This window comes from Molothrus ater, chromosome Z, assembly GCF_012460135.2.
Source record: "Molothrus ater isolate BHLD 08-10-18 breed brown headed cowbird chromosome Z, BPBGC_Mater_1.1, whole genome shotgun sequence".
Taxonomy (NCBI): domain Eukaryota; kingdom Metazoa; phylum Chordata; class Aves; order Passeriformes; family Icteridae; genus Molothrus; species Molothrus ater.
Window position 1 is genome coordinate 46,266,674 of NC_050511.2, and position 144,179 is coordinate 46,410,852.

Sequence of the window (144,179 nt, forward strand, 5' to 3'; positions counted from 1 at the left end):
TGCTCTGCAATTTCCTTTCCCTGCTCTGTTTCCTTAAATCTGTTCTTGCTGGCACCAAGATGCAATGGTATACAGAGGAAGATGAAAAGCAGTTTGCAGTAACTAGTTTTTAAATTTAGCCTGGCTCTTCAGAAGGAAAAGACATAGCAAAATGCCATAAGACCAAGCAAAATTAAATCATACAGGCCCAAAGTGCTCCTGGCCCTGCAGGTTGAACTAGATCTGGGTAGAAAGGAAGAGTATGTTTCAACCGAGAAGAAATAACCTCTGTACACAGAAGGGATAGTCTATGATCAACAGCAGGTCAGTAAATTGCAGAGCAAGAGCAAGCTGAGAGAGAACCAATACTTCAGATATTGCAAAAAACATGTGTTTTAGCAGCACCAGCATGCATAAGTACTTCTTTCAATTAGCACAATTGTTTCATTAATTTTTACAGAAATATTTCCTAATTACTATGCAAAACTATCACAGCTACTCGCTAAGGATTTTTTTTGAAGATGGTAGACCATATAAATGTTATGGTCTATGTACCTCATTTCATTACTAGTCTGTTGCACATGAAAAAAAGATTTCCATTCCTTGTTTTGACTACAGTTTTGTCTCATTTCTCTTGCTGAACTTACAGATTTATCTTCAGTTTTTAAATAAGACTATATGACGGCCCAAGCTCCTAGTACTCAAAGGAGCTGTGAATTGCTTCTTAACTTCTCTCTCCATATTCTTTCCTTAATCGCCTCTCAAAAATCATAAACATTCTTCAAACCCTGGTAAACATGGTGTGGTGAAAATGATTCTCCTGCACACACAAATCTATGGGAAGAAACAGTGAGACAGAGGAACTTGGTGGGGTATCTCCCAGGACATTTATCATGGAGGACTTGCTGGCTTGGGCATCTGCACAGCTGTTAACTTTAGACTCTTCTACTGATGCCAGGATGAGCCTTTCCAAGATATCCATATCAAAATGAAGATTTGCTGAATTTTATTCTAAGTGCTAGAAGTCTGATGGTACTGGAGTTCTTTCACAACTGGAAATTGCACTTTGAGACACAGTGATGTGTTAAGTGGCACAGTGCAATCCACTGCAAAGGCCAGTGTGTGAGACTGTGCTAGGCAGAACAGGCATTTCAGAACTGATGGCTCTCAAATAGAATATTTGTGTGTTTGAAAAAGCACAGAGCTTTGCGGATGCAGTAATTCACAAACTTATAGAATATGCTCAGTTGGAAGGGATCGGGATCATTCTGTCCAGCTCCTGGCCCTGCACACCACCATCCCCAGGAGAATTGTCCAAACCTTTCTTGAACTCTGTCAGGCTTGGTGCTGTGACCACTCCCAGGGGAGCCCTCTAGGTTCCAGTGCCCTCTAGGTGAAGAGCCTTTTCTGATAATGCAACCTAAATCTCTCCTGACTCAGCTTCATGCCATTTCCTCATGTCCTGTCACTGGTCATGAGAGTCAAGAGATCAGTGCTGGCCCCTTCACTTTGAGGATATTGAAAATCACCATGAGGTCTCCCCTCAGTCTCCTGCAGGCTGAACAGAACAAGTGACCTCCCACTGCTCCACCTCCAGACCCTTCACCAGTTTCATTACCACCCTTTGAGCATTCTACAAAAGCTCAATGTCTTTTTTGTATTATGTCACCCAGAACAGCCCCCAGCACTTGAGGTGAGGCTGCCCCAGAGCAGAGCAGAGCAGGACAATCCCCTCCCCTCCCTTGCCTGGCTGTGATGCTGTGCCTGATGCACCCCAGGACATGGGGGGCCCTTCTGGCTGCCAGGGCACTGCTGACTCAAAATTCAGGTCCCTTTCCATGGAGCTACTCTCCAGCCTCTAATTCCAACAGGGTTACCATGTCTCAGGCACAGAATCAGGCACTTTCCCTCACTGAACTTCATACAGAGGATGCCTGTCCAGCCCTCTCATTTGTCCAGGTTTCTCCGCAAAGCCTCTGAGGGAGTAGACGGCTTTCCCAATTCAGTGTTTGTTTTTGTTGCAGTTCATGTTTGTTTTAGTTTATTGTTCAATGGTTTGTTCTGTTGTACCTCTATGTTCTCCCCAAAGTTGGTTCACCCCTTATTTGTACCCTCCCTCAAAGTTGTCCCTCATGCCTTTCTCCACACTTTGTTTCCAGCTTCTTCCCTTGCCTGTCAAGGCAACCCAGTCCCTTTTTCCGGAACCTTCTTTGTCACTCTCCCCTTGGGCCAATCCCTGATCGTGACACCCCTTTGGATATCCCCTAAACCCCATTAGCCTACGTGACCTACCCTCTCCTCCCATCAGTCCTGATGGGTCCCAAACCAGTGATGTATTCCCCTCACTCAGCCCCTGAAGATTCCCCGTTGGATGATTGTTTGTAACCACCCCCTAAATCGAGACTGATTAAAACCCCGTGCGGAATGGTGCTTGGGGCTCTCTTACCTTACTCCCTTCACTGGTAATAAACTCTTCCCTGTGGAACCTCAAGAGAAGAGCCTCCTCCTTTCTCCTCCACCTGCTCCCTGTCACTGTCTCTGTCTGGACTGGAGAGCAAGTGGCTCTTCAGGTTCACCTCTGGGCAGACCCCAAGCCCTGGCTGTTCCCCACTCCCGGTGCAGTGCCAGAGCTCTTAGAGCTAGTCCAGGCTCCAGTGGGCTGCGTGAAGTGTTGTTGGCAAACTTACTTAGTATCCCTTCCAGTCTTGTGTCCAGGTCATTTATGAAGCTGTTGAAGAGCACAGGGCTGAGGATGGAGCCCTGTGGAACCCCACCAGTGACAGGTCACCAGTCTGATGTCACCCCATTCACTGACCCATGAGCCAGTTGCTCACACATCATGTGATGTGTTCATCCAGGTGTGGGCTGGATGTTTTGTCCAGAAGGACACTGTGAGAGCCAGTATGGAAAGCTTTACTGGAACCCAAAAAGATTACATTACCTGGCTTCCCTTGGTCAGCTAGGTGGGCTATGTTGCTGTAGAAGGAAATCACGTTGAACAAGCCGGACTTTCCCCTCATGAAGCTGTGCTGGCTGTGACTGATGACTGGGTCATCCTCTAAGTGTTTTTCAGTACTCCCAGAATAATCTTTTCTACAATTTTACCTGGCAGTGAAGTGAAACTTCACTGTAGTTTTCGGAGGTTCCTTCTTTTCCTTCTTGAAAACCAGGATAATGTTCACCAGCTTCCAATCATCTGGACCTCTCCAAATTCCCAAGACTACTAAAAATCCATGGAGAGAGGCTCTGTGATGACATCAACTAGCTCTCTGAGGATTCCTGGATGAAACCCATCAGGCCCCATAGATCTGCAGGGATCCAGATGGAAAAGATCCTGCACAAGTTCAGGGCCAAAAGGAAATTGATCTTTCTCACAGTCATGGTCCTCCAGCTTGGGGGTCCATCATCCCTGGCCCATTATCTCTGTTAAAGGACAGAGGCCAAGAATGCATTTAACACCTCTGTCTTGCTCCTGTCCCTGTTTGTGAGGTGACCTTGCTCATCCTGTAAAAGGCTGATGTTACTTCAACACTACCTTTTGCAATTAATATATTTGAAAAGACTGTTTTTATTGTCCTCATTTCTGGCCAGCTTCCACTCCAGTTGAGCTTTGGCTGCATAAATTTTCTCACTACAATGATAAGCAGCATCTCTGCATTCTCCCCATGTTACCTGACCTTACTTCCACTGGGCATATACCTTACTTTTTGCCGTATTTCCGAGAGAAGATGCCTGCTCAGCCAAGCTGGCCTCCTGCCTCACCTGCCTGACTTCCAACGTTTAGGAATTGCCTGTTACTGTGCCCCTAGGTGATGTTTAGAAAGTGACCAGCATTGATGGACCCCAGCATCTGCCCAAGCATTTTCCCAGAGGATTTTACTTTCTAGTTCCCTGAACAGTCTGCTCTCCTCATGTCCAGAGCTGAGGTTTTGCTGGGATTTTCTCTCACATCAACAAAGATTTTAACCACTTTGTGGTCACTGTGGCCAAGATGGAGCCAATCTCCACGCATGAGATCCTCTCTGTTGACAAACAGTAGGTCAAGGAGGGAATCTTTCCCAGCTGGCTCCCTTCGCTTCTGTGAAGCTGTCACCAAGGTTTTTAAGAATGTCATGACCTGGGTTGTACTAGCTGTGTGATGTCTCTCAGTGTATTTCTGGCAAGTTGAACTCCCCTATAAGGACAAGGGCAGTTGATCTGGAAGCGTACCCTAGTTCCTCAAAGCACCATAGATAAGGAAAGATCCTTATGCTGTTAAATAAATACATCTACACCTACCAATGTTAGTAAAGGCTAGATTTAGACAAAAGCTGCAGCAATGCCACTGCTCCTGAAAAGCCAAGCCTGTCTATTGCACATGTAAGACTAAATAAGAAATTAGGAACTCCATCTTTTCTTAAGCATGCTGTCATTCCTGAATCAGTTGATAAGCACTGTGGGCATGCAAATCACAAATTTGCAAGGCAAATCAGTTGCAAGGAAATACCACATCTAAAAGTCAGATGGTTATGTGCACCACAGTGTGAGAAGGAGGGTTACCGCAGACACATCAGATAGAGAAACTAGAGCTGTAGGCAGTAGTTGAAAGCAAAAAAGGAAAACAGAAGCACAAAAGAGTACACAGGATGCAGTATCTGGTGGCAGAGATATGATTTACTAGAAGTTAGCAACAGAAATTGTCAGGTAATTAATGAGAATGCCAGGAGACTCCCAAGGAGTGGTAACACAGGGTTCTGAGCAAAGACAGACACTGCACAGGCTGAGGAAGAGACTGAAATGCTGTGACACAAAGGTGGGGAGCAGAGACCAGATCAGGAGAGAGAAGCAGGGCAATTCTGCTCTTCAGGCTAGGACTGGTCATGGCCAAACTACTGATGACACTGGAAGCTTGCTGTGCAATATACTCATGTGCAAAAAATGTGACTTTGCAAGTATCTGAGCTCACAGATTGATACCTTTCTCTTTTCCAACATCTCCCAAATCCAAAAGGTATGTATGTGAACCTGCATAAGGATTCTCAAAAGTATGAATTAATCTTCAAATATGTCTGAGTACCAAGAACACCTGCTATAGATGCAGCTATTAAATGTCCTATGTAAATGTAAACCTCTTAAAAAACTACATCTGTCAACTTAGTTTACATTATCTTAAAACCAAAATCACACAACTCCTTTTTTTTTTCTTTCTTTTTGGTTTTGTTTTACTACCAGTTTCTTGTGTGACCCTGGCTAATGAAACCATTATAATTCTACCATCCTATTATAATAGGATCTATCACCTACTACTGTTAGGGCACTGCAAAAGTGTAACACATCTCTTCTGCTGATTCACAGTGCAAAGAGTATGCCTAAGAAGCACCATCATCCCTGCAAAGTTTCTTCTGGCTAAGTAAGTAAGATCTTTAGAGCACAGGGCTTTGAGTAAGTTCAATTCTCACGCTCTCAGAAATATGGTACAGCATTTCAGATCAGTTTCTGAGGCTCTCTCAACATAAGAATAAAGAAAAAGTCGTGTGCTACAGTTAGGGTGGCAAAACACCTACAACACAAGTGTCTGTTGCCAGTAATATTTCAATTTGCATGATGATGCACAGAAATATGCCCAGTAATAAAAGAAAACCATACACTCCTCAAAGAAAGAACAGGACAAAACTGTGTAAGTGTACATCATACATTTATTACCGAACAACTCTCTCAACTCCAAAATTGGGCACAGGGATTAAAAATAAAAATTCATTGCACTACCTAGTAAAGCATTACTAGTAACTCTCATAAAAAATGTACAAATTTTGTTAAAAATTTATCAAGCCTTCAAATGATTTGGTTACAGATATTTATAATACATTTAAAACTACATGTTAAATGATACAATAGCATATGATTTAAAGAAAACACTTAACAAAATATGATTCCAACAAAAACCATAAGCTTTCATAATAATTAGCAAGTCTGAAACACAAGTAGCAAAATGAGGTAACAATGTACCAAAGGAAAAAACCACAGCTTTTACAAAGGCCCAAAGATAACTCAGTTGAAACTGTTTTCTACAATTAAAATTAAAACAGTTGGTAAATCTCATCCCAAGCATTATGCATTGTATTAAGAGCTGTGAAGTCACATTCAAGAGCCTCTACAAAATGATGTACAATACATGGCCTTACTTCTTTTTCTAAAGAAAGCCAAAAAATGAGACACTGGAATTATCTGTAGGCCTTGATATCCACCAAAATGTCAAATTAAATTGACAGCTTATGCAAAAAAACACAGCAGTGCCAATATGATAAAGCAAATATATTGGAGGTTGTATATTTTTGTTTTTTTGGAGAAGAAAAGAGTAACTGGATGGCAGAAAGGCAATGAACATAAAAGAAGTGTTGCTGAATTCAGGTGCTGTCAGGCACCATGGCAGCTGTGCATAATACATGGCAGTTAAGAGCTGAACATAAATCCCCTGCCCTTGACAGCCACCACAAAAGATGTGGTTGTAGCCTGTCTGAGCTGATTCAAAACATTAAGCATGTGTGTTCTTTGTACACACTGACCACGAGAAGCAAGTCCCCATTCATCCAAGCAAACTGAAGAACCATTCCAGAAGAGATGAGCCATAAGAGTGCAACAATTAATTGCAGGATTTTACCAACTTAGACCCTCCATCTCCTAGACCTCCCACTGTCTCACTGAATTTTAGTGGGGGAAAAGGGACATTTCTCCAGTTCCAGAAAGAGAACTACTTTCCCTTAGCTTCAGAAGTATGTGTCTTGTTCACTTGTATCAAGTTTAGAAAAAGTACCCTCTTTCCATGCTTTGAACTGAATACTAAACACAGAAATATTAGTCATGTTTAAATCTGTACATGGATTATTTTTCTTTTGCAGTTATATAAAAGAGGCTAAGTTTTGTAAGACATACGTGGCATATGCTTTTTAAACATGATTTTATTTGTTAAAAAAATAAATTTTATTACATGTAATTTAACCTGCTAGGTGCTGTTGTGAAAAGCCTATTCTTTAACTCCACTGGAAGAGAGGAAAAAGAAATTATAGTATTTTGAAGTGGAAATAACAACATTTTTGTTTATTTAGTTTCCTAACTAAGGACAGGTACAGAAAGGATCACTGTTTTTGAGAACTACCTGCATAACTAAACACAGGGAAAAACATTTGAAACGGGGCAAAATTGTGCTTTTATTTAGCTGCACCAAGAGCTGTGACTGGTCTGTAAAATCTTCAAAGAGGAAAACCAGCATGGAGAACCTCTAACACTGTTTGAAATTTTAACTGATACTAAAGCATAGCAGCATACAAAAGCATCAGAAATTATAAAGAATAAACTTAAAGCTGAGACTGGCAGCAGGTTGAAGCAATACTGGTAATTGTGCTGCTACTGCAACCAAAGAAATGACACCGAATTGATGAGAAGAATTTCCTTGCAAAAAGTGCATCCTTTTAATAATTGTGGCATATGCAGACCTAAGTATTTTGCTAGAACACATCACAGACATTAACAGTGTGAGCATTACAAAAAAAGTTCATTTTTTTTCATAGCCCAAATAAAATATTATTCAGAGCACTTGAATAGACATTATCCCCTTTTTTCACAGCACTGTTCTGGAAAGTATTCCAAATTTCTCCTCTAGTGGAGCACTCTGGAAACTTGATTGCAAAAACATAGGAGTTCCTTCTTCCTATTACACTCATCATGAAGTAAGGAAGGGAAAGAAGCAGCATCAGGGCAACTGAGTTCTGCAGGTTATGACCAAAACCTACCTCCTCTTGTGATAGGGTGAAAGAAATATGAAATTCTACTTCTCTGAGAAAACGCTAAAAATGCATTTTATTCATGAAGTCGCAGGAATAAAATTGTAACTTTTTACAAGTTATTTTAGTTACATACCAACTTCCTTGCAGATGACAAAGAACGAAAAGCCAGTGTTTATAAGCTAAAAGATTATGTCCTTAGCAAGTACAATGGGCAAAAGTTAAGAGCTTTTCCACAAGACCAGGACACCCTCAGTGTACTTCCTGCTTCCTTTCATGGAAGAAACACATAACTGGTAAACCCAGCTAGAAAAATTTAAAAGGAAAACGGAAAAACATTGATATATTTCAGCAACTGAAAACATTAATATTGCTAAATGTGATATTGTGACTCTAAATTGATAAAATAACTTGTAAATCAGCCATTTAAAAATCCAGACTTTGTAACATATGATAAAACCCCCAAGGTTACTCATGTATGAAGAATCAATGCATTCTTTAGTGGTACACACTTAAAGCCTCCAGTGAAGGGGAAGCATAACAGCTGTTTGAATAGTAGTAGGTAGAAAGGTCTTTACACCTGTAAGTACGTTGGGGACAAAATACTAAATGTCTGTAATTGCTGCACCCATTGCATTCAGTGTGCAACTGCAAACACAAGGGAAGGAACCAGTGTACAGTACTAGTACTGTTTAAATAACACACAAGATTATACATTGCAGCATAATTATTACTACACACATACGTTCTCAGTACATGCTGGTATATAGGTTCTCAAACAGGCAGGCACACCCAGTCACAAGCACACTTCACTCACCCTCTCTCAGGCAAACACACTCATACCATTCATCCCCACTCACAGTATCTGAAGGCTCTATATAAGGTAGATTGCTATATTGTTTGGAGCTACCACTTTTTTTTTTCTTTTCTTTTATATAAAAGCACATGCGAAAAGATCACATCCACAGTAATCTCGCAGCAATACTTGGAATGATCACACAAAACCCAGGGAATGTTAGTGCACACACAAAATTAAGCTAAAAAAAAATCTTTGGAGTTCCAATCACACTTGTTAGTATAACAATCCTGTAACTGTGAAGACTAGTTATAAGCTTTATAATTGATTAAGTCACACAGTGCAAAGTAAGGTCCATTGACCCTTTTGTGAAAAGGGTAGGCTGGAAGCCACATGGGTAGGTAAGCTCAATAGAGAGTTCATATATACACGTGACCAGAAACACCCAAACCAGATTTGTGCTCTTAGATTGGTCATTCTGAATCACGATGCACTTCTGAAGCATCAGCTCTACAAATTGGGCAGGTGCGATTTGCCTGTAAAACCAGAAAAACAAAACAGGGTTAACCAGACTGACAAATACATTGTTAAAGTAATGTGTATGTGACACTGACATCTGTGACTGCTGAACAGCAATTCAAGAGAAGACAGAATGTGCTTATGTCTTCTTGTTTTGTTATGTTTGAATGGTGTGGTGAGTTTGCAAATTCAAAATTACATTTACAAAAAAATAATTGTGCCTTTTACCTTTAAAGCTGAAGTAAGACAACAAATAAGGCTCTAGCTAAGTGATGGTGGTTTCATTAATGCAGATTCACAATTAGAGAGTATTGCAGTCAGATGGATGTAACTAACAGCCTGTACTGTATGACAAAGAGAAAACCACCAAAACAAACTGAGACACCTTCGGCTCAAATAAACATTTTGTGTGAGGATGTCATATTGTCACAAACTGTACTGATCAGGAATGACACCGTACTTTGTTTATTTGGTTATCATCACAGAAAAACATCAGATAGACTTGGTCAAAGCTGAAAGCAAACAGGGGGAAAAGGGAGGGGCTTTTAGTAAAGGGGAAAGGGAATAAAATAAAGAAAGAAAAGATGACCCGACCAAGCAGATATTCAAATAACACACCCCAGCAGGCCTATATTTAGCTCTTTAGTAAAGCACATATTGAAAATATGTCCTGTGACTCATTTATTTTTCTAGCTTCCTTAAAAAGTAAGGCAGATAAGAAGTAATATTCCTTAAGCTACTGGGAAAGTATTTCTGCCTTCTCATTCCCCTTTTCAAATACCGGCTAATTTCATTTTAGCAAATAATGAGAAAAAGGCCCAGAAAAATATATAACATCCATGAGTCAATACTTCCCTTGCAAAGGGAAGAGTGAAGAGAGCTCTTCCCTGTCATAAATTTCTATTTCATAGTTACCAAAACTGCAAGATCAACCACTGTACTCCAAGTCTTCTAAGGCAACCAGATTTTTCAATGAAAATAATACAAGTGAAGAGCATCAAGAAGTATGACTATGTAGGCCACAATTCAGAATTCTTTGTCAAATATTTTAAATCCAAAAAATAACCAATCCTATGAAAATACTATGTCATTTTTTACTGAAAAACATTATTCAGTAATGGAAATTAAATTTACAGTATATTTTTCCTGTCATTTTTCCTGCTGTCAACTGTTAGCACTGTCCATAAATTTTATTGCTTTGTAGTTTTTGTAAATCAGGGATTGGACTATCAATTAAACTTATATTTCTTGCTCTTTCACTAGCAGTTTCAAAATGTCCTTAGTCGGTCATTTAATTTCATTTCATGTGCCTGATTCTAAATATAGCCTGACTGATATAATGTTTAAAATAAAAAGGCATGTTCTTAAACATGGAATTCAGTGGATTAATAAATCAAAACCTATTTGCTTAAGTTGGTACTGAAGTAACAACCACTTGCACTACAGACAGCATTCAGTAGGAGTAATTTCCTGACAGGAATTCCAGACATAGACCTACTGTGCCAGGATAAAATGAATACTCAGGGACACCAAAGCACTGCTTTTAAAGTAACTTTTCATGATTCTACATGAACATCTGCTTTAAATTTAGTTGCATTCTTGTGTCTTTGATTAAATGAATTTCCCCCTCCTGGCATTTTATATGACTCTTTGACACCAAAACAGGAGTGAGTAGGACATAATATTGTAATATGATCTTCTAACTTGCCACTCCTTCAGGAAGAATTAATTTTGTGCTGTAACTACAGAGTGCTGCACAATTAATCGATTAAAAAAAATATTTTCTAGAAATTTATAGTTAAAGTGAGCTGCATTTAGAATAATGAAACTATAGGTCTACTAGAATCCTCTAAAAACCACTGCACTGCTTTGGGGTTAGTCTATCAGAAGTAAGTTGAAGTATAGTTACAGTTTGTCTTTTCTTATATATAATACAGCATTTCCTAGTAGGTTAAATATAAGGGCAGGTTGTCCTCTTAACATTGTTCTCAACCCTCAAGGTGAAGACAGGTCATGGTGTCAAGTACTCTTTTGGAATTATGATTTTTATCGTATAGAAGAACACATTTCTCATGTGTTCATACATGACTAGAGGATTTAGGGTAAGAAGGAGCCAAATACTGTGAAACATGGGAACTAGGTATACTACAAAAAGTGAAAGGATAACCTCTCTCCTTTTAATGATATTGTTTCCTCCACTGTATTATATCTTCTCTTGTTAAGTCTTTAAGTTTGCTTACGTAGGAAAGTATTTTAGCTCAAGTGGGCAACTTAATGCACTGGTATAGAACATGTCCTCTTACTTGCTCACCACCTAAAAAGATAGTGTTGTCACATACAAGACACTATCTAAAAATGTTTTTAGATAGTTTTTTTACTTTGCCATCATCACCAAGAGGCAACCCAAGCAGAGTATTTTTAAAGTACTCAGATTGAATCACTAACCTTTTACTTATATCTTTCACTGAAGTGACATATGATGGAACTTAAAAAAAAAAAATTTGACTCCACAGTTCTAGAAATAGTCCTAGATAACAAATACACTCTTCAAAGAAATGAAATTAAATCAGTAAAAAATAGTGACTAACCAATAATATTTTTCTTTGTCTACTTCATGGAATAACATTACAAGTATTGAAAGATAGAATTTTAACTTTCCCTTGTAGAATTTATGATGTTGGCTGGATGATATGAATTAGGTAGATGTGAACATAATTATACAATCAAGATATATTAAAAAAGCTCTCAAATTCATAAACAAATGGACAGAAGCAAAACTAAAGCACAAAATATTTTCCAGTTATTATCACTTCCAGATATTAGCTTCTTAACTGTAACCAAGTTTAGACAGAGGCAGTAACTAAAACAGACTGGTGTTACAGGTAATTTGTTACAGCTTCCAAAGCAAAATAGTCTTTATTTGCAAATATCATCTTCGTACCACTGTAACTAAGCCCACATGGTGTATAAGCATTGTCTTAGTGAACTTACACTAAAATGGTTTAAAGTTCTCTATCTTATTTTGCACTCAGCTCTGCAAGTTCTGCTAGGTTTAACTGCACCCCTCTACATTTTGATTGCATATCTTGCACCTAATTCTAAGGACAACCTTTAGAAAATACTACAGGTGAAGATCTGTTAGAAAATGCAGATTCTTTGATGGGACAGGAACATCAGCAAAACTATTTCACTACTAGAACAGTACACTATGATTATGAAAACAGACTAAACTAAATCTGTTTTTTTCACTTTGCAGTTCCAAATTCTATTGCCATGTTCAATTGAAAGGACTAACTCTTTAACTTTTAAAGTAACACACTGAGTCCAAAAGAGACTAGCTTAACATGTCTGACTCCAGAGTGGGATGTCAGGTAAGAAAAGAGCAGTAAGATAAAGATAAACGTGCATGATACTTTCCTGACATGTTCCTTGTAACTTTCAGGAGTCTGCAGATCAGGGGTTCTATGAATCAGAGGTATATTTTTTTTTGCATTAACAGCCTGGAATGAACTGTCTTTAAAAAAATCCACATAATAAACCTATAGCATCCACTATCTCACAGGCTATGTCAAATGACTTTTTTTTTTTTCTTTCTTTCCATAAAGTGGAGAGAATACTATCCCTGGATTCTCACTGTCCATACCACAACTGACTTAGAGAGTTTCATGCAATGAAAGTTTGACACACAGTGTGGATGCTGATTGAGAAGAGAAGGGGAACACTGAAGAACACCACTTTGATACATACAGACTCTAGTCTTAATTTGTAGTAAGTGAACAAAACTTCATACGTCTAGCAGAGGAAAACTGATAATATTATGTGGAGTGTGTGCATGTGGCTTCTTAGTATGACAAAAAAACAACCAGGTTTCGATTACTCTTGCTCATTTTTGAGCATGTTTGTGAATTCAGACACTTTTGGACCATTTCTACCAAAAATTAAGAGCATTAGAGTTACACTGGCCCTAGATTTTGTAGGAGCTTTAGACTTAGACTAGTATGTGTTGCAGTGTGACGCCGTTTCCTGTTTCACCTATCCCAACCCCCCAGCTGTGCCAACCTCTCCTTTCCTCTCCCCCTTTGCCCTCCTGCTGAGAGCTGTCCATCAATCTTAACATTCCAGCAAGGGCGTTGTGTGGTTGGCAGAAGTTCAAAAGATGCCCCTCAGGTCCGGGCTCATTGACCTGTCCAAGTGTCTGTATCCCTTGAGCCTTCCCCTCCTCACACCTGGTTGGTGCCTCACCTGTCCCTTCCCCTCCCCCTGTCCCCGGGCTTAAAAGGAGACGGGACCATGCGGTCGGCATTCGATTCGGAGCTGTTACAAGATTCAGAGGTCTGTCATGCTGGAATAAAACTCTGGATTAAAACTCTACAGCAGAATCCTCTCCTTTTTCTCTTCACCATCGCCTGAACCTTTTCCACCAGAGGTAAACTGAGTTCCTACTATGCCTGGATTTGTTCCAAGTGCCGAGCTGCAGCACCCAGCCAGCCAAAGGTATCTCTGAGGTGAAACACCACAGCTGCTGCCTTTGGCCCAGCAGCAAGGGTCAGACGGGGCCAGGCACATCCCACCTGGTAATATTTGGATTAATATTCCTTAACTATGGGTATTGTAGCCAAATGGCAATTTGACATCCCATTTTTTCAAATCCTTCTCATTATTCTTGGTATCTTCTTAGGAAAAAAAATACTGTCAATATTGACTTTCCACTGCATATTTTAGCACTTGCCTAAGATATGATGCCATATTTATGATGCCATAAAGGCAAGGGAGTTTTATTTCTTTTTCCAAAACAACAAACACCATCTGTAATTTTCTAGGGACCATATCAACAGAGGATCACTGCAGTTTCCAATGTTCCACATGACAGACTAAATCGATTAAAGCTGAATAGAATAAAGTAGTCGAAAAACTGAAGCAAGATGGGAATCAATACCTTGCTAGCAGTAGATCTGGCTCAATGTAGCCTGTAGAAATGTCTGCCATAATCTACTTGTATTTCTTGTTCTTCTCACCTTCTGCACAGCTGCTATTTAATAAGTGCTCTTCCTGGGTGGTCCTGACGCTTGAGCCTTTCTGTTTTGCTCAAATCCTCTTGGATGGGTAAATTATTTTGTAAAACTGTACTTTCTATTTGTATATATTACATTTCTTTATATATGCATACACATAAATGTACATGTGTAATCCACTTTATTTGCCTCAGAAACCAACATTAACAGCAAAGTGGGGAAGGAAATCTGTTGGTACTCATTCTGCTAGGCAAGCTATGTAAAATAGTTGAAGCCACCATCATCACCAAACTCTGTATCATACCTCCTATATTATTTACTTTTACTCAAGTCTTCTTTAATGTTGTGTAATAGTCAAATGCACAGTTACTGTTTTAAGCAAATGGAAGAGAGTAAGAGCTGTCAATGAAAACAACTGCATTCATATTAATTTTCCATTGTGCCAAATATTATGAAGAAACAGTCTTCATCAATTATTAGAATAATATAATACCTAGGCAGTGATTCCATTCTGCTGCCTTTTTGAGTATCAGAAACACAAAACAAGATGAAATGAAGCATAACAGCAAAATATCCCCACCCTCTCCTAACAAAACTACATAATCAATTTCATCCAAGATAGGATTACATTTTCTTACCTTCAGCCATTTATCAACACACTTGGCATGGAACTCGTGGTTACAGGGTAAGACTCTAAGTAGCTGCCTTGACTCAAAATCACACATGCACACCACACATCTAAAAAAGACAATGAAGTTCAAATGTATCTTGTATGTAAGAACAACAAATATGCATTCCATACAAAACCTTAGAGGTATGAATGCAACACAGTGGCTATTTTACTCCTTCAGTAGCTACAGTGATCTACATCTGACAATGGAAACTGAGAACTGACTGTGGGATTCTATGGGTGTTTTCTTTTTTTATTTACTGTGCTTTCACATCACAAATCAGGTATTCTTGCTCTTCTACCTTGCTGTGACTGCAAGCTAAAGAAATTAAAATCAAGCCAACCTAAATTATGGATACTTGAAAGAGACCACTGTATACTTACAATGTCTGCTCTGACTGGTGATTGTTTGGATTGAATCTGTAGGATGGAAGCTGCTCAATGTCAGCTTTTGTTAATCCCCGTGGTTTGGCTTCTCCCAGACGTTCTGCCAAATTCAGCAGTGCCTGCAAAACATGGAAACCAGACATATAAAAATTCACTGATCAAACAGGCTCTGTTTCCATTAGTGTTGGCACTACCATCAGATCTCACTATACCAGCTGCTAGCACAAAACACCCTTCTATCAATAAATGTTTAGAACCTTAGTCCTCCCACACAATACAAGCTCCTTAGAAAGTCTTTCAGAGCTTAACCATCTTTGTAATGATGTAAGATATTTTCTCTGGGATTTCAAAACCCACCTCCCAAGAGGACATGGGTTTTGAAATCCCATCCCAGAGGGATTGGGATCCATCCAAGTACCCAATTTCCAATTAGTCCTGTGACTGAATAACTAATTCACTTCTGAGGGATCACCTCACCCTGCTATGCAATTAACAGTGCTGGTAATTGTCAGAAAGAAATTGTCAACTAATTTCCTTTGTTAGAATATGTGCATTTGGTCTTGTGAGAGAAACCATAAATTTAATGGGACAGTTTATGATTCCCATTCTGTGTCTTGGGCTAGTTGAATTAAAATATAGAGACTTTAGCCTCAGTCTGGAAAACAAATACATATCATCAAACGTTAGGCGCTTTTTTGGCTGCTTATTTTTATGTTAATTTTCTGTAAGCCAATGATTGCAACTAAAATCCTTTCATGTATATAATTTGCAATCTGTCATGTATTTAACTCACACTCCTTCATGAGGGGCATAGGAAACAACATCAGTGTGATAGACAATCAATGGAGAGAAAAGATACTGTGAAAGCTGCAAATGGTATTGATTTCTTACACTACTGAACCTAGGGCCCAAATTCTCAGAAGGCAATGCTGTTTCTGAATCACCACAGAAGTTATTAAAGAAGCACTCATTGTTAAACTGAAGATGTGCAACTACACAAGTATCTTAATGAGAGCACAGGCAAAGAGATGCAGAAGTCAGGGTAAATGATGACTAACTCAAGAGAAATCAAATGGAATCCATTAGCTTCAGAACCAGCAAAGAAACAACAGTTGGAACAGCCCCATAATTATCTAGGATATTGAAGAGGGTTCTGCATCTCTAGATGTGAACTACCATCCCCTCCAGAGGGCAAGATGAAAAGGCAGTAAGGTAATTTTATAAATATGTTTAGATTAATTAATCCTATGATATTAAAACTATTCTGAAAGTTACACCCATAAAACCAGTAACTTACCCTTTTCTTTTGAAAGTGCTTCACTTCTGTTTGGTATTTAAAATCAATTAAATTTTGAAAGGAGAAGAGTAGCATGGAGAACATAAAAGTTGAACAATTTAATGATTACTAGCCTGGAAAGGGGAATTCTGAGAGCAATAGACAAGAAAGAAAGCTAAACACTTCTAATATTCAGTATTACAAAAAATCTGAAAGGACCAGTTTTGGATTCGGTCTTCATAGTCACATTTATTTGAAAAGCAAAACCAGGATTAAAAGCAAAATATAATAAAATTTTATCTATTGCTTGAGCTAACATCTGTTCTTTAAAGATAGTTGTAGTTCACACACCAACCTCATAGTTTTCTACCTCTCCATCTTCCACATCCAACTCAAAGCTGAAAGCTGGTCCAACTGCTGGTGGCACTGGGAGCATTGATCTACCATGAGAGCAAACAAGGATAAAGTTCAGCATCTTGCTGAAGGAAAGCACAGAAACATCTGGCAGAGGTAAAGTAACCTTTCTGATGCCTCTCAAATCAACATGTTCTCAGAACTGGCAAAAATGTTGTGTTTGAAGTCAAGAACAGATATTTGAAGTGAAAGAGTCACAGAAAAATGCTTTTTCTGCTAACTTTCTGATATTGGGAGTGCTGACCTTTTAACTGCATGTGTGCTTCGCTTGACGCTTTTAACCAAGCTCAGCTTTATTACAAAAACCAATCTCTTAATTATCACAGAATATGGAGACCTAAAACTGACCAAAAAATTGACATTCTGCTTTTAAATATGCTTTATTTCCTTAAGTGGATAAAAGACCATCAAAGAGGAATACAAAGTCCATTTAGATCTCCAACATAAAAGTCTTGCAACTTCTGCAAGCCTAAACCACAAAAGTGAAGATAAATAGGATTTGTACCAGACAAACCCATCCTGAAGGCAAGCACAAATTCACTTTCTCATGTACTGTGATGTTGGTAAAAGCAGAATCCCTTCAGACTGAGAGATCAGAGAGATGTTTTTCTGGTTGTACATTCAGTAAATCTTTTTACCCCCCCTCAAGGTAGTACAATGGGTCAAAACTTCATCCACAGACATGGAAATCACAAATTCAAAGCACTAGTACAGTGGAATCAGGAATTACTGTGCTACATCATGTCCTCAATGAATAGGCAAGAAGCTATGACACTACTCTCAAATTGCAAGACGAAAAGTTGAACAACTTCGCTGAATCAGATTTCTGGTGCCATTTTCATGCCACGTCTGACGTTGCACAGAGAGAATCTACAGATCTGGTGTCAGTACTTGATTATTTCCTTGTCAGTGTCACCTCTGCCACCAGAAACTTAATCTTTTTTTTCCAAACATTTAATTCTTACTTCTAGTACAGAACACAGAAGACTAATACATGTCATAGACCCAAACTCTCTTCCAGAGAGTCTACCATAACACACTACAGACAGTTCCTAAATGTTAATTGTCTCACATCTTTTCCAGAAACAGCTACTCAGAGGCAGAACAGAAATGTGACAGCTGTGACAGAGTAGCACTTAAGCCAATAAAGAGTAACACATCACAGAAGTCCCCACTCTTGTGTTTTACAATTAAGAACCAAACCAAATTTATTCCATAAATGAAGACTCTTATAACTTGATACTACAGTGTAACTATGCCTCTGTAAGAGTATCATAGAACTATGATTTAAAATCTGTTGAAGATTTTACCAAGAGTTCAGAAACAAGAGGCTACTGTGCCTCAAAATACCTACAAAACTATACTGGACGAAACTGTTCACTTAAATCTTTTCTTGCTCAGTGGTGTTGATTATTAAAAGTAGGCTGAAAAGTTTACACATAAATCAAAGTTTTCCTCTGAGACAGGTGAAATATGCCTGGTCTCTGGTAGAGTCCAACCACAAAAAGTGCCAAGATGCTTTCTGACTTCTTAATAGCCTACATGGAAGCAAATGTACTTTTCACTTACAGCACATAAGGTAATAGGCTGGGATGGTAAGGGTGTGGTGGTATTGGCTGCTGTGATCGGTATCTGCTGCGCCCTGTGAGTCTTCGAGGCATAAAAGGTGGGTAAGGCTGCAAGAAAGAAGAAAATAAGCTTCAACTCAAACTTGCAGAACTGGAACTTGTGTCCAGTTCTGGGCTTCCCAGCACAAGACAGACCTGGACATACTGGGGAGAGTCCAACAAAGGGTCACTAAGATGGGACTGAAGCATTTCATGTGTGCAAGAATGCTGAAACAGCTGAGCCTGTTCAGCCTGGAGAAGAGAGGGCTTGGGGGGATCCTGTCAATATATCTAAATACCTGAAGGGAGGGCACAAAGAAGGCAGAGCCAGGCTCTTTTCAGCGGTGCCCAGTGGCAGGACCAGAGACACTGGGCACAGACTGAAACACAGGAGGCTCCATCTGAACATCAGGAAACACTTCTTTACTCTGAGGGTGACTGAGCACTGACACAGGTTGCTTAGGGAGATGGTGGGAGTCTGCCTTCCTGGAGATGCTCAAAAGCTGGCTGGACATAGTCCTGGACACCCAGTTTAGGAGGCCCTGCTTGACCAGATGACCTCCCTTCCAACCCTATCCAGTCTGTAAGCCCATCATTCTACATTTTCTATTCTTAATTAATAATGAAATAATGACATTCACTTTCAATAAAGCATTATTTAAAAAATTTTGCCTCTGCTAAAATCCAACAGAATCTCAGCCTCAATTTGAAATTACTATTCCCATCTATTATATACAATCATACCGATTAATGTGAAAAAGTGGTAATATACAACAGAAATCCCTACAAGTTCTTGTGTGTTTAGTCTACAGTCAGTACAGTTTGGGAAACAGGACATGAATTGCTGAACCTCTTCTAAATATAAAAGGCTCAGGCGCTCTTATGCAGGCCTGTGGATAAGCAGTTGAGTAAAGAAGCCCTTAAAAAACTCTTTAAAAATGAGAATTAAAAAAAAATCTCTTTTAAAAATACCTAACTTTTAAGCAGTGGTATATACTTTTATTTAGGCTTAAAGGCTTGAAGCTTTTGAGGTGTATGTAGAAGGTTTAATCAGTACAACTTCTGCAGCTGAACCATACATAGAGAGACACTCAAGCCCAAAGTTTCCATGCATTCATTCTATGGATAAATCAGGGCACTTTTTGTCATCTTTTACTAAAATCGTTTACTAAAAGCTGGTTTTGTATTTTCTACAATTAATGTTTTTGAATTTTTTCAAAATTCATGTATCTCTATTAAATTCATATCTGAGGGCCTTAAGACTTTTTTTTTGAAACAAAGAACACTCCAAGCCTTTACTAACACATTTTTCTTCATACATGTTTGAAATTTGAAAGCACAAGAGCCCAACACTCCCAATGATTAACCTAAAATCCCCTAATTTTACAACAGAAACAATATAATTAGGTAGCCACAGTCATACATAAAATTAACATATGAATATGAACATATGAATATAAGAACAATACAAAAGAGCCAGGTTCCTTTTGGTTGAAGTCTCAAACTAGACATATGAAATCTTAATTTTACTGCTTTGTGAATTCTACAATCCGAAAACATAATTAGAAACTGTTGTGTTCACTGAATGAAAAAGAATCAGAAATGCATTTATTCCATTCTAATGTTAATGCAAATGAAGCTTTGTAAAAATTTAGTATTACTTTATAAAAGGCCACATGGTTACTTGTAATATGTCTCTATTCTACTCCTTAGCAATAAACAACACAGAGTTGAAGCATCAGTGAGGACAAATGCTACGATCTGCACAAAATGGTAACTATGTTCCCTATCTGCTTTAACAACCAAACTTAAAAATTAAAAGGTCTGACTCCAAGCAAAACATGTATGATTAGATTAATTCATCTAACAAGCATACTGAATAAAATACAGTTTATAGAAGCTTTCAAGTGTCCTGGACTCCAGAGTGTCTCATAGTGCCTGAAGACTTCATTGAAAATCTATACACCTTTAGATTAGGAGTAAGTAGATCACTTTTTGAAATGGTGGACATTTACGAAAACTGCAAGCAACCATTTGATTAGGCTCTGTGATTTCAAGAAGAATAATTAAAGACAAAGTATCTGTCGATTCTGCAGCTGCAGGGCCTAAAATTTAATTATTAGTTAAAATTTAAATAACAATATGGCCCATAAACCACTGACAACTTGATGTACATGTCAGACAATAAAAATTTCAGCACCTGAACTTGGGATCTATCTATTTCTCCCAGCATCACACTGGCAGGAGAGGGGGTATTTTGGTTTTTTTAAAGAAGTGACCCACACAAAACCACAACAACAAAACCACAACACATCTCAAGACTAGTATGATTACAAATTGAAGCACAAGACAAAGATCCTAGAAGTAGCACCAGTGGACACACCACAGAAGTACATGATTCAGCAAAATTCAACACAGACTTTATCCTGCACCCCTTTTAATTTTATTTTGTGCTGCTGCAGTTGAACTGCCTGTTGATCCCCTGAAAGCTGAGTTAAATCAAGCTTTATAAGATGGCTATCTTTATAATATATGGTGTAGTCTGAATTATGGAAGCACTCTACAACTGCTTAAAAAGAACTGTTTTTAACGCATTCTGGCTTTCCTGACCTGTGGAAACTCGACATATGATGAAGAATTAACTAAAAGTGGTAACAGTTTTTCTGAACTGTACTAACCCATACCTGCAGTAGAAATCCTGGACTATGTGAAGACATGGAAAGTTTTTTAAGTAAATGCTGCTGCACTCTGCAGATAATGTTACTGGAAATAATTTGCTGGTGTCATTAAATTACTCTTAACTTGATTAACTTAGGCTTAAAGAAAATACCAAAATATACAGCTATTCCAATAATGGAATATGATTGCAAAAGCACGACTTTTCAACAATATGTACTACAGAATAAAGATCAATAATGTCAATGCAGTGTGAAAGAGAATATAGCATAGAAAACAATACTTACTACCCCAAATGACACCTCCTGGTGTAATGGATCATGGGCTAAGAATTGAAGAGGAGCTGAGGGAGGCAACGTTGGTGGATGGGCTGAGGGAGGGTATGTAAAACCTCCTACAGGAAGATGTTCTCCAAGCAATTCTACATCATTTTCTATCCTTTGAAGTGGCTACAAAAAAAAACCAGAGATAGTCTTTGTTGCAATAACTCCCCAATAAAGAACTGCAGTCCCAGCTGTGCTGCCATGATCAATTTTATAGTAACTCTGTGAGCAATTCCTAGGTCATTAACACTACCCAAAAGAGCAAAGACAACACTACACATTTGATATAAATTCACCTTTTCCAGCTAGCCATGCTTATAGGCCAGGAATTTATGCGATCTAGCAAATATAGGAGTGGCTGTAATTTCCTGTATCTTGCATTTTTCAGGACAAATATTTGTTCTCCTTCTTGCCAGGCTGCTCTCACTGTATAACTATGCGAGAGAAAAAAATAAACAACCATAGACAAGAACTGAAATTGTGCCAGAAAAATTGAAAAGTGGAGGGGAATCATGGTGGTTCCAGCAGATGAAACTGATAATGATATCCAGAAAGCAAGCAGATGCTTTCCTAGAAGGGTCATGCAAGCAGTGCTAACAAGCAGTCCTGAGGTTTCAGAAGCATGGGATTCCAGATTGGTTTTGTTGCTTGTGAAATCTAGTTAAAATGCCCAAGAAACAACAAGGAATTCTTAGTGTTTCACAAATACACCCTTCTGTTATTGATACTGAATTTCACCATTTCAAGAAATTCAGCTAAGAAAGCCACCTTGTGGAACCAAAGGAATTTACTATTTTTCTGTTATACACAACAAAATATTCTTAAATCACTATGATGCAAGCTTTTTGGCAAAGCTGAAAGCAGACAGGCAAGCCTAGTTAAAAATCTAAGTAAGCAACTCAAGGTAAAACCTGAGTTTTTCTAAATTTTCTAAATTTTCTAAAGCTAAGTCTCGCAAAGATTTCTACCACAAAGAACCACTTTGTTAGGATGATGGAAACTGTTCTCCCATCATTGCAATGAGGTGATTACAATCCTATCCACACCAGAGACATGGCATGAAGGAGTCTCAGCAATGTTTGCAATAATAAAGCTATATCCTATTTCTGTGTTACTGAAATATCTGCATCTTCTACGCACCAGGGCAAACAAGTACTCAGATAACCACACAGAAAGAGTGGTAGGCCAGAACTGCAAACCTGATTTCCCTCTAAATCCAAAACAGGGTCACATTTTTCCATGTCTGCATGGCCCATTTCACTAACCCAAATCTGCTTAAGCAACATCAGTAATTTTCATAAGTGTAAAGAAAATGTCCTAGGGAAAGGACTGGTTATTTAAAAATTAATGAAGAATTAATACAAAATAAACTAAAATAAAAGCAACATTGTGCTTTTTTCTCCGCTAAGCTTTTCTCTGAGATGCCTACTACGCTCTCACAACCTCCTCTGGATTCTATTCTACTTCCTGGGAAAGAAATAACTGATGGTGAAGGAAATACCCATCTTTCTGAGAGAAGTAAAAGCGTATGGACAAACACCACAGGCAATGACGAAACCTGAAGTGAAACTCTGAACTTCGGAAGCATTTTTTCATCTTCATACCAAGTGGCTACAATTTGAAAGAAAATCCTTGTTTCCTCAATGAGGTATCAGTACTATGTGCCCATCCAGCCCACCAGTTCTACTGAGAGTGGGGTAAGAAGCATTACTTACCGACCGTGACTGTTGTGCTTGGAAAGGAACAAATTGTCCTGGAGGAGGTAAGTGAGGAGGGTGGTGTGTAGAGATATGAGGAGGATGCAAAAGGAATGGGTCACTAGAAATGAGGGGTGGAAATGCTGCATATGGGACAGGTAGGTGCTGGACTGAGCACGCCTGAAGCATCTGAAATACAATGAAAACAATACATTTTTGTAGCACAAACATTCCTTACACAATGTTCCATATTCTACGTATTTATTACAGAAAGATATAATTTGTAAGAGAACAGTTCTTTACCCTTGTTGAAAAAGCCTCCAAAATACACATAAAAAAGATTTCATTCAAATACCCAAGGAACAGCGATTACTACAGAATAGGCTCTAGGAAGTAGCATAGTATGATATCTGCCAGGTGCTCATGGGGTCATCAGGAGACTGGATTTTCCATACTCCAGGACCAGACAAGCTCCTAAGTGATGAACAGATACAACTATCCTAGTAATTTTATTTTTCCCCCATATCATTATCAAAACAACATGCCAAAGCAATGATCTTGCAAGCACTATAAGCTCTAGATGGCAGATGAGGGAGTCAGCTGTCAGACTGTGCCTAAAGACCTCTGTTGCCTCATATACAATGAATAATTCATATAGTCTGCTTTTTTTTGCACTTTTGGGAGAATCCTATGCTCTAAAAGCAGCTCCCTAGTGACAGATACTACAGAAAATAGCTCTTTTTCTCTCCTCCTTTAAATACCTGACAAAAAAGCAACTTTCAGCACTAATGTTTGAACAATAAAATGCTGAAAGCACTGCAGGGGAACAGGAATGTACTTTGTGACATTGTTCAGTTTTACTTCCAACTTTATATATGGAGGAGCAAGGAACCTGCAATCTCCTTTTTGTTGCACTTTGAACTGTTATGAGAATGTCAGGCATTTCTTTTACACTTTTAACAATTACAAGAGCATTTAATTAAGATATTCATTATCAAATCTTGAAAAGTAAGATCACCCAGTTTTGATCTTTTACTTTTTTTTTAAATTATCATATCACACAGCATACATTTACATATTGACTATAATAGCATAAAATGGTAAAAGGAATGAATTTAAAATTAGATTTCAGTAGTGGAGGTGAAACTATCATCTCAATTTGCTATGATCATGACCAAACATAAACCTCCAAATGCACCAGAATACTAGTAGATTAATTTGATCCAACTACTATTTTTAATTTAAATGCTGACTATACTTTTCCCTCAGTTACTACATAATTTTTCTAAAAAATAAATACCATAAACAAGTGTTTCTATGCTTATAATACCTTTTTATTGTATTTTACTAAATTGAAAACTGTCCTCTGAAATAGCTGAAGATAAATTTACAGATAGAACATCTCCCAGTCTTCTTCAAAATATGAGATTCTTTGGGAAACACTGAAATAGGATTCTACATGATAGAGATTACCATAGCTCCTATATAGGTTTGCAAATGTTTGATTTGTGCTATTCCCATGTCACTTTTTAAAGCTAGAGCAAATGAGGTGACACTAACTTCAAAGCAGAAAGAAATGAAAATTACCTATTTATTCACTCAAGCTTTAGAAAAGTTCTTCAGCTTGAACAAATCGTAGAATGACCTGGGTTGGAAGGCACCTTAAAGATCATTTTGTTCCAAACCCCCTGCCATGGGCAGGGACACCTTTCACTAGACCCAGTTGCTCAGAGCTTCATCCAACCTGGCCTTGAACACTTTCAGGTATGTGGCATCCATAACTTTTCTGGGCAACCTGTTCCAGTGGCTTACCATCCTCACAGTAAAGAACTTTTTTTTCCTAACATATAATTTAAACCTACTCTTTTTCAGTTTAAAGCCATTCCACATCTTGTTCTGTTACTACATGCCTTTGTAAGAAGTCTCAGTCCACCATTTTTTTAGGTTCCCTTCAAGTATCTGAATTAAGATACCCCAAAGCCTTCTCTTTTCCAGGCTGAACAAACCCAATTCTCTCAGCCTTTCCCCATAGGAGAGGTGCTCCATCCCTCTGATCATCTTGGTGCCCCTCCTCTGGACTCACTCCAACATGTCCATGTCCTCCCTATGCTGGGACCCCAGAGCTGGATGCAGGGCTCCAGGTGGGCTCTCCCCAGAGCAGAGCAGAGGGGCAGAATCCCCTCCCTCCCCTGCTGCCCACGCTGCTCTGGATGCAGCCCAGGACACGTTTGGCTCTCTGGGCTGGGAGTGCCCATGGCTGGGTCATGTCCAGCCTCTCACCCACCAGCACCCCCCAGTCCTGCTCACAGGGCTGCTCTCCATCTGCTCATCCCCAGCCTGTGCTGGTACAACCCAGGTGCAGCACTTTGTGTTTGGTCTTGTTACACCCCATGAGATTTCATATAGGCCCATTTCTCAAGTTTGTCCATGTCCCTCTAGACCCATCTTGGTCTCTGAAGAACTTTTAAAACTGATAAAGGTGTTTAATAAATGGCATTTGTTTATTTCATAGCTACATGTGCAGTGAGATAGACAAAGATTGTGAAAATGACCTGGGAAAAGGAAACTGGGAAATTCACAGATGTAGCTGGGGAGCAAAGTGACATGCTAGAGGGCACGTGCTACCTTGAGATATATTTTTATAGGCTGGAGAAATTGGCTGACAGGAACTATTTAAAGTTCCAAGGTAAATGTGAAGTCTGGCAGTGGAAAAGAGTAACTCATGGATCAGGACACTCTGAGACTAATTGGTTGCAGTCAGATTTGCAGCAAAAAAAGTGAGGTTATGGTGGACACATACGTAGTACCCATAGTGTTCTTAGCCAAAAAGGCCTATGGCATGCATGGCTAAGAAAGCAACTGGTGAAACTAGTAAAGTGATTTTGCTCCTCCATTCAGAAACTGTAACATTTATCTCAATTCCTGGGCCCAGTTTTGGGCATGCAAGTGCCAAACACAGACAATGACAACATGATAATCAAGTCTTGGTGAAAGTCATGATGGCCAGTGACTTGGAGAGAACTGCATAAAAGAGGTGGCAGAACTAGACTTGTTCTTCTTTAAAAAGAGAAAAGTAAGCAAATACCTTACCCCTGTGTCTAACTACTTCCTAAGAGTGGACAGGAAGAATACAAGACCTCCTCAAGAAGCAAAGTTGAAAGAGCACAAGACCAATGGGACCAAGATGCAACAAAGAAAACTCAACCAGACATCCAGAGGAAGTTCTTCATCACAAGGACAGTCAAACACTGAAGCAGAAACTTACAGGTGCTGTGAAATCTCCATACTTGGAAGCTGGTACTGCAGCAGGTGACCACCAGACAATCTCCAGAGTCCTCTTTTAACTTAAAACTATTCCTCAATTTTATGCTTTAACAGAAAAAAGCATAAAATCTGCCTGCTGATGCTACAGAAACCAAATTGTTTGGATCTATTGTTGGATCTATTCTCTCAACACACTTGATTAACTGTTGTACATTGAAAACAAAAACCAGAGCTTTACTCCTATATGTATTAAAAGGAAAACTGCATTGTTGAATTAAAAAACCTTTTATGAATTGCACAGATAATACACCTATTCAAAGCATAGGGTAAGATTATTAGTATGCGTTGGATGGATTTCCCTAAGCCCCAATGCAGTTTCAGCTTTTTCTCTGTTGTTTCTTAGGATATGTTCCTTCTTTCCTTGCTGAATTTACTACTAATTGTTCCAGTCTCTGGGTACTTATTCTGAGATTGCTTTGTTCCACTACCACCACCACTAAACAGAAGAAAAAGCCTGTCTCTCATGCTGCCTCAGGGATACACATCAGCTCATGTAACAGAGTTTCACCAATTTGACAGGAAAGGAACTGATTCTAAAAAATAATCCAGACTTGCCAGTATCATGCTGCAGACCTTGCTGCCTCTCATGGGGATAAATGGTACCTGGGCATGATAAACACAAACTACCCTTACTCTTCAATGGGCAGCCTAAAGAAATAGATGGGTCATATCAAGGGTTTTGTTTCAGTGCCACACAGGCTTACTCATTTCACAGAAAGCACCACAGGAAAAGCAAAGTTACACACTGCTGGCAGAGACCAACATTATACCAACATCAGAAGTGTACACTAGACGCTGTATATTGTACTGCATATGACATTTTAGATTTGTACTAGAAAACCAGATTGAAGCTGGTGTAGTTAGAGAGACCTACTTACTGGGGGAGGCACACTGCAAACTGGAAGGTGCTGGCCACTGAAAACCACTGAGCACCCTGGGACCTGCTGCGTGCTGCAGGCTGGAATGTGCTGGCCTGTGCAAAGTGGTATCCCATGTGGAGCCACGGTTGTCACTGTGTATGAAACAGGAACTGTGCCCTGATGGATCTGCAGCAAAAGGAAAAGAAAACGTATTTAATAACTTACTGTAAAGTCTTAACTCTCTTGTACAGCACAGTAAGACACTAAGCTTTTATTTACACATCAGAAAAATAATATATTCATAAAGGAAGTGTAATAGGAGGTACATGGCTGTAATTTCTGTTCATTAAAATGTTTTAATCAATGGAATGCTATTTATTGATAAAATTCAGAATTTCTGGGCAAGAGGGACCTCCCAGCTTAACATGTTAAAACTTCAGTGGCACCTTAGTCACTCAGAAGCATGTCAGACTATTAATCCTGCCTTCTCTCCGCAAGTTAATTATGAAATTATTATTTTACGTGGTAACTCCCACATAAAAAGCTAATCTACAAGCAGCTCAAGAATTTTCTCAGTTCTGAAGGGACTGATTCAGTACTAATTCAAGAGACTTGTATCTTTAAACAACAAAAAAATTTTCCAGATTTTCTTTCTTCCTAAGAGACCACTCTCTTGATTCACTTTCAAGCCAGCATTTAAGCTGAATTCCTAACTTAACTAACAGAACAGCTAACTAGAAAGCCGAAAAGGAAAAGTTAACATGACTAAGAGGCAGCAGACCCTAACTGTCCAGACTCATATTAGGAAACCATGTAAAGGAATTTTCTAACTAGTGGCAATCCGTAAAACTTAATCATCAAACCAAGATCCAAAGGTATTCTGCACCTAGAAACCACATGGGATGTTTGTTTGTTTGAAATTTTGTTGTTGGTTTTGTTGGATTCTTTTAACACTGAACGATCTTTTAACATTTTCATGCTCTAATAAAACTGAAAAGGTTTAAGATTCAGGAAGCACAGATTAATTGAAAGTAATTATTTCAAAGCACTCTCTTCTTTCATGATCAGCCAAAATAGAACCTTCTTATTTAAAACAGAACAAGAACAGCACCTCATGAAGGTGAGAATGAGCAAAGAGCGCTAAACTACCAAGTGGTAGTGTACAGCCAAATGAAGAAACCAAAATAGAACACAGATCACTGAACACAGGTTAAAATCCCAAACATCAATAATGACAGAAACCAGGTTCAGGAAAGACACAGAACTTGAACCAGTTCTGGCTCTGCTACAAAAAGCTGGGCGTAAGTGCAATGCTATATGTGATCCTGGAATGTTTGTTGCTCATAATAATAATAATAATAAAAAAGAAATGACTTCTCAAAATGTTAATGCCCCTGAATTGGAAAGTAGCACCATGGAAGACCTCAGTAAGTCTGGAAATACATCTAATCACAGACAGTGTTTGACAGTGGAATGGAAAACTGTTCAGCCAGACTTGTAATGAGCTTACAACATAAAGCAAGAGCATTTTCAGACCTCCAGCAGAAGAACTCCTAAAAATGTAAGTTTGTGAGATGCTACAATGGCACTGGCTTCTATCCTTTCACTTGGTCCCAAATGCAAATAATTCCCTGCTGAGAAGTGCTCTGCACACATAGTATGACACACTAGTGCTACGCATCTGCACTGAATGCCAACCAGCTTTTAAGCACAGATGTTACAGCAGCATTCTGTGCGTGTGCAGCTCCCAATGTGCACATCTACAATCTACTTGCAGCTATGTAGCAAGCAGTGTACTTGTGCTATGGCCTGTTAATTTAGTAGACAACAAAGGTTACCTCAACAGGATCACAGAATCATTTAGGCTGGAAAAGACCACTAAGCTCATCAAATCCAACCATTAACCCAGCACTGCCACCCCTAAATCATGTCTGTAATTGCCACACCTATGTGTCTTTTAAATTCCACCAGGCATGGTGCTCCACACCTCCCTGAGAAGCCAGATCCAATGCTCCATCCTTTCAGTAATTTTTCGTACTATCCAGTCTACACTACCATTGTACAATTTCCTCCTGTCCTGTCACTTGTTACTTGGGAAACCAATGCCCAGGTTACAACCTCCTTTCAGGTACTTTTAGAGATTGGTAAAGTCTTCCCAGAGCCCCCTTTTCTCCAGGGTAAACACACGCAGCTCCCTCAGCCACTCCTCATATGATCCGTGCTCCAGATCCTTCACCAGTTCCACTGCTCTTCCAAGGACGTGCTCCATCAATGCAATGTCCTTCTTGTAGTGAGAGGCCCACAACTTCTTTTAGAGGTTCTCAGTTACAGAATTCTATACAAAGCGCTGTCACAGAGAGGAATTATTTACTTTCTGGACCAACTTGAATATAATTTTTTCATATAATTTAAGGAGGAATTGATTAGGCTTGGAGAGTTGATTTAGTTATGTAACAAAACTATTGTGATTCCTGCTGCTATGCAGACAACCAACTATAGGCATTGTAATTCTACCTCTAAATAATACATTTTAACTATTTTGTGACTCCTAAGCTAAGGTGAAGCATTTAATGTGAAATAGAATACATAATTAATAGTACCATATTACATCTTTATTGCAAGAAACTAATTACAAAAGCAAAATAACTGCATTTCAAAGGTTTGAGACAGAGACATAGAGAAATATGCCAATTTATGCACTGACAAATTGTTAAGTATGAATTGTTAAGTATCAATCGTCTTTATTAAAAGTGTGAATGTTTGGGTTTTTTTTTTTTACTGCCTACTGCAGTGCTTCATACACATAATATTCGACAATAACCACCACTCTGCAAGAAGTCAAATAGAAATTAGTGCTCTGTGACTTTCATTGTCAATCATGAGATGAGATTATTTGGTGAGGAAAGGGATCTTGAAGGTGGTGGGAAAACCCCCCAAAACCAAACACCACCTCTCAAACAGCCTTCTCATTGTGCTGTAAAAATTTTACCTGATCATGAATGTCAACCATCACTGCATTCTGCTGTGGTGGGTGAGCAGCTGGGTGCAACATCCGAGGAGATACATTCGGTGGGCGAAAGGCTCGAGGCTCTTCTATTGCTTGCTGCTGTCCATAGGAGAGATGGTGATAGTTTTCATCCTGGCTAATAGAATTATGTCTAGACAAACGATCTCTCCTTGTTCTCTGACGTCGAACGGGAGGACTGGAAATGCATTAAAAAAATTAGAGGTTATGTAAATGACATAAATCCTTCTTACTAACTAAAATGTCAAGAGAATCAACTATCAAGGAATCTTTTAAACTGGAAAATTTTACTAGAACAATTTTAGTAGATTGGAATAAAATTTTTTTACTGACAGAACTGCTAGAATCCTTATAAATGACACTTTTTTCAGTATGGAAATGCTTAGCAGAGCATAACTTAATGCTGTTAGGGAAACCAAGAGGAGAACTGCAATGTAAATATTACCTTGTCAAAAAAATAACACTTGGATTGCCACAGTAGTGCTCAAAAGTCAGGACAGCAATCTTCATGATATTCCCATGCCTTTATTATATCTACGTAAAAATCCTTCATTAAATGATCAGAGATTTACCCAGGGTCTTTGTTTCAACCATACCACAGATTGCTTGCTTAGTAAAAGCAGACAAAGCAGTAGACTTCTTTGGAGAAACAAATTAATTTTTCAGCTCTCACATGTTCACTGCATAACTGAGCGCATTCTAAAATTCTCTCCAGGAGAAGAGAGCTCTCCCAGGAAATTATGATTCTGGCATTGTTTCTTTTCCAGAGTGGAGAACTTCTGTAGACAGACTTAGACCACAGCATATATCTGTTAGAGCAACTGATCTACAGGTGTAGGATTTCATTATGTATTCTTATATAATTGTGTGCAAGTTCTGAGTAGAGCTGCAACTATCTTGAGCTAAAAGTTCTAGAAATCGGAAACCACTGGCTCAGGTTCAGCACCCAGAAAATGATGCACACAGATGCGATAAACTCACTATGAGAAGTTTTGAACAAGTCTTTTCTCATTTATTTGGAAAGGGAAAGCACTGAGAGCACAAAATGATCTTGCAGTACTTTCAGCACATGCTTTCCAATCTCCACCACACACTCAAGTTACAGGTCCCAGAAGCAACAGCATATTAAAGCTACATGGGGTGAAATGGTTTCCCATTTATGAAACAGGCTAAAGGATCTAAACTGCAGAGAAGAGACAAAAAGAATCTGTGACCATTACTAGAACATGTCCTCTCCAACTGCATGGAATTTCTGCTATTATCAAATGAAAATCATATAAACCTGCAACCTGTTGGCAAATCCCAGATACTTCCCAGGCTGAGCCAACTTTTCTGCTGCATGAAACAGACATACTCGGGGAAAGCGAGACCACGTCACCAGCTACCCAGATGCAACTGTAAGCATTCGATACAATGTCTCAAGCGACTATTTTCCTACCCTACCTCACAAAGATTTTTGACACTATTGCCTCTCAGAACTGAAACAAATGGTAATTCTCAACCGGTCAGACAGAAGGCATAAGGTCAGGCTGTAATACAGCAAAGAAAAACCCAAACAAATTTTAAAATGCATAGCCACCTTTATTTTTATAAACAACCATGGCAAAACATACAAACTGTGTTTTCTTCTAACCACTGAGAAACCTAAATTTTAGTTCTTACTAGTGTATTTTAAACCCAGTTTTCTTTTCTGAAGTGTTTGCTGCATGCTGCATTGCTTTATTACTAATACGGTATAACTGCTACATTCTCCTTAGGTAAAACTGGCATATATAATTTCTAATCATGGAACTAGTAATGCAGAAGATGTTCTACTGTTTGGAGTACTCAGTTGTTTTAAATTTGCTATTTCCTGCTATGAAACAGAAATGGTCTGAATAATTTAACATAAAAATACCTATGTGAGGATTTTTCTTTGGAAAAGCTCCAAAAATAGAGAAAAGTTACAAAAGACAGTACCACTGCTTCAGAAGAACAGAAATTCTCTTAACTGCCAGCAGCACTTAGACAAGGTGGCTTCTTAGACAAGGTAGTAGTTCTCATAAAACTAGTCTTGCCTCTGTCTTAGTTAAAAGGCCTGGTTTTACTTTTCCATGAACCAAGAATTATGAAAAAGCCAACAAAGGCTGGCAAAAATTCTGGAGTATCTTCTAAAATGAATGAATAAGTATCATTCTCTGGAAAAAAGCAAAGCTGTATTTTTTCCTGTGCAGAATTATAAATACAGTATACTTTCAGTCAGCAAAAGTCAGAATATCTGGATACATAGCTTTATTAGCTTCTGAATTATTGGAAATTACTTCAGAATAATTGTCAAGACATGGGTCTAAACTATTATTAAACTTCAGTAATGAATCTGTGCTTGAAGTCTTTAAAAACAGCCACAAAAAATCCTCTGTTACTACATGCACACTAAAAACATGGCAAATGCCAGGTTAAAACAAAGAGACAGGATGAAAGTGGTGAAAAAGTTGCAGGAATTCCTACCCTCAGGTAAGAACAGCCATCAGAAGGTATCCATAACTGCAGAGTTAGTACGTGCAGATCTTAGTATTTCTAACAAGGGTGATTTCTTTGCACTAAGACATTCTTGAATCCCTTCAGTTCAGAATTACATTCAAGACAAGGAGAAAAGGAAGCACAGATGAAAGGTAAGGTACAGCAATGGTACAGATCCCCCCATTTCACAATGACTGATAAATTGGAATGGCCTTCTCTGTTTCACATAGGCGTGGCATTATGCTTCTACATTCATAATTTATCTGTACTATATATAAGTATCTAGACAAAAATAATCTTTCTGCAAATTCACACCAGAAGGCTATCTTTCTTAATGCAGTATTTGTTTGCTTACAATGAATCAGAATAAAAAACCACAATAAATCCGGGCACTCTTGTGTTAGACATAGTACAAAATCATTGATACCAAGAGGAAAGGTCAAAATAGTAAGGTAGGTAATTAAAAAAAAAAAAATCCAGGTAATAAAAATACCCAAGACAGACTGTCCTGACCAACAGGAGTCAACTGGTAGGATGAAGGAGTTAATGCTGATGACACTAGGGCAGTGATGTCCACACTAGACACACTTCAAAGGTTTTGCCTGCACTTGCCCTAGCCTGCTTCCTTGAGCTCAGTGACCATTTGCTGCTGGAGTTCACCTTTCATCTTATCTCAAACCTGAAAGCCTGCTAAACTCTGAAACCATTCTGCAATGAGAAGAGAAAACAAAGCAGGGAAAACAAAAAAATTTGCTTCAAAAGCATAAGCATAACCTCACCTAAAGCATTAATAACAGATGCACTCATAGTGATCTTAAGGACTCAAGCTTTTGATCTATGAGAATGGCTATTAGCTCTGGTATGACTCCACAGCACTCTTAAGACTCAGAAAGACTCCTGCAAAACAAGAACATTGTTCTCCCTAAAAACACTGGTTCTAGAAGAAAATAGGTGCAATGTTATTGTGGAACTGAACTGGAGCTAGCTCAAATGCAACACTGCACCCAAGCTAAAAAATGCACTGACTCAAGTGCAGGGAAACAAAGTACTGATACATTCAGGTGTCTCTGATTAGAGCAAAATCTTGTGTTATTACCCAGAAGCAGGTGAGCTCCCTCTAGAAAGAGTAATGTTTGTGTTCATAAAGCTGCAGCCAACCTAACAGTTCCGGTCAGACTGAAGATGGCCTGGCAATGAGGTGTCTCTCTCTTTGCAATGACTTACTTACCAAAAGCCACAGGCTACTACTTCATTAGCACTTGACTGCATCTGAACAGCAAGACACTTGTCCCGAGCACATTCAGCCCTTACACATTTCCACTCTTATTCTCCATTCCACAGTATATCCAAACTGTCTAGATTCTGCTGTTGAGCATTTAGCTAGACAACTAGACAGATAGTCAGTTAAGCACGCTGTTTAACTCTGCAGATGTTGATGAACACTGCAAAGAAATTTGTGTAAGCTGACTGGACACCAAACAAAAATGACTGAATGCACATAAGCTAGGCATCTCAGTTCAAAACATTTGAGGTCAAGATCATTTTGTGGGCCAAATGCCCCTAACAGAGCATCCTTGTACCAAACTATATGAAAGGTCTGATCATCTGTCTTCACAACAACCCTTTTAAGTTCACAATTTAATCTCTTTCCTAAGTCTGACAAGCTGCATTGAGAGCTGCACATTTTACATGCCACTGACTGAAGACTTTCAAATTCATGAAGTTGAAGCAAAGATACCAAAATAGCATGCTTTAAGCTCTCTTGCTGCAAAACTACTGGGGGACCATTGTTGACAAATTTGATTTGTGGAATCTGAAGAAAACTAGCTAAATAGATCTTAAACCTAAATTTCATATTAATGAAAAAGGGCAGACATGGGTTTTTTTTTTAGCATAAACCAAGCTAAAACATTTCTTAGAAGCAAACAGAGACAGTGTATTTTAGCTTGCATAAGATGACTCAGTATATTTGAGGCAGAATATGAGGCAATGAAAGCTTCTGTTTTGGATAATTGGTTTAACAAGAATAGCAAAAAAAATCTGTGAGTTCATGTTTTGCTAGAGTATCATCCATCCAGGCCCCAGTTCCAATTTCTCTCTTCCATAACCATTAGAACTTATTCCAAAATCTCTGCTTTGAGAAGTTAATGAGCCACAAGCTAAAACCAACATGAAAATCTAATTACCACTACACGTGAATCACCCACATCAGCAAACATGTGACACTATGCTAACCTTCTCATCTCCAGCTGGTGTCTCTCATCTTTATTTTGATTGGTTTTAAGTACAATAATAATTGTGACTGTAGTGAAAATGATGGTATTACACAAGTAATTCTTAACACCTTTAAAAGTACCGTGATGAGAAAGATTTTTCCTTGCACTTTTCTACATGTTTTTTACCTCAGCACAGAGTAATAGAGAATTACATCCATAATAAAAAACGTTTGGAGCACTCTTTTCTCAAGCTGACTTTTCAGATAAATCCCAAGATGATGCACAAGCCTGAAATACTTCCAGGAGCCTTTTAATCACAACTGCATTATATTACAGCTCAAAGGAAATGTTAACATGTTTACCATGTGTAATCTAATCAGTGCTACCGAAAACACACTTTCCTTGAGCTAAAATCAGAAAGAATAAGAACTTGTTTCCCAAGCTACCGAGCTTGCTTACCTCCTCCTGTTTCGTGCAGGTGTGTTGCATCGTTCCCCTGAGAAGTGGTGTTGGTTGGGTCGAGCCAAAGGAGGTTGCCTGTTTGATGTCATCTCCCATGGTCGCATTGGTGGTGATGGGGCTGGTGATGCTGCTGTGTAGTCAAAGACGGAATGGGAAAGGCGTTGTCGCTTGGGACTAGGACTGTCTTCACTCTACACCAGTGCAAAGAAAACAAAAACAAAACTAAAACAAAACCAACCTCCAGATGAGTGAATTGCAAACCATACTTCAGTATTGCTTTGCACCTAGCATTACAAGTGACTCACTGAAAATTGAAAACATCATGAAATTTAGCACCTACAAGTATTCACCTTTATATTTTGTTTATAAACACTGATTTTTTTATGGTTCCCTAACCTCTAGAAAAATTACTACTTAAATTACATTTTAGCAGCACTAAAATATTAAATTCCAACATCCATGCAAAATCAAAACTCTATCAGAAAAGAGTAACATGAAGAGAGTAACCTATCACCTATTTTACATTCCTCCTGCCATAGCACTTACAGGCTACAGAAGCAGATGTATAAACACATCTTCACAGCAATGGAATCAGTACTAGTCAGTAAGCAGCTGGTACATTGAGCTTGCTCTCTGCATTGGACCCCCTTCCTATCAGATCTGTACCTAGCTAATCTGCATTTGCTTTGTACTGCAGCCTATTTTAATTCTGCTAACTTAGCACAGAGATGCTTCATCCTTCTAGTTATTCATGTAATCATAACCATTCATACACATAACCTGAAAAAAAAGTATCAATCTCCAGTTAAAACTTAAACTTAACTCCACAAGGCCTACTCCTTCATAGTGCCTGAAATTTCCAGTGCTGATGCAAAGTTCATTCACTTCCAAGCAATGTTTTCCCAGCTGGCTACGAACACAACTTCCACTGTGTGTCCATGCTATCAAATAGAGCTGTCATTCTTTTCAGAAGCTCCCACCAATGCCTATGAAGCCAGCATAAAATGCAATAAACATCCCTCCTTTCTACCCCACTTTTCTGCCAAAATTAAAATACATCATGCTGTTAATAGACACGACAACTGAAAATACAGAAAAATACACATCAAACTGCAGAGATCAGCAACTGAACAAAAAACTAAAACCACATGAACTACCACTGGAACTATCCTTGAGTCCAAGCATCACGTGAACTTCTCTGACAGAATTCCTAGTGCAAGCAAACTTCTAGTATTTAGTTGGCCTCCAGCTTGTCCAGTCACTCCACCACTCCTGTTTCAGTCCATCACTGCACTATTTCAATCACGTTTGCATGTAATTGCAGATAGCCGAAGTAGAGAAAACAACTTGTCTGCAATGGCTTTGTGTTCCAGAACTGCCCCCTTGCCCTAGATTGTTAGAGGTCTCACTTCAGACTTATCTGTAGACTGGACTCTGGACCTCTCCTGTCTCTTAGCTTTACAGGAGCATTTTATTTTCTGAACAGTATTTAGTTGCTTCTTGGTAGGTTTCCATCAACATATAGTTTGTACTCCAGCATTCTTTGCAGTGCAAGGACATTCCTTTAAGAACGAGAGGTTTTGTTCAGGTGTTCAAGAGACAAAAGGTTTTTCCTCTCTATGACTTGTGGCCATTTTTTACAAAATTTTAGAGCTTTTCAGTCTCTTGTCTTCAAATACTTTAACACAGATTGTAGTCTTCCCCTACTGTATCTTATCTAAAACAGTCATCTTCCTTAGAGAACCATCCTGATAATCCATGCATCTGCTTGTTGCTCAATCTCTTTTGAACTCCTTAACCAACTGCACTTTAATTTTTTAGAGAAAAATAGGTTAAAAGGCAGGTATGCACCTGATGGTTCATGACAGTAGATGTCCAGGTAAAGCGTGACTCTTCCAGAAGGCTGCTAGCCCTGAGCAGCTCAACACCAAAAAGAAACAACTGGAAGAGATACCCCGTAAGTGCCTTGAGAGCACAGCTTCTGTGAAAACACATATTTTATCAGATTTCAGAGAACACTGCCAAAGGACAAATCTTAAAGCAACTGTGCTACAAGAGTGAGAGAAGGATGATTTGTGGCCCAACTTCTTACACCATGATGACTAAGCCTATTCAAAGTGAAAGACAGGTAATAAAAGTGCTGGTAAATTAGGTATGCTGGGATTTTGTGAGTGCAAAAGAAAATGGGAAATGGAGGAAGAAAAAAAGTGGATTTAGTGAAGCTGGCAGAAAACAAAATCTTGAAAGAATACAATAACCACTTCTATCCTAATACAATCTATACCTGTGGCTGGGGATCTCCCACTGGTACTGCCCTAATTTAAATGTGACACCCTTCCCAAGCATTAACACTAATAGACCCTGCCCCATAGAAACCAGTCAACTTTGCAAAAACAGCTCCTCTATTATTATTTATTTTTCCTTTTGCATCAGGAGTGCACCACTTCAAAGACTGTGGAGATGTAAGCTGCTAAGCAGTTTGCCTTCATCACCACTCCAGATTACTAACTCTCACAGATATTTCAAACTCTGTAAGTGCTAACTGCCCTCTGCAGTAAGCAACAGTAATTTTACTCAAAATTGTTTCCCACTGGAACAAAAATAAAGGTAAAATAATTTTTTGGAACTACATGTACAGAGATTTAAGATGTAATTGTGTCTTTTTCTGTACTGAAAAAGAAGTAACCTGAAGCTAAGCTCAACTTATTTGCAAACAGACTCTATAAAAACTGCAATATAAACCTAATTAATTGAAGACCTCATGTTTTGTCTTAGTTTTTATTAAGAAACCAATTCTCATGTGGTAATTGTACCAAGATAATACTAGCATGCAGGAAAGTACAAGGAGCTAATAAGAGACACATATCCTGTATAATTTTGTTTTCATGTTATTTTCAATCAGCGTGTGGAATAACTATATACTGACAGTATTTTAGACAGTTGTTTCAGCCTACCTTATTATTATTCGCCCCTAAGTTCAGTAGTTTATTTGTGGAATATACGATAATTTCCAAAATGACAAGTTTCCAAATCCCAAATGGCTCTTACTGTTTCTTGTTAGTACTCAAAATATTTTCTGGCACTATTCCTAATTTTTTCAACCATACACTATGTATTTTTCTCATGTCCAACATGCAACAAGAACAGACTGATGGCAGTTATCAAGAACACTCTACCTAGCATTTAACTAACAAGATAAACTCACTGCCCTTCTTTAAAATACACTGAACCAAAAGAGCACAAAGAACAGAAATATAGATTACTTCGTATTTAAAGAAAGCAGTACCAGAACAAAGTCATCAGACTTTTACTAGTAAAAGAAGCAGCATATGTCAGGCCACTAAAATATAAAATCTCATCCCTAAAAGTGGGCATTCCACTGACATTCCCAAAAGTTATCATTTCACTGACATACGTAGCACAGCTGTCTCATACTCATCCGTGCATCCCATAAACTCTCATTATTGTAATGGTAATAAATCGAATACAGAGTCTGCCCGTTTGTAAAACACTGTTTAAAAGTGTTTGTTCTATTTCTGTATAGGTTTCTTGCAGTAATGTTTTATCTGAAAGCTTTTCCATTTTATTTGGGAAAAACAAGGTATTTTCACCAAGACAACACCCTTTGAGGTGTGTTTTTGCCACTGTCCTTTTCCAGTAAAATTATAAATACTGCAGCCACACACTGATTATTAACCATCACAGAATGGAATTAATAGCAAAGCCATTACTGCAAATATCTGAAAATCATTTTCCTCTCCAACTCCCTATATATTTCCACGTAATGGTCCTGCGAAACACAAGAAACTACTCCATACCCTCCATCTATCCTGTAGCCCACAAAAAACCTGTATTTTAAAAGCAAACTAGTACTTCAGGAGTATTCTCATGCATAGCCCATAGAAGGCTTTACATGAAGATAATCTGATGGGCATGCCCTATAAAACCCTACCACAGGCTGACCAGAAATCATCAGCTGCATGTTTGTTCTTCACGACTGCATACTGAAAAGGAAAGTATTTTTCCCCATGACACTGAAGCCCTAAGTTTTAGCTTTATTATTTTTCAGATTCTGTACTGCCTAGGTGTGTAGTTCTGAGCTTCATATTAAGTGTTGGTAAGCTCTCTTCACAGAGTAGGTAGACAAAACAATTCTTTTTCTAGCTTGGGACCAAAGACAACCATTAACAAGTTTAAGGTCCAAGAGCATAAACAAGGGTGAACTGTAGAGAGAAAACAGGAAGAATGGGACTTCATAATCTGAAGGTGTAATTGGACAATAAACCCCAATATGCAAATAGACCAAAATTAAGGAAGTATGGGACCTCGTAACCAGTCATCCATTTGGTGACCAGTCTGGGTTTATCCTGGGTGTAGCCCTGGCCAGGCTCTTACACTGCCCAAGGTGTATTCTTTTTAACTTTTAACATATACCTATTTAATTCTTTAACTCTGTCTAGCCTCTGTTCTAGGTCAGCTTTCTCAAGGCATCAATACAAGTTGGTAAACATCAACATTTATAAGCATTTTCAAATTTAACTACAGGCATCTAGTAAACTGAGTATTCTGCACATCCTATCTGCTCCAACAATTCTAACAATTGTAATATGAATTACATTTCAACATTTCTGTCAGTCTGACTGTACCTACAATAACAGTAAGTTCTTGGGCTGAACAGACAGTTACATCCAAATGCAGTGGCTTGTTCATTATCCAAGACCAAACTAATCCTAAGTACATTTTTTGGCCAAGGTCGAATAAGCTCTGCCCACAACCCTAAAACCAAGGCAAGGGAAATCACTTAAGGCCAGATGGCTTTGTAAGCATTACTGTCTTCTTCCATCTCTTCCACAGAAACCAGAAGCTGCAGAAGTTTAACTTTGGTGTGGCATTACAATGCAGAGTTTACAAGCTCACGCAACTCCCCTGTAGCTGTCACTATAGATAAAAATTCTGTAGGAAACCAACAAAATAATTCAGATAGCTACATCCCCTCCAGCTCCTGCCACCAAGAACCTCACTCACTTCTACCACTGGCAATGCAGACCTGGCTGTTGCCAACATCTCCAGAGTGACTCCAGCTGCTGGCGTAGTTTCTTCTCAAGCTGGTCTCACCTAGCCCCTGCAGCACTCACACACATGGTACAGACAGTGAAATTACATATAGAGGGAGTTAAGAAAAGATCTAATAAAACAAGACAGACTGCAGAGATCAGGCACAGGGCTCAGCCAAACAAGGGTAAAGACTAGCCACAGTTCACCTGCATCAGTCCTTTTTCTGTCTGGCCTCATTTTGTCCCTTTTCCAACTCCCTCCCCTTGCAAATCACCTTCTCAGATGGCATAGTCTCACTGACCTGCCCCAACATCCTAGACTCTCAGGTTTGCATACTGATCAATCATAGAACCCTTGTTTGTGTGCACATTTTCAATAGCTCATCAGTTACTGTGACAGACCAGGTTTTGTTTCTTGTCTTTGTCTCCTTTAAGTTTGCTTGGCAGGTTTGTGTCTCTCTCCATACCTTGTTTATGGCTCTCTCCTTTCTCTCATAATGCCATGCAATGAGGTCTACAATCAAATAATCTCACTGAATTTAACATTGCTACCTTCCACATACCCTCTTCAATTAGTGACTGATCCGGTTTGGTCCTTTTATCTACCTCCCTTATTTTCTGGTTCAACAGATTTGTGCCTTAAAATGTTCCTATTTATTACTCCTTTTCTTTTTATCCCCTTACGGCATTCAAATGTTCCTTGACCAGACACAACTTTACACGAGCTGACGGTGTCTCCTTTCACGTTCCCTTACAGATCACAAAACTCTTTCACGAACAATACAGAGCACAACTGTAATCACTTGGTCAGTCCAGAAAGAGTGAAATGAAGATTACTTCTGAAAACAGTAAAAACTAAGAAGAATATGGGAATAAACAACAGCCCTTCACCCTTACCCTAAACAGGAATATTTAATGAAAATCAAAGGGTTGGTGTAGGGGATGAGGTGAATTTGTTATGGTAAACCAGGAAAGTTTGTCTCTCCCATCCAGGTGTGCAACGTCCAAAGGACATTTTATCTTTTTGCCATGATAACCCAGGATAGTTCACACACCCCCATCTGTATGTACTTTAGTACACATGACAGATGCCAGCTGCAGATCTTGGAATTCAGACAGCAGCACCTGCACTCATCAGCCAGTTCCCTAACGAGCAAAACAGGACACTGCATATACATTGTGTACTAATAAGCACAGGTTTTATCATCCTGCCCTGCTGTGCTTTCCCTTGAGCTTCACTCCCAATCAGGTCCCCATTTGATCAGCACTGGTGTCCCAGGGCTCCCACAGTGGTAACTCAACTTTCATGAAAGCCAAAGCTTTCACATGCTCATTTTCCTGCCTTATTCCTGAGGAATCCACATCTACAATTTGTATAACAGTGAGGGGGGGGGAAAAAAGAATAGGATGAAAAGAATATTAACTTGTAAGATGGCAGATTAAAAGCTCTTGGGGACCATGAAGTTTGACATTTCCTTTAATATATTCTTAAAATTCTAGCCTTAAATAAAACCAGAAAGGAGCAACTATAAGAAGCAACAATGGGGCAGTAAATTAAAAGCCCTGTGCCACAAAACTGGTGAAAAGTAACAGATTTTATGAAAAAGTGGACTACTTCCAAGCCTAACTGGTGTGCTCTTTTCAAGACAAAATAAACAAGGATTATCCAGTTGGACTCAAAGCTGCACGACAAAGGACCTATCCATGTATAAAGATTTGCCGACAGAATCATACTGTAATGACATACATCTTTCACTGTCAAAAGCTCTTTAGAGGAACTTCAGTTGACAAAATAAACACCAGGAATAAGAATCTTTTGCTAGTATAATTGGATTTGCCCAAAGAATTTTGCTGGCCTAGCTGCATTGGCCAACACAGTGATATTTTTCATCCTGCCAACTGTGTGCCAGTCCAATTAGAGCATGTAACATTGCTCGTTCAACTTCTGCAGGGTAGTAGGCTTCAGAACCCTTGCTTCAACTCACCAAGATTCACATAACCATTATACCTCTTTTCATGAATAAGAGAACATCTGCAACAGATGCAGTGACTTCTCTAGTAAGAACTGCAAACTGTTACAGCTGTTGACGATGAGCACAATCTTGGTATAACATAGTTATGAAGTCAAGGTTAATGGGTATATGGTGAGAAAATAAAAATTCTAATACTGATGTCCATGCATCTAATACTGACACCCTGCATCCGCCAGGCACTAGACAGAAATCCTAGAATGTAAATAATGCTTCATGTGTTTTGCTTTTTTTAACTAATTCAAATTTTACCTAAAAACCTCATTATCAGTAATATTCAGAGCCATTTTTTTCTAGTCAAGCTTTTATTTCAGAGTTGTGACCAGGATAAAACTTGGAAACTTGACTGTCTGGGCACATGCTAGACAACTTCCTGATGAAGGATCAGTAAGGGAAATCTGAATTTGGTCTAATAAAAAGTTGGCAAAGAAATGCAGACCTTCCCAAATCTGCAAACGGTTTCAATAAAAGCAGGTGACTGAAAGGAAGGCCAAAATGAGCCAACTCTTGCAAAAGTCCTAGGAGACAGCATCTGGAGGACTGTGTGCAGTTTTGGGCTCCCCACCACAAGAGAAACACTGACATACTGGAGACTCCAATAAAGGGTCACAGAGATGATGAAGCACCTAGAGCACCTCTTGGGCAAAAAAAGGCTGAGACTGCCTCGGACTGACTGATCAGCTTAGAAAAGAGAAGGCTCAGGGCTATCTCATCAGAGAGACATCGCAGGCTCCATGTGAACATGAGTAACTTGACTGAGTACCAGCACAGGTTTCATGGAGGCTGTGGAGTCTCTCTCCCTGGATAATCTCAAAAGCCATGGTCCTTGGCACTTAGCTCTACCTAGACCTGCTTCAGTAGAAGAGCTGGACCAGATGACCTCCAGAAGTCCTTTCCAACTCCAGCCGCTGTGATTCTGCAGATGCTAAACACAAGGCTTTTGGAAGCCTTTTTCCTGTGAAAGAAGCAAAGTGCAACTCATATAGGACTTCAGGGTACTTCAAGATGTACCCTTGAGGTGTGAAGTATCCCTGCATCCACAGTTCCTCACTGCACACTAGATACATCTGAGTATTCAAAAAGGAAGATAATTTCTTTCTGCACTTCAGAACTTTTTTCTTAATTTTTTGCTTTAATTCTCACACTCTCAAGAATTAAGAAAATGAATCTGTAACTAGCACTTGGGATGAAAATTCCACAGAGAACAAAAAACACTAAGCATGACACTGTTTCCTATAACCACAGCAAAATCTAAAACAAAAAAGGCAATTAAAAAACTTCATGCTCCTGGTGATATCTCTGTTGATTTATGAAGAAAGTATATCAATTCAGACAGAATAGTGCTTAGCAAGGCACATCATTCTGAAAAGCCTACAATATTTTCTTTAACTTGCTTCTGATTATGTGGTAAGAAAAAAAACTAGCCACTACATCTTAAAATGGAAACCAAAGTTTCAATAGCTATGTGTCAGGCTGCTTGTACAAAATCTTCTGTAGCAGCTTTATATATATGTCAGGTTTCTAAGTAATTTTTCTGAATTAAAGATCCCTTCTGAGTGTGGAACAGCAGAAAACTTTCCACAATATTTAGTAAAAGGAACACAATTTGTGAAACAAGAGCAACATTACCAGACATGGTAAAAAGAAGTGCAAGTTCATCTCTTTTTTTTGTTCAATGCTGTGATGGTATATATGAATGACGTGGTATGTATAAATTATAGCTGTAACAACTGTACCAAGAACATGCCTCAGTAATCTCTGGCCATCCATAATTCATTTCTGGCTAACAGGATTAATTCATTATTTACTGACAGTGGGCACAAAAGCCAATTTCTTCTTCAGCAATCAGAACTGACAACGAATACTTCATGCAAAGTTTATCTGTGAAGATCTGAGGCATGCAATAGCAAACCACATAGCAATCTACAGAACTGTTTCAAAAAAAACCAGGTGACTGAAAGAAAGGCCAAAATGAGAGAATTCTTGCAAAAGTCCTAGGAGATAGCATCTGGAGTACTGTGTGCAGTTCTGGGCTACTACAAAAAAAAACAAACACTGACATACAGGACAGTCCAATGAAGACTTGCTTTATTTATGGTCAAAACACCATTAATAAGCTGAATTTTTGATTTGTTGCTTATTCTACATCAGACTGACACTTCTGTGTTTTTCCAGTGTTTTCTCCATATCAGTTTCTTCTCTGAAATGCATTTCTCACTTAAGTGAATATTAAGGATATACAAAAAACAACATTAAGAGACAACTACACCTGAACTGCTGAAGTTTCACCCAGTAAGTACTTGAAACAGCCCTAAGAATTTGATTATTAGATACCAAATTTTCATTCCAAACACTGGAATATTACTTTGCTGCACATGAATTTAAAACACACAAAGGCATTAGAAAAATGTAAAAATATTAGCATCATTTTTAGCACTACAGAACTCAATAGCATTAAAAAAAGGAGGAAAGTGTTTTAATAAGACAACATGTTTCTCATTTTCAATCTCTCTTGCTCATACAAAATGGACAGTAAAATCCATATATCACAACTGTAGCACCTCCTTTTCTAACAGTGAAGCAGGTTTAAGGACTGAGGCAGCACATAACCATCTCAAAGTTCTTCAAATATTAAATTTAATTAGTATTTGCAACTGCTTGCAGTACTTGCTGCATGCAAACAATCCTTTGAAATATGAAAAGGTTTTGCCATCATCTTTTGCAGGAATGAATCAAAGCACTTTCAATACTCCAAACTCACAAAGATGTTAGCAAGTATTTATTTTTGTATCACATAATCGTATTTCTTCTGAATGGGAATCTTTAACTCTCAATCCAAAAATACCAACCAAACATCAATATGGGAAGGGACCTCAGCTATACCTCCCTATTTTAAAAAATCCACTTGCTGGAAGAATATTAATTTTACCTTAAAATCCCAATTTATGGTCGCAGTTTTCAACTTTGTCAGTGGTATGTGTGATAGAAAATGGAAAAAAATGTTGTGCTATTTCTGCAGATGTTCCATGCAATTAGTATGTACTATGATAGCAAACATTTCAAGCTTTCTTAAAACTGAAAATTGAAAGAGTTATGCAACAAACAGTACTGGTATCCAAAAAGAATTTAAAAAAATATTTTCCATTGATAATTTCTATCAGTCCATCTCCAAAATGCCTACTAAGATCTGAGGTAAAGTGTCCATGTTTTGACATCTGCACCATCTTACACAATACAGAAAGTGTCATTTCAGGTGATGATGTTAAAAGCTATCTCTGGGCCTCCACAGAGTCCTGATCCCCTCTTTCATATGTAAGCAGAAGATAAATTTTATACTACAGAATTACACATCATTATCATCATCATCATTTTCCTATATATAAAGCTGAAACACATAAAACTTTGCACATGTATTAAAATGTATTCATTACTGTAAAAAAATTCTTTAAATGTCATAAAATGTGCTGAAATTGACATACTTAAAATAATGCCAGGGCAAGAGTGAAGTGGGGAAATCAAGACAAGGTTTTATACCTGTGCGTTCAGGTACACGCACATCTGAAAAAGATCACCTTTTCAATTTTAAACATAATTCTGCTCTTCCTGCTTTGATGGGACCAGGGATCTGAAGAGAATCTGGCTCAAAATTGCTTAATAGGAAAGTCTACTTTATACATGGTTTGCATATTCAGTGTGTATTCACTAATGATTTTGCCATTTAGACGTGTGAAATTAACAATAGGTACCTCAGTGGAGACAGGTTAATTAGGACATTCATTACAAGTAAAAAACCAAAATCACACTCTTTCTACTTTAAGATTTTTTCCCTATATTAAACTACGCATATATAGATGCACACTGGTATGCACACACATATATGAAACACAACATATGTAAATGAACAAGCTATCACTTGAGCACTGAAGACTGAACTCTTTTATTTGTTTTAATGGATGTTATGCTGACCATATTTGTTGACATAGTATCAAGAGAACATCCAAACATTTACACCAATGAAAACATTACTCACACTACTATAACTGATATTTGCAATAGGCACAAGGACAAGTCAGCATTTGAAATCTGTTCGTAGTGAGAGGACTAATAGCATAATAACTCAACCTCTATTGTGGTAACACGTATTTACACTTGGCTGCCTTCACTGTTGCTTGTCATCACAATACTGACCTGCATTACAGGAAGATGGAAGTATCTGGTCAGCACACCATACTGTTAAACATTTCTGTGTGTAATGTAGTTTACGTGTTCTCAGTCCATACCACAATTTTCTCTCTAGATTGCTTCAGTCTCTCTGTATTGTTAGAAATTTGAAGCCCCAACAAATACTCTCCATCTGTTTTAGAAACTACACAATGAATCCACAAAAACCTACCTACCTAATCAGTACAACCGAACTGTCACGTTAACAACAGAACACTCTTCAATATACTCACACTGGTATTAGTCGGGGGGAAAAAAAAAAAAACCAAGAGAAGCAATTCTTAAAGGATACAGCTTACAAGAGTTTTATTTAAACACAGGCTTGAAAATTCAAAGGTCAAGATACTTAATTCTAAGAATAAGGCATGCTAAGTTCAACCTTCCTCAAATTCCTTTCTCTATGGGGAGATGTGACTGAGCAAGGGAGAAAACACATCCCAAATGGCACAATGTACAACTGCAACCCTTGTCCTTAACGGTCACAGCAACCTTCAACACCAAACTTCTCACCCTGTGCACCACTTCACTTAATAAATTAAGCATCATAAATAGGCATCCTTCTATTTATGATGCTTAATTTATTATTTCCTTATTCTACAGAATTTTACATACAAAAGCAAATTTTCACAGGTGAAATCAATACCAAGTCTTAACTCTGCCCTTCACACAGTTTAGGACAAGTAAACTCTTCATCACCTATGGCTGGACACAGTGGGTCACCAAGCACAATATGATGATTAATATTTTGTTAAACTTTTTTAAAAAGTTTTAAAAACTTTTAAAAAAACTTTTTAAAAAAGTTTTAAAATTTATTTACACTACAGAATGTTGATACACTGCAGAGACAGCCTCAACGACAGCACAATCTAGGACTCCGGGTCATGGCAGCTCATGACTTAGAGAGATGTCCTTTTTCCTTGGTAAAGAACGGGCTGAATGGCCCGGCCTAGAAAATTGTGGTGAATGGATTTATATCCAGCTGGTGTCCGGTGACAAGTGGTGCTCCATAGGACTCAGTACTGGGGCCAGCCCTGCATAACATCTCTATCAAGAAACTGGACAAGGCGATCAAATGACTCCTCAGTGAGTTTGCAGAGGACATTCAGTTGGGCAGAAGTTGACCTGCTGGAGGGTAAGAAGGCTCTGCAGATGTATCTGGAGAGGATGTACCAAAGGTTAAAGGATGCACTGAGGTCAAAGTTCACAAGGTCAATTGGTGGGTCCTGCCATTGCATCACAACAACCCCATGCAGTGCCTAAGGTTGGGGCAGTGTCTGGAAAGTGCGCAGTAAAAAGGATCTGGGGCTGCTGGCTGACAACCACTGAACACAAGCCAGGAGTGTGCCCAGGTGGCCAAGAAAGCCAGTGGCACCTAGCCTGTGTCATCAATAGTGTGGCCAGCAGGACTTGGCACTGGTGAGGGCACATCTTGAGTGCTGTGTCCAGTTCTGAGCCCCTCACAACAAGAGGGTTCCTTCCAGCACCTCAGTGCTGGAACATGGTGGGTCTGGAGCAGAAGTCTTACAAGGATCGTCTGAAGAGGCTGGGGTTGTTTAACCTGGAGGAAAGGAGACTCAGGGGAGACCTTGTCTCTCTCCACAGCTACCTGAAAAAACAGGCAGCAGCAAGGTGGCAGTTGATCAAATGTTTTCCAAGTGACAGACAAGAACAAATGACCTCAGTTTGCAACAGAAATGGTTTAAATCAGGTATTAGGAAAATTTTCCTTACAAAAAGGATTGTCAAGTATTGGAACAGGCAAGGGAAGCAGCTGAGTCACCATCTCTGGAGGTGACATAGGAAGGTCATTTAGTGCTAGACTTGACAGTACGAGGTTAATGGCTGGACTTGATCATCTTATGGGTCCTTTTCAATCTAAATGATTCTTTTACTCTTTTCAAAGCTCATCCGATTTAGATGATGTGCTACATAATAGAGACTACTTGATTTAAATATATACATATAATTTAGTTTTTATTAACAGCTTGGATAAATTAGTAATGGTTGCTTTAAAAAGCTTAGGGGGAAAAAATGTTCTTCTCTAGAGCTGGGATTTATACACACCTTTTACCCTTAGTAGCTTCCTTTTTTACATGTGTCAGACCCAGTAAAGGCCCTGGAAACATATTAACTACTACAGCAGTGGCTGGTTCCTCTGCCTCTGCAAAACACACATGTTGGGAGGCTGTCATCAAACAGGTCATGTAATGGGTAAAGAACTCACTCCTCAATGTAAGCGACAAATTATTTGAGAAATAGAGAAAGAATTGGCATTTTCTGCTAAGTTAACAAGGAACACAGGAGGAAACACTGCAGGTTCTCAACTTCAAAAAACAGCTCCTACTTGTGTAGATCTTTCCATTTACTTTAGAAAACAAGATTATTCTCACACTAAGTCAAAGGAAGGTCAATAAAAAACAAACGACGATACACACTAGATGATAGGCAAAAGAACATCAGCCTTGCTCCCCAAACACACTCAAATAAGCATGGTTTGCTGACTCACTTCTTAAACCTTGTGCCACACCTTTTAAAAGGAGGAAAAAACAGGCATTAAAAACTTAAAACCATGAAGAAATTTGGTGAGATGTGTCCTTTTTTAAAACACTCTCAAGTCCTGCCCAATGGTGAACAAAACAGATTCACATCAATATATTCACATATAGAAAGCAGATCCAAAGAATACAAACACCATACTAGGTCTCTGTATTTGAATTTGAGAAAAAGTACTCTGGCTGTTCTCTGATACAGTAAGGAAATTAAAGAGGAAGAAAGCGTCACAAGTGATCTGTAACCTATGCTCAGCAGAGCTTCACGTACGAAATGACTAAATGCCTATTGGTCTTACCAGGTCCTTTGTGCCCGTATCTGAATGTTTTTCTCAAAGCCATAGTCATCCACTTGGAACTCACTTGTCTTCACAAATGCTTCCAAAATGCTATTTTAAATGAATTTTCTAGTCTTTTATGTCTTCTATCTCTTCATTTCCCATCTTGTTTATATTCAGTTCTGATGTTTTACCAAGACACAAACACAGAAGACAGATCAAAAATGCCCTCCCTCAGTACTTGCGAACAAAACAGTCTTGCAAGAGATTAATTTCCAAGAATTAGATTTTCAAAATGAGGTTTATCAAAAATATTCATCACACCACAAATTTTTTAATGAACAGTCCCAACAGGTCATCTAATAAGGTCACCTGAATAAGGAAGAAAAGTCCCAAATTTTTGTCTAGAAAGTCATCTCCTAAAGCTTTCATGAAGACTGACAGACAGAGCATCTGCTCAGCAGCACCATAAATTGTGCCTTGAATGTTCCCATCCCTTCTCACACAATTTACAGTTACTGCAGTGTGACAAAAAGAAAAAAAATAGCCACTTCCGTCAGAAATTAACAAAGCTGGCAAAGACAGACCACGAGGCTAAAGTAAGAGGTTTTGTAGAGAGAATGTGGCTGACTTAATGCAATTTCTGAATTTTTCTAGAACAGAGGTGTTCACAGATTTTGCAAAGGAACAAAACTGCAAGACGGATGAGATGACAGAGCTACTTAAACAGAAAGTAAGCAAAGTACAGCCTATGTAGTGGTGCTCACATGAAGCACTGGTTATTTTTTGCAGTAACTAAGGTACCAGTGGGAAATACAAAAAAAGCAAAGTTATTGAAAATAAACAACAAGATAAAAAATTCTGAGACAGCAAACCTGGAATGTATTTACTGAGAACCAGGAACTGCATACATTAAAGGAAGAATGTCCCTATTTTCCTGAGAGGAGAAAAGCAAAGGAATCAGTCTTTCTACTGCTACAATGCCAACAGAAGACAGTAGCAAGTCAGGTGTCTGCTGCTTACCTACTTTTCTACCAGGTGAGGTACAGTTCCAAACGCAATCAGGTTGGAACGCAAACAGCAAAATACTCAAGGTATAAAAGGGCTTCTTTTCTCTTTTTCCCCTTCCCACTGCTTTTAAAGGGCAGCTGTTGCTAGCATTCAGTGCTATTAAAGGTCAAAACCAGCACCAGTTTTCAATGTTCTGACAAACACGCATCAGTAGAGGGCACCAAAAAGCAAAACAAGTTACCTTATCTTTAAAGAGCTTAGTAAAAGAGGAATCTATCCACTCCCATGCGAAGCTGAAGAGTAAAAAATATTAAAACCATCCTGTTAAATCACAGACGTCATCAAGTTCTGCCCACAGCAGAATTTAAATATTCTGTATTAGATAATTTAACTTGACATAAATTCTTATATAGAAAAGGAAACCACAAGTTCTACCTCCATATGAACTGATTAATTCAAGCCTGTATCTTCCACAAGTTTTAAGAATCACTCTTCCACAGGCGAAACAACTTTCTGACTAAAATTAGGAAAAAAGAAGTTCTGTATCTTTCCTCTACCCTTATTTCCACCTTTCCCATCCTTCTGAAGCAAGGTGGGGATGGTAAAACAACACAAAGACTACCTGAGAACTTTGTAACTCAAAGACCTGCTCTGTACAAATTCTCATTAGATCCCCAGCAATTCAGACCTTGTAGTCTCTACAAACAAACACGTATGACATATTTGACTTATGACAACACCAGTTTCATAGTACAAGACTACAATTCAACAGCAGGTAGATCTGAAGAAGTAACTTCCCTCCCTCACCACACAAATTTTATATTTTAGGAAGATGTTACATAAAAACCATCACAACTCTTAAAGACTTTTTTTAGCAAAAAGTTGAAAAAATAACTTGACTTCCTCAACAGTCCACTTTAAATCATAAAAATTATCTCTTATTATAATGTCAGTAAGCCATATTAGAAAAACATATTTAGAACAGCTGATACATAAACTTGACAAATCACAGCAGTAACTGATTCAACTAATGTAAGCTTCTGAGCCAAATCCCTTGTACTTCAGAAGACAATTATATACTGTTACTTCAACACCAGCGTAGGTACAAAGCAAGGCCTTAACAACATGCAACTTCAATTCACTATTTATTATACTTTGGTTAATTATAAAAACCCCACTAAGTGAACCAGATAAGAATCAAATGAAGTTCAACCTACTCTGTGTCCATGAGATAACAAAGTAAGATTCACAAAGGAGATCACGAAATCTTTACTTTTTAAGACCCTTTTAATTACATACAATTTTTCACAATTGACACTTTTCACAAGTAGTATAACTCCAAGTAACAATTCCCTGAGAACTTTCTTTACACGTTACTCTATGTATGCATATAATTCATTTTTGCCCAGAGATTTGGTGAGTAAGGAAGATCAAAAACATTATGAACTATCACTAGCCATGAAACCTGCCACAAAACCTATCTGCTCTTCCATCTCAGACTTAATAGTCTAATGCCTGCACCTTCCTTTCTCTTACTTCACACATTAGTATCCAAAAGGAGTTTTTTCTTCTCTCAGAGCAATGAGTCTCTAATACCACAGCCACAATACCCCTTTGAAGGTAAGAAAGGTAATGTAATATAATGCTGCAAAGCAGTTAAGGAGTCTGTTGGGTCAGCAGACAGCAAGATCCCCAGGATGTGGATAAATAGCATAAATTTCGCAAATGAAACCAAAGCAGTTGCTTCAGTGAATTAAATTTAAGAACAAGGACATCATCAGCAACACCGAATTAAATTGTAATGTAATTCAGTACTTGAATATGGAAGACTTCTATTAATCCTGTTCATCTTACCATTCCACTTGCCACTCTACATGTGAAGAACTTATCAGAAAATGCAGGTCTGCTTCAAATACCACCCTCAAAAATCTCTTTCAAAATGCAAATACTATAATTCAAAAACATCATCATGACTTCCAGTTCAATGAACTTCTGTGTAAATAATAACTCAGCTACATTCTCTAAACAGTTACAATTTGAAATGGGTGTCCCCTCTTCAGATCTCAATGCACTGGACGTTTCAAAACACACTTCGTAAGGATAAAAGATGTAATTTTACAGTTCAAGCATAAAAAAAAGAAATCCCGTTTGTGCTCTTTAGGAATTAAGTCACGTGCACTAAAAAATACCAAATGCCCTAACAGTTATGCTTGCTAAATCGGTGTTTCCTTAAACAGTTGTTCTTTCGACTAATTTAAGGGGATTACAGACACCTAGAGACGTCATTTTACTATACGGATGGGAGGGCGTTCAGTGCTTCAGAAACACTTGCTACCGCCTTGCACATTAACCTGCCTCTCCTGAAGACAGCACACAGCAATTCAGTCCAGGAAAGCCTGATAATTTTCAGGTTCCAGTTCTGCCTTTTGCCAAAACAGATAAAGCAGCTTTAACAACGTCAACTACATCCCCTTCCCCAGCTCTCGTCCACCTCGCGGGCGGCCCACGTGGAAGGAGCTCGGGCTCCCCGTCGGCCCAGGCCACACGGCCTCCTTCGCCCTCTACCTGTACGGGGGGCGGCCGGCGCCGTCGGGACATCGCGCCTTCCCCTGCCCGGCTGACGAGTCGCGGGCACCGGGCGGCGCGGCCCCGCCCCCCGCCGCTCCCCGCACCGGTACCTGCGGCCCCGCCGCGGCTCCCGCGGGGCTGCCCCGCCTCAACCTCGGGGCCGCCGCGGCCACCCCGGGCCGGGCCCGACCCTTCCGCCAGCGCTTCCGGGAGCGCGGCCCCCGCCCCCCGGGCTGGTGACATCATTCCCCGCTGGCCGATGACGTCACACCACGCCCGGCGCGAGGCGTTCTTTGTCTGCGCCCGGCTGCGGCCGCGGGCCCAACGCGCCTGCGCGCCGCGGTGACGGCGCGCGCCCCCCCCCCCCCCCCCCCCCCCCCGGCCCCGTTTTAGTTTCGGTTTCACAGGATCGAGAGGGGAGAGCGCCGGGAGAGACCTCCGAGATCAGCCTGGGGCCGATCTTCATCTTGTCACCCAGACCGTGGCACTGGGTGTCACAACCGCTGAAGAAATCCTTCCTCACGTCCAGCCCGAGGCCTTGAGCTTGAGGCCACGTCCTCTGGTTCTGTCGATTGAGGAGACCGACCCTCACCTGGCTCTAACCCCCTTTGGAGAGTCACTGGATAAACAGGATTTGCTGACGGTGCCACACGGGTACCGGCTCGGGATGCAGCCCTGATCAGCAAAGGCAGCAAACGGAGCCTCACTGAACTGATTTACTCGAGCTGTTCCCCTCAAATAAGATACTACCGCCTTACTTTTCACCTTTCCAACCTCCCTGCACTCTCTACCTCAGCGTAATTAAAAGTTTTTTCCCAACTCTAAACCAGGAAAACAAACATCTGCTGTAGGTATAAAGAACTAAGGTTCTAAAGGAGATGACTCACTAGGCATGAAAGTGGTTGAAAATTGGTAAATGACATCCTTGCAGCTGCCAAAAGTGAAATGAAAAAGGCATAAAGCTGCTCAATAAACACAGACAGAATGAACTGGGACTACGAGTGTGTGGGCATGCAGATGTGACAACAATACACGACATGAAGAATAAATCTGACCTGTCCTAATTGGACAAGAAAAATTTTCCAGTTTTGAAATTGGAGGGGACAAAAGAAATTCCTCTTGATATTCCCATTTTTCTATGTACTGCCCCTCACACATACCCCACAAGAGTTGCATGTGGGCCTATATAATACATCATGTACAAATAAATGTGATGGGTCCTTCAAATACCTGAATTCGTTAATCACTTTTTGTTCATCATGTGAATTTCGTAGGCTTATGCTACCAGATGCTGCACCATCCAAAGTGGAACAGAAGGCTGATAATTTTTACTTTAGGATTAGAACTTAAAAATGCTTCCCTTCTTGTGAAAACATCTTTTTAATGAGTTGACAGGCCTCTGTATTACAGACTGAGTACATGACGTCCATGACAGTTTCGTTAAGACAGGCAAATGAGAGGAAGTCCACAGAAGCACAGAATTGCTAGGGTTAGAAGGGACCTCTGGAGATCATCCTATCCAATTCCCCTCTCAAGGCAGGGTGACCTCGAGCAGGTGACACAAAATGTGTGTGGAAGATGTACCACCTATAGCTGGGAAATTTAAAGGTTAGAAATAGTAAAATAAATTATGTAGCTATGTATTTCAGTCATAAGTATCAAAAAGAAAAAAAAATCTTTACATACTGTGAAAGTAAAATAAATTACAATAAGCTAAAAAGGAGAAAAGCAAAGTATAATTACCAACCCCTTAGTACTAGAAAAAAAAATTCCAGGGGATTTTTTCCCAGAAATTTCCCTGGAAAAAATTCCAATGATTTTTTTTTTTTTGGTCATTACTACTAGGTGGCCAATCTGGTTTTTAACTGTATGGAATAGGTAACTTGATGAGATCTGTGAAAAGGGATGTTGCAAGAGTAGTTAAGGGTTGTATCTTTGGACTTTCTTTTCAAGATGAGTCAGCATTCTTTAACAGAAGCACACCACTGGTGAAACAACCACTCAAGGGACAAAAAAGTATTTTAAAAGCTAAATAAACTTGGTATGATTGAAAGCCTGTGCAGGATGATATACTTGCAGAGTATAAAGAGATATATTTCTAACCCTAGTAGGAATCCACTGCTTGAGCATTAAAGTGATATACTAAGGAATACCAGTTCCTTCTTACAAGTATCTTTCCCTAAATGCTGTGCTCAATAAAGAGACTTATTCAGTTTTTATTTAATATTTCTACTTTAAAGCAAAAATCAAAGAAATTAAAAACATGAAAAAACAGTGCCCTGACTCATGCCCTGAGGTTTAAAAGCTCACACCACCAAAGTAACAATTATTTTTAAATAAATTTTAATTCTATTCACTTTACTACACCAAATAAAATGGGAAATGTATTTTATACCTATGCTATATTAGATTTCTCTGTAATACAAGAAGCACTGCTTTTGATGCTACAAAATTAGACAAGTTCACTTAATGCAGTGAGTCCACACATGAAAAATCTTACACTTTGGTTTTTTGCTGATGTCACTGAACATGAATTCAAGATTCTCATGTGCCAAGTCAACAAAATCAAGTAATTGGACTGGAAGCCTGGGAATTGTTTTCATTAAGATTGCAACATTCCTTTAGCATGTGTGGTGTGGAACTTTTCTCATGCTGTTGTACAGAAAATGACATCTGGGCCTGTGGAGAAACTGCTGTAAAATATATGTGGATTGCCAGTCAAATACTAACCTTTCCATTTCTTCTAAAATGCAAAAACCAGTTCTGCACAATCAGGCAAAAAGTAGTAAATTACTTTGCTGAAATATGCCTGTTGACTAATCAAAGGTATGTCAAACTATTTTAAATGCAAAAGGTATGTCAAACTATTTTAAATGCATGCTTTTCATAAAGTTTCCAGAATGAATATGAAAAGGCCCAACAACTAATAAATTTGTAGGTAAATCTATTAAATCCAGCATTTACTATCATTTAAATTATATTCATACCAAAATGAACAGGCGGTATCTCTCAGTAATAGCAGAATAAATCAGAACCTGATTTTCAAAGTAGTTCACAGTGGAAACTGTGACCAAAACTAACACAAGAATAGAGGCATATGTGAATACAAGCAAGGAGTGAGAGGGGATTGCAACTGTACCCTAGCACAGGCTACTTTAAGGAAGCATTACTTATGATTTAAAAAAAGTCTATCCATATACACAAATCCTTTGGAAAAAAACCAACAAACCCCAATCAGTGGGCATACAGAGGGCAGTGGCCAAAAGCTCAGAGTCCCAATGGAGATCAGTGACAAGTTATGTCCCACAGGGATCTGTATCAGGACCAGTGTTATTCAATACTTTTATTAGTGAAACTGATGAAAGGATCGAGTGCACCCTGATCAAATTTAGGGATGACACCAAGCTGATGTGGTTGACACTCCTGAAGGACAGGATGCCATCCAGAGTGACCTGGACAAGAGGACGGTTCATTGTTTTTCCAAACAAGTGACTATTTTAATCAAGGAATAAACTAGAATTTCCTACAAAATCCATGTCAGACAGCTTCATGTATTCTTACAGAAAAATCAAAACCCTTACCAAATAAACCTGACACCTGAGGGAAAAACGTGTCTCTTAAACAGACCCAAAACCACATTCTTTCTGCTTTTTATACTAATTCTACTTAACTAAAATTTACAGTTGGAAGTTCTTTCTCAATTGGTGCAGAATCAACCCTAAGGATTCTGTTTTCTTCCACCATCTCTAAATATGCAAAAAATAACATTTGGCCTAATTCCTCTATTAATATGGAGGCAGGTGGTGTGACAAACAACCACTCTCCTGAAATTTATACCAGGCAAGCTGCTACACCCTTTCCTACTCCCCTGCCCCCAAACCAGTGAAGCACCTAACAAACAGATTTTCCAACAAGATTTAAACAAGTTTTAATTGCCTTGATATGAAATAAAACTAAGGAAAGGCAATCAGTATAACACAAGAAATGGTATTCCATGTAATGACTCACAAAAGGAAAATGGTTAGGTTGGTGCACTAGGATGGCTCTAAAATGAAATTTCCCCTACCCATTCCTCATCCAAGAATCTTCAGTGCAGAGTATACAAGGCCCAAAAAACAAAGCACTAAATACTGTGGAATATAGCTAACCAGATTATCAAGTGGAAATTTAAAATAATGTTAGCCATGCTCTAGATAGCATGTTTGATCAGTATCTGTAGGATGAACCAGTAACCAAATCTAGGGTGGTACCTAAAAATAAAATTAAACTTAAACACTAAACCATACAAAAAAAAAAAAACCTCAAAAAAAAACCCAACCAAAAACCTACCAAAAAAAACAACCCAACAAGAAACAAATACACACACACTAAATAAAAAAAATTTAAAAAAAACAAACAAAACCCTGAACAAACAAACAAACCCCTAAAACACCCACAAACAAAACAAAGAAACAAACAAAACACTCCCTATAAAACTAGAGGAAGGAGAGTGAGAGAAAAAAAAGATAGTAAGGCAGTAGAACAGAAAAAGAAGCTCTTTCTGAAAACAACTCTACCTCTAGGATAAGCTGAAACAACTATAAAATTAACTTCTTCCAGAGTTTCAAAGCACAACTGTTAGTGTACTTATTAAGGCAGCACCCCACAGGTTGCATTTCATTTCCCAAGAAAAATGATTTAGAATTTGACCAATACCCACCACTTCCCAGACATGTCAAGCCCAGAAGTTAGTTTACTATGACATGTCATATGTGCATACAATGTAAGACACATTACATATTGAACTAAAGTTGATCAATTTGCAGACAATAAAGCTTAAGGTAAAACCATCAACAGCCAGTCTCACAAGGAGTTCAATGTCAAAACTACTCTTTTCTGCATGCTACAATTACAGTAGTGATCCAAGTATCACTGAACATTTAATACACAGTACTCTACTGACCCGCAAGCAAACTAATCTGCAAATATGCCAAAAAAAGGGTTAGGGAAACACATGCACACGACTAGACAGGCTGCTATTTTGAAGATGCACGACAGAACAAGAAGTCCTAACATGTAAAAGCTTCAATTCCCAATTCAAAAACAGAAAAATAAGGCTACTGTGAAAAAAAAAAAAGTCAAAAAAATGCTTTGAACACTTAGCTAGACTCTAACCTCTAAAGTCAGAAGAAACAAGACATCCTACCTTATCTAGAAATTGGCAAAGCCATTGCTGTTATTTATTAACTGAGGGTGTCAATATGGCAAAGGAATACAAGCAAAAATAAAAATACAGTACACTAAAGACAAATTTCTCATTAACTGTCTAAAAGATTATCATTGTAAGATATATTTTTTTTTTCTCCAGACAGAGACAGTTGAAAAAGTAACTCTGAAAGCTGACTGCTATATCTGCAAAACAATACATGTTTGTTTAGTAAAAACAATATATAAAAACCCTGCAATGCATATTCATCTTGTGAATGAAACATTCACATAAATCTCACCTTGTCACTGTCATCAGTACAAATGTGATCTTGATGGATTGTGTGGCATTGAAACGCTGTACCAATACTACCTGGAAAACAAGGAGGGAAGGGAGAAAAAAAAATAACTAAAATGAAAACCCAAATTCTGTGAACACTAAAAATAAAGGTAAATTTAGCAAACTTTCTTTTCTCAAGATTTAGTTGCCAAACAGCAACAAACAGCAAGTTTGATAACAGAACAAGCATCAGAGAGACATTTTATAAGTGTGCCAATGTCTTCACATATTTTTTTTAAGAATTTTAAACAGAATTAAATTATAGCTAGTTCATCAATCCAAAACAAACAAATGTACTGAAGTACATATGGGCATATAAAAACAAAGAGAAGCTACGCAATTCAAGTTCATATACTGTACTACAGAACATTTTCAGCACCCTGGGTAACCACAAACCAGCAGCCTCATTCCAGCAATACATTAAGACTAAAAGAGGAAAATTACAAGGTCAAAATTTTAATTTTCTTGTAGTGGAATTTCTGCCTGCTTAATGTTTCTATACAAGTTTCTTTAAGCCTAGGAACAAAAGGGACAGTACACCCCTACAAAGGCTTACCCCAGTCCTGAGACTTCTGTCCAAAGAATGTATGAAAATATTTTACAAAGCTTCTTTCTGACTTACCACTTCAGAAAAAATATTATTTTGCAATAGGAGTCATTGTACTGGCTTGAACAACAGTAACGCATGATCATACTGTGTATTTTTTGTAGGAAGAGAAGGCAAAGAAGAAATCACTATACAGTTGAAGTTTCACGGTGAAAAGGGGAAAAAAGAACTAGTTTTAAACTGTTTGAAATATGCAGTGCTCCCCTCCCACTTGATTTAGGCTTAAGCAAACTCCAAGTGTTTCACTATAAGCACTCCACATGTTTACTTGAACTGGAATCAGTTCAAGCTCAAAAGCAAGCTACAAAACTTAGGAGAACACAGTGTTAAAGGTAAAGCTTGATAACTTTCTGACCATTACACCAGAGGCAGAATTGATGTAAAACACAACCTTTTGAATTGGTCTAAAATAAGGAAATAGGCAACAAAAAATAGGTAAATTCAGCCAAATTACAAAAAATACACATAAACTTGTTTCAGGCATCCACACATGTGGATAATGAAAAGAATTTCAAAAGGTTAAATTCCTAAGACTTACTCCCTAACAAAATTCATGAATGTGGACCTTGCATTACAGGCTATATTATGTACTTTACAGATAGGCTTTTCACAAACCGTGATCACATGCACCATCACGACAATAAGCTGACTTTGTTCTAGCTATAACAGATACCAGCAGAAGCAACATAGCTCCAGTAGCAGAGCTTCCAGTTAGTTAATGCAACATAATACACCAGGGCAGCTCATCAGTTTTCATGATGCTATACCTTAAATTCTAACAATATCCACATTACCAAAAAAAAAATTCTAGCTTGGGTTTTATCTACATATTTCAGTCAAACTCAACTGTTTTGCAGTTAGCAGAGAACCTGCTAAGCAGCCAATCTGTTCTGCAGTTAGCAGAGAATATGTCAGTGTTTTCCTTTAAATTCTTTTTTTTCCTCTTAACAGGATTTCATGGCCTTTATGACATATTTGTTTCATTTGCAGTCAACTAATACCCTACAGTACAATAACAAGATATAAGACACAATCCTTAACTGAGAGAAGTGAAGGCATTACACACATCCTGGCTGCTTTGCACCAGGGAGCTGGCTGACCTCACCAACAGCCTCACCAAAAGCTGCCTTTGGAAAAGGGTTTACATCAAAGACAGCATTGAGTACAGTCCCTGGAATGGGCCAGCAGAGGTAACAGATCTGAAGACACTGACAGAGCAGACTACCAGCTAAAGGCTCTGCTTCATGACAGTGCAATCTATAATGTTGAGTTCAATGATCAGGAAAGTCCTGTAGGACTTCTCTGATCTTAAAAATATTTTTTACATTTATACACATAAAATATAAAAGCAGTTTTTAATAACTGAGTTATGTTTTTAAAGCATTGTCTTTCTGACAGATTGCACTGAGACAAACCTGAAGACAGGTTAATCACATTTCACCTACCTGCAAGGAAGATCAGAGTCAGAATCTCAAAAGATGACCTCAGCAGCTCTCTAGTCTGTGCCAAAGACTTTTCAATTGTTGTTTAACCGTTAAAGATGCCCGAGGACTGAAAGGAACAAAAGCCAATTTGCATTGCACCAGCTGCAGGGAGTAAATACAAACTCAGTTCAACTGCCTTCATATGCCCAAATTGACAGGAATTTCAGACCAACTGAAGACCAACTGCACTCCAGGGCTAGCTTACCCTAGGGCTACTACAATCAAAGCTTTAATTCTGACTGAAGAATTATCTCTGCAAAGCTGACTGAGAGTGGGGAAAATGCCATGAAGACTCCTACAAGGAGCAGAACACAGCACATAGGCCACTGCCCACAGCACCTTCCCAAATGCATTTCCTTGCTACTGTGTTCAGGAGATGCAACTGTGAGGTCTAATGCCCATCATTTTCTCAAGCCTAATCCTCTCTCCCACAAAGCAATTTCCATGCTGTGCAAGTAACAGGGCACTTTGTAACAGCTGGTTTTCTCACTCACAGCTTCCAATACATAGGTGACAAAAGAGTAGCCTCAATTTATGCTGAGACACCACTAAAACACAGCAGGCATACGTGAAACATCAGATCAGGTATCCCTTCACCATTACCAGTATCAGACAGGGTAGAGAGTAATGCGCGTCAATTGATGCACTATGTGTGTGTGTATATATATATATATATGACCTCTTTAAACACAGTTAAATTCTTTTGCATACCCTTCTTCAAATAAAGTGAGACACCAGCTTAATATTATGACTTGCACTCCAGGAAAAATATCCATTCTTTTGGAACAGGTGAGAAAGAAAGACTGCTACACCTCCCAGTTACCTTGGGAAGGGGCTATTTTTTTTTCTAGACCCTCACATTAAACTGAACAGCAATCTTCAGAATTTCATGGATTCTGTCTAACTTCTGCATTGTAATAAAGAGAATCAGTATCAGGTTTGAAAGGCCAGTGTCATGCTTGCCAATTTAAACCATCCAAACACACACAATGCTGGTCCAAGGGAAAAAGAGGTGTGAATTCAAATCTTTTAATTCAGAAACTTCAGAGCTACTGGAAGTATCTCACTGCTTAAGTGAATGATGCTGATTAATACATTCACTGACTCTCCAGCACCAGTCTCATAGGAAATACCTATACTATTAAACCTACTTTATCTAGAGGGAATCTATTCAGTCTTACTAACTTGCATCAATCAGACAAGTTCTGGGCTGTTTGATTTGCAGACTAGAGTTTGGAAAGTAAGAAATACATGGAAACAAAGTCTCAATTGGATCAACCTTAGACTCTTAATTAACTCCTCCCTTTAAAAAACCTGTGAGTTGAACGGCATATATCTGGTGAGATATAGCCATAGATGGCTAGTCTATTTGAAAAGATACAAGGAAGAGAGATTAAGTTATCTGTGATCTTCCTCAACTTCCAACAAAATAGTGCAAACCACTCCTGCAGATTATTATAATGTACTAGTCAACAATGTTCCTGTACCTGTGGCATATTATTTAGATTTTAGAGGCACCTTCTAAATCAAGAACCTTTCAAACTGCAGTGAAGAACTTACTCAATGGGGTAAACAGAATACTTTGCTGTTACGACAGAAAAGTTAGAGGTGAGTTCAATAAAAGATACAGCTACTCAGGTTGGTCAAGTAAGAACAAGGCTGCAAATTAAGTATATAATACTTAAACTTTTTTCTCGATGTGTGCAAATCTGACCACAAAGAAGAAACATGATACATTTATGCTAGCTGCATAGAATTCATACTAGGATCATACTAGGATTGCCATTCTTCTCTTCTTCCTTCCACTCCTTCTTTTATAAACTCCAACAAATTGAAATTCCCATGGATTTTCATCCACTTAAGTTGATGAAAGAATTTATTACACTCTAGGAAGAGCTAATATTTTCAGTTGCATGGTATGGGACACAACACTGATAATTTAAAGCAACTCCTCAGCATAGAGTATACCTATCTGAGGCATTGTGATAAAACTCTGGAACACATTCTAGCCAGGAAGCAGCCTAAAGCCACTAAAGCAGAAAAAAAAAGGTTAAATGCCTTCTGAACTTCTCTCCTTCCTTTCCGCCTGCTTCTTCTACTTGTCAAGAAATCCATGTTTTTGTCAAACTGTAACCAGCATAGGTTTGCTGGTATTTTCTGAGTTCTGGTGTCCCCTTCCATATCCTGACCGAGTCAACCTTACTGGTTTCCCCACCGTAATGCTCAGCCAAGGAGTGCTGTCCTTAATTCCACACACCCAGTGAAAACTTAAGATATCTAGTAATCATCAGGAAGCACGGTAACACTCTGCAAGAAAAGCTCTCTCAGCTTTTCTTTTTTTCTGCAGCTACCAGAGAAACACACAGCATGCTTACTAACCAGCAAGAAAATGGGATGAAAATGACAAAACTGAGAGTTCAAAACAAAATCTGGGCCTACATTAATTGCATATAAATTAAGTGTATCTTCCAGTCTGACTGTATGACACCTCCAAGACACTTCTAGAGAAAAGGAGAGCAACCTAAAGGGTTCTTTATATTTTAAAAGTCTTGAAATCTGACATATTTTAACAATATCAGAGATTAAAAAAAGAACAGACAAATTTACTTTAGTACAGCAAAAAGCCTGAATATGAGGCAGGCCTCAGCTTCATAAACAAAACTCATCTAAAAATCAGAACTGAAGAAAACTCATCTATAAATCAAAACTGAAGAAAGATCTTTTTACCTTAAGTTTCTGCTGTGTCTCTACAAGACTGCATAAACACTTTTACTTCAAGGAACATCTAATTTAAATTTACAGGTACAAACTGGACAGCTTACTCCAGGAACTGTCCACAAAATGGCCCTTATAGCAGCCATCTGAATATAACCCCATCCAGATACTGTTTATCTTAGTGTTGAAAATTTTATATTATTTGGAAGTAGGTATCAGTAGCTTGAATTGTTAGGATGCAAGCTGAACTTTATCTGAACTATAAGGCTATGTTGTGTAAGTCAAAGAGGTATTACAGTAAAACCTGGAGCTAAAAATCTGAACATTAATAATAGTTAGGAAAGAGAAACCTAGCAACTTAAATATTATTTTTAAATAAATAGTTAGAGTAGACAACCCACAGATTGTGGTTTATGAACTGTAACAACCATATTTCAACATGGACCATAAAACCAACAGAAACTCCCACCAAAACCAACCTAAGACCTAAGGTGTGAAGATGACCACAAGGCAACTTTGGTAACAATGAATCAATGAAGCGCAAGACCCGAGACCTTAACATTGCTATTTGTCCAGACTGTCACACAAGAGATGCAATAAACCTACCTAATGGAGATGAAAACAAAACTCATCTAAATTTCTTTAACACTATGCTTACGAACACACTTATAATAAGGGCCCCCTCACCTCATACAGGAAAGTACTGTGGCCTAGCAGTTGCCTTCTTCCTTCTCCACTAACTTTAGCAGCTACATGTTTTTTTAGTGAAGAATGAGGATAACTACACTTCAGATGGCCTGGTAACCCACAGAGTCAACCAGATGGTTTCATCCCCTCCACAGCAGTCTGGGACAAGGAGAGAGGCCACTGCTTTGGCAGCCACCCAACCTAATCTTGCAAGGTCTAAATTCTGAAAATATTTGCATATTTTAAAGCTAAACACATACCTGCAAAAAAAATGAGTCACTTTCACACGATAAAGTGTCTGAAGGATTCAAATCACCAGCAACTTGCTTCCCCACGTACCCTACATCTCGAGTATCAAGTACATCAAAAGATTTCTTCCTGAATTAATAGTGCAGCATTACCAAAGACTCAATAACCATGAAGTATTCTAAAATTTGAGGTTTCATATCTTTACAGTGCACATACAAAAGCAAGGAATGTTTTCCATAGGTTTATTGACAGCAGTGCTTTGCTCTGGGGATCATTTTCTCCTGCTCATTCAAGGAGCTGTTCAGCAAGAAATCATCTGGTGAAAAAATTTACAGCATCAATAAACCTTAAAAATCAGCTTAATGTAGAAATACTACTACACCCATAAACACAGTACCAATATTTTACTGGTGCTCTTAACACTCAAAATGTCAAGACACGAACTGTATCTGAAGAGGCTACACAGCCAAGCATCAACAAAATGTTAGCAAGGTGTTAAGTCTGGTCCCCAGTAGAAAGTCACAATTGGAGAAAAGAACGATATAAGTACAGTAAAAGTACTGTTTGTGTCAGATAAGCTATTTAGACCATTCCCCATCTGGTACCTTTGTATCCTCCTATTTCTGATGAACTGAGTTCATAAAAATCACACTATTTCCAGATGTCTCATGCAAGTGTCAAACATGAAAGACTGACAATAAATCAGGACCAGGAAATCATTTAAGAACTTTACAACCAAAAAACCTGCATCAGATGACAGTTCAAGTCCACTGAGCAAATTCACTGCTCATTCATTAGGGTACAAGCTAATTTCAAAGAATCATAGAGCCATTTGGATTTTAAGGAACCTTTAAATACCATCTAGTCTAGCTATCATTAGACCAGGTTGCTCAAAACACTGTTCAGCCTGCCTTTAATACTTTTTGTGGTGGAATTTCTACAACTTCTCCACAAAATCCACATGAGGGCAACCAGCTCCAGTGTTTCTCCACCCTCACTGTTAAAACTTTCTTCCTTCTATCCTCCTTATATTCCGAAATCTACCTTCTTTCCATATAAAACCCCAAAGACCACAGAGCTGGATGCGGTACTATAGATGGGGGTCTCAACAGAGTGCAGTAGAAGGAGCAGAATCATCTCTCTTGACCTGCTGGCTATGCTTCTCTTCCAACAGCTGAGGACATGGTTCTAAACCATGAGTTGTAAACACACACAGCTGGCTCATGTGAATGTTAATCCACCAGTACACCCACAGTCTTTCTCTGCAGGGCTGCTTTCAGTCAATTCATTCACCAGTCTCCATGGGAATGGGGGATCACGCTGACCCAGGGGCAGGATCTTGCACTTGGCCTTGTTGAACCCTCTGAGGTTCACATGGCTCAATGCTGTCTAGCAATGGATGGCATCCCTTTCATCAAGCCTATCAACTGCACCACTCAGCATGGTGTCATCCACAAACTTGTTGAGGCTCTGCTCAATTATTTTATGCCATTGATTAAGGTATCAAAATGTACTTGACCCAGTAGAGACCCCCAAGAGACACCAGTCATTACTGGTTTTCACATGGATACTGTTGACTGTAACTCTGGGACATGGCCAGCCAGCCTATGTCTTACCCATCACACAGTACATTCATCAGATCCTACTCCCTCCAAATCAGCAACAAGAACACTGTGTGGGACCATGCTGTAGGCTTTGCAGAAGTCCAGGGAGATATCTGTAGCTCTTCCCTGGTCTACTGACACAGTCATGACTCCATCATAGAAGGCTGTGAGATTAGTCAGGCATGATTTGCCCTAGGTGAAGCCCTGCTGTCAGTCTCCAGGCACCTCCATGTCTTCTTTATGATTTGACATAGCTACCAGTAGCATCTGTTTTATGATATTGCTGGGCACAGAGGTGAGGTTGACTCGTCAGTAATTTCAGGGCCCTTCTTTTTACTCTTTTAAAAAGCGTGTGTCCAAAAGAAAGCCAGAAGTGCCTATGGGATTATTGATTTTAAGTACATGAATCTCAACCATCTCAACTACTCTAAGGACATAGAAAAATAACACCTAATATATAAGCCAACTTTTGTGTGGGGAAGGGAACCATTTTCCAAAAACTGACTTAGTCCCACAATCAGTACATGTTTCTTAATCTACCTGTACACTCTGCAGATAATTCCATGCTGCTGCAGACAAGATGCACAGATTCAGAAGAGTTTACTCCCATGGACACGGCAGTCAGGTACTTGAACCAAGTGAACAACACAATCACCAGTTCCTCCCCCTCTAAGCTCTGATTCTCTTTAGATCTTCTCTCATGAAAAAATCATTCTGAGGTGATTTTCTGAAGAGCTGACATAAACTTAAGTTGCAGCTTGAAGCATATGACCTCTGCAGCTAAAGCACAAAAACACACTTCCTCTTAACTGCTGTACTGCAGGACTCTTACAATACCCACCTAACAAAGAATACTTGAGACACAAAGCTTGATGCTTTAAGACACAGAGATTAAAGACAAGCAATGATTTATTTTCCATTCTATTCTCCCCTGTGTACAGTAAGATTCACAGCTCCTACACTGGAGTTATCTCTGAGACATAACAAAAACAATTAATAGTTTATTAACAAGCTAAAAGGAAACTCCCTTTCTGCATTAAAATCCTGAAAGAGAAGGACACTATTGCTAAGAAACTCTGAACAACATCTCCAATTTGTGGTGCCGGTCCCTGTGGCTGCTTTGCTTAGTAGCTAGTCACAGTTTCCTTGCTATTCCCTGAAGGCTGTTTCATTGGGATTGCTTCTGTGCAAGTATAGTCTAGTAAAGGATGCTCGCAGCCTTCAATGCACAATTACTGCCATTCCAGAGAGAACGGTAACATTCATTTATAGACAGAGAGTGTAGTAACTCACCACAGAAAATAGTACTGAAGGACCAAAATATAGCAGTGCCTTTTCATAAGGAGCCTCTCCTCAAGGACGTTCAGTATCTGCTTAGAAAGAAGGAAACTTTTTGCCTCTTCTTGTTGTGTTTCAAAAGGAGGCTAACAGCATATGCCCAAAAGGCATCGAAAACACAGTTGCTATAAAGCCTATGTAAACAGCTAGAAAAGGAGAGAAAACAGGTATTTCAATAACTCAAGGCTGACTTTTACTGAAAGTAAATCAATTGTAGAACAAAGAATAAAACTGGCAAGCCACAAAGCATTTAAAAAAGATAAAATCTTTTAATCTTGTCCTGGAATTCAGTTTTCATCAAGCACTGTGTGGGAGCTGAAGCAAGAGATGCAAATACCAAGCACAACTACATTTCATTAAAGGCCTGGTATAAGCATAAAAGATCACACAGATATCCTCTATACTGTTCTATTTCCATCTTTGTAGGATTTTGAATTACTGGTTTTGAAGATTCAGTTGTCTTGAATTTCTGTGCCTCCTGAATCATAGTTATTTTTCAAAAGCTACCTGAAATTTCAAGCCAGTTGTTCTTCTCTATTTGTAACTACATTATTAAACTGATTTTCTTGAAATTAATCTTCTCTTGAGAATTTCATTTAGTCTCTGAAAAATAAAAAACTGCTTACAAAAACTTTCTGGATGCAATGAATAAAGGGTTTTCTATGGCTTACATTTATTGTTACCAACAAAAACTAGCCATCATTACCACAAAAAAACTAAACAGGCATAGAAGCACAATATTAACTCTAAACCTTAGCTTGTTACCCCCTGCCTGTTTCTTTATGGTATCACTTATGAAATTTAGCATTAATTTGCAGAAAGGCTGTGGTAGTTGTTTGGTTGGGTTTTTCAGTTTTGATCAGGTTTTCCTAATAACAGCCTTAAAGCTCCCATCCAACCTAGCCTGGAGAAGCAAATGCTTCAGTGGTAAAAATAATGTTGGTACCAATTCCTGTAGTCTTTGACACAGATAGGAAAGAACAATGTCAGTGTAATCCCAGAAACAAAGTTTTAAATGCACCTCAATTACTTATTCTTTTGTCTTTTTTTTCACTGTATATTCAATCTAACCATAAAGCAAAGGGTAATAAAGAGGCATTTCCTACTTAGGAACTGACTTTGCAAGTATCTGTTTGAAATAGAATTAATTCTGAAAGCATGGTTAAAAGTGCATGATCAAGCAACCTCTAGGAAATTGTTTCAAACAACAGAGAGCCCAAGCTCCCTCCAAAGACAGCTTATTTAATGAAATGTGAAAACCTCAACACAATCAAAACTGGTCTCAGAGAGAATCCAGAGAAGTGAGAGTTAAATAGTGCTCTGTTACTGTGCATGAGCTCTCCACATCCCTCATCTCCCTGCAGCCCATTAAGTGCTTACAACTGCAACTTACATTAATAATCAGTAAGGAATGACTTGCCCCAACAAAATGAAAAAGTTAATTTACATTTGACAGGCCATGAAATAACTTTCTCTCTTCCTGTCTTTCTTGGTTTTGCTCCAATTAGTAAGCATTTGTCCTAGTCTTGTTTCAAAGAAAACCATGTCAACAATCAACATTTCATGTCTTTTTCTCATATGTGCAGAGTATAAGGCCATCAGAAGCCTGAGACACCACACCAACTTGTCAAAAAACTAATAGAAAATATTTAGTAATATTTCTGTCTCCTGAACTAACCAAGCTATGACAATAACATAGAAGTTACTTTGGAGGAAAAGAACAGAAGGTCAACAGAACTCCTCTTTTAACCCAGTGCTGCTTGTGGTAAAGTATAATAGAGATTTCAATCCCACAATATCACCGTTTTCCTCCCTTTCTGAATGTATCCTGTCTCAAGCTGACAAGGCTTTTCTAAAGACAGAAACATTTTGAGGAACCTCTACTTGGTTTATCACAAGCAGCAGTGTCATTATCACCAATAAGAAAAAGCTTCTGAGAAAATTAGAATGAAATTTGATATTTACATATCATCAAATGACGAATGTTTCTCTGAAAAAGCAGATTCTAAGTCTTTGGAGTAACATTCAGTAAGTAAATTACATTAAGCTTTACAGAATAATAATTCTGTGCTAATTCTGTAATGGGGAACTCTTTGCAACTTGTTTTTGTGTACTCTGGCTTTTAAAACCAAGATGCACTACCGCTTACTCCGTCCAATGTTGATATTCCTTTCCCAAGATGCCTAGGCATCTCTACAGCTCCCACTCCCTGTCATCACCTATATCCCACTTGCCCTTGTCCACACTCTATGCTTATTTTCAAAACTTTTTTCTTCTGCACTGCCTATCCTGAGGAAGGATATCAACTGGTATATAATCCCCAGTTTTAGTTCTGGTGCAAATGTGAGAGACAGTTATTAGAGGCATAACCAACAGGTAAAACTGCAAGTAATTCAGCCAGCAATCAGGTATGCAGAAAGCATCAGGTTTCTTGCTTTCAGTTCCCAGCCTTTCAGAAATCTGGTTTCTTTTTTGATGATTTTGAGTGTTAAAGGTTAATTTAAAAGGACATCCATAAGGAGAGTAAATTAGAACACTGGCATAGTGTTCAGTGAACAGGAGATCAAGCCTGTGCCAAGTTTGAAATCTGAAAGGCATATTAGGTAACTAGAAACTTTTCAGTGAAGAAGTACTCTGACAAATTTACAGTTAAAACCTTTGCTCCCTGTCCTGTCACTACAAGCCTTGGCAGTAAATCTCTGTTCATACTTTTGAAAGGTCACAGTATGGTCTTCCCGGAGGACTTCTCTCCTCCAGAGTGAACAACCCCAACTCTCAGGCTCTCCTCCAAGGAGAGGTGCTTCAGCCCCCTGACCATTTTTGTGGCTGACCTCTGGACCCATTTCAATAGGTCCACGCCTTTTGTGTACCGAGGTCCCCAGAACTGGGTGCAGAATTCCCACTGGGGTTTCATAAGAGCAGAGAAGAGAGGCAAAATCACTTCAGGATACAGTTCACTTCTTGAGCCAAAATGCATTTCTCTCTGTCCTGGACCCTGGAGATTGCAGAATGTATCTTCTATAGTCATCCCAAATTTAACACAGGAAAAATTCTTTAGTTTTTCCAGCAATACCAGCAGACAGAAAAACTCTTCTGAAAACATCCATATGCCCTAGGATAGAGGTGAAAACTTTCCAGGGTTAAATATGCTTATTTTTCAGTGTAAGAAGAACATCCACACTCCCTTATTGAGTATTTTTACCAAATAGGGCAACTTTTCACTATGGTTGGATCAGTCATTATCATAAGTCATTATTGCACAACATTATTGCCTTTTCTCTTTTAAAAACAAAGGAATTGGTCTATCTACATTCCACAGGCTACCACTCTCAGCAAGATCATTAAATGTTAACATAAGCATTCTTCTGGTACATATTCAACACTCAGATTAGAAACCTGCCAGCCACGGAATGAGTTAAATTTGTAAATAGGAACAAATGCTTACATTTATTTTACCTTTGTTAGACGTTAATAACTCTAGCAAAGAAACTCTGGAAGCTTTGATACTTCAGAACAAATGGATAATCTTGTTGCAGTACTGGTCAATAGCAATTCCGTCTGGAGAGAGCACAGAAGATAGCACTTCATTTCTCCTTCTTGCATAGCCAAACATCAACATCAACAAAAAAGCTCAAAATAAACAATAGTTTTGGGACCCTGGATCTGCAGGTTGCATGTGTTGACAAGTGAAAAGTGACAGATCCATCCCCCATAAATTTGCACTATTCTCAGTCCTCTACTTTTCATAACTAATTTAAACTCCAATCAGTTTTTCACTTCTGATAATCCTTGCATTTTCTAAAACTCATTGAAGGTTCTCAACAGAAAAGAATCTTTTCTTCTTGGAAAGAGCATATTAACAAAATTAGCTCCAACTAACATGCTATTTTGAAATCATTACAGGTAATATCCATTACAAAGGTAATTTACCTTTCTGTCAATTATCTATTCAAGCAACACAAGCTGGATTGCACCCATCTGTCTGTGTTAAATATTTGGAATCAAATGGCCTAATGTAGCCAACATCAAAACTAACAGGATGAGTAATACCAGGGGTAAAAGTTAGCTCCCTTTGGCTCTATAAAATATGCAGCATACAGGCAGTTTCTCATTAATTCACAGCATACAGAATACACAGACAGAAAGATTCTTCTACCTGGAAGTCCATTGAGATAGCCACACAGACCCATTTTTTGGAAAGTACATTCTACTTGTCAGTATTTTAAAAGATAAGATTACTGAGAAGTTCTCAGAAGAGCATTTCTATTCCAAACCCTTTCACAACAAAGGGCAAAAAATGCAGAAAAATTAAATGCCATAGCAATATGCCGTCTAAGAAAAATCATGATGGACCAATATAAAAATTTCTGCACAACCTTGTTTACAATCTCTGATCCAAGTAAGTCTTTGAGTATCGGAAACCAGCAGGTAAAAGTACAAAAATTTAAATTAAGATACTGAATTTAAACTCAATCAAAGCTATTTTCAAATGTACTAGAAATTCAAACCTAAGTTGTCTAGAACAAAACCAAAAAGTAATAAAATACTTCAGACAGTGAAATCAGTCCTGAACTTTTAGGATCAGTCAAGTCTCTGAAGGAAGTTCTTGGCCAATCAAATAAAGTCAGCGATGTTTAGGGTTTTCTTTCAGAAGCTGATGCCTTTTGTTCCTCTTCCCATTGAAAAGAGTTTAATAGCTTGCTCATTCAAAGTTAGGAGAAAAAGAAGGCAAAGTGCAAGTGAATGCTAAATCGCTAGTTCTACAAATACTACCAATCAAGAAAAAAAAGCTTAAATTTGCATCTTCCTCAAATAATTTTGTTTCTATTTTCCTGATTTCTCAAAGCCACTTTATTTTCAGCGTACTGACAAAACACATCTGCCTTTCAAGACTGTTTTAACAAGTTTGTTGTCTAAATATAATTTATGTTTCTATTAAATAGAAGCCCATCATCAAATAAGAAATAAAAATTAGTCTTAACAAGGAAAACAAAGTAAACTGTACAATTTTTCAAAAGCCTAAAACACAGAACATAAGAAGCCAATATAATGTGCAGTTATATAAATTTCTTAAATGTGCCTGTAAGTTACCTCCTTTCCTCACAAAATTTAGCAAATACGATTTCAAATGTTATGTTCAATAGGAAATACACTTATTGACTACCAAGATTCAAGTTTTCTCTAGATGAATTCTCCAAGTTAAACTGAAAACCATGAATCAAAGAAGTATCCTAATTGGCAATTTAAATTAATTAAAATCAGCCTAACTCAGTTTCCCTGTAAAGACATTTTTGTGGCAGCCTATGGGTTTTGCTTCAGGCTTTTTCCTCCCATGTTGAAGGTAAACAGAAAGCATGCACAACCTTTATGAATTCAAAAGCAGCAAGATGTCAGGCATACTAGCATAAACATATGCTAAGTAAAACCAACAACAAAGTAAGGGACATCTTATCTTGACTTACAACAGCATTTGTTTTCAAGGTATGAAGCTGCAAAACCTAAGTAGATTGTTTCTCTGAAATGTAAAGCAAATTGCTGGTTTGTTACTGGGGTTGGGTAGTTGCTGGAAGCACTACTACAGATAAACAAAGACCTTGAATGGAACAATTATGAAACCACAATATAAATTATTTTTAACTAACTACAGGATGATTATTAAAAATGGTTCTGTAAAAATGTTTGAACTGTTAACTGTATCAGATATTTAACCCATAGATGCTTGACATTTGAGATGCCTTCCAATTATCAGCCTCCCCTCATACAGCTTATCAATCCTACAGTACCTACATTCATGGCCAGGCACCACACATGTGCTGAGCCTTTCTTTGCTACTTCACAATTTCTTCAGCCAACAGCAAAAGCAGCCTGGATCATACACAATGAGGAGAGAGATCCATGACCAAGAATGTGCACAGAAATTCCAGGACCTTGCAGCTAGTCTCCCTGATCAGTCTCCAACAGACCTGCTTAGTGACTCCTAGCACAACAGTAGAAATATTTCTCTGCATGCATCCATTGTCTTCTCACACATCCTTTAATTCCATGCTCAGAAGTCACTAACTGACCAAGAGGGGTGTTACCTGAAAAGATGGCATAACACTACCAAGCTCAATTGTGAATGGGACATCTGGAGTGACTTTGACCAAAGTTGCCACAGTGCAACTCTCTGCTATGAGCAGAAGTACGTCCCCTTGCCCTCCTACTATAAACAGAGGTGTAGCATGAGAAGAATAACTTAAACTACTGCTCATTTTTTAAGCATCAAAAGCATGACGGATATAAAGAATTTTTTTCTTTCTACCCTAAGGATTGCATCTACTTTAAGTCTATAACCTAGAGAAACTGCCTAACAAAAGTTTCCCAATGCAGAACTGTCTGTCCTCTGTCGTAATTGAAACAGTCTTGTCACTTCACTATACCTAGGAAAAATAAAGGAACAGAAAATCAAGAAGCCATAAATGCTCCATTCACAAAAACATGCAATGCACAGTTTGCTTGTGAATCCTTCCCAGTCCTGTTCCACCTGGTGTCACAGGTTAACTAAAACCCAGTAAAACTAGGTATGGTTTTGTACTGGACAGACATTAGGCTAAGAGCAAAGTGCCTTCGGCTACCACACAAATGAACTAAAATCCTAAATGAAGCAGAGGGAGGGTCATGTTTTTCTTTCTTTCAATGCGTGTGTGTAACTATACCTGCCCGTTTGATAGTTTGTAAAATCTGTGAGATGCCTCAACACATCTCAATAAAGTTAAAATTAGTGGGACACAAATTTCAACTTTATTACTTTAACATCAGCTTTAAAAGGCCAAGACAATACACATAAACATAATTTAAAACACATGAACATAATTTAAAAATAAGTCATATACACTACTTCATTTCAAAAGCAATCCTAGGTTAAAGATAAAAATTATCTATGAGACAGTTTTAAATAACTTAAAATGAGGCAGTTTTTCAAGCAAAATATGCTTTTGCCAATATGAACTGCCTCAGAGCTGTAACCTTGGTTTCCTAAACACACCAGTAAACTTGTTCTAGCTAAATGTCATACAACACCCCCACAACTCACTACAAAATGAAGTATTGTTTATAGTCCTACTCCAGCTCTCTCTCCACAACCTACACATCACAGGCCGCTTATGGGTACAAAAGGTTCACCTGCACTTCTCCAAAACATTAGAAGCTAGCAAACAAAACTGGAATTTGATGCAGAGCTACCTACCATTATACAGTAAACATCTGCTGAACAGACTTCTCTCAAAAACACCCTCTTGCAAAGTAATTCACAAATAGAGACCTCATTTTAATCACCTGCTCAAATCACTGGGTCACTGCACAATGACTGCAGCAAGAAGAACTGAAAAGAATGAAGAACAATCAGAAATGTGCATGCACTCAGATGGCAGGAGACACAGCCCAGGAAGGCAAAGCTATGCTATCAGTCTCACTGGAATCAGTTCAGAGCACTCACAAGCAAACTGAAGTTGCTGAAGTCACAGCTCTGCTTCTCCTGCTCCAACAAACTGTGTGTGTACATGGTGTGTTTGTGTGTTTATAGGGAAGCATGAAAATGCATTCAAATGGGTATTTTAAAAAAATCCAATACATTCTCAATATAAGCTTTACTGTTAGTTAACAGTAAACATTCAAGTTCAATTTTAACACTGTGTACATATAATGGAAACAAATTAGATCACATTATTAATTACCCAGCAATTTGTATACAAACAGAATATAGCTGCAGGAACTATAAACACCAGCCAAATCCACAAAACCTCTACTACTCAGACTCTTTCAAATCAAAATGAAATTATGTTTTTAAATTAAAAAAGGAACAAAGAAACCAAACATTAGCGTTTACTTGGACTCTGGCCAGGAATGCCAAATTCTATTGCCTGCAGTATGTTTTCACTGCAAAGTGATAAATCCTGCCACAGAAGAGGTTATAGTATGAGCAGCAATCTCTAATACAACCCTAATAATAGGAACAGCCTTTAGCACATTTCATAAAACTGTTAATTCTTTTTGAGATTTGAAGTTGGTCACCAAACTCTCTTCCTTTTCCTCTCTTCCTTTTCTTGAACAATCTTTAAAAAAACCCAAAACAAAACAAACACCAAAAACCAAAACAAAACAAAACCACCGAACAACTCAAAAACTCACAAACTAACACACAAGATTTTGACAGAGGAGGTACCAGTGTTTGCAACAGGCAGAAGATAGTGTGAATGGATATTATGCTTTCCACTTACTTCCTTGCACAGCAGCATCAGTCAAGGCAATACATCAATTTTTACCAGCCAAGTTACTTTCAAATTCACATTATCTCCAGCAAGGAAGGGACACTCACAGATAAGTGAAGAACTGGGGAGTAGCAGTAGAAAGAATAAAGGACCCTGAGTGACAAGAAAAAGAGTCACTTAAGCAGCAACACTACAGGCTGAAGGGGCCCCTGTCTGAAGTGTACATGTAACACATGCAGTCTGAAAACACATAGGAGGAGGAACAAGAGCTCTGCATCCAGTCACCACACAACATGACTGGAATAATTGAGATCTGGCAGGAATGACAGAGCTGTGATGGACATACAGATGCTATTCAGAAAATGCAGACAGGGAAGATGAAGGTAAAGGGTGCCTTTATGCAAAAGACCAGTGTGGATTTATGAAGCTCTTTTAGTGGACAACAGGTGGGTGGGGGTTTATGGATCCACATCAGAAAAGATGTCAGGAAATGTGGCATCATGATAAAAGCCTTTTTTACAGACCTCCCACATAGAGAGAGCACCCTAAACAACTTGAGGGTTGCTTTTGATCACAACCTTGGTTCTTGTGAATGATTTTAATCTCCTTGACATCTCCTTGAAAAAACAACAGAGCAGGTGGGGACACACACTAAAAAACAGAATAGAATAGAATAGAATAGAATAGAATAGAATAGAATAGAATAGAATAGAATAGAATAGAATAGAATAGAATAGAATAGAATAGAACAGAATTTCTATTCCTATTAAGGAGTATCTCCTTAATATAGGTACTATACAGGCTAACCTGGGCTGGTGTACAGCTAAGCACATCTGCGATTCACTAACTGGAAAGTACCAATTAAGGATACAAAAATCACTAGCAGCCTCAGTGGTAATGACCATGACATAGGAGAATTCTAAACCCTGGGGGCAGAGAGGAAGTGAGCAGTAGAGTACAGACCATGGACTTTTGGAAAGCAAATTTGGGGATGGTAGGTATGATCCCACTGAAAGCACAAGAAAGCAGTCAGGTCAAAGGACATTCTCTGAGCACAGAACAGTCCAGCCCAATAATGTGAAGTACACATATCAGAAGACCAGCTCAGCCAAAGAACTTATGGTGGAACTCCATTGCTAAAAGGCAGTATACAGGAGGTGAAAGCAAAGTTAGGCTACAAAGGAAACATTTATATAGATTGCCTGGGCATGCAGGAATGGCATTAGGAAAGGCAAAGCTCACCAGCAATAAGACCTGCAAGTATCAGAAGAACAACAGGAAGACTTCCATTGGAAGCTCACAAACGTCTCAAGTTTTTGGAATAGAAACTGCTTTTTAAATGCCAAACTGTCAGTATTATTGCAAGCCAGTCTTGGCCACTGAAATCCACCAATATAGAAACTCCAACACACCTTCTTAAACAGTATGAATGGGCTTTCTTTCTCAAAAAGAGGAATATTTGCAGGTGTTCCTCAAAATTACTGTCTCTGGCAGCTGCAGCTAGCTCTGAAGAACTCAGCTGGAACTGAGATGCCCTCAGCATCAGCATCCTCCCAATTTTCAAAGCACAACATGGCAGCACCCCTTGTGTTCTGGCACAGACCACTCCTCAGACAGAAGAGGCTTGCATTCTACAAATGCAAGCTTCTCCCTCATTACAATATTATTGTACAGAAACATTCACTAAAAAGCTTTTGAGCAATTTGCAGCGTCACACAGATCCTCTCTCATTCTTCATCTACATTGTTCTGCTGGTGTATCATACCTGGCTTAAAATTACTTACTGAAAACCCATGCTCATGTAACAGAATCTGTGGTACAATATCCTTTCTAAAGTCTCTTCCCTCCTCATACCAAGGCTTGGAGGCTTGACTCTGAGAAAGGAAAAACTGAGAATGAATGAAAACAACCATCTCTTCTCAAAAATATTGTGAGCACATGGTTGGTTATTTTTCATTTGTTTGTTGGAGTTTCTTTGCCCCCACTGTCCAAAGGTTGAATGTAAATGTGAGAGGGGACGAAATAAAAAAGACCAGAAAAAGTGCAGAGGCTATGTAGTAAAAGTAAAGTTGGGTATTTTGTCTCACACAGACTTCATGGGGCAATGAAGCACACAAAGATGATTTTTCTAGTAACTGTGACATGTAAAGAGATCTCCTGGTATACTCAAGAGCTAGCAGGAAAACCCTGTAACCCTGTGTAGGGCAAGAGAAAACTCTGCTGTGAGGACCCAAGTTAGCCCAGCTCCCCTGACCAAGTACACAGTCAGGAACACTTATTGTTGTTACAGTAGGCTGGGACAGTTTGCTTCCCAGCATGCCCAGACCAAGTATACAGAGCCTCAAGGATGTTTCATTTCCTCACAGTAACCCACTATAGTTCACCCACCCCATCGGCACATACCCTTGCACCGCTTCCCATGATGGGAGGCCAGCTGCAGATCTCAGAATCCAAACAAAAGCATATGCACATCTTGGATCAAGCCCCTCAAGATCTGAAGCAAACTTTGCAATTTTTTTTTTGTTGTTGTCAATCAGTAGATGTAGATCATAACTAGACAGTTATGATTAAGCAATTGCATTATGAACACTATATGCTTGGCTAGTGTTTGTTTTAGAGAGAAGGGGAGGCAATCCCAAGATGAATGGCCTGTCTGGATGAGACTCCACCAGGAGTAAGGTCAGGACTGAGCAGTAACTGGGGGAGACGTAATCCCAGCAGTGGCCCACCAACTCAGTGACCACCTACTGCAAACAGACCCCGGAGTCAGACAGAGGGAAGAACTGCACCTGCAGACTAATTAGCATGGCAAATAGGGGGTTGAGTACTAATTAATGGCAGTCACGTAATCTGTAAGCAATGAATGCTGATGTTTGTTTGTTAAAATGTACAAATCATGTAAAGTTTTGATGACTGGGGAGCCAGTCTTTTGTGGGCTACCACCCTGCTCCCTCCTTTGCACAAACCAGAATAAGAGGTAGAAATACCTTGCCTGGGTATGTGAGTTGGCGCTGCCAACTGGGAAAGGATCCCACAATTGGCATAAGTTTTTGGTAACCCAAGTGGGACAGACAAGGTGCCTTGCCCAGGTTGACTGGCCACTCCAAGCAAACAGGTGCAGTTGGACAAATTCCAGTGCACACCCACCTTCTGACTGGGGACTTCAGGAAACCAACCCCAAAGTTAGGACAACTGGCACAACGCTTTAAAGACGTATGTCATCAGTAAAGGGAGGTGATTGGGAACTGATAAAGAGGCAGGAGGATTTTGGGCTGGGGCTCTGGAGGAGCTGCAGGAGCAAATATTTCGTTTCTGCACTTTGGTGACATGTGTCTTGAATTTTTGGTATTTTGCACATACATTTTCGCACTTGTCGGAAATGTGAAAACTTATTTTAAGGTGTGTGCATTTGAACAGTTTATGAACATTGGGAATTTTAGTACTGAAATGGGCTCCTCTGCTTCTACAAAAAAATTGCTCTAATTTGCTCTGCCCCTTGATGTATCTTAAAGAATAGGAGTAAATTTCAGAGTGAGCCCATGACTCAAGAGAAATTGAAAAGATACTGAAATCAATGTATGTTATTTTGTAGAAGGTAAACTATATGAGATTAGGCCTATGATGTAGTTTTGTTTTTTGCTTTTACAAATAATTGGGATGTAAGAAAACCACATCCACACCTGCTTTTCTTGACCAAAGTTTCAAAAATAACTATCTTCATCAGGCTGATAAACTTTCTTAGTTCTTATGCCTTATCCTTTTAAACCAAGTGCAAATAATACTTTCATCATCTTATAGAGAAGAAAGGAGGCCCAAGATGAAGGCCCTCATGTTATCATACAGACCAAAGAAAAAAACTAGTACAGTAGATCCAGCACAGATGTATTAATCAGAGAAATAAACTGGATGTCTAACACAAAACTAAACCTTGGTGTATTGCAGCTTCAGTAGACTACATGCAATGAACCATTCTTACCACCCTGGCTTACTCAGAAAAGCTGAATGAAACTCAGCAAACATTCAAATCTTAAAATGACAACACTCCCACACACCCCTCATGTTAAACCAAATATAAAGGGAATGACAAAATTATATACAGGTAAAAATAGAAAGGTCTTTCCCAGCAATGTACAGAACTTCTGTTAGGCTTTGACTACTACAGTGTATAAATCACATTTTTCAGTGATTAATTGTATATCAGGAAATCTCACACACACACACACACACACACATACACAGACACACACACAAATATTGTTGCATGCAGCACATGCTGACCCTCAATATGATTTTTAATTATAACATTTGATGGACAATTATAAAATCACAAACTGAGTAGAATATTTTACTGGGTTTACTAAAGACCGGAAATCTAACAATTTACCTAACTTTTAGCTAGTAAAAAACACTCTCTAAGGAAGCTAAGCTGTATTTTCAAATTATTCCAAATTATGTGGAAAGGCAGAGAATCACTTACATAAATTAGCTAATATCGCGACTGAAACCAGTATATACAACATCCAGGGACAACACTGTGGATAGTGCTTGGCTGTCTTTAGGGGAGGTACTTGCTTTAGCCAGGAATGTCTCGATCCAAATGCCACCAGCATTCGGAATTGTTTTTCAAGGTTTTCACTTCTTCCAAGTTTCCCTTAGCCAAAGACAATCCAAAGACATCTTCACTGTATAGCTTACTGGTATTCTACTCAGCAGGAACAGCAAGACTGAAAGCCACACACACACAATCTGAGTACAGCCCAACTCCCAAGTAAGCAAGGAATCATGACAACATAGCTAAAAAACGAGGATAGAAACACAATTGAATGCAGTATACAGACAAACAAAGGGCAGTCAGAGAGATTATATCCAGATGCAGAAATCCACTGAAAAAGCTACACCAGCAGTAGTTTTGTCTCTCAGTACCAGTCTAAAAGACCATCTAGCATGTGACAGGAGCCTGAAGAAACATCTGTAACAATAATTTGGTTACCAGGTTTATTTCTATGATACTATCTTGAGGATTCAGTTCTGGAAAATCCTTTCTATGTTAATACATGAAACAGATAAAACAAAGTAAGTGAATGCAGCACCATTACTAAATCACACCCTAATTCCTTCTACCTTCTACAACCAGAACAGAATAGTTACACTTCTTTCTGAAAGCCTGAGAGAAGTGGAATTGTTCTGCTGGGAAAAGGGAGGCTTAGGGGTGACCTGTTTGGAGTCTTCCAGCACCTAAAAAGAGTCTTCCAAGATAGATGAAAAACTATTTACGAAGGCGTGTAATGACAGAACAAAGGGCAACACCTTGAAGTTGAAAGGCAGCAGGTTTAGATGAGATATTAGGAAGAAAATCTTTATTGTGAGGGTGATATGGCACAGTTTGCCCACAAAAGTTGTGGATGCCCCATCCCTGTTCAAGGCCATGCTGGACAAAGCTCTCAACAACCTGGTCTAGCAGAAGTTGTCACTATTCACAGTAGGGTTGGAACTAAATGATCTTAAGCTACATTGGGAATAACCTAATTCAAGCTCTCTTTTCTCATCCCAACAGCCTTCAAGTATATACATAGCCTCCATTTAGAAAGCTATGCCACGTTTACTTAGTCTCCTTGGGTGACAAATGTCCTCCTGCAATAGCCATTGAAGGGTCTAAGGGTTCACAGCCCTCATGATGCTCCCTGCTATGTATACAAGCAGCAGCCTCTCTGCTGGCAGGCACCTGTTGGTAGGCTGATAACATCAGTAAATGGGCCTGCAGTGACACCCACAACTGACACACAACTCAGGCAGCACTCAGGCACACTGTAGTTCCTTATAATTCCTTTTTCAAACCTAGAAAATGTAATGAGATCTGTACATTAGGGTCAGCGTCCCTTTTGACTGAGTTAAGCACAAAGCTACACATTTCGCTAGCTCTGTAGGTAGAGAAATAGCAAGGAAGTTTGACTCCCTGACTTTTCAACAGTTAAATGCATTTTGGCTATTAAAACTCACAGATCATACCTCAAGACAGAACATTTGAACAATTTTTAAAAAACTAGGCCAAATTTGCTACGGAATTGGAGAAAAAAAATAGTGAAAACCACTCAGGTTTTATGTATCTATACCAGCTGCTGAGTAGGTTTGTAACTGTACATATAAGCAGAAAAACAACATTCTCTTTGCTTAAATGATACATGAAAGAAACACACAAAAGAGATCACTGGAAAAGATCTGAGGAAGTAGATTAAAGTTTCAAAGAATAAGACTCCATACATCAATTGTCATCACGTACTTAAAGTTGACAAATAAGAAAAAACACTCCAAACTCTCCCAACTGCTTTCTAAACTTGTCAATTTTAAATGTTACATATAACAGTTCATGATTACAGTTCATAGAAAAAGTGCAAATAAATACAACTTGTAAGGGTCAAAGAAGCAACATCTGCATTCTATCTATATACCACAACAAAGGATACACATGCTTAAAAACAAATTGGAAAGAGTATAAAAGTCTTAACAGTAGTGAAATTTGGGTAAAAAAGCTACCCTTTCTCAGGCTCTTTTTACTAGCAAGTGACATATGAAGGGGTATTATTTGGGGATTTTTGTTTGTGTCTGGGGTATTTTTGGTTGTTTGCTTGGGAGACATTGTTTTTTAGGTTTTTAAGGTGCTTTTTTTGGTGTAGGGTTTTGTTGGATTTCTGTTTGCCTTTTTTTTCATAACACTGACTGAACTTATTTGGACTACTTAACTCTTATGTAGTTTTTTTCCACCTGAGCTATGCTGTCACAGAGAGGCCCTGTCTTCACATCAAATTTTACAATAGCATCTATCCTAAAATCAGTTTCAGGATCTGGAGATATTAAAAAGAATCCAAGTTCAGGACACTGTCCTGACCAACGTGTTCTAAATGACCCTGCTTCAGCAAAGAGGTTGGACTAGATGATCTCAAAACATGCCTTCCAATATCAATGCTTTTCTGACCTGTGCATAATCACACAGCTTACTTTTGGCTAACTACGGAAGCCATCTACTCCAGAAAAGGCTACATTATCCCAGGCAAATATGTGGTATTTTAAAGCTTGCCACACCACTTTAGAGACAACACTGTATGACATGCCATTATTAAAAATAATAACAAAAATTTCCAAAAAGAGCATAAAAAGCTATTATTAAAAATAGTTCATGGTATTCACCATACTATCTGATTCAATTAATGATCACTCTCTCATTCTCCAGCTCTGTGTCCAAGTACAGAGTCTGTACCTGTATTGTAAGCAACTTCTTTATAGATGTAGGCAGACTATTACTACAGATCCTGCTCTACAGTTCTTTCCTCCATGCCAAACAAGCCCCAGTCCCTCAGCTTCTCCTCGGAGACCACGCACCCCAGATTCTGTGGTACTTCATAGTCCTCTACTGAGCTTAAGACAGTTCTGCATCATTTTTACTCGTACTGGGGCATCAAAAGTGGATGCTGTATTCCAGATGCAATTTAACAAGGGATAACTAAAGAGGAATCACTTGGTCTGATTTCCTTGTTAGGCTCCTGTTAATACAGCCCAGGATGCTGCTGGTTTTTATCAGCTGCAGAGGACACTCTGTTCATGCATGGCCACTGTCACCCAGGATCCCTAAGAGCTTTTCACCACAGCAATTCCCCAGCCAGTCAGGTCCTGTCTGAGGCAAACAGCAACTCCTACTGCTTGTGTCTCTGTTCTGTTACACAATACGCCTGTTGGTACACTCTTCTAGCCTGTCAGGATTGCTCTGGATGGCAGCCCTTACTTCAAGTGTACAAACTGCAAACCCAGACTGGAGTCATTCACAGATTTTGGTGATGTGCATGATCAACAGCTGAACAAGGAAATGTGAAGATATTAAACAGATTTCAGGACAGACACCCGTGATATTATTATCTAGAGGCCAGTAGTATTACCCATTAACTACTACTTCCCAAGCTCAAACATCTAACCAGTTTTTCACATACAGAATCACAGATCAAAGAATTACAGACTATGCTGATTTGGGAGGAATCAAATCAGAACATTAAGTCCAAGTCCTGGCCCCACACAGGACATCTCCAAGAGTCACTCCACATGCCCAAGAGCATTGTCTCAGTTCTTCTTGAACTCTCTCAGGCTTGGCGCTGGGACCACTTCTCTGGGGGAGCTGGTTCCAGTGTGCAGCCACCCTCTGGGTGAACAAATTTTGCCCAATATCCAACATAAACCTCCCCTGACACAACTTTAGGCCATTCCCTTGGGTTCTTTCACAGGTCACTACAGAGAGATTATCAGTGCCTGCCCCTCCTCTTCCCCTCATGAGGAAGTTGAAACTGCAGTGAGGTCACCCCTCAGTCTTTTCTTCAGTCTGAACAGACTAAGCAACCTCAGTCATTCTTCATACAGCTTCCTTCAAGAACCTTCGCTGTCCTTGTTACCCTCATCTAGTAGTTTTTCATTCATCTAGACTTTACCATCCCAACTTGGGTGCAATGATGCCATAGGAGACCACAGCAAAACCCTTACTAAGAATCAAGGCAGATGACAGCCTCTACTCTCCCATCATTCATAGGTCTTGTAATTTCATCACAGAAGATAATCAGTTTAATGAAACCTCCTACTTAATGTACCCAGAAACTGCTTCAAGAGACTTATCCCACTTAGAACAATGTAGTTTATGTATTTCCAAATGGGGACTACTGTGCTGTTCTGTTTCTTTCCTTAACTAATTAAAGAGCCATATCACAGGGAGAGAATGTACTCATTCTCCAGCCAAGGTGAAAGGAAAGCTGTAAATGTTTTATAAAACTTGTCTGATCATATAAGTAAATTTGTAATAAACTTGTAGTAAAAAAAATTTGCTAAGGAGACTCCCCACCACTGCCTTATAACTTCTAAGCCAGTTCCTCTGACACTTTCACAGAATCCATGTTTGTTGGTGTTGCAGGCTATCTTCTCTTGGTACATCATGCAGATCTTTAATATGATCTTGCTCTGCTTTACTTTTATCATCTGCATTTAGAAGAGTGAATGCCTGCTTTTGGCCAGCAGACATTGCAAGTGAAGGAATTCACTCACAGCACTGGACAGCAGGGTTCAGCCACTTAATCCCCTCCCACACTGCACACATGTAGAATGTAGGCTTAAAGTAACTCAAATTGCTTTATGGGGCACTTTAGGAATATTTAAAACTGTCTAATGAAGCACCAGAGCTTACCAACAGGTCTACAGTCCCAGATAGATTGCTAATTTAACTGCTCTGTAACGAGCAAGATCTCCCTGTACAAGCCAAGACTGGTACAATAAACATGCACTTGACCTCTCTAGTTTTTGGTCTGCATGGTCTCCAAAGAAAAATCAACAGTTTATTGATTTTTCTACTACTGTCAAGCATACTTAACTTTTAAACAATTTTGAAAAAGGCATGTGATTGAGCTCAGCCTCCTCAAATTTCTATGGATCTTTCTTTTAAATGTTTTTTCCTCAGAGGACAAACAGCTAATAAAAACCAAGACTTCTAATCAATAAGAACAACATACAAACTTAAGCCATTCCAATACTCAAAAATTACATATAAACCCATGGGGCAGTTACCAGCTTCAGAAGAGTACCCTTAGCTAAGATTTGAATGATATGAAGATTTTCCTGTTTTTGCCAAGTAGAAAACAGTAATCTGAAGAGGGGAGGGGTGGAGGGGGAGGGGGGAGAGGGGAGAAAGACACAGAGAGAAGGACTTCAGCAAAAAATCCAAGTCTTAAAGGGTTGCAAAACAGTGCACCTGACATAGAAAGAAAGCCCCACATGTTATTTGAGCGACAATGGAAGTCAGTTACTGAAGTCAGCTGTTTGGACTGACGGAAAGCAGAAGAGCATTAAAGGCAAGAAAACATGAATCATAATTTGAGGGTTAGAAGTAGAGCAGCCTGGGACAAACTCAGCATTATTTAAATTGAAATCTGCCAATCAGTCAAAATCATTCGGATCATTTGGTTTTTACAATGTTTCAGTGAGTTCTGTTTTACCGTTGGGGAAACACCAAGAATTTCTGTGCTTGTGTCTTAATGCTAAACTGGAAGCCCCTAGGTTGTTTGGAGAGTCTCTTTCACTTTGATAAAAATTTAGAGCACTAGAAAAGGCTTTTCCCTGACACAGACTAGTATCAGAAGCATCTCTACAGTAATGCAACCCATACTGGTGTTATTCACCAACGCTTCAGAAGTGCTTACAATATTAGACTAACATTCTCTAATAAAATGCACAGACTCTTGCACTGAAAGAAGTGGAGTCTGTGTAGGTAAAGAGCAATAAAATGCTGTACAAATAACTTTAAATCCTTTTAAATATAAAAGGACACACACAGCACTAAAAGCTGCTATTCCATGGCAGTAGTCAGTCACTGCACATCAGCTGTGGTGTACAAACCTACAGGCTACTGGCAATTCCACAGCCTGGTAAATCTGTCAGTGAATCTACCATGCAAAGGAGGACACTGGCCATCAGAAACAAACTGCTACTAGCAAATCAAAGAGCCATGTAGTTGACATGTCTGTGGTCAGGAAAAATGCATGGAGCAGTCTAAAGTGAGCTCAGTCAAGCTTTTGTCACTACACTCAGCTGGAGCTCCAGTTTATCCAAAAGCCCACTAATGTTCCTTAACTGTTGATGCAGAATTTTGGTGACATGGTCTTAAAGAGCTCAAAGAAAATACCAGTCCAACAGAATAATGAACTATTTCAGTCTGCTCAATTTCTGCTGGAGTAAGTGAGCAGTTTGATACAAACCTTCAGAAGCTGTTGCAAAACATGAACATTTGTTTTCTAAGAATAAAATGCTTTAAGATTACTTCTAACATAAATTCTACCCTCACCAACATTTGATTACGTAGGTTAGACAATATGAGAAAGTTGGAGCAAAGAACCAAAAGTCCAACAATCATACACACAAAAAATCCCCTGTTCTCATGTTTTCTGAACAACTTTCACAGTCAGAGTAGCTGCAATGGCCAGTTACCAAACACAGGACATCCAGCTGATATTTTTTTGACAGCAATGCACAAAACAGCCAGGTCAGAAGTGACCACTGGATTTCCACAGCACACAAAAAGTGTTCCCCTTTTTCAGCAACACCATGTTTGCTAGCCCACGAATTTATTGATGAATTTGTTATGATCTCTGAGGCTGAAAACCATGTAGCCGTTGCAAGGTGTGGGTAATTTTTCTGAGGAGCTTCGCTTTTGTCTAGCTGTTCTTTTGCCAGTGTCCTCTGAAAAAATGTCCAGAGTTCATTTCTGTATGAAAGCCCTGGTGAACAGATTGCTTATACCACCTCCAGATGGCAAACTGCTTCACAGACTGCCAGCCCGCCCCCTACCCCCAGTAATTGTTGCTGCTAAAACCTAAAATTCATATATGCGGTACTTAACAAAAACTATGTGGAGAAGTGACAGTTGGTAAAAGTTGCTCAACAGATCTTTTTGTCTTGTACATTACTCTGGAATGACATGAGCTTTTTTTATGGCAGTTCTTCTTTCATATTGAAGGGGGAAGGTTCTTGAAAGGTAAAGTACTACCTCAGCACTTAATTAAAGAATACATGAAAAAATTTTCAATTATCAGCAATTTTTACTGCTGACACATCTGAATGTGTGCCTTGGTTGGACCACCTCATCTATTTGGCACTCCAGAGGCAGAATACAGATTTTCGCTTTATAGATTCATAAGAAATACCTCATTTTTCAAATAACTTCTTTCTTTTTTTTCTTCTTTCCTGAAATCTCCTTTTATCAACAGATAAAACTAAAGAGCTTTAAGACCTTATCATCTCAATGGGAAAATAAGCATATGACCTTGCCCTCAAAAAGACTGTCATACCAAAACAAGATGTTTCTGCAATAAAGCCAGGTGATTTGTTTTGGCTTTGGATTTTTTTGTTTGTTTGTTTGGGTTTTTTGTTTGTTTGTGTTTTGTTTGGGTTATTGTTTTGGGGTTTTTTTTGAGCCAGCCAAAAAGAATTGCTTGGAGGGCTGCTGTTGTCCCAGAGAAGTAGTTCTCACTCTCACTGTACAAAACCCTGTATCTTTTCTCTTCATGAAGTGGGAATTTTCCCAGTGGGTTACAAGTTAGACTACACTTGCTTACTGACAAAGCTTTTAAGGGCTTGTACTTCTCAGCAACATGAAAAGTTATGAACAGGATGACAAATTCAAATCAAAGCTGTTCAGTCAAAGAATACCCCTAACCTTCCTTCATAAAATTCATCTGGTATGTTACAAAACACAGTCAGAAAACAGTATTTCCAGTCTCTGAAAAGCTGCCAATTCTTATTTAAATTCAAAATTAGTGCAACAGCTGATATTCTTAAAGAAAATTAAAGTTTAAATTTGCCAAATACATTACTAAGGTACAAATGCTTTAGTATAAATATATACTTGCTTCAGGTGTCCCTCTCCTCCGGTGAGTTTACTATGGGAAGATTGCCTTCTCCAAAACAGAAGCTGGGATACTCTATCTAAACTGACTTTCCTCTACAGCCCACAACTGAAACTTAACAAATATTTGATTTTTACCTTCTGAAGTTAGTATAAATCAATTTCTGGTAAAATGTTTTAATTTGAAAGGCCTCAAAAGTCACTTCCAAGTATTAGAAAAGGAAGCACTTCTGGAACAAAGATAACATTTTTTGAAGGTAGGAACTTCTCATTTCATGCTTCAGAGAAAAATGTTGACAGCTTTTTTAATGTGGAAGAAGTAATCTGCCATCATTGCTGATTACTATGGAAACAAGTCTGCTGTGAAAAAGACCACTGGAGGCAGTCATCCTGTCCAACCTCCTTGCTCAAGCTGGACTACCCAGAGCAGGTTGCTCAGCACTATGTCCAGATGAGTATCTCCAACATGGGAGACTCCAACATCTTCCTGGGCAACTTGTTCCAATGTGCAGTCCTCTCACAGTTTCCTGTTCAGAAGGAAGCTCCTATGTTTCAGTTTGTGCTCACTGCTTCTATTCCTCAATCCCACAACCAGAGCTGTCATAACAGAAGGGAACACAGCTACTACTTTCTCCTTTAAATTTCAGCTATTTTGGCCACTTCTTGAGATGGCACGCAATCCACAAATGAGGATGCAAGAACATAATATATTGTCCACTTGATTTAGGGCAAGAATATATTGAGGCCAAAGAAAATGAAATTATAAAATCATACTGCTGTCTGCCTATTCGGAGAACAAGGAAGAAAATCCATTAATTCCTTTTTTTATTTTTCAATGTGCATTTGCAACCTTCTCAGTTGCAACACCAAAATATAAAAAGGCATTTTTATCCTCAGTAGGAGGTAGTATACCAGAGGAAAGGAAACATACAGTAAAAGAACAGTTAGCTCCCCAACCCCACATGTTCAAACAATCAAAAGCCATAAATTTAGAAAACATGTTCAATTTAAAAGCTAACTTAGAAAAGTTCAATGCAAGAACTAGAAATGACTATGCCCTAACTCTTTCTTCCTCCTAAAAAAGGCATCATTTGGGAGAAACTTGCTGAGTAGGAGTTCTAAACCCACCATTTTAGCAATGCACAATCAATTAATTCTGTCACGTATGTGACAAGAAATAGGAGCAGCTACAAACCTTGAACAGCAATAGTTCATTAGAACCTGCAAACCTTTTAAAAGCTTTCCACAAAATGCTCCCTTTTTTGAGCTTGCTGTTTTCTGAGAAGTAAGAGCAGCACAGTTACCAAGAGGAGGTCCCTACATAACTGACTACAAAACAAACTGAATGTAGTGCCAAAGCTGTAATTATTGTAAACACAGAATTTACATACTTATCCAAATTGCTCTTACAGTAGAGCATTAAAGCCAATGGTACAATTTATTCATATTAAGGAAATTCATTACAACACTGTTCACTATCTGTGCTCTCATCTGAAAAAGCTGTAGTACAATACAGTGATCAAAACTATGGACTAACTACTGGAAATAAGCAAATTAAGTTTTTGTACAAAAATGCTTCTCTTCCAAAAAACCAATTATATATATTGGTGGACTCTTGCATCAAAGATTCAGTTTCTTGTGAACTTAAAAGTCTGATTAACTTCAAAGAGAAAACCTGAAGATACCATATGCTGAGAGAAGACAAAAGATAAGTTTCAGCACTGCTCAGAGAAGGGAGTCAAGTGCTATTTATTGCACATACTGATTGCTAGTTCAGACTGTCAAAACTTTGTTGTGAGGTGACACATAAGCAACAGAGACCTGGCCTTCACTATTTATTACTAGGCAAAGTGAGGAAAGAAGTTAAAGTACAATGTGAATTTTGCTTACAGTCAGGACAATCTTGTACGCTCCAAATGATGATATTTGATACAGAAATGACGGAACACAAAAAACCCAACTGTACAATCTTTCCAGAATTAATATGCTTTCTGATTCACTCCATACATGAAAAAACTGTACACTTAATGAAGCTAATTATCAAGGTACTGGGGTGAGCACTTTTTTTCGTAACTGGTTATTTGCTTAGTGTTCAGTGCAGCATACCTATGCTAGACAAAGTCTGCCACTCGAAGCTAGGCTAGCTGAGGGCAACAGCTTACCACATTCACTAGGAGGCTACAAAGGTGATGCCAGAGCAAGGCTTAAAAGGCTCGGAGAGAGTAGCTGGTAGCAGCAACACACTTAGAGCATATTTTAGTTCCACATTAATATATTTCTCTTCTTCCCCAGCTTTCAGTGACTGAGGTGTGAAGATTATAGGAGAGCTGAATTTATAAAGGAGGCCGAAGCAGAGAAGCAAGAATCAAAGGTTATGCTCAAAGCCAGCAGACAGCATGGAGCAAAAATGATCAGGGCATGAAGAGATCATAAAAAGACCAGTACGTTTTAACTTAGAGAAGAAGTAACTAAAGGACACAACACTTAAGCCTAAAAACGAGAAGTCGTAGATTTACATAACAGTATGAAAGTCAGTGATCAGACAAGGAAGAATATCTCAGAAGACTACAGGAAAGACACACTAAAAGAGAAGGCAAAAGGTCACAGGGCATAACGCAAGTTAAGGAGGGCAATTGTGCAAAACTTCTAAAAGAAATTACCCAGAAGGAGCTTTTACACAGGAAAAACTGGAGAAAGCACTAAGTGTATCTCACATGAAACAGAGATCATAGAAGTATATTGTTCAAAATTAACAAATATGACAGTAATTTTTGGGATAATCACACATCAGACAATTTTTGGGATAATCACACATATTTAACCTGCCATTCCCTAATTTACATAAGATATTTTAAAACTTAAGGCTTTACAGGGACAAGAAGCTGCACGTGTTGCTCACAGGAGAAAAACAGCAGTGGAAAAACTTCAGGTAGCTACCTGAATACTGAGGAGCTGAACTGTGATCATTAAACAATCTTTTCTAACTCAGAATGGAGGAACAGGAAAGTTATCCTATGTTTTCATGGCTGTAGCTGAAATTAAACCACACAACACAAGTTTTTTGAGTAACCCTTGGAAGCTCATCCTTGGAAGCATGCAGGGTTCGGTATCACACATAATTGCTTTAACTGTTCATTTTTCCCTCTCTCTTAACCCCAAATATGTAACAATTCTTTGCTTCTCTGACTAGATCTGCTATACCATTGTACAGAAATATCAAAACATCCATTTCTCCCACTGCAGCAGTTTTAAAAATTTATTTCACTCATCCTCCTTTGTATCTGAGGCATATTGCCAAATAATACAAGACTGACAACATGATATTAAATGTCTAGCCAATAATGCAGACCAACTAGCATGCTAATGACAATGTACATCTCACCAAAGACTTCTTTTTAATTGAAAGTGTTAATGCTAATCAGAGAGAACACTTCAGCTTCCTCATCCATCAGAAGACTCAAATATTCACTTGTTTCTTAAGTTGGACAGCAAACAGATGTTATGTATCAGAAAGCTTAGAACTCCAATCAAAGCTTATTTGGAAAACATAAAGGACATGGCTGGCACATGAAGTACAGCAACTCCCCAGGGCGAATCCTTCTGCCTTTTCTCTTCCCACCAGCTCAACTGCAGATGCAAAATATAAATACTGCCTCCAGCATTTGGACTACTGCAAAAGCCCATACAAGCTTAGTCCATTCTCCTTTTGTGACACTACTTCAATGAGAAGTCCATATATTTACAGGAACGTTTTCAGAACATAGTTCACTTTGCCTCTAAAAAACGAACTTCTAAGAATAGGGAGACTGTCCTAGGTGTACTACTACCAGTTAGTAGTATTACTAACTACTAGTAGTACTAATACTAGTAACTAGGCAGTTATATTCAGGAGATTTTTTTTCCTCAATTGCATTGCTCAAATCTTACTTTAGAAATTTACAGTTATTTACCCTGCAGTGTAATTACCACATGCCTTTTCTTCTCTGATTAGAACACAAAGCAGACATGAGGCATACTTTTTGGTCCTGCTAATTTCAAGGAAGCAACAAGTTGATTTAGCTAGTGGACAGAACCCAGACTTATCAAGCAGGTGCAAAAACACAATCTCAAATTGGAATATAGTAAACAGCTGGAAGTGTTCCTTAAAAAAAACCATTAGATTCGTGGGGGTTTTGTAAGATCTTCCTAACTCCATCCCACTCTAGTGCAATTACAGCTTTGTACACTCTGGCTTAACAGCAAGATTTTCTATTAAGATATCTCTTAGGAATGACATGGAAAAAAGGCAATCCCAGCAGTGGAATGTGGAGTGAACACATTCCCAGAAAGCAGAGGATGGAGAGATCAGAAGATTCGCTAAATCATCTTGAAGAAGCAGTGATGGGTTACTATAAAAGCTTCCTAATTATTCAAAGCAATTAAAAATCAAGGCTGTTGACCCGGTTACTTATCATTTTAAAGAGGAAAAAATCAAATTTAAGTAACTTCATAAGTAGAAGCAAGGAGAGGGCCAAAAAATACCTTTAAGGAGATGAAAGGAGGAGCAGGAAGACAAAATCATCATTGAAATCAGAGGGAGTTACTCTGTGCAACCTTTGTTCCCACTGCCAGGGCATGACCTCCACATTTCCAGAATATCCTCAGGACATCTCTATTCAGGAGCAAGCAGAGCAGCACACTGCTAATAAAGTAAACATGGAAGACATGACCCAGCCAGTTCCACAGACAGGCAAATATGCTTGATTAAGTGTGGGCAGAATTGTTCAACTAAGGAGGGTTTATCCTCATCTGTCTAAAATGGTTCTGCAATTAATGGACAAGGCCTTCAAAGTTTCAAAGCAATCCATTTCAAAGCAATCCTCATTTCCTAGTCTATTAAAATCAGCAACAGGCATGACCTGGGGTCAAATGGAAGAAAAATATACAACAGAATTATGACCGTATTTAACAATTGCAAGTGAGGAGCAAATAAAGTGACTGATGAAATACAGTGCCAGTAACTACAAAAGAGTCCACACAAGGAGAAAGATCATTCCAGCTACACTTGTGAACCAAAACCTTCCTTTTGCCTTCTCCCCTTCTGTAGTCCCGTTAAGACTACAGAATGAGACTGAAAAATACCTCAGGGTTTTCCAGTACCTTGATAACTGCATTCTTAAGAACCTGTAATTAGTCAGAGAACACTGATTAAATAGATGAATGTGGGGAAAAGCAAGAAGACAGCACACAGACCTGGACTCTTCAGCTTTTAAATTGCTTGAGTATAATACTGCCAAAAAGAACTTTGATGAAGAACACTCACTGTGCCTCAAAAAATGTCCAGCCCACTGAACACAATATGTTTGGTAGAACTTCCCCCTCTGGAAGTCCCTGACCAGGACTTCTTGAAGCTTGGTAATATGATGGGACAGGTACAGTCAGCTTGTATTTGTCAGATACTGGCTTATGACTAGCCAGTATCTGATGAAACAAGAACAATTTGCTCCAAAAGCCATTGTTCACCTTCTACAAACATTCCCCTCCAGACTTGTAAGGCCAGCTGTAGACAGGTTCCAGGTTTTGGAAAACTCTTCAGTACTTTTGTGTGGTATCAGTAAAGCTGGGGCTTTACTGATAAAGAACAGGGCACCATCAACAGGACTGACAGCAGTCCTTTTCAGGAGAAGAAACCCATTAATAGACATTGTGTAATTACTGGGGACAAGCAGTTGTTCACAGTCCTAGTAGTTCCTATAGGACTAATAAGTGCCTGAACAAGGCAAAAAAACATTCCTCATCCCAGGTCAGATAAAATCTATTTGACACTTTCTGTAGTAGTCTGAAAGTAGTCTGCTTGATTAGTTTTTTCTTTTCTGCAACATCTGTTGGCAGCACTTTGCAAAATACAGCCTCTCCAACCACAACAGAAATGTAAGTAAAAGCATTCTGCACCATGAAGAAAAAAGCATGCCATGTTGTTTCCTGGTTCAGAAGCCCAATACCAACCCTGTGATTTTCCTAGAACATGACCAAGCATCAGCTGTCAATTTCTAGCAGTATACAAGCACTGAGGGAAGGCTGAATTTCTTTAGATTGCTCAACACTTAGCACATGACAGACCCTTCATGGAAACTGAAATCAGAGAGAAGAACAGCAGATAACATTAGGACTACAGAAGTCAAAATAGAAGAATTTCTGGAGGAAATTATGGTTTTGTTTCTCTTCTTCCTCAAGACACCCAGAGGCGATGGATGGCAAGACAAGTTGGAACACAGGGAAATATTAGGAATAAGGATCTGAATATCAAGGAAATTAACAAGGGTATGTGTGGCCAAGATTTAAGCGTGGGAAAAATGGAACTGCAGAGAGCTCCTGCCAGCTCAACCTGTCTAACACTAGAAGATTTCCACTTTTTCTAATAGTGGGATGTTATAACATCTTCAAAATATCCTTTCAAGAGAGCCCAGCACAGAGCAGCGACTAAAGTTCTCAATACAATCTCTCAGAAAGACTGAAAGCCTTGCTTAGTGCTCCTAATAGACCTAGGTCCAGATCTTCTTTCAAGAGACAGTTTGAGAGAGAAAAACACAATTCAGATTATTTAATTCAGGTATCAGTAGTTTGCCTCAATAAACCATTTAATTTAATGTTATTTCTCCTAGAATCAAATGACTAAGCTGTGCTCTGGATTTCTAGACACAGATCCTCACTTGTCTAACTGCCAATGTGCCTACATTGTTTTCATAACAGAAGCAACACCTTATTATGGGAAACTCTCTAAGTTTTTACAGGAAATTGTTTCTCTCCAAAAATGTCACCCATACTAAAAAGCTTATGAGAATGAATAAGTTGAAAATAAGTGATGCAAAAATGTTTTTAATTAACAGTTCATCTGGGGGAGGAAGTGCAGTCAAACGCTTAGTATGACAGGGCTAATACATTTCTGTGAAATGATAACGTGGTTCTGGGTGATAAGGGCAATTCAGGTTTTCTGCTTTTCACTTGATATGAAAGAAAAGCTGTCTAACATTCATTATAAGCCTTGTACATGGTTTATATCGTATTTGCTTGTGCATATCAAGTACCAGACAAAGAGCAACAACCCTGTACTATTACTGTAAAGGGGGAAAGCACTGTGGCTACATGAGCAAACCATACAGCAGAGTCAGGTAAAAATTACATTCAGCAGCTGAGGTTGACATTTACCAGCCGGCAAACTTATGCTTTGCAATATTATTTAGAGTCAGGCAGGAAGGATCAGTACCTCAAATTGAGAGGTACTAGCTTCAGCCCCCTGATTTGTGAGGATTATTCAAAATTGCAGTTACAGACTGCATAAGCTATTGACTTTGATTCATGAACAATCTGGCTTTTCTTCCTGAAAAAAAAAGTTTACTCTCTTTTTCTCTTCCTCCCAAGTTCTCAAGTATATGTACCTTCATCACTGATGCTATCTCTATCACTATTTCCATGGTGAATTTTTTTAAGAGCCAAAAATTTAAAAAATCAATGCCATCACTATTTATTTACTTTTACAAAGCACTCCTTTGTGTTTACTGTGTACATCCTAGTAGCCCTTTAAAGAGTATCAAAATGGATTGTAATAGGTACAATGGATGATGAAAGGAGGAAACAAATACCACCTAGAAGTTACTACACAGGCAGAAAAAAAGTGGTTGTAATCTCTTTGCTTTCTTTTCTTGATCCCATAATAGAGCAGCACTACCAATGAGGGAAGCACTTCCAGATTTCCTATGTACCGTAGGTATGTATCTGTAAGAACACCCAGTGGACCTGGACAAGTGGTTTACTTCAGTTAGCACCTACTGCTAGTGTTAAATTGCAGCAGTAGGTTCTAAGGTGGTCAGAAGCCAGGTGATAATGTGCAGCTATTTCTGCTATTCCTAGCTGCACCTTAAGAATACATAAAGCTATTACCCTAGAAACAGTTTTTGGGATATTCCTTGTATTGATTCTACATAGCTAATAAAAAAGTAGATGCCTGATGACATGAAGTAGAGAAAACATACATGCACAAGCCAAATGCTTTATGAACTCTGAAAAGACCAAGGCTGTCCTTATCTCCCTTGAGCACCCAATGCCAACCCAACACACCAACCAAACCAGCTCTTGCACATGTCTTGATTTCGCCTTATTCCTTTGTTTGTTCCAAAGGTCCACAGTATCACACTCAATAAAAGGAAACACTGAAGCACTTCTAGCAAAGGGTTCAGATGGTGTTCTTTAAAGAGACTGCTGCATCATCAGGGTGAAAGCTTCACAGAGGGACAATCTACCTAAGAGCTCCTGGAGAGGCCCCATACACACTCATTCCAGTGAAAAACAGATCCCTTCAAATGCAAATCAGAAAATTTTCCTTAAACAATACAGATGTCTTTGATCACGTTGGAAAGCCTAGAAATGGGCACATTTTCACCACAGTACAAAATACAAGCTGGGTCAGCTACAGCAACACCAGCTGATTCCTTCAAATACCAGTTTTTCCTTGGTATGCAAACCAAGTGCTACTTGGAAAGGAGCACTTCCTTACACACACTAGGAGAGAAGTCATTTCCCTTTTCTCCTTACTCATAAACCCATGCACTCTTCCAGAAACATGGTTTCACTGCTGAGTAAAGTTTATTACTCTCTATTCCTGTCACCAACCTTGCTGACCTCTGTCCTTACATGAAAATATGTTTTCAAAGCTCCCTCCATTATTGTGATGGATGCAACCGCTTTCTGAAGTTTACTCTGAACATCACAGCCACTGATATTTTACCAGAGGATGGGTACTAGATAGAAATAATCTACCTGAAAGATTGTTGCAAAAACACTCTCAAAAATCCAGGTACCAGATTTACAAAGACAACAGAAAAAGTGCAAAAATTTCAATCAAATGGCAAAGCAGCAGGTCAGTCATAAGTAGATTTAACTGAAAATCACAGATTAGTCTGAACACTACTGTTTCCATTCCATTTATACAGCTGGATTATTTCTGCAGCTTTGTTAGCTCTGCAGTTGCTTTCTCTCCAGTGGCGGGTGGGGGGGGGGAACACACAGACACACAGAAAAAAAAAAAACAAAAACAAACCAAACAAACAAAACCCATCACATAAACACCACCCACAATTTTTTGAAATCCTCCAATCTTAGGTTGAAAATTTGAAATCCCCAAAAAGCTAATAAAAGACATGATACATGAATCTCTATCTACATCAAAAAGTTGTGGTTTAGCATTTTAATTGGAATTTCATTATTTTATTTTTTAATAATTCCAGACTGCTCCCCAAAGGCAAACTTACAAGTATAAAGAGCATCTTTATTTCTGACACATGAGTAATCTAGTAGGATTCACAGCCTTTATCTAGCTCTTTCCGTATATTTATACTTCTTTTTTCAATAATGGCTGCAATGCAGTTCACTTTCAATTTTAAATGCAAGTTATAGGATGTGAAACCTAGAAAAACTTGCCTTTAGGGTCAACTACATTACCCTTTTCAGCTGTAGCATTTTTCTAGGCAGAAAACTGTTTAAGTCATAAGCAATCACCATCTAGAAAATAAAACATGCTGAATTCACTCTACTTCCCTGCATTACCCCTTTCACCCAATTCATCATATAACTCATGTTGCTCCAGGACACCCTATGGAAATAAGTTGTGTTTCCTTCTTCAAGCAACCGTCTTGGAGCTGTGGATAAATCATGACATCAAAATCTTTGTGTAGACAAAGGTCAGATAACACATACATACAGGCAATGTTTGTCTGCACTGGTTACTTATGTGGATAATTAGAAATTTTTTTCAGACCATCTTGTGTGGCAAGGTTTTGGTGGCTGGCTACAGGGATAACATCTGTCAGATGATGTCAGAAGCTTCCTCTATGTACAAGAGCCAGTGCAGCCAGCTCCAAAATAGAACCACCAGTGGCCAAGGCCAAGCCCATCGGTGACAGTGACTACATCTCTAAGAGAACATACTTAAGAAGCAGAAAAACGCCTGTACAACAACAGCAAAGTAGACCTCAAGGTCAGTGAAAATTCTGCTTCAGGCACTGGAGCAGAAATTCTTCTGCAGCCATAGTGCTGAGGACTATGATGAGGCAGGCTATCCCTCTGCAGCCCACTGAGGTCCACGGTGCAGCAGAGATCACCTGCAGCCCACAGAGGACTCCACACCTGAGCAGGTGCCTGAAGGAGGCTGTAACCATGCTGGAAGACACACTAGGGCAGTTCATGAAGAACTGCAGTCCATGGGGAGGACTCATGCTAGAAAAGTTGGGAGAGACCTCACAGAAAGTACCTGAGAGAGGAGCAGCAGAGAAGTGTGACAAACTGACCACAGCCCCCATTTTCCTGAGCCACTCAGATGGAAGAGAAGAACAATCTGGAGCTGAAGTTGAACCTGGGAAGAAGGGAGGGGTGGGTGAAAGATGTTTTAAGGTTTGTATTTATTTCTCATTATCTTTCTCTGGCTTCTCATTGGCAGTTAATTAAATTAATTTTTCTGAACCAAGTCTGGTTTGCACTGACCATACTTCCTGAACCTCCTGTCATACTTTTTCTCCACCATCCAGATGAGGAAGGTAAGTGATTAGAGTGGCTTTGGTGGGCACCTTGTGTTCAAAGTTATCTCATCACAACATATCCTCCTTTCCCCACTGAATTTTACTTTAGTTTCTATATTGTCTCATATGTTCTGCAGAAATTAACTATACTCTGGAATTTGCTTCATACCTCCTAATTCAGTAACATGCTACAGAGGCAATGTGGATTTAGTATTTCCTTCTCTGTAGCTGCCAATTCTCAGCTTGTGATATCCTCTTTGACTTAGTAAGGTAAAGCATGTCATTGCTGGCTGATCTTGCCTGGCTAGTTATCACCCATTCTCACTCTATTCCATCAGGAATTCCCACAGCCCCATCACACTCTTACCTTTCTCAAGTAAACAAGACCCAGCTCTCCCAAACACTCCTACTACCATAGCTCCTTGTGCTCCAACTGATACTCATGGTAACATCTGAAAGCAAAAGCAGCAACACAGATGCACGTCAGCCAATACCTGCAACATATCCACATAGCTCACCAGTTTTCAGTTGTTTGTCTAGCAGCTTAGCAGCCAAAATACCCCTTTGACATGAAAACTTTGAGAAAGACGACAAGTTACTGCAGTTATATCCAGGTCATTTTAAGAGACTAACTTCTTTTGGTGGGGATTGTTATCACCAGTATTTTTATACAACTGAACAAACTACCACTGTTGCTCTTAATGAAGGCATGCCTCTCTCCAGTCCAGAACACAATGTATATGTAACGGAGAGTTCAAATGAGTAACAACCTTGTGACTTGAGATGTATCAATTTTTTGTTTCAGTACACTACCCTTTTCAATTTCAACAGCTTCTGTGTTATCTTCAAAGCAAAACAAAGATTTCTAATAGCCTCTCTATAGTAATGAAGATCAGCCACTGGACTTCTGGAAGAACTTCTCCTGCCCTTCTCTTTACAAATACAGATTTCAGAGTACAATAGCACGTGACTTGTTGAACATCAGCATAAAGAGTGAAATCAACACAGACCAGTAGATCAGATGTTTACTCATGATACTTGATTTGCAAAGTTGAAGCATGACTATTTGTGGTTGATGCTGAGAATTATGTCTACACTTCCGAAGGCAATAGAGCAAATCTGCTCCTCAAAACCTGCCTCCATCTGCTCTGTTTCACAATGCTTTCTGGAAAGCAACATCTGCAGTGCCTGGGTGAGCAAATTTAGAATTTAAGCGCTCACTGCCCAAGTATTTCCAAAACAAAATATGCTACAGCAAGAGCAAAACTCTGCAAGTTCAGATTTAACCAGAGATCAGACTGTCACATTTCTTTTAAATGTATACAACAACCAAAGTCTACTTCCCCTTCTTTCATAACACAGTTGTAACAACAGCAGCTTGCTTCATGTGCAAAAGTGTTTCTTGGTAACACCATAAAAAGAAAGTTCTAAGCCCAGTTTTGTAGTTCATATAAAATCCTCACAAGGAATCCAAGCAGTTGAAACAAGACAGCATTTTGTTTACCAGTGCTGAGAATCATTTTCATGTCCCAGAAATGTGTCTCCCAGGACATGATTCTTCACTCTCAGCCTGCTAACTGTATTTTCCATTGAGCACTCTGGGCAGCCCTGGAGAATACGTAACCCCATGTCCCGGTCTCCCCTCTCTTAAGACTTTGCGATAGCTCTCCCCTTTTGATGTCACTGCTCCAATGATAACATAAAAAACTTCAGTGGTCACAAGAATGCTGAATGTAATAATCTGCAAGCGGTGCAATTCAGCCTACCAAAGATTTTTCACTGCACTTTGAAATTTGTTCCTCCAGCAATAGCCTTGAAATAGACAAGCTTAATCTGCCAAGGAGGTAGCAAAAGCAAAGAAAATGCCTGGACAGCCGTAAAAACGATTCAGGACATTCCAGTATGAACATCTTCAAAAGAGCTGAGGGGTGCACAAAGTTTTTAAACACAAGGAGTAGCAAACCCAAGACACCAAGAGCCAGGCAAAGCAAAGCAAAGCTTAAAACACAAACGTTTTATAGGAAATCACCTCTTCAATTAATCACATGGACTGACTGCAAGGAAGAGGCAGCTGACACCCACTCTCCAAACAGGCACCACATAGGTCCCAACATGGCTGAAAATTAGTTTTCAGTACCACACACAGCTGTCAGGAACTTGAAATTTCCAGCTGGTAGTCTACATAAGAGAACATACAAGTGTATTTGTTAACCACAATTTTCCAGATGCACTGCGTCTACAACCCAAGAACAATGGGGTTATCAGACCAAAATGGTCGTACTGATGAGTTACCTTGTTTCTCAAAATAGGACAAGCTCTCCCAGAATGAGCATTTCAAAGTCCCTCTCATTGCTGAACACATCTCTCAATTAATTTATCTGGCACTTTCTGAGCGTTTACCAGGAAAGACAGAACCCAACATCCCCTACACTTCTAGGACTGAAAAATAAAGAATTGAAGTGCATATTTTTGTCTGTCAGATGAAAACAGACTGTTTGTACATTAACCAGCAAGTAAGTTACGAAGAATGAATGAGAGGCAGAAGTATAGCTCTGCCTTAAATACAAACAGCTGTTGATGTTTTACCCAGAAGCATTTATATATTATGTCCCCCATAACAAGAGGGACTTTTGAGTGTGTGGGGAAGAAGCATGTGAAAAAATCGAGGTTGAAAAAAAAGCAGTCTCACAAGACTGAGGTGACACTCAGCAAACTGAGTGCTCACCATCACGTCTGCGTGCAACTAAACCAGTCCCAAATTGCTGCTCCTTCTCTACTTGAAATGCCTGAAGCAGGCATCCCCAGGCTAAAGATAACGTGCTCACTACACAGTAACAGAAAGCTTTTCAGGCTGCAAAAGACTGCTGGATATCCAATAATTCAATCCGTCTACTCAGACCAGGCCAATTTAGAGCAGTGCCTTGTCTGGCAAAGTTCTGAATCTCTCCAAAGTTGTAAGGTCCATAATGTCCACAGTTCTCTGCTTCACAGTGAAGAAAGATTCTTCCTAAAATTATCTGCCAGATATTTAGGTATTTCTGCCTGAGCCCTATTCCCAGTGACTCGCCTTACCAGCCCATGCGAAAGTCTGGCACTATCTTTTCTTCATCTGCCATAAGAGAACAGAGGCCATTGGGATCTCTCAGTTGGGATCTAGCCTGGGCCATCTCTTCAGCCATGCTGTGGAATCCTAGTGTCCTCTCCCTCTCCTTACAGGTCCCACGCTACAGCCCCTGCATCAGCTTGCTGCCCTTGAGCAAGCAAGCTCCACTACGTCAGGAACTGCTATCCTTGAATGGGTGCCACCCACCCAATAATTTTAACCATATTTACCATTTTCATAGCTTTTCCCTAATCCTTCATGTTCAGAATGCCTCATAAAATAAAAAGCTGTCAAAATGTAACAAATCCTTTAAGTTATTTTTCCTCAGTGTCCAAATTCTTCATTAGTAATATTTTTTTGGTATCTCAGTGCATAAAAGCAGAATCAATACTGTACAGGCACAAGAGACTGACAGTGTTATAAAAATTAAATTAAAAGTTTTAATAAAGGAAAGAGTATTTTTCTATCTCATTCACTTTTTCCAACTCAACAGGCCCTTGTGACAAACAACATCAAATACATCTTGACTCTCACTTTTCTGAAATACATCCCTGCAGTGTGTACCTCAGTTTGCTCATCTTTACAAGCATAATCACATATTTCTCAAGTTTGAAGACACTTTGTCTTCAATGATAAAACCAAGACACACTTGTCATACTGCTGGCTAAAAGCTTTCACTTCCAAGCCTCCAAAAATCAAAATGCATTTCTGAAACAGCTGAGAAGTCTAACCTGTACCCAACCTCCAAAATAAGTTGTAAAAGCGATTTTCAGATCATATCATAAACACTTCATGTAAACTTGCTCAAAAACACACACAAACCACAACGATTACAGACTCACAGGGTTTCTGTGCCAAAAGGCTCGATATCCTACTACTAAATCTGCATGATAATTCTTTCCAAAAACTACTGCTTACTCTGCTTGGCTTTGAGCCATTTCAACTTATAAACAGGAAAAAAGCTATGCCATGGAAAAGATATATACAGAGAGCTTGCACACACTAAAAAAGGAGATGATCACATTTTTACGCATTTTTAATTGAAATTCAAAAAATCACTTTAGACTGTTGACTTGTAGGTAGGGAGAAAAAAAATCCACCACAATCCAGATCCCACAAACATTTGCACAGGCTCTTAATGAAAGCAGAAGTATCCATGTGCCTAAAAGCCAAAACTTCACAGAGCAAGAACTCAATCAGAAAGTAAACATAAATCTCTAATATTTTCATTCCAGAACCTGAATATACTTTAGGTGCCAAGCAGCAAAAGATAAAGTGGAGATAACTTTCAGCTATGCTGAAAAAATAGGCAGCAGAAGTTTCCAAACTATATGTTACTGTTCCATGGTGCAGGTTCAATCACACAGCACAGGAGCTGTTCTAAGTATTCTCTGACAGACAACTGTTCTATACACACAGTCAATGTTTCTAGCCATACTTCATAGTTTAATAGCCATTCATTGGGCTCTTGCACAACTAGAACTCATGCAAACAAATACAGTGCATGGCTTTTAGTGCTATTTAGACTATTTAAGGGGAGTATTCCTAACAGAGATTTTTCCAGGCATGCAGACTATGAAGTATTTTAGTAAGATTCACAGAATTCATATACTTTACTCCGCCATAGGCCAGCAGAAAATTTATAACATCACTACCTTCTTTGTACCTTCCTTCCAGAAAAATGTGCACAAATAACTTTAAGCACAATATAACTTTTTTTTGGAAGTAGAGATTGGTAGTATCACAGGAAGAAATGCAAATTCTATTCTTAAAGGATATCAGAAACAATCATAAACACCCTCTAACAGTTTAAGCAATATTCTTTACTGATACTGGCTGCACACCCTTGTGCTACAGCTGTGTGAATCTCACACAGATGAAGAGAAATTCAGTTAAAGACTTTAAGTTTTTCAGGGGGATATTTTGCTGGAATTATCTTCTTGTTGTTTGGGGAACTTTGGGTTTCATTTGGTTTTAGTAATTGAAATGCTAGATTATGTTTCCTTTAATATTTTAATTGCCCATTTGGGGTTGTCCTGAAGCTAGTGACCAAGCCCAAATGCTTAGAGATGTGAGCTTTGAAATACTACAATGAAGGCTGGTTATTATAAGAGCCCATGGTCAAGAAACCACACCAGCTGCCAGACAATGCAGCAAGCAACACAGATTATTTGTCTGGATGCAGAACTCCAGTCACTACAAAAGACATTAGAGAAACATCTTGATGACACACTTTCCCACCCTGAGACTGACAACAGATGTTACTTTTTCATACACCGCGGTGGCAAAGGGCTTGCCTGAGACGGATGCTGCAGAGACTCAACCTAAACACAGTGCCAGGGACAATAGGAACAGCAAATCAGGAGCTTAGAGCTGGGATGCCAGGATGCTTTTCTCTCTTGAGAAAATCTAAAGAAGAGTGTTTTTAGAATGAACATTTGGAGCATCTGTGTGCATTTCAGAAGCTCAGAAAACACTGTATGTCATGCCTGCTTAAAATAGTTGTGAAAATACCTATGACTTACTATTTAAAAAACTTCCTGCATCTTTCTTTAAGTGAAGTATGCATTCTTTGCCCTACATTACACATCAAGCAACCTCCTGAAAGGAGTCATGAAAACACAAGAATAGGACTATTTTTCCTATCAAGAATGGAGGATCTTTTCTTTATGCAAGGAATTCTAACAACCAAGCACTTGCTGTACTCCACATACACAAACAAGAAAAGAAAGGTTTAGAACAAGCACAGAAGAATGCAACAAGAAGGTGTAAAGAAAAAGAAAAGGCACTAAAAAGGTGTAACATAACAAAACCCAGTAAAACAAAGGTGGGGAAAAGCAGTACTATCTTACTGAAATATTCATGTAAAGGGAGCTCCCAGTGTGCCATGATTTAACCCTGACTAGGTACCAGCAGCAGCTCTCCACCACTCTCCCCCTTTGCCAGTGGGATGTGAGCGAGAATCAGGAAAAGTAAAACTCATGTCCTGAGATAAGACCAGTTTAGTAGTTGAAATAAAATAAAATACTAAATCAACATTAATGATATAATTATAATTATAAGCAATAGGGAGATGAGGGGGTGAGGGGAAGGGGTGACCCAGGAATAAAACCCAAGAGAAACAAATGATGCACAATACCACCATCACCACACACTGGCTGATGCCCAAAGTGCCTGCCAGGAAGAAAATTAACTCTATTCCACTGAAAACCAAGGCACTGAAAAATTCGTAACATTCTCTCTTATTCTGGTACTGTACCTTCCTGTTAACCCATCCACATCTTGCATCACATTAAAAGTGACAATCCTTACATTCAGATGACACATCTCTATTTGAACTTCTAATATGAAGCAGATGCCATACAAGATCATTTAAAATACCTAGGGTGCAAGAACTAACAAAAAAGCTGCAAAGTGATCCACTGAAAAAGATTTAAAGCCTATCTTTCTCAGGAAATTTAAAAAAAAAATTGGTTAAAAAGATTCTGTCTGCATGTGGATTTCATTTTGCCAAAATAATTTGTGGGTGAAAAAAGGACTGTATAAACAGCAAAACTAAACATTAAAAGGCAAAGAAAAAACTCCGAACCTCACCATTATTTTTTAATTGAGCACAGCTTTTCCAAGAATTTACAGTGTTCTCAATCATGCCCATTAATATTCTTTAAAACAGTTTTTCATTTTAACCTTTCTGTGACAATGCAAATATAATTCTCAAGCTCAGTATTTTGATGACTTAGACCAAAAGGATAATTTAGATTATTTCATAAGCAGATGTTACAAAGCAGACCATGCATTTCCAAATCAAAGACATATCTCTGGTCTTCTTGCTATTATTAAACTGAAATTTGTACTTTAGAGAATATTCTGAATTTTTAATTTCCGTGCTTTTGCACATTTTACATCTAAAATATACTGGATTAGACAACAATCAGGTTGTTCATACTCTGTGAACTACAATCAAAAGAACTGTATATTAATTTTATATTCTATATTTTCTTTTAAAAAATTTTGTTTCAGCCTCACTTTATCCTTAAATATTTATGTTGGGGGCAGGGGATGGCAGTATATTAACACTTGCTAGCATCCACTTGAGCTGCCTTGATGCTGGCAACTAAAAGGCACACCTCCAAAGAACAATTTCAGGCCATAAAATAAAAATTTCCAGTTTCTGTAAATACGAGAAGTTAAAAGTGAAATAAAAATAAAAAAGTGATAGTCACAGAGCATGGCTTAAAATGAATACACCTTATCTAAAAATAATTGTTAAGGAAATACATTTGTATTTATTTCCCAAATAAATCTGATAAATATGCAGATCGTATATCTTATAACTAACTTCTTGAAACAAACATTTATTATATGTCTGTTAACATTAAATCTGTAATTACTATAATCTATTCAAAAAGTACAACTAGTTTATGTAAAGACATAGCCTCCTATCTTCCTTATTAATTCAAAAATAGCAAAACTAACATACCACCACTATAATAAACAATTCTGGTGTGCTAAAGGTAATTGCAATCTCATGTGCAAAACAGAATATGTTCAAACACACAAAGTTACAGATTTACAATACTGTGGTAATTCTAACAAAGAAGTACCATCAAGCCATTTTTTTACATCACACTTTGACCAAATTAAAATGGAGATGCTCTAATGATAGTTTCTGGTTTCAGTGGGAGGTTTTTTATTTGTTTGTTTATTTTTTCTCTAATCTATCAAAATCAATTATAACTCTTGAGAAGTCTCCACATACTGAATATGCTTCACTTGTTCCTACCAAGAAGCTGTCTTTCCATCTCACTTTATTTTATATGGTTATAAGGCTGTGAAGGCATCACCATGTCATAAATAAAAAAACTAGCATCTATCACCAGGCATGCCAGAATTAAATGTGACTCACACTGTAAAGCCACTGCTCTCCAGTTTGAGAACAAAACCACAAATACCACAGAGAGATGGTATAACTATGCACAACTGCTAAAAGCACAAAAATTTATATGTGTCAATATGAACATACAATTCTAGTACAACTGCTCAGCATATACAGAATTAAGCAGAATCACTAATAATTCAGCTTTCTACTGCATTTAACTGACACTTCATATAATCTTCACAAGAAGTCCAACTCCTCACATTCTTACAATCAGCTAGGCTTGAAAACTGGCACTAATCCTTTCAACAGAAGTTTCAGCTTCTCCATACTGAAAGACTTAGCAAACACAGTTATCTGCCAAAATAAGCACCTTCCATTACCCCTCTTAATATAGGACTTAACTTAGTGGGTACCTTAAAAAACAATTAAACTAACTAAAGACTTAGCCACAGAAGGAGAAAAAGCAATATTAAGTAGACATAGCCAAGTTCATCAGATGACATCCAAAGAGCTGATATGAGTAACAAAGATGTTTAAGAGAAAAACTGTTTTCGCCAGTTATGGGCATAACACCAAGTGTTAAATACAGCACAACTTCCAAAAGCCATCTTTCCTTCCAGAAATGAGAATGCCAATTCAGACCTAAAAAACAGATGAACAAAAGGCAATACCCAAACAAATAAACATACAAACAAAAAACAAAACAAAACAAAAAAAAAAAAAACAAAAACAAAAAAACAAAAAAACAAAAAAAAAAAAAAAAGAATTTCCACTACAGACATACTTTTCCTAGCTGACAACCTTTCCTCTAGGTGAATTACATTTTTTCACCAAGGAGATGCAGGTACCCCACTGGAGGCAAATTACTTCATGGACAGTGAAATGCCTTTTAAGATCAGGATCAATTTTCTGAATGAAGTAAAGAATCATCAGAATTTCTAGTCCAATATCCTTTCACATTTGACAGCCATGAATGGAGATGTTCCATTCTGTTGACACATACTGGAAAAAAAACACAAAGGAACAACACCAAAAGAGACCCAACTACCACTGCACATTTTTCTGCTAGGAGAAACAACATAGCAAACAGAGCAAACCTTGCATTCTCTCCTAGCAGAGAATGCAAGGTTTCTCCAAACCTTGCATGCAAAGTACAGCAATTTCACTGCCCCTCGACGTTTGAAGATTAGGTCACAATACAGGTTTTTATCAAAAGTTAATATATTATGATTAAGACTACAACTAAGAGTATGCTTAGCAAAACAGTCCAACTTTGGCCCTGATGCCTGAGTTTAGTTCATCGTTTTTCCGTCTGGCGACCAATATTTGACTGAAAAAGATAGACCTTCATGATGAGTCTTTTCCTTTGGAGAAAAGCAAGCAAAGAAACAGACACTCCTCATGCCCAATCTAGAAATCTCCTGGATTTGTCTTTAAATTATGACACTATTTCAAAATTATAAGATGAATCACATATCACTCTATCTGAAAATGTTTTATATATTTTTATATTATATATATGTGTATATATATATATATATATAGTTACAATGACTAGTAACAAGCATTCACCTGCTACTGTGACTTAAGTATACTGTAAAACTTAATCTTTCAATTTGTGTGTCTGCAAGAGCTCTTCTGAGCAAAATCATTCTGGTTATTGCAATTGCCATTTAACACAGGACTTTTAAGGGCTTTTAAACACAGGAACTGTACTAGTGAATACCAAAACTTCAGAACAAACCCCAAAAAAGCCCCTTTCTGGAGAAAAAAAAGTCCAGTATTCCTTAATCCAACATTAAGGTCTTTGTACACTAGGCCTGTGATGAATATATTATATGGTAAAGGTTATAGTTTTCTCCACCATGACTTTCCAAATCATGGAAAATACAAAAGCTTTTATCTCCCAACAGTAGCATAGTAGGTCAATTTGTCTATAGGACTGCGGAGAGCTTAAGAAGATTAAGAGATGTTTTGAGATCAGGCTTTAAGATAAGGTCATCATCTACACCAGGAATGTCCATGTAATTTTAAAACAAAAAGTTGAAATAGAGTTTCATCAGACAAAACCTCCATTTCCAAATAATGTATACTGGAAAAATATTTTTCTCCTAATATATTTTATTTGGAAGGCCTGGGAGGGTGAATCTGCCCCATGTACTGTGAGGTCTCAGGACACAGCAAAAGCTGCTTTTGAACTATATAATACAATGCAAAGATAAAAATTCAAGTTCTCCCTCAAATTTCTGCATTGTAAGTAATCCTTTACTATGTTGTCAGTCACGAATTTCAAGAGGAGCTTGTCTATAAACTCTACCTCATTTCAGAGCAAGATTTCTATCAGTATAAACACCCAACTAAGTGCCCAAGACATAAGCACCACTAAAAATATATTCTAAGAAAAGACTTAATTAGACACCTCATTTTTTCACCCTCCAGGCCCAAAGAACAATGTCTTGTTTTCTGACCTTCTCCCATACCACATCCTAATTAGTAACTTCATATACGCATAAACAACTTAATTCTGGCTGCCATTCACAAAGAACAGCTTAGGAAAACATCTAAGGCCCTGATCCCAAAACCACACAGACACGCGTTTAAATATAAGCATGTGGGAAACTCCAGCACAGCCTTGGAAGCGGCTCTTGTGTTTGACTATAAACAAGCACATCAACCCATATGTTAGGACCACAGTCCTGAAAACATCGAAGCTTCAGGATGAACGAACCACATGTTCGAAACCAGCTCCTCAGAGGGACCCTGCTGCGGAGCGGTTTCTAAGAGGAAATGCAAAAACACGTCTGTGGAACTGACGATTAGAGCCCCGAAGACACTCAACGGGGGTCTCACAAGGCAAAAGTCTGACTTGCAATCAGCATTTAGGAGCACCACCAAAGAACTTGGTATGACCGGTCACTGCGCTCCGTGAATTCCCGCAGTTACCGGCAGCACGCTGCGAGGGGCGGAGCCTGGCTTCGGCACGGATACGGACACATCGCCCCCTCCCTCTCTCTCACACACACGCTCACACACACAAAAATCCTTCCAGGAGCGGGGCTCAGCCGACAGGCAGCAGATGGCCGGCGGCCGCTGCGTAAGGGAGGCAGGGCGGCAGAGCCGCCGAGGCCCCGGCGCTGCCCAGGACACATCAAAGTGCGATAAGACACAGGCACACGGTGCCCCGGACAGCGCAACCCCTGGAGCTGCACGGGCGGGCAGGGGCGCGGGGCTGGGGAGCGCCGGCGGCAGCAGCGCCACAGCCTGAGGCGCCCGCCCGAGCGCCAGCACTGCGGGCTGCCCGAGCTTCGCACCGCCGCATCCCGACCGACCGTCGGGGAAAGAGCCATCGCCGCGCCGGGCACCGGCTCAAAGGCGGCCCCGAGCACTCCGCTGCCGGCCAGGCGACACATGGCCTGCCGCCAGCCGCCGCCGCGATTCGCCTCGCCGTGCTCAGAACAGCGGGAGTTTGCCCTCCCTCCCGTCCCGTCCCGCCTGTGGCCCCCACCCGGGAGGGACCCCGGGCGCTGCGGAGGGCAACTCCGCGGCCCTGCGGGCCAGCTGCGCTGCCAGCCGGGGGTGGGACGCCCGGACCCGCTCCCAGTCCCCCGGGGCCCCTCTCCTGCTCACCTGGTGGCGGGGCTCTGGAGCCCGGGGCGCCGCGGGGTGCGCCGTGCCCGGCGGGGCTGCCCCGGCCCTGGCTCCGCGCTCCCGCCTCCGGCAAGCTCGGCCCGTGGAGGGGCGGCGGCGGGCAGAGGGCGGCGGGCGGCGGTAAGCGACCGGAACCGCCGCTCATGGCGAGTCCCGGGAAGCCGGAGCAGGAGCGGACACGGGCGCGGGTCTGGGGGAGTGCCGGGAGAAGGGAAGCAGCCGAGGGGGAGGTGGAGGCGGCGACGGCGGCCCCACCAGCGGGGGAGGAGGCAACGGAGGAGGCGGGGGGCGGCGGAGGGGAGGAGGAGAAGGCAGGCAGGAAGGGGGCGGCGGAAGAAGCCACCCATCTGCCGCGCCGGCCCGCCTCGCCGGCCTGACGGAGGTGCCGCTCACCGCCGCTCTCCTCGCTGCGCGGAGCGACGCCGCGGTCCCGCTGCCGGGCAGGGGCATGGAAGCCGGCGTCAGGCTGCGCCCCGGGGGCTGCCGAGCGGGCGGCCACCGGCATCGCTGCCCGTTCCGGCCGGCCGGCGGCGGCTGCCGCTCCAGGAGCAGCCCCACCGCGGGGACGGCGGAGCGGTCAGCGCTAGCGGGAACGCGTGGGTGGCATGGGCGGCGTGGGGAGCCTCCGGCCGGGGCGCAGCCCACCGCCGGGCGGGGGGCCGGTGCCCAGCCGTGCCGGCCGCTCCAGCCGCGCAGCTGCTTACTGCTGCCGAGGAGGAAGTCTCCCCGCCTGCTTCCTCCTTCCCTGCCTCCCTCCTTCCCTCCCTGCCTCTAGCCCCAGCGGTCCGCAGGCAGTCCGGCGCCTCCCCAAGGCCTCTCGCCGCCCGCAGCAGCGCTGCCGCAGGGCGTGACGACCCGCGGGGCGCGCACAGGCGCGGCTGCACCGCCCTGCGGCGGTGCCCCCTCGGGACAGCGGGAGCGGGGTCCCTGCCGGGACCCCCGGCGGGTCGCAGCCCTCCCCGAGCAACCCTTGCGCCCAGAGCCCGGAACCATCCTCGCCCTGACCCGCGCTCCGTCTCCGCGGGCAAGGGCGTCGCCGCGGGCTTTCGCCCTCGCTGTCCGCCTCCGCGCCCCCCCCCCCCCGCCCCCCCCGACTCGGCACGCCGCTCCGGGGGCGGGGGCCGGGGCAAAGGTTGCCATCGAGGGGTGAGCCAGCCCCCAGAGGCACGTGTAGGGAGCGGGGACCGCCCCATCCAGGCGTCAGCCGGGGGCGGTGGGTACCGATCTCTCACGGGGACAACCTGCGCCTGCCGGTATATATGCAAAAAAGTCAAGGATGTCGGTAAAGGGATAGGTTAAGGACAGGGGTTTCCTTAAGCTGTCACGGTGACGCCGCTTTCGTTGTCAGACGAACAACATTCTGGCAAACCCATTTGCATGAGAAGACACCAGGAACGCAGCCAAGACGCAGCTAAGAGTTTCTCTGAAAGCGAGGGAAATGCCTCTGTACGTGCGTCCATGCGCCTCTGCGATGCGGAGAAACAGCTGCGTGTGCGGAGTGAGCCCAGCGGGTTTGGCTCTCAGAAAGAGTGGAATAGTGGGAAAAATGACACATGCATTAACAAAGAAAATGCATAGCGAAATTTACTAGCCAGAGGGGTGCACTTGTCCTCAGTGGAGCAACAGTAATTCTCTGAGATCTAAATGTGCAGACAGAGAATTTGTTTCATTTTGCACATCACAGCAGTGCTGCCTTCTCCTGTGTCATGCTATGAGTGGGAAATGTTTCCACAAATCCTGCATTTGCCTGCCCCACTGTGCCAATTTTTTCTCTCACTCCATATCATTTGGTTGAGGTTTTCATCCAGTGTGGGAGCAGATGATCATGACTCCCCAGAGGATTAACAACTCGGGGGTTTGTAGCAGACTATTGATGTGATTCTTATGTCCAACAATTTTTTAAGGTCGTTCAGAACATTTCTTGATTTGTTTGTCTAAGCTTCATGGAGTGTTTCAGGTCGCCAGCCCTGAAATTGGAAACAACTTCAACAGCTCCTATTTCCTGATTATGTGAAACATGAGGGTCTGAAGTACTTTCCTTACACTTCACCTTTCCGAGGTGTCTACACTTCTTTCAGATTGCTGCTCTCTGGCATGCACATGCAGCCTGCGTGAAGGTCTTGGCAGTTCACAGCTGGCAGAAAGTGATGAACAGAGCCACTATTGCTTTTGTGATGATTCATTTTTCACTCACTTCCTGGGGGGAAGTTGCTTTAAAACTACTCCCATGTTGAAGGTAATACCTAAAAGTGCTTTGTGGCACAGACTTCCTTTTTTGTGAGCCCTCCAAAAATGGCAAATTTGAATACTAATTATACCCTACAAGAAAAGGTGTGAAAATAGCACCAGTCGTTCAGCTAAGACAGTCTTTCTAATCTTTTTGTATGTAGATTATCTTCCAGAAATAAGTAAAGAAGAGATATTTCTGAAATACGAAATTACTTCAGCTGTTAGTCTAACGCACACTCCAGTGGAAGTTCAGGAAAGCTGTTTCTGTGCAATTTGGGGCAGGAGTCTTGCAGACATAACCTGACAGTTGTGGTGCACTGCACTTCATTTGCTTCTGAAGCTTTGGTGTTCCATTTTCCTGTTAGTTCTAAATTTAAATAAAGCCTTTTCAAGATAACATTATTGCAAAAGCTAGATCCAGATTTTTTTTTTTTCCTGGAGTCATTTTACTCAAGTATGATAAGAGATACTACCTTTAGTCTAATACCCTGTTAGGGTAAGTGCCATATTTGGAAAACAGGCAAGCTTTTAGCAGTGTACAAAAAGCCTTCAAATCTGCTAAAGGTCCTCACTTACTTAAACACAAGGTTTTGTCTAAGGTTTTAAAAAACTGTTAACTCATTTTTCTAAATAAACATACTGCTGGCTATCCAGAATTACACTCCTTGGTAGTTTATACTGAACAGATCCAGGGAAAAGTTATAAAAAGCTTTTTTCTCCTTTGTTGTGGTTTTTGTTATAAAGTTTACAAACTTGCAATGCTGCCTAAAAAAACAATAAAAAATGGAAGTCTACATGTATGATTTTCAGGGTCTTACTGTGATACAATGTTGAAAACTGTGGGATTAGGTATATTGTTTCACTAGAAATTAAAAAGTTAAACATCCACTGTGCCCAGATCTTTTAAATCTGATAGCCTCTGAAGTGGTGTTTTAAGACTTTGCATAAACCAGACTTTGCAATGGGATTATTTCTACCATGAATCCTTCATTATCTCTGTTTTGTTTCTGTTGGTACTGCTGAAGTCCCTGATCATTAGAAAATTACTGCAAGTAATTTGCATGGCTGGCAAGATTGAAAAAACTGATAATGGACCTTGAAATGTGATAACTGACCTGTGGAATGCCTCAATGGCACTGGGGAGTATTCATCCAAAGAGGTGAGCCAATCTGCAGCACAGGTGAAGTGCCCGTGCAGCAATGCCCACAGCACGGGTAACAGCAACAGCTGGAAACCTCTGTACAGCTGGAAACCTCTGTGCAGCTGGAACACTGTGGTCGAATCAGTGCCACTGAGATGTGACTGAGGGACAAACTGCATGGCTGGAGCACTGCATCAGTGGCTATAAACTGTTCAGAAGTGACAGGCAAGGAAGGAGGAGGGGGCAGCAGTGGGGAACATGTTACCCTCTGTGTGGAAAATGGATGAACTACAGAGAGCTGCCATATAAAACCAGCAAGGAACAGGTGAAATGGGTAAAAATTTATAGGTAAAGATTGGGGTCAAGCCAACAAGAGAAACCTCATGGCTGATGTTTACTGCAGGCCACCAGACCTAGGGGAGGTTGTTAATGAAGTGGTTTTACTTCAGCTACAGCAAGATTCACACTCCAGGCTCTGTTCCAGATGGGGGATTTCAAATACTCTGACATCTACTGGGAAAGTAGCACAGCAACTTCTGTCTCCCGTAAGCAGGCCAGGAGAATTCTGGAATGCATTGAGGTCTTAATCCATGTGATAGCCCAACCAGAGAAGAAACTTTACCACAATAAGAATAATACAGACTTCTGCAGGTATGTGGTCAGAAACAGAGACCAAAGAAAATGTATGCCTCCAATAAATAAGACAAGACAACTGGTCTAGTACAGAAAAGGCTGAGGCACTCAACATTTTTTTGCCTCAGTTTTCAGTGGTAAACTCTCTTCCGACATTTCTTAAGCCCCTTGTACCTAATCTAAATTAACCCTTCTTTGGTTTAGAGTGACTGTTCTCTAATAAGTTTTGATTTGTAGGGAAAAAATACATGGTTCAAATGAGTATGAGAAATACAATGTGGAAGGGACAGTGAAGTCAAAAGGATAGGTGGTTTCATAATGCATTTTATTTTGTCAGTGGCAGGATGTTTCTCATCCTTTCAGTAGCTGCTCTGGATTAACCCTGACAGTCAGGCTCTATATTGTAGATTACAAGATTTTTGACCTGTGATGGCACAGGTTTTCCACAAGAAACCCAGGTAAAACAGCTTCAGTCATTCTAAATTTCCTATACTCTAGTCTTCAGATATATTAAAACGCCCATCAAAGAGGGATGTTGTGAAGCTCTTCCATGTTACAGTGGAGAATATGACATTGTTTGTAGTATGTAATGCAGCTTTATCCCACACTGTAAAACACCATTCATGCATCCCTTTGTTTCTGAACAAGCAGTAGCAGAAATACAGACCAGCTTTTTCAAATGACTGTTAGACATGGTGGCTAATATTTAAACCCATAGTGAAGTTCATGGTTGTCATAGCTACCAAGTAATGGTAGAAGAGTGTTGCCAGACTGAAAGGAACATCAAACTGAAGAAAAGTGGACTTGCTATTACAGATTTAAAAGCTAACCTTCAGGCAATTAGATTACTGGACTACGTTCACTCATCTCCTGCTCAGATTTTAGCTACCGTGTATTCAAGGGACAGTCATGGGTGGTCTCATGGGGAAAGTGGAAAAAGGGGCACCACACCCTTTGACTCACAGTTTGCTTTATGCAAATACATCCCTGGCTGTCAATCTGTTGCAAACAGCTGCTCCTTTATCCCTTAGCAATCTAGTTGACATTTCACATTCCAAGTTTCCTTCTAATGCTATCCACCTGTGGATTGATGAAAGAATTAGATCATTGAATTTATATTATTTTGAATTTATGTTGATAGAAGAACTGATATACTAATATTATCATAATTGATAAAAGAACTAGAGGAGTGGGGAATTGTTATCAAGTCTCATTCTCCCTGTACAGCTGACAGTAATCTCACGGCACGTGGTGACTGCCCATAGATTACAGAGCCTTGAACAGTGAATAGTTCAGTGTCCCTGAACTACTCACTGCAGCTGTTCCCAGGAAAAGTGATATAGTTAATATCCTTAATGAATATGATGCATGTACTGAACAACACCGGCAGTATACTTTAAATATCTTGGTGTGGTATTCAGGAAATCAGGAGAGGATTCCACACCTATCACTCAAAAAACACAGAGTCACTTTGCTGGACTTCAAGGGAAAGGAATAAGGGAAACTATGAGAATGAAACTAGTCATTACTGAGGCTTGGATACAATCCAAGACTTCTTTCTCCTCCACTAGGAACTGATAAAAGAGTAAGTGAAAGCTGTCATTCAATTTGCATACTACAGAAAGTAACTGTTTAGAAAGTATACTAAGTATTCCTTGAAGCTTTATTAATACACTGATGATGAGGTGTTATAACTGGAGACAGTGTTGACAACATCTGAAAAGATAGGAAGCTTCATGTATCAGACAATGCTAACCCTTGCATTGAGAAGTCTGGTATTCTATATTGTAAACCCACAAAAGTTGGTAAATTCTGCAGTAACTTAGACAGTGAGGTCCAAATATCAAAAAGCTCACATCAATGAGCAGATTGATGGACTTCATGGCAGAATTGATGGACTTCAATGGCAAAATTCTGGACTTCAACTTGGCCTGTAGCCTTAGGACCAATATGGAACACAACATGCTCTCAATTTGAAAAACTGGAAACCTGAAAAAATAGATATGAAAAGGTTATTATGTAACAAAAACAAGTGACTATTGCAATCAGCCATAATACCTGCTAGAATTTTTTGAATCACAAGAGAAATTGAACAAACTGCTGGACATCATTGGTGTGATATTTTTATGGGATTCACACCATCTGTATCTGGCATATTACATCTTATATGCTATGATTCTTTGTAATATTGTGTTCTGTTTTATTAGCTCTTATATTCTTGTTCTGGTATATTTGCATATTGCTTTTCTCTCCATGTCAAAATTATATTACATTTAACACATCAATTGTTAAATGATTACCTGCCAGTGAGAATACTATCTCCTTCCTGATGTTGCATCATAGTGTATAAGAAATGTATGTATAATCAATGGAAGACCTGCAAGGAGCACTCTGAAAGCTAGGTTTGTATTTTCTTATTCACTGACAGAGCTTAAGAGCCAGGTTTAAAGAAATAATCAGTATGCAGTCTTGACCTGTGGCCAAATTTAATTTTTTTTTTCCCACTGAATGCCTTTAAATATCATTGTACCTTCCCTAAAGAATTAAAAGGTACAGGAAAGGAGGGAGGAACGAACAGCCATTTGATTTGGAACAGAGGTGTTATCAATCATAGTGACTGGAGTTTAGTTACAGAGCAAGAAGAGGACAGGCAAGAGTAATACACCTTGAGCTAGAGCATTGACAGAATATTAGCACTGGTGTTTTTGTTTATATGTAACAGAATTTATTACTGCCTTGTTTAATGTTTCACAGGCTTTGTCTGTAGTTTCCCATCAAATGCACACTGAAGTAATTTCTCCAATCCCAGGCTAAAGTTTCTTGGAGAAATATAACCAGAAATTTAAAAATAGGTTTGAATGACAGAACCCATCATTAGTGACTGTGTGGGTCTGAGGCACAAAGAGAATTTACAAGATGTCTACATTCAGAATTGACAGGCTCTGTCTCTCAGTGCCTCTTGGGGCTGCATTTCACTCTTAGGCATATTTAGCAAGAAGTAGAGAAATTATTTATTCATCCACCAAAACCAGAAAACACAACTATAGAGAGACTGATTACTCTGTGATATTCATCTTCTCACTTGACAGAGCTACATATTTCATTGATGCACATGCTTTTTCTTTTGCTTTGACATGCTGCATTACTTCAGTGAAAAGAAAGGATTCTGCCAACAGAGCAGGAGAATAGCTGTCTCTGTTAAAGGAGAACCTGTACTGAGTTTCCTTCTTTTCTCCAGTGAGACCCCAACATGTCCATGCATACAGAGAAACAAATCTAGGATGAGGTGGCAAAGATTGACATTGCTTATTTTGCCTACTAATCTTTGAAGGCTTTGCTATTTACAAACTTCTGGAAAGCCAAATGAATTTCAGTGGGTTAATTTAGGTTCAGACTAAGGCTCCTGTTGGAGATTGGTGAATGTCTGTAATGGGGGAAGAGGATGTTGTGTGTGCATGAGCATATGTGAATGTCCGTGTGTACAGTCTGGATAGCCATTTTCCATCCAGAATGAATGTATGAAAAAACAAACCTCCTTGTGGATGGAGAAGGAAAAACTCCAGGCAATTCCAGAATACATTTTTCAAGAAACACAGAGGAAGGAACTAAAAGAAGACTTTGTGGTAAAGTATTGGCTGACATATGAGCAAAAAGGCTGATAACTCATCCTTGATATGTTTAGGCAAATATGACTTTATATTACATAAGAATGCACAGGTAATGACTATTTTATTGTATTCCTTGGGGTGAACTAAACATGTGTTTTTACTTAAGTATAAAGAGATCTGATGTGAAGTGCCTTGGACACAGTTTTCCTGTCACTGATGGTTCTCCAAGGAGTCTACAAAGATGCAGCATGAGCTGAATCTGTATGTACACTTGCACCTCCACCCACCAGATGATGTTCCATGAGGTGCATGAAGCACCTCAGCCAAGCATTGGGTTAATTCTCCACCATCAGCTCTGTCTACCAGAGTGGCCCCTGACCACTTGAATTACACGATCCTGCAACATAACTCTGGAGCATTTCTTTCCTCATCAGCAAGGGAACCTTCACTCCTTTGTATGGTTGATCTGTTTTTGGCAATCCTGCTTCCAGTCAGTTAAACCAGTTCTGCAGTTAAATCTTCCTGTGAACTATGCCAGGTAATTTCGCTGTCACAAATTGCCATTGCTGAGCAATTTTCATTTGAATTTCTCCTTCATGACAAAATCCTCTTTTGGTTTGATCGGGGGAGATCCTCCAGATGATGGCCACAGACTGGCTGTTTAAGGTTATGTAAGTGGTGTACAGTTGTAGCCACGAGGTATGTACATAGTTCTGAGGGGTAGTAGAATATGTTGTCTGCTTTGACTTTCAGAAAAACCCCTCAGGTGCATTCAGTCAACACGTGGAGAGAGTTAAGCAGTGAAGTGTACAATAGGTTAAGTGTGTTGTGTCTTACCCAACTTCGTAATGGTTATCTCTGTGCACAGCCCTTTTTCTTCTGTGAAACCATTTCCAGAACAAGGTGCTGCAAATACTTTGATTAAAGGAGGCAGGACAAGGCTCTAAAAGGAGACTCCCTCACTGGATGACATGCTTGAGATATAATGAATATTTTAATTCCTCTTTGACTAAGATGCCTTTCCCTCCTGATCAGTACAACCCTGTCATATCTTACAATAGTAGATTTTCTACATGAATTTGGCCAAACAAGTGCCTTTTTCTCCTGAGGCATGGAATCACTGTCAGCATGTCTGCTCTTCCACTGAGCCCTTACAAAGCCACTCTGCTTACCAGATGAAAGGGACACACTGAAGGACCACAACTCCTTGATTAGTACCTAAAACAAAATGTCATTTGCCACTTTATCAGCACAGTTTATGAGTAACATAATGTGATAATGGCTGGTGCTGAAACAGATTGAACAGCTCAACCCCTGTGATGTTTGTTAGAAGATGTTTGCTTGCTGGTGTTTGATTCGCAGCAGCCTTTAGTGACTCACAGTGCAAGGCAAGGTACTGCAGTAACAGATAAACAGATAGATCATGAGTCTGCATGCAGCAGAACTGGGAGCATGCAAGTTTCTGAGAGGATTTTGTGACAGAACACACAATGTATCCAGACAGTGAGGAGCAAATACTCCCAAGCAAGAGCTTTCACTTGTGTATCAATAGAATACAAATCTTCAAGGGTCTCCAAAGGTCAATTTCCTGTGTCAGTGGTCAATAATATATCAAAAGAGAGTCCAGAATCCCTAAAAAATATCAGACATATTTTTCACAAAGATGAAAGAACCTTGCTGAAATCAGAGACATTGAGAGCTGGCTGTGGGGATTGATGTGGGGAGGAGAGCTCAGTTGGTGTTCCACCTTTGTTGTGCCAAGAAATACATCAGACCCACTCAGTGTTTGCTATAGTGTCTACCTCTTACCTCATCATGTCCAGGAGACAGAAAAGAGAAAAGAAAATGCAACTGTTGTGGTCCTGATTTAACTGTTTTGGGAAGGTGTTGGTGCTTGAATCAATTAAAATTCCTACAGAAAGTGCTCGTCCTGTAAACATCTGCCTGGCCAAGTCATCACATTGCATTAGTGCAAATAACCTCATTTCAGGCTCCAAGTAGGTCTGACAGCAGCTGTCCACAGTGAGACGGGCCATGGGTACATATAGAGCAATAGACAGGACAGAGAGACAAATCATCCCAGTGGGCAGTGGGAGGAGGTGAAAGGGATGAGGTCACACACAGGTATGATTCGGGCCATTTGATTTGTTTGTGACATATAGCCAAAAGATTCCTGAAGATAGGCCTGTCTTTGAAATCAGTCCTTACTGAACTGGGACCAGAGAACCTCAGTCATTTGTACTGGGCACTTTATGGAGAGTATCAAAGGATCCATGAGGTGCACAAACCCTCACTGGAGTTTTCCACTGAACTAAGGCATGGGCAAGCAAAGAGGCAGAGCAAGGACTGGTGAGTGCCTGAGCCACAATCTTGCCAGGCTCAGGATCACCACTATGATTCCCATGTTTGAAACTTGGGTGAAAACCTAGCATCAGCTTAAATGGGACCAGCAGCATCAGCATTTCATTCCCTGTGTGTGGCACACAGCTGAAAGACCTTGACCGAGTCTAGGGAAGAATAAGCTCCTAAAACTCCCTCTGACCATAAATATGTGGAAGGATTCTTGCTGGAAGGTCAGGATGATGGTGCCCAAGATGGCATAAGAACTTTCTAGCCCAGCTATGAGGTAGAGCTAAGTCCCCCAAATCCAATGTAGCATGTACTTGATAATATCTTCCATTATACAAGCCTCACTGTACCTCACTGACTGTAGAGAAGATGCAAATGGCAGGAGCTTGATAATGGAACAAGATCCAGAATCAATTCAGACAGCCTTGCAGGAAGAGAAATTTTAGGAAATCCTCTTCAATTTGATTTAATAAACCGTACTCTGGAACTGCTGCTGTGTTGGCCATGTCTCTGCAGATCAAGAAATTATGAGAATTCATGTTGTGTCCCAGCTGTTTCCATTCTGTAATTTCCACTCTCCACCCCAATTCTTCTCTTCTACAGTTCAGGAAGATTTACAACATGGAGGACTATGAAGCCCTGAGGTATTGTGCTATAACATTCTTGCACAAACCAAATCTCTCTCCAATTTGACTCCAGAAAACCAACTAGATTCCACTAGGGCGTATTTTTCATCTCTGCTCTCACCTCATTTCTCATACTATGTGAAGACCTTGTTCCCAGTGAGAAACTTCAGGACCTGTGCAGCTTTACCAAATGGAGCTCCCTGAAGCAACTTAAAAATGTACAGGGACTTCCTCTGGGTTGCAGGAAGTACTGGAGAATTATTTAATTTGCAGCAGAAAAACTGAAAAAGAGGCAGGAGATGTCAAGGATAGATGGCACAAAGAATGAACTACCACATTTTTAACAGGTGATGTTCAGTTTTTGAACTAGCTTCCAAAAAATCTAGTGGTATTTTTTTTTTTAAGACTTCAAAATTGGATTATATTTTTCCTGAGAAAATTGTAAGACAAGCGCCATTTGCTCCTCTATATTTGCTTCTCTGATCAAACCTGCAGAGCTTTCTAGTTATGCATATGACCACAGGAAGTCCTGGCCTTTCCTTGAAAGAATTTCACAGCAATCCTACCAGTAATGGGCTATACTCCTGCTGTTTGTATACATAAATACAGAAAACATATATGCATTTACGGGTACGTGTGTACTCAAATACACCCAGAAGCATAAAAGGATGAAGCAAAGGATATGTAGAAACTTCATAATCTCTGAAAACTTCTCTGTAAGTAAGATGTCAGTTCCTTTTTTGGTTAAAAAAAAAAAAATCCAAAACTTCTTTTGCCAATAAGTAGTCATAATCACTGCTAACTGGGTCATAAATTCCACTCTGCTTATTGATGCTTCTTAGCTCATCACTAAAAATGGCACAAGCAGATGAGGGCTGCTCTCTGCAAAATGCAAATTCCAAATCTACAGTGCTGGCTATAGCTTAGTGCTAGAAACTCTAATGCTGTTCATGCTTTCAGCACATAGAAGAACATCAGCCATGTGAGTGGCTACTGTTACAGTCTTCATTTTGAAGATGTGGGCTGATTAGCGCAGTAAAAGCTGCTTACTCTCCCCCTTCTCCTGTCCTCCATTTAGGCCAAGGAAGACCAAGTTTGGATTTACTGATGAGAAACTGGAAGTCATTGGACAACCCTCCTCACATGACAAGTTTATTAGTCTTCCAAACATCAGAAGCAGGTCTGCATATTAGTTGACTAAACATGAGACGAGTAAAAAGGTCCAGGTAGCTGGAAAAGATTTATGAAGGAAATTTTAATTTATGTTTTGTACATTAGTGATGATTGTAGGGACACATGATGGAGCCCTGTTTTCCTAGAGCCTGCAAAGGGGAAGTGATGAATGAATACTTTGGTTTTCTTTGCTTGCCTGTGCAGACTTTGCTTAACTGATTAAACTATTTTTATCACAATACATTATTTTTCTGCCTTTAAGACTTCTGATTGTCTTTCCCATCCCACTTGATGGGAGTGGTTATGTGGGCTTTAGCTGCCTGCTGGGGTTACTCCATCACGATCTGCCAACAGTAGGCTCCTGCCATGGTTTCTGAGGCGGGGAGCTTTCAAACAAAGAAAAAGAGCCATAAGACATGGATATGTGATTTTTTTTTTCTCTGATGTTGCTAATTTTAACTTTTAATGCAGGCCTGTAATTTCTAAGCAGGAACTGTGGCTGTTGTCTGCAGACACTTGGGGAGCTATGGTGACATTCTGGCAAACCACTGGCTCCAAATTCTTCAAGCAAAGTCAGAGGTGTTTTCCTGGGTAAAAACACAGGTCCAGACTACAAAGTAGCATCATCTCTTGCTTCTTGTGAACAATGGCACACACACTCACATCTTCTTCATCAGCATTATTAGTTCAATTCCTTCACATGTGCAGGGGACCCTGAAATCTTGCACTTGTGGCACAATGATCTGTTGGGCCTTGAGGCTCAGTGTGATTGCTAATGAAAATTCCACAAGTACCTCCATGTACATAGTGGGATTACTTACTCAGGATTCACCAAGAGGGAGCTCTATAGGCCTGCATACCTTTTTCAAAAGTAAAAGGTTTAGATGGAAATGCTTAAATGCCTGCATAACTCAGGCATCAAAGTCCTATTCCGAGATGTTATGGTCCAGATCTTCAATAGCTTTCATGTGCCAAGCTGAGATTTGAGCAGTGATTGTGCCAAGCAGGAGTTCATCCCACTGGCTAGATGAATGCACAGCATTAAAATTATGCCCTTCAGGAATCTCACAAGACTCTGTGAGACTGGGATTCTCAAAGTAAAAAAAATTAACTTTCTACTACTTCTTTTCATGGTTATCTATAAGTTATCAGTATTTTAAAAATTTATATAGGACATTCATTCAGCAAAATAATGTTAAATGTTTACCACCTCCAGAAATCATGCTTTGAGGAGCTGTAACAAATGGAATTAATAATGTTAATTAAATATTTAATGCCTTTAAACAGATTGAAAATTCAAGGCATGACTAAACTATTAATGACAAAATCCTGCAAAAATGAGCAGTGCTAAAATTTGGGAATTGATCTTTGCTAGCCTCAGCATTATCATGGAATCATTGAGTGGCATGGGTTGGAAGGGACCTTAAAAAATCATTCAGTTCCAAACCTGTCCACCATGGGCAGCAATGCCACCCACTAGATTAAGGTGTTCAGGGCTACATCTGACTTGGCCTTGGGATGGGGCATCCACAACTTTTCTGGGCAATCTGTTCCAGTTTCACACTACCCTCTGAATAAAGAATTCCTTCCTACCATCTAATCTAAATTTCCCCACATGCATGCTTTTTTAAAAAAAAAAAAAGTAAAGTTTCAAACCATTTCTCCTTGTCCTATCACTACCTGTGTAAGTTGCCATTAGAAGTGTGCTCTGCCCACCACTGACCTTTCCTTTGGCCCTGTACAGAAGTACATTGCAGCCCTGTCTGTCACTATGAGATGAGGTTTTTTCTCATAGACTATTAACCTTCTTCATCATATATGATGGATGTGCTCTGGGTGTGAATAGTGGTTTCCCCACCCCCCTACCCTTTAAAAAAAAAAAGGTTATGACAGCATGTTTGTCAGTTTTTACCATTGTTATACAAAACCTCAATTCTCTTATTAAAAATATTAACAACACAATGCAAAACATCTGCATTGTCTTAATCAGCAGAGATACTTTTACACTTTCATTGAACAGATAATGTCTTGGAGGCAAAGAAATATTGTGAAATTTATATGTAGCTGCTCAGCTGGCACTGGAAGCTGTGTAAAGCATTTTGCATTTCCTCTCCATCACTTTCAGACTCCTTACTAAGGATGAGTGTTGATTATGCTGGTACAATTTCCCTTGGTACGAGGGACTGCCTTTTCCCTGTTTCTTTCTGTTTCTCGATTCTGATTTTATTCAACATCTAGTGTTGATTACAGAACAATGTTGTGTGGGTCTTCAGCATATAAAAAACTCTTTGGTGGAACTTACTTTTCCTTAAGTGGGAGCCCAGAGATAAATTAATGAAATGATACTAAATGGGAGGCTGAATCAGAAATATTATTAAGCATGAACACACCTATATACAGAAGTATGTAAAGCTATTATATACTTTCCTCTACAGTGGTCAGACTTTACCTAAATCCATTAAAACTTTATTACTACATTTTCTTCAGCAATAGAGTAGAAATGCCTTAGACTGTGGATTACATTTTACAGGAGGCTTTTGAAGCCACACTGTTATTTGGATGCTGTAGTAATATAAATGAAGATCTTCAGTGCATGGCAGTTCACAACCCCTTGCGGTTTATGATAAACACAACCAATCAGCAAATCAAAGACTGGAATAAACCACAAACTTTTCTTCAAGCTGTGCTTGCTAAGCTGAAAAATTGCTTCAAGCAACAAATAGTTGTGAGCTGCCAGTGTTAGACAAGAGATCAGTTCTTAGAAGATATGTTTCCAAAACTGGTCTGCGTGTTGGATGTAGTACCACAGAATGCAAGAGGAAGTGGCAAAGACAGGAGAGAATCTTACTGGTGAAACAGTATTTTACCTGAGCCTAACATTGACTACAAGATAGACTTTTCACTCTAATAATAGCTACATTTATTCTACTAACAGCATTCAGGGGAAAATGGGATATTTGGCTCAAATGTTAAACAGTTGGTAATTTCATTAGTCTATTAGAGTATTTCTCTATCAATACTATCAATAGCTGTACAGCAGTATTTTCACAGAAATGTCTCAGCATAAGAGAAAACTGCAATAAATTCTTGCACAAACTAGGCATGCAGCAACACTCAGAGATCATTGAAAATGCAGGTTCAGCACAATATGATTCTCTGCATCCTGAGATTCTTATGGCAAAAGAAGTGAAAACAAGTAGCTATTGATATAAACTAATCGCCACTGTTCTTGTATTCCCACTGCCAATGTGCTGTTTAACATTAGATGTGAACACAGCAGTCAGCCAGACGTGACTGAAAGTCTGGTGCTTTTTTAAAAAGATGCAAAATCTACAGTATCCACACTGGCATTATAGACCTGGGTAAGCCATCTGCCAATGCACTAACTTGAAAGTTAGCAGTTTTCACTCCCTTGGCTGGTGCTTGCCTTGATGGAATAATCGTTTGGTATCTTTTGCTCCCAACCTGGAGGCTTAGCACCTTGCTAGGCCACATTCCTATCTTGCTGTACAGAAGAGGAGATGAAAAACACCTTCTTCTGGCAGCAAGTGCACTGTGCTCCATAAATGAGAGACAACTAAAGCCAGGAAACCATGGGTTTAAAACCAGGCATAGACACAATATGTGTCACAAACACCTCTGGGCAGATCCAGCATCACAGTCAGGACTGGTATCTGCTCATAGCCCTGGAGCAGATGCTGTCACATACTGGCAGTAGAGACTTTGCAGGAAATCATGCAGACTGCCCTAAGCACTGGACTGGTAACTGATTCTGCATAGTGCAGAGGCTTACAGCTTCTCTATCAGCTCTTGGACCCCTTGGCATGTGAATGTCATGTTTCTCAAAAATGTGCCCGCTTTTTCAAAGCGGACCTGATTTTTTCGTCAGGCCCTGGAATCTCAGGATTTCATAAAATCATAGAATGGTTTGGGTTGGAAATGCCTTAAAGATTGCCTTGTTTCAACACCCTGGCATGGGCAGGGACACCTCCTAGGTGTCTCAAAGCTCCATCCACATGGATAAAACAGGGCATCCACAACATCTCTGGGCAACATGTTCCAGTGCCTCACCACCCTCATGGTAAAGAATTTCTTCCCCATATCTAATCTAAACTTACTATCTAAATTTACTATGTAAATGTAAACTTACTATGTAATATGTAAACTTACTATGTAAATTTGAAGCCATCCTCCTTTGTCCTGTCATTGAATGCTGTTGTAAAAAATCCCTCTCCAGCTTTCCTATAGGGCCCTTTTATGTACTAGAAAATTCTGTAAGATCTGTCTGGAGAACTCTCTCCTCCAGGCCTAAGAAATGCAACCCTCTCAGCCTATTTTCACAGAGAAGGTGCCCTGTCCCTCTGATAATCTTTGTGCCCCTACTAGTCTCATTCCAGCAGGCCTGATTCTTTCTTGTGTTGGGGGTCTTGTGTTGCATGAGTCTAATGGTTGTCTGGTAGTTTGCCCCTAGCTAAACTGACCTGTGTTCTTCTGCCCAATAGCTCAGAACCATAAATTTGAATCCACGGTCAGATCTTGTAGGAAGTCAGCTGGGAAACAACTCCAGGCCATACCTTTAAGTCAGGGATTCATGATTCTCCACCTTCTCTCTGTAGACAACAACACTGAGAGGATTATTCTTCCAGCAAGAAAAGTTAAGGAGATCAGGTATATTTTAGACTTTTGAAATAACAAGCTCTTAGACAACACATTAATTTCAGACCAAGGATTCATATGTTAGAGAACTGAGTTTTTAGGAAACTGAGAAGGTTGCAGATTGTATATTGCATAAAGTATTGTATACTTGGATACTTATTTGTATAAAGCCTGTGCTTTCTAGAAGAGATGGTACTCTTTGCAAACTGTTTCATTATCTGCCTCTTAAAAACACAAATGTCACCACCTATTTGAATGCTTGTCTTTCGGAGGAAGAAAGCCTGAAAAAAAAAACCAAAACCAAAAAAAGATAATCCTGTTTAGGACTGTAGTGCTGGTTTGAACTTTTTCTCATATATTACGGTTTTTGGAAGAACATGGTTTAGATGTTGAAGAGATGCTACATGTTAAACTGAATTTTAGGAAGTTGAAGAATTTTAGATGTTGGCATTCTTGTGGGAATTTTTGCCATGCAGGAGCAGTCTGCCTTCAGAGAGTAATGATCAACAGTCACCTTGGTATTTGTTTTAAAATTTGGTCCTTTCTGAGTTGTCCACCATTATCCAAACTTCTATCAACAAGATAGAGTCAATTTTTATAGATGCTTCAGGCTGGTCTTACTCTGGGATATGTCTTTCATCTGGCCATAATTTCCATTAGGCCACTATTTCAGTATATCTACCAAAAAAAATTGATTTGACATTTTCATTTTGTTGAGTCATTCCTTTTACCCCTACAGATTAAACCTGGGCTGTTTTAAACCTGGGCTTTTTCTCCTTGAGTACAAGTCACTCAGAGACTCTCCTGTCATATCATGGCAGCTAAAGAAGAAACTGAAATGTGTAGTGAAACAAAGTGCTCCTAAGAAGGTTTACCTGTTCAGTCTTGAAGAAACTCTTGTACTAGATCTACATATATGAAAAGCAACACAGAAATGTTCCCCAAAATTCAGAGTTTGGCCAAAACAGCTCATTCTCATTTTTGCATGAATTGCCATGATTATCCAATTGCAGCAAAACACAGCACTGTAAGTCAAGTTTCCTACACCAGGAGATAGTGTTTTCTCTTACTCTAAATAGATCTGATTGGTCTGCTCACCCCTTGCAGAGGAAGTGGCTTTTATAGCCTGAGGGCTGTCGGTACTGTATCAGTGAGTGTGGTTGTAGAGACTGTAAATTACAGGTAGCAAATGAGGCTGATTAAAAACATCTGTTTGCATACAGATACCACTTTCTGGCAATGAGCAACAAAAGAAGTAATAAGTTGAGTGAGGTTTGGTAGCTGTTTGCCTGCTTGTGGTACTGGATCTCCTTTTGTGCTCATGTTCCAACTTTGAATAAATATTTAGATTCTCTCTCTAGTTATAAGAAAAAAACCTGAATAGAAAATGGCACAATATCTCTGATTTCCCATATTGATACTTAGGATTGAACTGCAAGCTGCAAAGTCTTCCAGAGAAAACAGGAAATAGTATGAGTCCCTTCGGAATGAGAAATACATGTTGTTTAAACCACCCATAGTCTGGCACAAAACCTGCAGTACAGTTCCTTTTTTAATGTGAATGCCATTGAAAATTATAAGCCAAGTCAATTTTGCAATATTTCTCTGTTTTAATGCAAATTTTAGCCCAAAACCTTCAATCACACAACAGTACTCCAGCCTTCCTCAGATGATTGTCACTTTACATAGAACCTCTCACCCATTTCTTCTAGAAAAATAGAATGTTCTCATAAGAATATTAAATTTTTGCTTCTCCTTCTAGAGCATTGGCTATTAAATGCTACATACATTCCAAGTGGGATTTCTTTTTCTCTATCTATATGAACAATATCTTTTTTCCTAGTACTTTTGCAAAAACCTTTTGTTACAATAACATGATCAATCAAATACTGCTGCTGTAGATATCTTGGAGCAGTAAGAAGTTGGAACTTTTGCATTTCAACTTCTGAATGAAAATACCACTGCTTTCTTTTATCAAATCCCTCACTTTCACACTTGGAATGTCCTCAGAAGAGTAACATCCTAGTCTTCAGATGAGTGGTGAATTTCCTATTTCAGTTTTTCCCCCATTTTTTCCCTAGAAAAAGGAAAATTGGAACTTCACCTAATTTTTTTTCCTCTTACTTATAATCTGCTGCTTCTGTCTTGAAATATTCAAACAGAATAATCAATCTTAGAACTGAGAAATTATATTGCTAAGGTCTATATGTGAAAGTGTAATTGCTGATCTAGTCAAGAGGATATTTACCAATTACTTCCATGGAAATTGGCATAGATCTGAAAGGACCACCTAAGGACTATTGCTGTTATTTGAGTTTGGAAATTTTCTAAATTTTTTTCCATCATTCCAGATGGTGGGAGAAACTCTGATTGCTTCAGGGCTGTCAAAAAATATGTGACCAATTCCTTGGTGTCAGCCTTTGCCCTGCACATTCTAGTTGCATTACTTGTGCTTGGGGTGGAAATATCTGGTAGTGGTGACTTTGATCTTGCAAGCTGGAGATTTTGCTCCTGATTGTGAGATTAACTTAGAAACTTTTTGCATAAAGGTTAACCTTCATCTGTCCTGCTAGCCTGGTTCTCACTGAGGTTCATGCAAACCCTTTCCTGAGTATGAGGAAGGAGATTTCCAATGTAAGTCTTCTTAGCCAGTAAGTTCCTTATTACACATTACAGGTCTGTAAGGAAAAACAACTTAGGGAGAGCTAGTTTGTAAGCAGAAAACTAACATTTCCCCTTCTGTCTTTTGAGATGAGAAAATAACTATGATTACTCAGCCAGGGCTGGCAGAAAGGGCACAATGCCTGAGGAAGTGAAAAGTGTTGAGGTCACAAGCAGTCAGACAGAGAGAAAGAAACTTGGAGCTTCTCCAAGCAGTTTCTAAACTGCTGTTTCTCCAAGATCAGACCTTCAGCTGTCACAGCCTAAGGACCCAGGATCTGGTGCCTGCCTGAGGTAAGCACAGCTCCTGAGTGAGGCCATCTGGTACTCTAAGGACACAGTTTTCCTCTCAGATTCATACTGCCATCCTGAGGATGCACAGTCCTCGCACATCACCTGTAAGAAAAAGTTTTTAGAGGCAATGCTTTTTGTGGAAATCTCACTTTTAGAACATGATGAGAAACCTGCACCATGAAAGGGAGTGTGAGGTGAGCTGTACCCTGTTGTGCTCACATTGCTGCAGAGAAGAGAGGCAGACTTTGGCCGCACACCGATCAGCATCCCTTTCCTTTCTTAATACTGAAAATACGCAGTTGTGCCATGCACACAGGGGCATAACAAACACTTTTTCACTCAAATGTTGAAAGAAATGTAGTCCTTTTACCCAGGGAGGTTTCAAAGCTTGTATCAGAGAAATTCTGTTATGCTTCTTCTGTTTGTTTTCCCTTACAGATTGATGGTATGAATCCTGTAGCTACTCTGACAGAAGATTTGCAAAATAACAGTGAAGACATAAGGATAAGCACATCTCTGTGACAGAAAATATGCCTGACCTTTAGTGATGTCAGCTGCGAGCATTGCCTCATGGCTGATCACAGTAGCTGGACAGACTACAGGCAGTAGAAGTGGTCAGAGGTCTGCATTTCAGGCTGCTATTAACAATACAACCTAGGACAAACCATGTGTGAAAATCTCTTGTATGTGTCATTTCCAGTTAATAATTCTTAGAAAATAAACTTGCTATTTCAAGTCCTCAAATTGAGAGCAAGGAAGCAGCGTCTCACCTCCACTTTAAGTAATGTATTCTGAATATAGAAATTGCCATATATTGGAGTGCCAAGCAAATGATTTATAGTCAAGAGATGCCTTTGCTGATAAGCTTTGAGGTAAAGCCTCACAGTGCCCAGACTGGCACTGTTTCCTGGCTTAGGAGGCCTCATTCCTTCTGGCACCTCATCAAACTGCCCTCTGAAAAATTCAGCTCTGCTTCTCTCAAAAGCCAGACTGGCAGCCTCTCTCTATCCGTTCTGGGGGCCGGCAATGCTGGAACCTTGCTGCTCCAGTGACCTTCCCAAATGTCTGTTCTAAACTTATTGATAACAAATCTGTATCCATTTATTCTTAGACCAACATCAGGTTTTAGCTCAAAAACTTCCTCATACAACACAGCATTTTGTAATCAGATATTTTTACAGAAAGTAATCAAGTGACTTCAAGCCTTTTCTTAACTGGGAGAAACAACCATACTTTTTTTGTCTTCTTTCAGAAGATCTGTGAGTCTGCCCAGAACCCTGGCTGTAGCATTGGGCAGTACAGGAGGTATTAGGAATTGTTTGAGACCAGGTTTGCTTCAGGCTATACACTGAGGTTTCTGAGCCTCATGCTGTGTCTTTCAATTTTGTAACTGCCTTTTCCTCCATTGAATTTTTCTGTCTTTTCTCATATTTCAGTATCCAGGATACTCTGGGGTGTGTGAGTGACATGAAGAAACAGTTATATCTCCATTTTGAACAAGCTGTTTTCTTTCAATGATGTCACAAATGAGTCATTTAGATCATTTAAGGAATCACCATTGAGGGTATTGGCAAATTCAATATAAATTTGTGAAAGCATGACTTAAAAAATTTGGTGGCAAGGTCCACTCTATGACCTAGCATATAGATGAAGCATACATGGAAAAATTGCATTATTGGATTAATTGGATTAGAATCCAAGGCATAATTGGATTAGAATCAGTTTAGAATGATTCACACATAGTCTGAAGATGCAAAATGATAAGGATGTAAAAGAGTAAGTGAGACCCCTCTGTTGAGCCATGAAGTTCAGTGAGGACCCCCTTGCTTTCTAAACTCCTGATGGAGCCTAGGTGCAGCTGAGCACAATCTTGGTCCCAGACCCTTGGTCAATGGTTTATGTATAAAAGATTTGGCAGTGCACAATCATTGACAAATTTAGCGTTTAGAAAGAGAAGCAACAGGGTTTACTACAGTTACAACAGTGACTTGATAATAGATTCAAGATGGCAGACTCACGCTATACTTTATAGAGGATATTTAAATGAATTCACAGATGTGTATATGGATGTGTAAAAGGTACCTGTTTAAGATTGACACCAAATGTGTTTGCATCTCTGTGGATGAAGGGTTGAGCCTCAAGGAGCTGGGTACCCACCCAGGCCCTGTTCTCAGTTTTCACTTACTGTTTTGAGTTCTCAAACCTGTGAATTGGGGAACTCCAAGAGACCCCGCACAAGACACTGGTGCAGCTGCTGCAGCACAGGGGAGCTCAAAGGGCCTCACTTGGGACTGTTGTTCATAGGGTTGCAAGTTTCTTGGCTTCAGTCATCAGTCAGTCTCCATCCTGGCCTCAATCCAGACCAGTAATTTTCCTCAAAATTTCAGTAACAATAATATTATTCCACTTGGGCTATGATTCAGGGAAGTTAAGTTCCAAGGTTTGCGGGGTTATCTCTTGTCCCCTTCCTTGGTTAGGCAACAGAATTTCCTGCTATGGACCAAGATAAGATGTTTTTGATAAGTTCAAGGGAAGATTCATCACCCGAGAGCAATTTATCAAGGACAAAGCCTAACAAGAATTCCTGAGATCTCAAAGCAATCTAGGAGATAGCAGGAATGCACCACCACATGTGCTAGAAGTCTCTTTTAAAATGGTGAATTTAAATGGGCTACTGATTAGCTGATCTGAAAGTAGACTGAAAAACTAAATTACACTGCTTCACATCTGGAAATGTATTTTGTATAAGTAATCTGGTATATTGGCTAATAACCTTATTCATATGAATAATCTGTGGTTTTATCCTTCGTACAGTGTGAATATGGAATAAAGAGAATGAAAATAAGGAAAAAAAAATAAAATAATTTATCACTGTAGTATTAATTCCCTGGTATTACAGGTCTTCCATTCCTCACTAAGGAAGATACCGTTTTGGAAAACAGTATCTTCTCTCCTACTCAAGCAATTGCAATAAAAACAATAACCCAGAGATACACTGACATCCAGATTTTAAAAATCCTGGCCATTATAGTATCACCTTTTCTTCTCCCGAGAATGGGGGACGAAGGAAGAATCTCCATTATTTTGAGTGGGAGGTGCTAGGTTCTGATTTAAACACTGTGGTGTAAGTTGAGTTCTGTAAACTGAGAACTCTTTTTTTATGAGTGATTCCCTAGCCCTGCAAATACATCCACTAAATTATCCCAAAACTTTTGTGATCCAGGAAATGCTATAGTGCATGCCTCTGCTGGAAAGTTTGCCCACTGAGCTGGTCATTCATACTGCTGTAACAAAGGGGCCAAGAGGCAATAAGAAAATTTCCCCACAAACGAGGTGCACCTGGCAGGAAAGCTGCTCTTTTGATACTGTCCTGGAGTGAAGTTTCACTTGAAATTTTCTGTAACATAGCTAGCTCAAACTCAAGTCCTCTGATTGCATTATTCAAAGTAGAGTTCATGTGTGTAGCAAGGGGAAAGGCTGATGGGGACCACCACCACCACCAGCACAGGCAATGCCTCAACCTGTCCAGTTGGCTCTCACGCTTCTCCATGGCACCAAGACAGTAAATAGCTCACACAAGTGTTGACTGGCTCCAGTGCTTTTGTTAATTTTGTGCCAGGCTTTTTGCCTTCCTAGGGAAGTTGGAACATAAAGTACCATTAAATGAGTGGAAACTTGAGAATAGGAATACAGGAGCTGAACTAAGGGTTTTCACATGAAATTTGCTCTGGGGAAACTCACTCTCTTTGGCTTATTTCCTGTTTTTTATATTATTTCAGGATGAACAACAGTTGCTTGGGCTTTGTCAGATATTGACAGGGTTTTGTTGCTATACTAACTTCTACCTTCTGTATTTTCTTGTTCCACAGATAGGTTTTCCACTATGTTATTTAGTCCTATTGTATTAGATCATTAAAGCAAGAATTATAATTTTTTTTTAGTTTTATAAAGCACAACAATATTCTTGTTTGACCAGCCATCCAAGAAACAAGTGATAACACCGGGCAAAAATTTAGATTTGAAACGGAAGTGGTAAATATCAATGATATTTAATTAATTATGTTCACATTCTTGATTCTATCCTACAGCTCAGATCCTTTTCTACAGCTATGTGCTTAAGCAAACTCAAGACATGTTCAGTAATATGGAATGAGCCGCTGTAGTGATCCTGAACAGAAGATTATTGTTCAGAGCTAATGATCCACAAAACAACTATCTTGAACAGATCCTGGACAGTGCTATGTTTCACTGTGCAGAATGGATGCCTTGGCCTTCAGTCCTTAGGCGGTTTGGCTTTTGCACTTTGACTTTTTCTGCCCAGAGCTCTGCAACTATTACATCCTTGCTGATTTTGGCAGCCTTTAGTGAAGGTACAGCCCAAGTCATGAGATACTCCAGCAAAGCTGAATTACTGAATTACAAATCATGTCCCCTTGAACTTTTCCATAAATTAGCCACCGCCAATTGACTCTCCCCTTCATCCTTTTCTTCCTCAGAATGATGAAAGATAGAGTCCATGTCCAGGTCTACAGTGCTAAATAATCAAAAAAAAAAATTAGTTAGGCATGGGAAACATAATTTGAGTTCTATTGAAAGCCAAATTCTAATCATAAGCACTGAGAAGTTAAAGAACTCAATCATGTGATATGGTTAGTGAGTAGAAAATCCTATTTTCACTGTTTGCCCTTTCCCCTTTGAAGCTGTCCTGGTTCCATGCTGGCCATATTGCTTCTTGTTTGGCTGAGAGTTTTGAACTTAGAATACAGCAAAGATTCTTGAGTTCCCAATGTTTAAATCATCTTAGGTCAAGAAAAAACCTGAAGAAAAAAACCACATAAACTTTAAGTGTATTTGCAAAACAAGTTATACAAATGGAAATTAACCTGAGAGCATAAATTCATGTCTGGGGATTCCAGCTGATAAAATATACCTTCACTGGGCTCTAAATGTCACTGAAGTCTTTGTTTCAATTAATTATAAATTATTCTGATTTCCATGAAACTTGGTAATTATGTATTGCTATTGGTCACACGACTTATGAGATAATTTTCAGTTTCATGACTGCTCACTTTGCAAATCTCTTCTTCTCAAGATCAGTCAGCCTCCAACATGCAGCATATCATGCAGGAATGGCCCATTGAAGACACAATCCCTTTATGGAATTTCAAGCAATTACAGGTTTTTCTTGCAAGGAACAGCTCTATTATCATTAATTCTAGAGCCAAAACTGTAATGAAGTTCACTTGAAAGCATCTTTCTACACTTCTAAAGGCAGGAGTAGCAATCGCTACTTCCAAGTGGGATAAGCAGCAATTCCAGTTGGATGGAACTGTCTGAGTTTATGCTGTGGCCCAGGGATTTCCACATCTGTGGGGCTGTGCCATACATACCAACCCAAAAGGGATAATGTAACAGTTTGGGTTGTCCCTGCCTTCAGCATAGGCAAACCCATCTGTCGGATGCTTTTCTGAAGACCCTAGGTGCACATGGTGGATAATGCAGGAGTATGAGGAAGTCCAGTGTGTACCTCAAGGGGGTTTCATTTTGGGTGAGAATAGCCAATGAATTAAATGGTATGATGTCGCAGACATCTTTTTATGAAAATCCTTTCTTAGGATATTTTCTTCCTGAGAAGCTGAGAGGCTCCAGGAACAAAATGTAAACAATGGTTATTTGCTGCTGTAGAATACATCAGGTGGATCTGTGATTGGCCCATCTTGGATGTTTACAACTAATGGCCAACCACAGCCCAGTTAGCTTGGACTCTCTGTCCGAGACACAAACCTTTGTTATTCTTTCCTTTCTATTCTTAGCTTAGCTAGCCTTCTGAGATGAAACTTTTCCTTCTATTCTTTTTCCTATAGCTATAATGCAATATATATATAATATAATAATAAATCAAGCCTTCTGAAATGTGGAGTCAGATCTACATCTCTTCCCTCATCCTGAAAACCTCTGTGAACACTGTCACAGTATGATGTTATTTGCTATATGCATATATACAGATGAATAAATAAATAAATAAATAAATAAATACATGCTGTATATTATAATTTCTATGACTGCTGTCCACCCTTCACACCCTTCATCACATTGGATGCCTCACAGTATCCATCTCCACAACTCTAGACTTTCAATTGCCATGTTAGTGAGGAATGGACTTCAGTGGAACTCAATGAGCACAGTGGTGATGGAATCAGAGATGTCTACAACATGCACCAGCTGGGCACTACACACCATCTTTCCTGCCTGTATGCTGTGATGGTCCAGGGTCACGGACTAAATGAATTCAACAGACTCTTACAGGAACACTCCATAGACTCAAGGAATGACAGCAGTGGGTACATCAGTCAAAAGATAGGAAAGGTGATGGGCAGCATAGGACCTGGCATGATAAAAATGGGATAAGACATGGATCTTCACCTGTTTTTTGCTGGGATGGAGTTAATTTTTGTCTTAATAGATGGTACAGTGTGTTTTGGATTCAGTAGGAGAATAATGTTGGTAACACAGTGATATTTCAGCTTTTGCTAAGTAGTTCTTGCCCTAAATCAAAGACTTTTCAGTTTCCCATGCTCGGCCACATGATCAGGTGCACAAGAAACTGGGAGGGGACACAGCCAGAACAGCTGGTGCTAACAGGACAAAGGGATTTTCCATCACACAGAGTGTCCTGTCAGTGTATAAACTGAGGGGAGCTGAGCAGGTGTCACCAGTCACTGCTCAGGGACATGCTGGGCACCAACCAGCAGGTGGTGTGCAATTACATTTGGCATCACTTATTTTTCTTCAGTTGTATTCTTTTTTCTCTCTCCTATTTATTACTGTTGTTGCTTTTGTTGTTTTCATTGTTGTTGTTGTTGCTACTATTATTGTTGTTATCTTTACTTTGTTTAAATTATCAAACTGTTCTTATCTCAAGTCTTGCTTCTTTTTTCCAATTCTTATTATTACCCCACCATGGGAATTGTAAAAAAAACCTCCTTGGTACTGAGTTGCCGGCTAGGGTTAACCCACTACAACTGTTTGACACAGTTTGCACCTGCTCAGCTGATGTTATCTCATCACAGGAAGATCCCATGCATGCTGCAGATGTGCTGTTGGTTCATCAGTGAACCAGTGAACTACTTAGGCAGACAGAGCCAGAAGCTTGCAGAAAACGCACTTGGAAAACGGGTTCCTTTGATTGTAACAAAGGCAAAATGTAACAAAGGCAAAATGAAGCAGAACATTCAGAGTATTCTGAAATATTGTAAGGAGATAAATTATATGCATATTCATCCCTCCAGAATTAGTAAGAAAATTTGCAGTATAAACTCTTGACTTCTAGAAATATTCGTAGGAAAAAACCCAGGAAATAAGAATATCAGGGGGAAAAAAGGCAAATAATCCAGGAATCTAACAATTAGTACTAGTAATCCATAAAAATGCATTTAAAAGCATACATTCAGTCATTATTGGAGTATAAACATCTATCTCTAGAATATGCCATCCTATTTAAAAAAAAGATAAAACCATCAATCAAAACCATTCAGAGAACTTCTAATGCGAAATGAGGTTCCTTTCAGGCAGTGTGGAGGATAAATTCCTCACCACTGCTATCTGGGTGACAGGATATATGGCATGAGCTGTTGCATGGAATTCCTTAAAATTTTTTTCAACCTTAACACAAAAAAAAGTCAATCTAATAACTTCTTCGGATCTCATCTCCATGCCCAGTTCTGCAAAATGCATAATCATTGTATAAATCCAACCCATATACTAAGACACAACTTTAATCTATGCAAAAGCCACCCTAGGAAAGACAGACCAAAAGCTGTGCTGAAGCTGTTCTGAGCAGAAGAAGGTGCTGAGTCAATGGTGGTGATTCTCTATTTTCACCCTTTGTTTCTCCTGCCTCTTACTGCCCTAACGATGCTATGCGTGGTTCATAGCCTCTGAGGTTCAGAGGACACCTCTTTTTGAAAACATTCTGTGCCCAAGGCTTTCAGTTGCTATTGCTAGAGGATGTGTGAAAATGCTATTCATGCAAATAACTAGCTTTGTGCTTCCTGAAGCTTTCTCTCACAGCTGGCCTCTGGGGGGAGCAGAGGGGCATGAATATGATGATAGAAGTATTGAGACAACTATATAAACAGGACTAATTTTACCTGGAAGGTGAATTCTTTCACAGCTTTAAAGCATTTCAGAGAACACTACCATTTGTCCTCCAGTGGCTTTGGGAATATTTTATTCTCCATTTCCTAATATTATCCTGGATCTCATCCAGATGAAGAAATATCTTTCCTTAGTAAAGACATGGGCACATGCACTTGCACCTATACTGCTTGGTTTACAGCCAATTAGACTGGCTGCATGATATGACATAGGAAAAACGACAAAAATTACATAATCTAAGTAAGATAACATGCAGAAATCCAGCATCAACATTGTTTTTCATTGAAGAGACATAGCACACCAGACTCCATTATTGTCAAGAAATGAAAAATACCTGTGAGCTTTCTCCAGTCTATCCAATGTGTTGCATTGCATTTTGTGCCACTAAAACAACGACAACAAACAAGCATGCTTGTCAGGCACTTGTTAATGCTTGTTGAAATCACTGCTGTATGCCTCATTCTATGTTAGAAAAGTATGGATAACTCACTAAAATTTTCCAACAATAGCACTGAACTGGGAGAAAGAATGTGGTAAATTGCAAACCTGAGATTCTGGATTATGACTGAGTGCAATCATAGATGTAGCAAACCCCTGGATCTGTTCACCATTACCTGGCAAAGTAATTTCTATGTTTTCTCAAGATGTTAGGTTTCTAATTGCAGGGTATCTGAATGCTGTACAAAGGTAACAAATTTTATCATTCTTTGCAGAGCTCTGAGGGGGGGCAGCTGTGTATCACTTTTTAGAGCAGTTACCTTAAGATCCATTGCATCTGATGACACTATTCCTCATTCTTTGCTCTTCTTGAGTTAAAAACCCCAAAGAGATACAGATTTCTGGTTAAATTTAGTGCTGAGATACTTTCCCATTTGTTTTCAGTAAAAGTTCCCTGATCCTTTTCTCACATACTCTGAGAAAGCGAGCTCAATGGAAATGTTGGTGAGCCCACACTGATCACTAATAAGCTGAAGCTGACCTCTGCACTTCAGGGAGATGAATTTTATCTTGTGTTTATTCAGTTATGACCCAGATCCTTAGAAAAAAAAAAATAGGGTCTTCTACATAAATAAATGAAGGCAGTAAAACTTTTAAGTATATTTCATAAGTCCTTGGATGAAGTTTTTTTTATGCCACTTGTATCAGGATTCCCACTGAAATCTGAAACTCAAGCCTTAGAAATACAAGGTCAGTATTCAAACAAGAAAAAAAAAAGGAGATAATTATTACATACAATTGAAGGAAAACAATCTTGAATGGGTAAAGGTGATATCTGGCCTTGTAACAGATCCAGTTTTCACTGCTTATGTAGACCTGCCAGCGTGATCAAAAACACTCCTGTAAGATCATCAGATGGAAGACTTCTACCTAGTTGGGATTAATTTAACCTGACTGAAGAAAACCAAAGTTTATGAGAACTTCTGTCAGAGCTCTGGTTCTTACTGGTATCAGTGTCCTGGTTTCTGTGTGACTAAAGCAGCCCTAATTACAAACCATACAAGTCAGGTAACTCTGAACTGCCACCAACCCCATCACCCCCATTACCTGGGATGCTTACACGGTCTAGCTCAGTCCAGAACATGGTATCAGGTATGGGTCCTGAACGGCTTTGACAAAACTGACAGCTCAGCAAACAGGCGAGAAGGCCATGCGACAAGAACTTGGCAGGAAAACACACCCTAGAAAGGCAGGCACGCCCTGTGCTGTGAGGAGCAGCGATGCAGTTAACAGAGGCTGCCCCCTCTTGATGGCAGCACGAAAGCGCTTTGCTGTCAAGGGTGGTTTCACTGCAAAATGACAACAAATTGGGAACGGTGTCCCCTGCACTGACAGCGTGATTTCCCTCTGGAAGGGATAATTTTGCATGGGTTGTTTACTCCTGGTAAAACAGTTAAGTGATATCCATGCCACTTGCAGATTGGCCTAGATGAAGTGGTCTTTCCCTATGCAAGCATGTAGTAATTAGGCAGATCCACATACCCTTTCTCCCTCACAACAGGGCCTGAAAGTATTAGATGGCTAGAAGCCCTTTTTACTTTCTTCTGCTATCTCTTCAGCTGCCTCTGCAGTTCCAGCAGTGCAATGGGGTTTGATGAAATTACAGTACTGTAAACTTGACAAGGTGTTCCTATGTTTATTGGGATGCAGAAGATTTTATGAGTTTTCCAGAGTTGTGAGGCATTTAATAGGGCAGGCATCACTCCCAGGAGAAGGTATTTTTAGTTCTGCAGAATAATGCAGTACCTCCACTAGTCTGATTTATACCATACTTAAGCCATCTGAGCTGTCATGCTTTTCTCTTGCACTATTGTTAACTGCATGAAAGATCACATTGCATTTGTCCAAGGTATAGCACCACATGCACTTCTCCTTGGCATCTATCTCTGGCTTATTTTCTTTACATCTGTTGGTCATCATTCAGAACCTTTTCGTATTTAAATGCATGTAGCCATCAGAAGCTAATCACCATAACTTGCCTGGAGTGCCATTCTAAAGATGGAAATTATTGGATGGGATACCCTTCCAAACAGATTATTGGCCACATTGCTATGAGGAAAATCTCACAAGGAAAAACTCTTCTTTGACTATTCTGCATGACTTTCCCTTTAGTGCAAGTTTTAGCTGTCATTTTCAAACTTTTTTGCACCTTTTCCTGTAATATTCTATCTTTGACATCTTCCTTCAAGCACCAAATCTTGTGAAGCTCTCACAACATCTGAACTTCTCTGTTACATCTTTGAAGTACCTGCTTTTAAAAAGCTATTCTTAATGAAACCTTTATTTTCCACACCTTCTGTATATATGACTGTAACTATTCTTTGACATACTGTAGTTTTCTAGGTGGATTCTAGAATCTGGGTTTTTAAGCTAATATTATGCTAGAACCTTCCTGGATTCACAAAAGTCTCTGCCAAACAGGGAGACCTTGTAACAATCCTTCCTTAAACCCCTTCTCCTACCTAGCACTTTCATATGTGTATTTTTTATTCAGACTACCTCCCAATTTTAAAAATTTATGATTAGAGTTTTTTATGAATGATTCATCTATTTTGATAGAAAATCTTAAGGTGAATACATTTTTATTATTGCAAATAACATTTTCACTGATTTTTCCCCCCATGATGCTTACAATAATTTAAACTGGAAAAAATATTCTAGCAGAAAATGAACTGCAAGTAACAGATTTTTGATGAAAGAGGAAAGGATCTATGGCTTCATGAAAATTTCTTCATGAAAACAGAGTGTAAAAATGAAGACAATTACTTTCCCATAAAGAAAGGCAACTTTCACCATCTCAGCTAAATCCCAGTCTTCAGTTTGGAACATATTCTCCATTCTATGTTTTTAAAATCAATTCAGAGCATCATCAAGCTTCCCTAATGAAATGACATGCCCTCCAATATTTCAGACAGTCACATGACCAAATTCCACTTAAATTAATCACAGCTCAAAGCCAATCAAATACAGCATTTTTATTTTGTTTCTTCATTGATTACACTGTGAGACTCAGGAGCTATGCCTGCATACTCGACAATTTGCTCAAAACCACAACATTTCAAAAAGATTTTTCCAACTTCAGGTACTGTTGAAATTGAAACAACTGTTCTAAGTATTTCTGCTATGCTTGAAGTTATCTGGAATGCCACTGTAGAGTTTCCAGAAGATTTTCTTTCTGAAATTGATTTACTTTATGTAATAATAAAGATCTAATTGTAATTACAATATTGTGACCCATTATAATTCTGCAAAGGATCTTTAGAAGAACCTGCCCCAATTGCAATTGGTAGCATTAGGTTACAAGGACCACAGGGTAAAATGCCCAACAATGCAGCTCCAGGAGTGGGAAATATTTCTTCCTAGCACAGCAGGTGCTGTCACTATTTCTTTCTCAGCAAAACTGGAACTGTGAGGTGGGTGATGGAGGCAGCATTGGCACTGGAACTTCAGAGGTTCCTTTTGGGATCCAGGCCCTGATCCTTCAGCACATCTAGGGCTGGATTCCAGGTGAATCACAGCTTTGGAAGACCCAGCTAGCTCTGTAGTATCCCAAAGCAGCCAGGCAGTGGCACAGGCCAAAGAGGGATGCTTGTTGGGCTCTCAGTGTGTTCCTGTGAAAATACTGCCTTCACGGGCCTCGTGACAGTGGAGAGTGGCCAGCAGTGCCAATTGTCAGCTGTGGGGAGCCGTGGAAGGAGATTTCAATGCCTCCTCCTTTGCTATGGGGAAAGGGAAAATTTAGTGCAAGGGTGAGCCTGGAATGGCAGAGGACAGGGCTTTCCCTAACATTGCAGGGGTGAAATGGAGGGAGATGGGATTCTGATTGCAGCTGGGTGACACTGGACTCATAGACGAGCATGGTGAGTGGGTCTGGTTGGGATGGATTCAACTGCCCTGCTAGCAACCATTATAGAGCTGTTCTCTGTACTTACAGCTACAATGGTGTTGATAGCACACCAGTGTTTTGGTCATGCTGAACAGGGCTCACACAGCATCAAGACTGTTTATTCATACTCCATCCAATGGCCAGTAGGCTGGAGGTAGGCAAGAGTTTGGGAGCACACATAGTCAGGACAAAACAAAGAGGGTATTTCATAATCAAAGGGGATATTTTATACCATGTGATGTTGTACTTGGCAAAAAAAAGAAGTTAAGGATCGTGGGAGGGATTTGTTATTAAGGCGTTTGTCTTCCAAAGTAATCACTACACATACTGAGGCCCTGCTTCCCAGGACACCACCTAAAGATGAAAACAAGAGAATAAATATTTTTGTTTTCTTTGCTTCCACACACAGCCTTTGGTTTTCTTCCCTTAACTGCCTTTGTCTCGACCCATGAGTTTTTTCATCTTATTTTCTCCCCTGTCCTGTTGAGTAACAGAACTGCTGTGGCCACTTGGCATCCAGCCAAGGTCAACCCCCCACATCCTTTTTGGCACCCAGCATGTGGATTGAGCCAATGGGAGTTCTGAATTGAGCATGCCATAGCTATAGCAGTCATTAATCAGCAGGTTTCTGTTTCTTTGAAGCTGGCTGGCTGCACTGAATACCTCTTCATTCTGTTGAGCTCTGGAGCATGTTAATGCAAACGTGCACTTAACTGTGCTGAGGAAGTTATCTTGCAGACAGAATGAGAGAATACACCTCTTTTTTGCTGAGACTTATGTTGGTGGTTTTACTTCATAGACTTCCACAGTTTTTGTTCACCCTTATGTGAATGTTTAATACTACTAACTGATATTTTTGGGTTTGTGGCAAAAACACCCTATTCTGGACAGTCCTGGAGGCCTCATGTATCCTTGCTATAGACTACCTGAGGACAGTGAACTTCAAGGGCCCAAAAGGGCACCAATGAGCTTTCAGTGTAGCCATCATTAATATGGAGAAGGTTAAACAGCTGACTAGCTTGTCTGGCCTCTCAGAATATTTCTCTGTTGTGGCCTTACTATGAGTGGATGAATGGCAGGCTGATTGCTACCATGACAGTGCACCAGCAGTGATACTGCAGTAACTGAGATTCCCTGGCTCCCACCTGCAGACTGATTCACCCACTGGAGACCCAAAGAATGATCAGTTTATTTTAAACATCTCATATGGCCCATGCAGAAGTCTGGTGGAAATTAAGAGGGACTATTGTGTTCTCAATGAAGATGTCACGTTGCTGCTGAGTGCTGCTATACTTGATTTGCTGGAGTCCTATGCCAGCTGGAGTCAAGGACAGAGAAGTGGTATGCTACAACAGATATTATCAATGTTTTTTTCTCAATTCCTTTGGCAGCAGAAGCATGTGACAGGGTGTCAGTACACCTAGAATGAACTGCACCAGGGTGGAAGCACAGTCCTACCATTTGTCATGGACCGATCAGAGCTGACAGTCACCAGAATGATCCCCCTGAACATTTACCATACATCAATGACATCAATAGGTGGGATAAAAAAAACCTGCTGGGTGGGCAGCAGGGTTTATAGGAGTGGGAGTCTATAATTTTATTTCTAAGGAATTACGTAGTAGAGTCTTTAGAGTATGGCGAAGAGGTGAAGTCTGGGTTCTTTTGGTGTTGAGAGAACAATTGGGACTAGCAGTTAGAGCAAAGCAGGGCTCGTGAGCAGCAGGGCACCTGGGCTCCCTGCAAAACAGCAGGATCTAACCCTCCTTTCCCCAGCCTCACCTCTTACAAGACACATCTTCTGCCAGTTGTACCTGCGCTGAGATTTGATGGGTGTGTCTGTTTCCTTGGTGTTGCAGGTGGTTCTGCAGCGATATCCCATTCCTTAGATGAACCTGGAGCCTCAAACGGCCCTGCTGAAGTCTGCCTCACGAGGGAGCTGTGTTCCCAGGAAAAGAGAGCGTGAGTTGATTTCCCCGTGTACATCAGTCTTTGAAACCCAGAATGGGAT

The 144,179-nt window shown here is 39.5% G+C and overlaps 1 protein-coding gene across 5 annotated transcripts; it reads right to left on the reverse strand.

Annotated features, from left to right (window-relative positions):
• Positions 1-5,635: 5,635 nt before the first annotated feature.
• Positions 5,636-110,777, reverse strand: RNF38 (ring finger protein 38). Of its 5 annotated transcripts, none has more exons than XM_036403311.2 (12): positions 110,237-110,777; positions 58,695-58,765; positions 35,496-35,689; positions 30,286-30,499; positions 27,315-27,482; positions 23,131-23,301; positions 21,380-21,541; positions 18,379-18,485; positions 16,751-16,835; positions 15,117-15,238; positions 14,701-14,800; positions 5,636-9,067 (listed from the first exon to the last, which is right to left on the reverse strand). In XM_036403311.2, exons 1-12 carry the CDS (start codon positions 110,760-110,762, stop codon positions 9,005-9,007), a joined length of 1,983 nt encoding a protein of 660 aa, XP_036259204.2. In that variant the 5' UTR covers positions 110,763-110,777; the 3' UTR covers positions 5,636-9,004. The 5 variants fall into 5 exon arrangements, with proteins under 5 accessions (XP_036259204.2, XP_054373982.1, XP_036259208.1 ...); XM_054518007.1 differs by lacking the exon at positions 110,237-110,777 and adding an exon at positions 60,781-60,835 and having other exon boundaries at positions 58,695-58,761; XM_036403315.2 differs by lacking the exons at positions 58,695-58,765; positions 110,237-110,777 and adding an exon at positions 53,319-53,401.
• Between the last annotated feature and the right edge of the window lie 33,402 nt (positions 110,778-144,179).

Excerpts from the sequence above, each read along its gene's own strand:
- RNF38 (XM_036403311.2), bottom strand. The coding sequence starts at position 110,762 with ATGCCGGTGGCCGCCCGCTCGGCAGCCCCCGGGGCGCAGCCTGACGCC. Across the intron at positions 15,239-16,750 it reads GAGAGGTAGAAAACTATGAG|GCACTGCTGAATTTGGCAGA; the intron begins GTTGGTGTGTGA and ends CATGTTTTGCAG. Across the intron at positions 9,068-14,700 it reads GTGTTGATAAATGGCTGAAG|GCAAATCGCACCTGCCCAAT; the intron begins GTAAGAAAATGT and ends CTGGTTTTACAG.